The sequence below is a fragment of the Silene latifolia genome, chromosome 6 (genome assembly GCF_048544455.1).
Source record: "Silene latifolia isolate original U9 population chromosome 6, ASM4854445v1, whole genome shotgun sequence".
NCBI lineage: Eukaryota > Viridiplantae > Streptophyta > Magnoliopsida > Caryophyllales > Caryophyllaceae > Silene > Silene latifolia.
The window spans coordinates 1,196,307-1,340,019 of record NC_133531.1 but is presented as its reverse complement, the minus strand read 5'-3'; the positions used below and the strand labels follow the sequence as shown (position 1 = coordinate 1,340,019).

General features: G+C 38.0%; 8 protein-coding genes across 12 annotated transcripts; 5 read left to right on the top strand and 3 right to left on the bottom strand.

Annotated features, from left to right (window-relative positions):
* Nucleotides 1-4,398: 4,398 nt before the first annotated feature.
* Nucleotides 4,399-6,242, top strand: LOC141585908 (bZIP transcription factor 44-like). Its single transcript, XM_074406983.1, has one exon. The coding sequence runs from the start codon at nucleotides 5,328-5,330 to the stop codon at nucleotides 5,838-5,840; it is 513 nt and encodes a 170-aa protein (XP_074263084.1). The 5' UTR covers nucleotides 4,399-5,327; the 3' UTR covers nucleotides 5,841-6,242.
* Nucleotides 6,243-12,889: 6,647 nt separating this feature from the next.
* On the bottom strand, nucleotides 12,890-16,576 carry LOC141585906 (protein TIC 20, chloroplastic-like). Its single transcript, XM_074406980.1, has 3 exons — nucleotides 16,393-16,576; nucleotides 14,219-14,368; nucleotides 12,890-13,756 (listed from the first exon to the last, which is right to left on the bottom strand). Exons 1-3 carry the CDS (start codon nucleotides 16,397-16,399, stop codon nucleotides 13,089-13,091), a joined length of 825 nt encoding a protein of 274 aa, XP_074263081.1. The 5' UTR covers nucleotides 16,400-16,576; the 3' UTR covers nucleotides 12,890-13,088.
* Nucleotides 16,577-17,576: 1,000 nt separating this feature from the next.
* Nucleotides 17,577-21,804, top strand: LOC141585905 (leucine--tRNA ligase, cytoplasmic-like). The gene is made up of 2 exons (XM_074406979.1): nucleotides 17,577-17,667; nucleotides 18,347-21,804. Exon 2 carries the CDS (start codon nucleotides 18,363-18,365, stop codon nucleotides 21,612-21,614), a length of 3,252 nt encoding a protein of 1,083 aa, XP_074263080.1. The 5' UTR covers nucleotides 17,577-17,667; nucleotides 18,347-18,362; the 3' UTR covers nucleotides 21,615-21,804.
* Nucleotides 21,805-27,619: 5,815 nt separating this feature from the next.
* On the top strand, nucleotides 27,620-46,719 carry LOC141585904 (uncharacterized). 2 transcript variants are annotated; one of them, XM_074406978.1, is made up of 6 exons: nucleotides 27,620-27,995; nucleotides 28,476-28,622; nucleotides 28,750-28,869; nucleotides 29,720-29,815; nucleotides 42,779-42,855; nucleotides 46,408-46,719. In XM_074406978.1, exons 1-6 carry the CDS (start codon nucleotides 27,777-27,779, stop codon nucleotides 46,427-46,429), a joined length of 681 nt encoding a protein of 226 aa, XP_074263079.1. In that variant the 5' UTR covers nucleotides 27,620-27,776; the 3' UTR covers nucleotides 46,430-46,719. The 2 variants fall into 2 exon arrangements, with proteins under 2 accessions (XP_074263079.1, XP_074263078.1); XM_074406977.1 differs by lacking the exons at nucleotides 42,779-42,855; nucleotides 46,408-46,719 and adding an exon at nucleotides 29,911-30,250.
* LOC141658451 (uncharacterized) lies at nucleotides 30,907-32,762 on the bottom strand. The gene is made up of 4 exons (XM_074465399.1): nucleotides 32,633-32,762; nucleotides 32,120-32,232; nucleotides 31,527-31,672; nucleotides 30,907-31,426 (listed from the first exon to the last, which is right to left on the bottom strand). Exons 1-4 carry the CDS (start codon nucleotides 32,682-32,684, stop codon nucleotides 31,312-31,314), a joined length of 426 nt encoding a protein of 141 aa, XP_074321500.1. The 5' UTR covers nucleotides 32,685-32,762; the 3' UTR covers nucleotides 30,907-31,311.
* A 20,749-nt stretch (nucleotides 46,720-67,468) lies between the features above and the next one.
* On the top strand, nucleotides 67,469-70,887 carry LOC141585903 (transcription factor bHLH94-like). Its single transcript, XM_074406976.1, has 3 exons — nucleotides 67,469-68,322; nucleotides 68,790-69,272; nucleotides 70,685-70,887. Exons 1-3 carry the CDS (start codon nucleotides 67,822-67,824, stop codon nucleotides 70,784-70,786), a joined length of 1,086 nt encoding a protein of 361 aa, XP_074263077.1. The 5' UTR covers nucleotides 67,469-67,821; the 3' UTR covers nucleotides 70,787-70,887.
* A 6,865-nt stretch (nucleotides 70,888-77,752) lies between these two features.
* Nucleotides 77,753-83,326, top strand: LOC141585902 (uncharacterized). Its single transcript, XM_074406975.1, has 6 exons — nucleotides 77,753-78,145; nucleotides 78,400-78,672; nucleotides 82,020-82,204; nucleotides 82,310-82,415; nucleotides 82,506-82,631; nucleotides 82,991-83,326. The coding sequence occupies exons 1-6, from the start codon at nucleotides 77,954-77,956 to the stop codon at nucleotides 83,132-83,134; spliced, it is 1,026 nt and encodes a 341-aa protein (XP_074263076.1). The 5' UTR covers nucleotides 77,753-77,953; the 3' UTR covers nucleotides 83,135-83,326.
* A 41,821-nt stretch (nucleotides 83,327-125,147) lies between these two features.
* On the bottom strand, nucleotides 125,148-141,680 carry LOC141585901 (isoamylase 3, chloroplastic). 4 transcript variants are annotated; one of them, XM_074406971.1, is made up of 24 exons: nucleotides 141,451-141,680; nucleotides 139,977-140,028; nucleotides 139,811-139,885; nucleotides 139,414-139,577; nucleotides 138,982-139,066; nucleotides 138,555-138,788; nucleotides 138,172-138,276; nucleotides 137,378-137,482; nucleotides 136,912-137,046; nucleotides 136,457-136,543; nucleotides 136,243-136,300; nucleotides 133,628-133,691; nucleotides 132,731-132,830; nucleotides 131,799-131,899; nucleotides 131,260-131,311; nucleotides 130,747-130,809; nucleotides 130,394-130,483; nucleotides 130,248-130,320; nucleotides 127,755-127,834; nucleotides 127,281-127,385; nucleotides 127,070-127,168; nucleotides 126,533-126,594; nucleotides 126,300-126,408; nucleotides 125,148-125,701 (listed from the first exon to the last, which is right to left on the bottom strand). In XM_074406971.1, exons 1-24 carry the CDS (start codon nucleotides 141,555-141,557, stop codon nucleotides 125,591-125,593), a joined length of 2,316 nt encoding a protein of 771 aa, XP_074263072.1. In that variant the 5' UTR covers nucleotides 141,558-141,680; the 3' UTR covers nucleotides 125,148-125,590. The 4 variants fall into 4 exon arrangements, with proteins under 4 accessions (XP_074263072.1, XP_074263074.1, XP_074263073.1 ...); XM_074406973.1 differs by having other exon boundaries at nucleotides 139,414-139,573; nucleotides 141,451-141,589; XM_074406972.1 differs by having other exon boundaries at nucleotides 139,811-139,880; nucleotides 141,451-141,589.
* Between the last annotated feature and the right edge of the window lie 2,033 nt (nucleotides 141,681-143,713).

The following is a 143,713-nucleotide window of genomic DNA, read 5'->3' as shown; positions in this document are numbered from 1 at the left end:
TTATGTCGGGAGAAGGCTAAGTCTGGTCTCCGCTAGCTAGTTTTTCATATTTCAGTGTAAAATTATTATTCGATCCCAATGATTGAAACAGAAATAAACTTACGACATTAATAGTTTTAAACCCTAGTCCACTTATTATTTTTATTTTTTGTTACCTAAAGGAACACCCTACAAACCCGGGGACCAGTTAAGTTACCAAGGTTGCCCTTGATGGCAGGTACCGCAGCACTCCGTGTAGGGAGTCGAACCCGGGACCTCCCAATTCGTTGCCCTTTTGCAATGCTTTGAGGCACTCCCGCGCTCCACTACATTCAAGCCACTTTGGTACTCTTGATGGCAAGTACCGCAGCACTTTTAAGATTTTTTCATTGTAATAGAAAAGAATTATTAGGTTTATTAATGTGTACTTTTAGAGTACACGTTAAGAAAATCGTTATTCTTATAGTAATGGCAATGCCTTAACTATGAATTACTGGCAAATCTTGATTAATTTGTTTTCTTTAAGCAAGGAGTATTTGATGAATGTTCCTCTCTATTTCTTTCTTCCTTTAATCTAGACATCTAATTTGACTGTCCTTAAGATTTACTCGTAAAAGTCCTACGTACGTTTGTCAATTAATTAATATTAATTTAATCTAAAATACACAGAAGAGTCAATCTGAAATATGATTCTCACTTAATCTGCCAACATTAAGCAATCAAGGTCAAGTGGGAATTTATATTAGTATTATTATTATTCTAACTTTTGTTAATTACGTAGGGTCAGAATCTATAGACTATACGAGTACCTTATAGATTAAGGTAAATACTCCGTAGATACTAATTCAAAGGTCATGCATGACTCATGATCATGAAATGTTGCATGTGTGATGTACGTCTAGGCTGACAATGGTGGCACGTAATTATGTTCTTTTTTCATGCTCACGCAGGTGGGTTGGTCTAGCTCGGTTGGTAAATCTAAGAGTGACCGTCACAAACAAGATTTGCTGATGATTTCGTAGTATTATTATTTAGTTAAAGTAGTCATGACTTATTATTTCCTTAACTCTATCACTCAACTATTATTGTCACTGTTACATACTCACAGACAAGACTTGCTGATGATTTCATGGTATTAGTAAAAGTAGTCGTGACTTATATAGTTATATATCACTAGTATAGGACCCGTGCAAAATTGCACGGACATACATAGAATATTTATAAATAATCTCTTAAAATTATTTTCACCAAAAAAAAATAATCTCTAAAAATTATTTGATTATAGAATTATACTCCGTATGAGGTACGACATGTTAGACAAACGTGGTATAATCTATATACGAAAAAACATTTTCTCAAAAATTACCTTAAATCTATCACTACACCGTCAGAGGCAAGACTTGCTGGTGATTTCGCGGTATTAGTTAAAGTAGCTTCGACTTATCATTACCCTAAATCTATCACTCCACAATTGTTGGCCTGTCACATGCAAAACTTGCTAATGATTTTGTGGTATTGGTAAAAGTAGTCGTGACTTAACATTACTAGACCTGTCAAAACTGACATGACCTGAATGATTCGACCCGAAGTTACCCTGCTGCTTGAGTGACCCGAAATTATCCGAAGTGACTTAATTAAGGTAAAATCATTACCCGAAATGACCAAAACGATCCAAAATGACTCGATCTGGAGTGACCCGGCCCAAAAATGACCCGATAAATTGTTAACCCAAAAATGACCAGACCCAAGTGACCCAACCCGAATTTTGCCAGGTCATTCACTCATTCATTACCCTAAATCTCTCACTCCACAAGTGTATATCTAACTAAAAAGTGACGTATATTCAGGATTTTAGAAGAACATAGAGTTTACTTAACTGGAGAATGTTACTCAAAAATACAAAACTGAAGGATATATCTTTAGACTTTAGAGGACGATTTGATGATCTTATTGCTTTTGTATTTGTAAGATGAGAAGAGCAAGTCCATGTATTACTCATGAACCATGTTTGTGACTAAAAAGTTAGTGCTCCGCACAAATTCTCATTTGTGACGGTCGATATCCGTCACAAGCGTGTGACGGGTGAAGTAAAACTCACGTGACTTAATAAGACAAATTATTTGTGATTTTCTATGCACTTTAATTATTGTCTTATCTACTCATGTAGGTAATATTTGACCGGTTAAAAGCTTGTAACGGATACTAAGGGAGACTTATTGAGTGCTCGATATCAAGTTTGGTTGCCTGCCCATGTGTATTGTCTCTTCAAAGAAAGATTTGGTACTTGATACTCCGTACCATTATTTTTGGGCCTTATGAAGAGTATGTCCTACACTCCTTCTACCCATAATTTCATAATTGAGGTAGTCTCATTCGGAATAGCGAAGACAATTTAATGTCAGGCATTTTTAAACCGAGGAGATTAGTTGTTTTCATAGAGACGTCAACTAGCTAGCTTAATTGATAAAGTAAGAAGTAGTGGTGCTTTTTCATGTATAATTGTCAGTAATGAACATTTGATCACTTGTTTAAGAAATTAGAGACATCAGCAATCACAATCTCATATTGTCGATTACACTTCATATTTCGTAGTCTTTAATTATTCTTGGTGTTGATCTAAAGTGCGGTTTACCCATGATTTAGGTATTTGGAATAGTGGACAATTTAATAGCAATAGTGAAGACAATTTTAATAGCTAGACCTTCTTAAATTTATGTTGAATACTCCAGACAAAACTCGATTCATATTCTACTTGTGTGAGTGAGATTCAAATTGGACCATTATATGTTCGAATTTCAATATGATTAAAAGAAAAACATCCAACTCATACGACGAACTTTGTAAAAAAAAAAATCAGTCTTTTAACTCGAATTAGATGAATTTCGATTGAAATCAATTTGTCTCAAATTGTTTTTATACAGCTTAAATTAAAGTCATTATCACTAGTCTTTGATCAAATATTAATTTAAACATTTTAATTCGACAATCCGATTTTTAAAATTGAAACTTATTTTCACAATAAAAGGTTAAGGAAACAAATTCAAATCGAGAACGGATTTTCTGTTCCATTTTCGTACTCATGGTCCTATCCGGCCGCCCCTTCCACCACAACACAGTACCACACCACCAAAACTGAGGACAGTGACAACTTAAACCCCAGCTAACCTGTCAAAGGAGCCATCACTCCTAACATAAAGACATTTTTACCAAATTGAGAGCAATTTTTGTAGGGACAAATTAAAAGATTTAATGAAAAAGATACTTTTTCTATTTTACTTTCTTGTTCATTGGATATTTTTGCTTTTTACTGTATCATTTTCTGTGGGAAATTTGAATAGTGCCTGACTGCCTGTTTACTCTAGGGCGCCTATTGTAAAATTCCGTAATTATTGCATGAGACGATCTCATGCTGTAAAACGGTCTCATCGTGTAAAAGCGGCTCATTGTTAGTAATAAATGAATAGGTTTTTTTGACAAAAATAGACTGGTCTGACTGTATAAAACCGTCTTATTTTATAATTTGTGCGTGAAATTAGGTCAATTCCCACAAATGAAAACGGAGTAGTAGTTAAATTTGACCATCAATTTGAACACTATATTCATGTTGCCTTTCATGTGCTTCAACAATTATTATTGATGATTGTCTTGTAACTTGCGATTCCAGATCTTTATATTCTGACAGTAATATGGCCTTTCACGGTTGTTGAGAGACTAATTGTGACATTAATCACGTGTTTGTCTCAAACTTATGCTAAGTATACATACTTATGTTGGCCCTAGTCCTTAGTTGGAGCGGGTTAGGTAGAACTGTGACGGATAATGGAGCGGATATGAGTAGCAAAAATTGTACCTAACACAGTTGATTACAACCCTGTTCTTTTTGGAATAAGTTCAACTTTGATTCAGTTCAATTCGGTTCAATTCAACCATTTCAATTCAGTTTAGCTTCATTCAGCTAAAAAAAACAGCGCCTAAACTGAGTGATGATAGAGTTTGCATCATACCGGCCTTGTACCCACATACTCGTCAATGCTAAAACTTACGAAGTTTTTTATTAACTTCTTAGGTTATAATGACAAAATTAAAACTTTTAGAGAAATGGGTTAGTAGAGACGGAATAGTTTAGATCTTCATCCCGTTGGATAAGTATGGGTTGGAAAACTCCTACCCGTCAGTCCGCACACAGACAAGAGGATAGTTAGAGACGTAGAGTGCATTTTTTTTTTTTACGTTTACGGATGTGAAAAGTCTACATCTAGGTATCGTGTCTGCACCGCCCCAATGACATCCCTAGAACGTGACTCCGTGACTGAACCTCCAAAACAATCCGTACTAAACAATTTCTGTTTCAATTGCAGAACAGGCTGTAAATGAGGAACCCCTGCAGAAATTTCGTATCATAAACACACAAGCCAGCATTATACAGCAACCCTACCACCACAAGTCACAACCCAGAAACTCCCAACAAACACAACTCACATCACACCATTATTATAAACTTATTTTCTCATCATTTCCATTAATTTCAGCCTCCTTTTTCTTCTATATATTCCCAACTTATTTCTATCTCAAACCTCTTCCTCCTTCCTTCACTTCCTCTCATATTACTCTCTCTAATTACTTTCTTAATTAATCTCTTTATTTTCTTTTAAGCAACAAATTTCTGTCAAAATTTCTGCTATAATTAGTAAAATTTGCATTTTTTTTTTTCAATTTTTAGCAAAAACCCACATCCCTAACCTCATTTTTCTCTTAATTTTGCATCAAAGTTTGAATCTTTTTGAGATTTGAGCTATATAACAATAACCCACATCCCCAAATCTCAGTTTGAACTCAATTTTGCATCAAAAATTGAATCTTTTTGAGATTTTGATCAAAACCCACATCTCCAAATCTCAATTTTAATTCAAATTTGCATCAAAGTTGAAATCTTTTTGAGATTTTAATCAAAACCCACATCCCCAAATCTCAATTAAAATTCAATTTTGCATCAAAGATTGAATCTTTTTGAGATCTAAAAGCCCTTTTATTGCATTTCTAATTACAATTTAATGCAAAAAATTAAGCTAGATTTATTAATGTTTAAGATTAATTAATGACTCCAATTCTTAGTGAAGTTCTTCGTTCTGGGTTTATAATAAATTCTTCTCTTAGGCGCAGGACCCATTTAGTTCAATCTTTCTCTGTTTGCTTCCTTTATTGGTTTTATGTTTTTTCATGAATTAACCTTCTTTAATTAGCTTAATTAATTCTTAATTATCTTACATAATTTAGCATTTTTATTTTTATTAATTTTCTTCATCTGGGTCCTGTGTCCTACTAAATTTAGTATATTTATCGTAATTTAAATGGCAACATCAAGTGGAAACACAACATCAAGTTCAAATTTTGAAGGAGAACAACAACAAAATGTGGTGATATTAGATGAAAGAAAAAGGAAAAGAATGACATCGAATCGAGAATCAGCAAGAAGATCAAGAATGAAGAAACAACAACATGTTGATAATCTAACAACTCAAATTGCACAATTAAAAAGAGAGAATAATCAAATTGGTCAAACCATTGACTTTACAACACAACAATTCTTGAATGTTGAATCTCAAAATTGTGTTTTAAGGGCTCAAATGAATGAGCTTAGTCAAAGGCTTGAGTCACTTAATGGGATGATTAATGACATGAATGCCCTTAATGGTGTTGGAGCTTTAGAGAATGATTGTTTGGATTTGGGTGGCTTTGGTGATGATTTGGGTGATTTTGGAATTATGAATCATGGGTATTTTGGTAATTTTGGTCATAATATTGGTGGTGGTAATAATAGTCCTTGGGACTTGGGTTATTTGAACCAACCCATCCAATATTGATTTGTAGCAAGTCGAGGTGATCATAACGTCATTCAGAAATGTATTCAGCTCGTTGTTATGCTTGAGTAAGGCTTATTTGAGCCAACAAGCCATTCGATATTGATTAGTAGAGGGTCCGGTGACATAATGTCATTCAGAAATGTAATGCGTTGTTTGTTTTTATGCTTGAGTTAGATGAATCGATTAAATTAATAGTCCTCAAGCATTAGTGTTTGGCATTATTATTCTCCAATGGTAATTGTATTGGAATATTAGTTGGTGAAGGTTGTAGTCGGAGTTCAATGTATTTGATGCGTTTAGCTCCCATGATTATTGTATTGAAAATATTTAGTTAATGTCGGAGTTCAATGTATTTGATGCATTTTCAAGTATTATTAAATTGGAATCTATTTGTTTGGATTATGTAGTTTATAGAAATAGATTATCTTCTCGTATACTTTGTAATTTGTATAACATTTCACATCTCTTAAAATTTGAGAAATGATTAAAATTTATAGAATAAGATCGATCCATTTTATCATCAACAAGAAGTACTTAATTATCTTCTCATATACTTTGTACTGGTATAACATTTTTCACATCTCTTAAACTTTGAGAAATGATTAAAATTTATAGAATAAGATCGATCCATTTATCATCACAAATAGGATTATATATCCAGTTGTATACTTGTATATAGAGCATTGTACAACCAAAGTATAAGAATCTGAACTTATATGTATTTTTAGTTAACTAATTCAAAGTTTATATTTTTAATGTGTAAATAGATGAGTTCAGATACTTTCTAATAAAACTCATATTTTTTAACATAAATCTCAAATACTAGGGTAGAGCAAAAAATCCGATTATCCAAACCGATCTGATGATATCCTATCCGAATCCGATCCGAATTTTTGGATATCTAATCCGAAAGTTAAGTTTGGTTTGGATATCCGATCCGAAATCTTTGGTTTTGGTTTGGATATGGATATTAGGATTAAAACATTTGGATATCTGATCCGATCCGAAACTATAGTTTTCTAGTATAATTTCGAGAAAATACAATTTTATTTGATACAACAACTTTATTAATGTTTAAAATATTAAAAAAATATGTAACTGGTACTTAAAATTTATGTCGAGAACATTGGAGTAAGAATACTAAAGAAAATCATCTTGTAAGACGATGAATATAATCGTGTTTCAAACTTAATTTTAAAATAAAGTCAAAAGTATGGATATCTGATGGATATCCGCATCCGATCCGATTATTTTGGATACCCGAACATTGGATATCCGAGAAATTTGGTTTGAATATTGGATATCTAACTTCAGAATTTCTAATATGGATATTCGATCCGAACTAACACTTTGGATCGGATATCCGATCCGTGCTTTACCCTATCAAATACTTTATTACAAAACTCAGATTCTACCCCTGATACAACTAATTATATAGTTCATCAATCTTTCCCGGATTTATCGGGGAAGTGGTGATTGACCCCCATAATTTCGTGCAATTGTGAAATTAACCCCCATAACTTTCAATTGGAGTAATTTGGCCCCATAGCTTACATAATAAGTGAAATTAAACCCATTTATCAAAATCTCATGAGAAATTCAATTTATCATAACAAAAAGAGTAAGTAAAAATGGTTATATTTTTATGAAAAATACAAAATAAAAGTTTACAAAAAATAAATAAATAAAAGCATAAATTAGATAAAAAAATTAAAAATACATTACAAAAGCAAACAATTATTATTTTTATATAAAGTACAGGTTTTTCAATTTTTTTTTTTCAATTTTTATAAAAACTTTTAATTACAAAATATTTTGTTAGGTAGTTATGTTAAAATAAGAAATCGGAATAAAATATTTTTATGACAAAAAATATAAAAAATATAATAAAAGGGCAAAAAAATATTCAAAATCTTCTATTTTTCAACATTTCAAAAAAAACTCACATAAAATTGTTAATTTTTTTTTTTCAAAAAATCATACTGAATTACATACGTATGTAAAAAAAAGTTTAATTTTTTTTTTTGCAATTGAATGTTTTTTACAAAAATTATAAAAATAAGTTGAAAAAAAATCAGCACTTATATAAAAATAATAAATTGTTTAATTTTTGTAAAGTATTTTTAATTTTTTCTATCTAATTTATGCTAATTTTTTATTTTATTTTTGTAAACTTTTTTTTTTTGTATTTTTCATAAAAACATAACCAATTTACTTTTTTGATATGATAAATTGAATTTCTCGTGAGATTTTGATAAATGGGTTTAATTTCACTTATTATGTAAGTTATGGGGCCAAATTACTCCAATTGAAAGTTGTGGGGGTTAATTTCACAATTGAACAAAGTTATGGGGGTCAATCACCACTTTCCCGATTGACTTATCATCAACAAGAGGTTTAGGAAGATGCGGAAAAGAGGAGTAGGTGAGGTTAAAATTGAACATTATTTATCCTTTAATTTTGGATGACTACGCAAATAAAACTCGAGATGGTAAGTAGGTTAAAATTTGTGACTTATTGTACATGCAACATGCGGAAAAACGTAGCTACATTCAATGTGAGTCAGCCATTCAATGAGAAGTAAGTATGCTTTAAGACAACCTTATTCGTGATAAGTTTAAAACGGATTAAGTATATACCATAGGGAAAAGTAACAATAATTGCTTAATACAATCATCGATTTAATACAATCTACAAAGTACATACTTTATCGTTAATTTTGTTACTTAATTAAATTCAATGCATATGAGTAGTAGGCTACGACAACTAGACGATAGACGACATAGAATAGAAAACATAATCTGCTTAGTGGCGATAATAAGTAAAAATACAAACGTATTTATGTATATTACTTCATAATACTCCTTCCATTTTTATATACGGAGTAATGCGTAAATTTTACATTTTTCAATATCCCTCATACGTATTCTTAAGAGTGTAAACAAAAATTATTAAGCTAAGAAGGAGTAAAATTACATGCATAGAAGAAGTTGATTATGTCAAGAGTTGGTATTCTTTGGTAATCAATTTGTTTAATTGGTTTTGCTTTGGAGCGTAATTGACAATCATTGTTGCTAATGACTTTTGTCTTTTCCACACCAAACTTACATTAGTGTTTTGTTTGCCTTAAAAGTCACCATATTTATTTATTTATAATGAAACTATTAACCTCACTAAATATCCAATTTACAAGTATTCTATCCGTTTAAGTTATTTGTTTACTTTGTATGTTATTATGAGAATATTTTAATTAAAAGTAAATAAACAATTTAAACAGAGAAAGTATTTTCTATCGGACGCTACACAATTGTATATCGTAACCAATTTATATAAATATAAGCACAAAAGAACTTGGTATTTATGCTCTATTTGTCACGACTTTTCAGGTACCATTTTCGATTGGAGTAGCTTTTTTGACACAAATTTCAGGTAGCTTATTTTTTGGGAAATGTTTGGCAAGTAGCTTATTTGTCAAATAAGTTACCTCAAATGAAATGCTACCTATGGTAACATTTGAGATTTCAGGTACCTGATCCTAGTTTTTATTCTATTTTTACCTCTTCAATCTATAATATTAACAAATTATTACATCATTTTGCGTAATTTCACCAAAATAAGCTACTGTTTCAGTTAGTTTACCAAACATTTTTTTTATATAATCAGTTATCTTATCAGCTCCTAATTTTCTGTTAATTTTTCAGTTTTCAGGTACCTTTTCAAATTTTAAATATTTTTTCACCTAATTTTACCAAAGAGAGCCTTACTATCTTCATAAATATTATAATGAGTAAAATAGCAAACATTTTTTTTTTTTTAATAACATTTATGGTGCTAGCATGACTCAAAGCTTGGATTAATTTATGTATGGCTTTTGGAAAGAGTTAATAACACTAGTCATAACTCATAAGTTTATAACACACTAGCTTAACTTAACCATGACGTAAAATAAACCAAGAACCAATGAACAAGAATATATTTGGATAGCTAATCATCATCAATACTTAATCATACTTGTTATAACAAATGTGCGTTAACTTTACCAAAGTTTTCATGCTTACACACTTACACTTTTTCATAGAAAAAATCATAGTCTAATGGTGACGAACTATCATGATATACAATAGGTTATCTTTTTCCATATATTATAATGGTCTTACGCCTCATTTAAAAAAAGGGAATTAAACTTTATTGCCCCATGAAATTTGAAAATAATTGTGTATTCGTCGGTGTCTCATGTTCGTGTCTCATCTTATATCTCCCGCCCTCTTTTATTTGACACATCAACAATATTTTTTTTTTTTTTTTGTAAATTTCATAAGAGAAAGATGTGTCTGAAGGTAAAGATAATCATATATAAAATAAGACACGAAAATAGTCTAAATGAGCCTCTTTCATAGGACTATTGGAGTACTCCACAGTCCACACTCTATTAAACTTGGATTAAGTGTAATTTTTTATTTTTTTATATAAGATGTCATTAAACTATAACAACATAAAGAGACGTTCCCCTTTCAAGTGTAGAAGAGGTGTCAAAGATTTATTGCCACAAGATTTATGATAATGAGTATAAAATTGATTGTTATGAAATTGACAATTAAACTAGCAATATAAATGGCCAGATAATTTTGAAGCAATTATGCATAGTTTCTTACAATTTGAAATCAAATAATGGTGAATATTTAGCCCGCTCATTTATTTCAAATGGTTAAAACATAGGTAAATATTTCACGTAGGTTCTAACCCTAATACTTGTAATACTTCTTTTGCCCGAAACTATACTTTGCCGAGTCACATCAGTGGTGGTGCTAAAGGAGGACTAGCAGGGGAGTTCGCCATTATTAAAGACTGAAACTTTCGAAGTTTTTAGTTGAAATTTTCTATTATTTTTTAATTTACATTATGACACTGCTTCGCCCTCTAAAAAATTTCATTCCCGCTAAATTCAATTCTCGGCTCCGCCACTAAGTCAGATTCTACATTTCTACACCAATAGCACAAATTGTGGTTTACTTTCTACGCATGCAAAATAATAGATTCATGGTTAATATTGACGATTTGACGTTACAAACTGCATTTTATTTAATGCTACAAAATCAATTTGTATGTATTTAAAGTTGATTTTATTAAGAGACAAAAAGTGTGATGGTGGGACAATTATTAGTATACGACAAACGGACAAACTAGTCTTGCATGAGGATTTCTACACAATCAATATATTTATAGGGTCCCCCTCACAAAAAATAAAAATAATAGGTTGATTGAGCTTTGCTGTTGATGGAACACGCAGACTAATTAGATTAATTCGACATTTTGACTTCATTGAAATTTTATATTATAGACTTTATATAGTTTGGCCGAAAAAAAAAACCACTTGTAAATGAAAAAATGACTCCTATCACAAAAAAGAGATAGCGTTTAAGTAGAGGTGTTTTTTTATCCGATGCTAAACCGAATTGAATCAAAATAGATAAATCGAAAATAAAACTAAGGAAATATAGTAGAGGTGTTATTTTTTTATATAGTTTTCTTATAATGTGTTGAATACGAGTATCAACTAATTAGCGAAAATTTATACTGTACTTTTTTGAAGAACGTGTAGTTCGATTTGGTCCAAGACCTGATTGAAAACCGAAATAATATGAATTGTCGGACCGGAGATCAAACCAAATAAACTGATGGGGCATATTCTGCACCCGCTGACCGAGTCAACATATTGAGCAAGGTCAAAGATATCCACAAAGAAGTCAACACCTTGACAAATTAACCGACGCAATGGCCATGGCTCATTTGGGTCTCGCTAGGCAACTAGCCAAATGGATACACATCCGCGTACTCACATCCAAGACCCCTCGGCATGGAGTCAACATGGCCCACGCCGCCATGGATCCCTCGAGGGTAGAACAGCTTTTCCACCGCTAGCCACTTGGCCACTTGGTCACTACGTGACAAAAGGTGAAAGTCTATAAATACTCCTCAACCCTCATTGAGGAAAGGACCCGAAAATAATCAGTTAAACACACTAATCTGGTATAAACTCTCTTATCTCTCTACAATATATTTTGTGCCAAGTAACACACAACTTAATCCCTTTTAAGTTTATCGACTTGAGCGGAATGAGACGCCTGCACTGCCGAGCCTCGCTTTGTTCATTGTTTCGGAGAGGCCGAAAGGAAGAGTCAAGCAAAGCCCATCATTCTACAAGCTGCCTTTACGCAGAATAAATCTGCCTTAATTACACCCGGAACATAAACTATGGTAGATCTTATCCGAACAAAATTTTATGGTCTGATATATATGCTCTTCAAATCGAGTCCGTATAAAACAATTAGGGAGTACAAAAATATTTATGTAAATAGAAAAATTTCAATTTCAATTTCAATTCCAAAATTCTTATTAGATCATAGAGTTGAGCCCATAACTCATGATGAGTAAACTATGCATATAGATGTGGTCATCAACATTTATGATGAATGCCATGACATAAACCACAAATAATGCATCTTTGGAAGATAATGAATGAAAACTATGTATCCACTTATTTAAAGACCAATTGTTTACATATCCTTCACACAAATTGTTCTTGTCACACAACATTGCATTATAATTGACCTCATTATCAAACTTCCAAATTACTCAAATCAACCAAAACGTCAAACGACACTTACAAAAGGACGCCAATAATATGAAGCCATTTTTCTAACATCTAGCATCCTCTGTATCTACGATGAAATTTGTCACCCGCTTTGATTTTCACGGGAGTTGTGTTCATATTTAGAATACGATGGAATCTGAGACGATTATCTCACTTAACTTGGACGATTCTTTTAGATGACATAGAAGTCAGTCGATTCAAAACACGACACAAGATTCATTATAGGGCCTTCGCTGATTCTTCGTACCCTTTGCCGATCCACAGAAAACCGGAAGCTAAAATACAGTCTCAAATTCAAATTACTTGCGTCCGCTCATGAGTGTTTAGCTCGAAAAATGATCTTATACAGCTTTACCAAGCTACAGTCTACATAACCAGTCTAAACCCTTGGAGCACATTTGCATACAGGCAATACAACATAACATAAATAAATTTCACTTAAAACCCGAACAAGATTCGACAAAATATAACTAAAGAAACAACAAATAGGGTTCAATAGTGAGTACATTGGATCTCCGTATATCGTATAGTATGACGAATAATGACACTCTAATCAACTATCTTTTGCTGCTCATGGTCTTGGATGCTTGATACAATCATCTCAGGTTCAAGTCGGAATGCATGAATGCCGCATCCTTGACAAAAGGAAAACCGGCGTATTCTCCTAGAAGAGCACATCTTATGCACTCCAAGATTATAATTACGAAGATAAAAGTAGCAATTGACCAAAAATAAGGAGGAAAGGCCCAAGCAGGGAACCAATTACCGGAAACTCCAATCGTCTGCACCATAGTCCCCAACAAAATACCCATCATAACATGGAACCTGAGAAAATGCGGCCACTCTTTCCGCCTAACTATCCAAAAATAGAGGATGATCGAGTAAGTGGCAAGGAGAAACTTTGGGAGAGAAAGAAAGGTACTTATCAAGGGGAATACGAAATTGTCAAAGTTTTCAAGGAACGGAGATGGGTTATTTGGATGCGCTAAGGTCCAGGATAATTGATCTATGAAGGGTAATAGATATGGTAGGCCTGCAAGAGATCGTAACCACCATTTGGGCTTCTCGGTCCTTGGAGGGTATTTTGATGCCTTTCGTAAATAGGTCCGTCTTTTTTCAGGCAGGTTTCCTGCACTGCAGTTCAAGGGATTAAACTTTTGAGTCGTGCTCATAAACAGCTTTCCCGCGCTGCAGTTCAAGGGATCAAACTTTAGAGGTGTGCTCATAAACGGAGTCGTCAAGGCATGAACTTGAAGGGTGCGAGCTGGTAAGATTAAGAGCATCAATCAGTAATTGTAATTATCAGTCCCCTTTATACTAAAAGAATAAGAGATCTCCCAAATTTTTCCGCCTAAATAAATTTGGCTATAATTGGGCTTTCATTATATCATATATGTAATTGAGCTTTATACTAAACTTTCTCTTTTCCACCCATTAATACAAAACATTAATAATATTAATAAATTTTACAATTAAATTTCAAATTGAGTTAAATATCAGTTGTATAATTGTAATTTTCTTTAATATTCCCATCTAAAAAAACCGCGCATTCGCGCGGGATTTATACTAGTTTACAAGAAGATAACACAAAAAACTAAACATAATGGCCTTGCATCTCACTGGGGATTGTTTGGATAGTCTGAGATGTGAGACCTTTTCACACGGGACGCAGCAAGAAAATGATAAATTAACAAAGATAAAGGTGATAGTAAGAGCATCAAGTTACCTGTAGCATTCAGTTTTATACATGGAAATGCTGCCTTCACGCGAAAAGGAAGATTTGTTGGAACCTCTAAACGAGCAGCTATATGACTACGCAACCTTGGCTTCAGAGTAGGACAAATTGGTGTGCAAGTGAAAGGTTTTGCTACCAGCGCTGGGACATAAATCAATACATAAGCAGAGCAAATCAGAAAATGCACATCCACTAAACACTGAACAGCGCTCAATACAGTTTAACCAGACTCAGACCATCTTAAAACCGACAGCTAGAGTCCATTTGTTCAGAAATTTAATGCTATTATAGATTGACATTGCGATTTCCTTGGCCGATAGAGACGAATGCTTACCATTCTTTGGCTTTGAAATACAAGGACATAAATAAAAAGGCTTGCTAAACTACGAGTGCGTTCTAATGCAATTTTACATCTATGGTTATCCGGTACAAATCTAAGATTCCGACCCTGGATAAGCATTGGAGGCCCTAAGGTAATGGATTGTATCGTTGCTGAACTTTTTCTTGTAGATTCATACAGCAAAGGTACTATATGGAAAAATGTGGAAATGATCGTAGGAGTTACGTGACTTGAGCATTTGAGATCATAGACTATAAAGCTTGCTCTCCTAAACAGCTGTTCTGGAACATACAGGCATACAGCCAGCAAGTTACGGAATAGACATTTTACAGTAATGGAGATCCGAGCAAATAAGAATTTCATATCCGTCTGAATTCTAGAGTCATGTAGGCAAACAGATGTTAATGATAAGTTCTCTGTAATAGATTTTGAGTATTGAAGTGAAAGGACTCTGCCACACAATTTGGTAGCAGAGGAAGAATCGTAACATTCTCCAACTTAGTTCAGTTTCTATAACGTTAGTTGTCTCCATCGCAAACTTAGTTAGATCCGTGTTATGATACTTTGACCCCCAAACATACACGCATCCAACATGACCACCATTCGACAGTCTAACATCAGTACGACAGTCGACATAGGTACAACACTTAGTAATTCATTCACAGCCAAAACACAAATTTTACACCTGAGCGCACGCCCGTGTCACATTTTCTAACCGAGTCCAGTAAAATACGCTTTACCATCCATTAAAGCAGGAAGCTTTTGGGACTGGCTTTCATCTTTGACCTTTTCAGTGAACCCCAAACCCTGAAATCTCGTGGCGTCTGATTGCAGAACTACTTACCCAAACCCTATTTCTCCTCTCAATTATTCGATTTCAATTACTCCCTCCCATTCTCAATAGATTTTTTACATTCTCACTTCTTATGAGAACTATTTTAATCAAACGTAAAGAACCAATTGAACAAGATGCGGAATCAGTCACTAGGGCAGTCGAAAAATTCGAGATCCTAGGGCATCTCAGAGTTTCCATTAGCTAATCTAATTCTCCCTCTTATGAATCAATCTAATACACCCTCCTTCTAATCATCTAGCTTGGATTAAAAGATCCCGCAAAGAATATAAAAAGGTAAACAATTGACTGAGACGGGGGCATACCCTGAATTCTCGTGGCGTCTGATTGCAGAACTACTTACCCAAACCTTATTTCTCCTCTCAATTATTCGATTTAAATTACTTCCTCCCATTCAATAGATTTTTTACGTTTTCACTTCTTATGAGAACTATTTTAATCAAATGTAAAGAACCTATTGAACAAGATGCGGTATCAGTCACTAGGGCAGTCGAAAAATTCGAGATCCTAGGGCATCTCAGAGTTTCCATTAGCTAATCTAATTCTCCCTCTTATGAATCAATCTAATACTCCCTCCTTTTAATCATCTGCTTAGCTTGGATTAAAATACCCCGCAAAGAATAAAAAAAGGTAAACAATTGACTGAGACGGGGGCATACATTCGTATATCCTCTACAAAGTCCTTGAAAACACTGATTTTACTAACAATTACTACCTTAATAACATAAATTACAATTCTTGCTGCAGAAAATAAAAATTCAACAGAAAAAATCTTAGGGCAGAACAAAATTTACATGTAAACATAATCATTTCAAATAAAAATTCACTAATACATTATATACTCAAAACCCAACAATATTATACAATCAAAAGTCAAAAAACACAATGAAATTAACATTTACCAGAATTAAACATGCAAAATTAACAAAGCATAAAAAAATTAACTTGCAAAAGTAATATTAATGGAGTTACCTTGCATTTTTTATTATGAATATGAACAAATGGTGATTAAACCCTTAAAAATTGCAATTATTGAAGATTATTTAGAGAGAGCAGGGATGATTCTAAGGGTGTAGAAGAAGGAAAATTGAGGAGCTTTGTCAGAGTAATTTGGTATAACGAGTTGTAGTTGTGTAGAATTCTCAGGAATTCCGCCTTTATATTTTTGATGGTTTGTGTTTGGTTTAGTCAAGGTGTTTGGGCTTATGCTTGGAAAATGAAGTAGTAAAAGCCCATCAAAGGTAGCACCCCATCTTAGAGGTGGTAATCAGGTCGGGTTTGAGTTCGTCATGAGGAATCAAGTCATATTGGATTCGGGTCAACCTAATCTTTGGGTTGGGTTGGGTTGGATTCGGGTCAATTCAAGGGTTGGTCGCGTTAGGTTTGGACCGGATAATTATTGTTTCTAATTACTTCATTTTTTCATTTGATCTATTATTGGATTTTTGTCACTTCATCATTGAGTCAAACATATCAAAACTAAACAATAAATCGCTTTCAAAAGCTGGGTTTGAGAAATATCATCTTGGAAGGCGACTGCTTGTCCGTGATTGAAGATCTACAACATCGTGTTCAAAATAAAACCGACATATCGTTAGTTTATCGTGACGTTTATGCTCTTTGTAATTGGTTCAAATCTATTTCTTTTACTTTTGTCCGCAGAAACTTTAATAAGGTAGCTCTTTTTTCTAGCACGTGAAGAGATAATGAGGTGAAGATGAAGATGGCTTTAGATAACAATCGAGAAAAAGGGAAGGACGAGTAAGGTTAATCGATGGGTTTTCGGTAGAGGCGTTCAAAAATTGGTACGAACAAGTAAATTGGACCGATTCGGACAGTCCGATTTATCAATATTTGGTAGAAATTTGTTTAGGTGAGATTTCGGGATATTTTTGTGACAAAAATATAAAGGTTGGATTATTATTGTTTAAGTTAAAAGGTCGGGTTATTTTTGGAAGGCTGTTTAAAGTTTAGGTTATTTTTGTTAAATTTGCCAAAAAAAAAATAAGAGTAAAAATTTCCGAAATATAAAAGGGAAGAAAACGTGAATAATTCGTTTAAGGAAATAGGAAAGAAAATAGGAGTATTGAATAGGAGGGGTATAATTGTCTAACATAGAGGGAGTATATATAGAATCATAGATAGATTGGATTTCAACGCAACCTAATTCCACACCTCCATCTCTTACATTCAATGCGTCGCTGTTTCAATCATTCATTCTTTCGGTCATTTGCTTATCAATTTAAGGTACAATTATTTTGTTTTATTCTTCACTTGGGTAGTTATATACTGTAATTCTGTTCTTTCATCAATCTCATGTTTTAATTTGGTTTAAATTATCAATTGCAAGTTCAAGTATCTGAAATTTATGATGAAATATTATCCTCGAGAATTTTTAGGGTTTAGGGTTTAGGCATTGATTAGGGATATAGTGTTTTTGCCAGCATTGTCATGAATTGATCCATTTTCTGTGCTTGAATTGATCTTTATGGTTTAGGGTTTAGGGTTTATGGTTTAGGATTTAGGATTTGATTCCATCAAAGAATTGTTTCGGTTTAGGGTTTAGGGTTTGATTAGGAACTTAGGGTGTCTCATCTTGCCTAAATATACCTTTTGTGTTATGTTTCTGTATAACGGAGGTATCGGTCGTATTCTTGCAACCGGTTAAGTATTACCCACTTAGATAAGTAGGGAGTAGGGACACTGCATTTGTTCTTCACTGCTTCCCTAGGTTGCTTGCTTTTGTCTTTCTTTTTTTTTTTTCCATCTAAAATGGTAATACTTGACCTGTTATAATAATATGTATAAGTATAAGTATTTATTTTACTTTTATATTTGTTTATGTTTGTTATTCTGTCATATAAAATAGTGTAAATGCAATTACGGCGATGTGTTAATTTGAGTGGTTCTTTTATGGTTACTTCAGCTTTTCTTCAAGGGACATGGCAGAAGGCAGTAAAAGCTCTAGGAAGAGGGATAAGCTCCTAAAGAGAGAGTCAAAGGTGCGCAGCTGGTGGGATGAGCACGACGTTTTTGTCTCAGAGCCGGGAGATCATCCTCCTAAGTTGGGAGAAAAGTTTTTTGGGAATTTTCCATTCCCATATATGAATGGCTATTTGCATCTTGGACACGCATTCTCCCTTTCTAAGGTGGAATTTGCTGCTGCGTATCACAGACTGAGGGGAGCCAATGTACTCTTCCCTTTTGGATTTCATTGCACCGGCATGCCTATCAAGGCTGCAGCCGATAAACTTGCTCGAGAAATTGAGCAGTTTGGGAACCCACCTGTGTTTCCTGCTCCGGCTCCAGGTCCAGTTCAGGAACAAGTCGGACAGCTAGTAGAACAAGTTGCTGCTGCTAGTGAAGGAGACAAATTTAAGGGCAAAAAATCAAAGGTTGTGGCGAAAACTGGAACACAGGTGTACCAGTGGGAGATCATGCGTAGTTTTGGTCTTTCGGATGAAGAAATCGCAAAATTTCAGGATCCATATAAATGGCTGACCTATTTTCCTCCATTAGCTGTTGAAGATTTGAAAGCTTTTGGTTTGGGTGTTGATTGGAGGCGATCGTTTGTCACAACCGACGTAAACCAGTTCTTTGATTCCTTTGTTCGGTGGCAAATGAGAAAGCTCAAGGCAGCTGGTAAGATTGTGAAAGATTTAAGGTACACAATTTTCTCTCCATTGGACGGGCAGCCCTGTGCGGATCATGACAGGGCTTCCGGAGAGGGGGTTCAGCCCCAGGAATACACCGTCATCAAGATGGAAGTGGTCCCACCTTTTCCGGCAAACTTGAGTGCTTTGGAAGGCAAAAAAGTGTTTCTAGCTGCCGCTACATTGAGGCCCGAGACAATGTATGGGCAAACAAATGCTTGGGTTCTACCCGATGGAGAATACGGAGCGTTTGAAATTAATGAAGAAGAAGTCTTCATCATCACCAAGCGAGCAGCGCGTAATCTTGCGTACCAGCGCTACTCGAGGATTCCTGGGAAATCAACTTGCTTGGTTGAAGTCGTTGGTTCTGATTTGATCGGCTTGCCTTTAAAGTCACCGCTTTCATATAATAAAGTAATCTATGCACTTCCGATGTTATCTATCTCGACTGACAAAGGCACTGGGATCGTCACGAGTGTTCCCAGTGATTCACCCGACGATTACATGACTATGCACGATCTAAAATCGAAACCAGCACTTCGGTCTAAATTCAGAGTGAAAGATGATTGGATACTTCCTTATGATATTATACCCATTATTAATATTCCTGAATTCGGGGATATTTCTGCTGAAAAGGTCTGCTCTGATTTAAAGATCAAGAGCCAGAATGAAAAGGACAAACTTGCAGAAGCAAAGAGGTTGACTTATCTGAAGGGTTTCACTGAGGGAACTATGCTAGTTGGAGAATTTGCAGGGGAGAAGGTAGAACACGCAAAGTCTAAAGTTCGGCAAAGGCTTATAGAAACTGGTCAGGCCATTATTTACAGCGAGCCTGAGAAAAAGGTGATGTCGAGATCAGGTGACGAGTGTGTTGTCGCTCTGACAGACCAGTGGTACATAACCTATGGTGAATCAGAATGGAAGAAAAAAGCTGAGGAGTGCCTTGCAAACATGAATTGTTTCTCCGAGGAGACGCGGCATGGGTTTGAACACACCTTGGGCTGGCTTAATCAATGGGCCTGCTCTAGGTCATTCGGGCTTGGTACTCGAATTCCATGGGATGAACAGTTTCTGGTGGAGTCTCTTTCGGATTCAACTATATACATGGCTTATTACACTGTGGCCCACTTTCTTCAAAACGGGGACATGTATGGCTCGAATGTTGGTTCAGTAAAACCTGAGGATCTGACTGACGAGGTTTGGGATTTTCTGTTCTGTGGAGGCCCTTATCCACAGGAATCAGCTATCGACCCAAATGTGCTTGGATCAATGAAGCGGGAGTTTGAGTACTGGTATCCTATTGATCTTCGAGTGTCGGGGAAAGATTTGGTCGGAAATCACTTGACTTTTAGCATTTACAATCACACAGCTATCATGGAAAAGCGACACTGGCCTCAGGGTTTCAGATGTAATGGCCATATTTTGCTGAACTCTGAGAAGATGTCCAAGTCAACAGGGAACTTCAGAACACTCAAGCAGGCCATAGAAGAATTTTCAGCCGATGCAACACGGTTTGCTCTTGCTGATGCAGGAGATGGTGTAGATGATGCGAATTTTGTGTTTGAAACTGCAAATGCTGCAATTCTTCGACTCACAAAAGAAATGAAGTGGATTAAGCAAGTCATCTCAGATTCTTCTGAACTAAGATCAGGCGTTCCATCTACTTACGCGGACCGGGTATTCCAGAATGAGATCAACTTGGCCGTCAAATTGACTGACGAACATTATAGAAGCTATATGTTTCGAGAGGCTTTGAAGACTGGCTTCTATGACTTGCAAGCTGCTAGGGATGAGTATAGGGTCTCTAGCGAGGCAAGCGGCATGAAAATGAACTGGGATTTGGTGTTGCAGTTTTTGGATGTTCAAACCCGACTTATTGCTCCGATTTGCCCGCACTATGCAGAATTCGTTTGGAGGGAGCGTTTGAAAAAGGAAGGCTTTGTTATAAAAGCAGGTTGGCCTTCTGCGGATCCACCAGATTTAACCCTTAAGAGCGCCCACAAATACCTTCTGGATTTTATCGTTCTCTTGAGGAAGAATCTTCAAAAGCAAGTAAACAAGAAGAAGATAGGAGGCCCAGACGGAGTCCGAGTTCTGATTTACGTCAATGAAAATTATGAAGCCTGGAAAGTGGAATGCCTGAAAATACTCCAATCCAAATTTAACTCAGAAACGCGCAGATTTGCCCCAGATAATGAAATTATTACAGCACTGGAACAAAGTGAGATGCTTAAGGCCTCGGGTTTCAAGCAAGTTCAAAAGCTTTGTATGCCATTTATGAGATACAAGAAAGATGAGACCCGTTTGCTCGGACCCGTTGCACTGGAATCAAGGCTTCCATTTCGTGAACTCGAGGTTCTTTCAGAGAACAAGGGTCTGATCAAGAAGCAGCTCGGGTTTGCCGATATTGAGGTTTTCTCATATTCAGATCCCGTTGCAGTGGAAAAAGCAGGAACTATGGCAACTGTTCTGGAGGAGAATCCCCCCTCCCCTGGTAGACCCACAGCCATATTCTTGCCCTCTGCTTCAGTTTTCTGCTGACCTCCTTCGATCATTATCATATTCTGGGTTTAGCCATGTATTAGTTAGTTTCTAACTAGTATAGATCCCACGAAAATGCGCGGTTTTTTAGATAGGGATATTAGAGAATTTAACAATTATACTATTGGTATTTAATAGTGTAAATACCCCACATTTGCAATATATATAGAGGTTTTGTTTTTAGTTATTATTTAAATATGTTAAATTGGTACAATCTATTATTAATTTGTCATATACCTCATCGTATTTCGATATGAGAAAAAAATGAACTATGAACTAATTAAGATAATTTAGTAAAGTTATAAAATATGTTTTATGATTTTTTTTCTTTAACATAACACTAATGATTACAAATAATAATTTTTCTCAAATTATGTTAATGATTTTTTTTTTTTTGTGATGAAGCTAATTATATTCGTTTAATGCTTTGTTTTATACAAAATATGTCAAGTCATTCTCTCATTTATAATAATACATCAAAAATTTAGAAATTTACAATTTATAAAATTATAGTGAATTATCTTATTTTAATTAAAATATTATAATTTTGATTTTAAAGAAAATGCTATTATTTGATTAAAAGTTTATATTTTGATGAAATGAGATAATTTAAAGAAACAATTATTTTTTTCCTAATTTAGCTTGATACATATTGGAGGAAAAAATTTATTCTCTTAATATATAGGAGGATTGTTTAATTAGCTATCTCATACAATCCGCAAATTTTAAATGGAAATAGAATTCCCAAAACGATGCAAGGTGACTGACCAATGGCTGTATCGATCTTAAGAGAGGTGAGATATTACTTCATTTTGTTGCAAAACGGTAGTCGGGTAGGTTCATATTGAGTCTATATCGAGACAGGTTCATATCGAGTCAGTTAGGGGTTTAATTTGGTCACTGATAACCGAGTCGTATCAAGGGTCAGATTGCAAAATGGCCGAGTCGAGTAGGTTCAAGGTTTCTTATGGCCGAGTCAGAGTTACTTCAAATTGTCGATGAACTAATCGACAAATGATTTAATCGACAATTCGAAATTAATAACTAAAACACGAGAAATAGAAACATACATCAGATGTATTTCCTCAGACCTCATTAATTCTTGAACTTATGTGTATTTTTTGAGCTTTTTAAAGTTTATAAGTAACATTTTAGTTTTTTGCCGTTAAAATTCAAATTTAATAGAGTTTATAAGTAATGTTTTTAAGTTATATTGTAATTTTTTGAGCTTATCTAATTAAATAAAGTCGAAAATTTTATAGTAAAACTCATAAACTTTAAAACAAAACCAAAGTTTACTACGGAATACAATATAATGCTAAAACAGCTTTACTTTCAAGTTATTAAAATCACTTTTAGCGCCATCCCCTTTCATTCTCTCCCCCTTTGACCGTCATATTTTACAGGTTTTCTCTCTTTAATCTTCTCTTTTTGTTTATTTTCCCTCAATGTTAATCTTATTTTTTTTTTTTTTTATTATTTTCACGGTTATAATTAATTATCTTATGTCATTTTTTTTTGTTGATTGCTTGTTGTTGTAGTGAATAAATGCACTGTGTTTGTTTCGATTTTTTTGTTATTCGTTTAATCGTAGTTTTTAGAGATTTATTCGCTAAATTTAATTGTTATTTTCGTTGATTATGTTTTAATTATTATTTTGTAATGATATTGAATACAATTGCAGTTTAGAAGTTATGTTTAATACCTGGATTGTTAGATAGGTAGGCGAAATGCTGAAATTATGTTTTGGTGATAATACTGATTGGTTGATTTTGTCGTCGAATGGCGGGGATTGTTAAATAAGTAGGAGAAATGCTGAAATTAGGTTTTGGTGATAATACTGATTGGTTGTTTTTGTCGCGGGGATTGTTAAATAGGTAGGAGAAATGCTGAAATTAGGTTTTGGTGATAATACTGATTGGTTGTTTTTGTCGCGGGGATTGTTAAATAGGTAGGAGAAATGCTGAAATTAGGTTTTGGTGGTAGTACTGATTGGTTAATTTTGTTGTCGAATGGCGGAGATTAGGCTGAGGTTGCAGAATGGTTTTATGTTTCTCGATTAGGTTAGATTGGATTGAATGGTTTCTACTTTCTATTAGAGGTCAACAGGTTAGATACTCGGTTGTGGGACTTTCAAGTCACTTCTGTATGTTTGTTCAAAATTTCTGTCACAAAATTTGATCAAAACGTATGAAAGTGACTCGAAAGAAGGGAGTAGTCAGTAGTGAAATGTTGATCGAAGAGGTTTCTTTATGTGCTGATAGACCCTTAATTGTTTAGGATCAACAGGTAATGGCTGTTGCGCCTTGTGTAAAACCCGAGTTTACTGATTATGTAGTGTGCGTTGAAAGTGCCAACGACAAATGGCTGTTGCACCCTGTGTAAAACCTACCTGTATACGATGTTAGAACTTTGGTTGTTTGGGAAGTTGAACTTGGTGGAGGATTTATTGTTTTCAGGATGCTTAGGGTAGGATGGGTTCTTGTATAGGTTAATCCTCATGTGACGACTGATTAAGTTTGGTAACTAAAATCCATACAAGTCTCACTATTCCGTAACCTTTGTATTGGGTTTCTAATTGCAGTTTCAGCCTGGGAATACCTCAGATCAAACCTGGTGTTATGCTGAGTGCCTGAGCTAATTTTTTTCTGTTAAATATGGTAAGTGTTTCGGGTAGTTTGTCAGTTTATCTTTGTCTTCCACGATGATTCTTTTTGATTGTTTGATTATTTACTCGGTTCAAAATCTAAACATGCCGCTTTTTTTTTTTTTTTTTTTTTTTTTTATCTTGGGCGTTTCACCCAATTCATTATCAGTTGATTTTTCTTGGCAGCCGACGGTCATTGTTTTTTTAACCTATGGTTTTCTTGTCAGTATAAATTATCACACAAATGTAGTTATCCTGGCAGCCGATGGTCATTGTTTTTTTTTTGGTCTACCAGTTCCGTCTTAGTTTTTATGCCTTTGTTTACCAAGTTTTATATTTTCTGTTTCTGGTTTGCCCCCATCAGGCTGGTTTCAGGGTGAGTTTGGTATAATAATTTAATGCATTTAGCTCAGTTTGTTAAATATGTACGTTCTTCTGTTGGCCTTTATATTCAGCCCATCTAACTGGCTCCACTCCAACAAACCACCCGAAACATGCACATAGTTAATGCATCTGTTAGTCAAGTAAGACCCGAAAAAAAAAAAACACAACACATGGGGTTGCAATATGTTTGTTAATTGCATCGTAAGAGCATTTCATTGCCAGTCATCAGTTTTTTTTCTTTTTATAGGATGACCGGTTTATGGTTGGATGAAAATTATTAATGGAAGTCGCTAAATTGAGTTGAGCTGAGCCGAGCTGGATGAGTGAGACTTTGTGACCTGCCAAGAAGGATTTGAATGTGATGAAGAATTGACTGATGGTTGCTCACCCACCTTGTCCGTCTAGGTAAGGTATGTAGTACACCAAAAATTTATTGAATACTCCGTATTCAACTGTCTGGGTTCATTCAAAGTTTAACAATAAATTACGTATAATTAATGCATACACTGAAAATTTGATGGTGAGGATTATTTTATACTCACCCATTTTTTTACCCTTTTATGACTTTCATTTCTGGTTTTTGAAAAGAGAAATATTTGTGTCATTCGGGAGGACGTCCTCCTTACACCCAAAGGAGGAGGACACAAGTATTTTCTTTTTGAAAAATGTATCCAACCTTCAATTTCTTTGAAAAAATTATATTTCCCAAAATTGTAAGGATTAATCCATAAAAGTACAATTACATGGTTTTTGATACTAATATATTGTGAAAGACACATAAAAACATACTCCCTCCAATTTTTTTATATCTTCCAATCTTATATATATATATAAAACTGGGTTGAAACGCTGTGGATGCGCCACGTGTCAACCCAGCATTAAATACAAGTATTAATTACAGCTGAACATTAAATATAAACATAAAAAATGTTGTATAAATCTCAGCAAAATATATTACTTAATTTAATAAATTTTATTATAAAATTAAATTAAATAATTATGGTGATTTGATCCTAAATTTATTAAAAAATTATTTTGATATAAATTCTAAAACGTGAATAATTACGTTCATTGCGAAAAATGCTTCAAATTGAGTATAATTTTCATTATATTTATTGAAATATTTTTATTTGTAGAGATGATTAAAATGAGTGTCTCATAATGTTTTATGTTTATGTAAAAAGACATTTTGAGAAAGTTATAAAACTTAAACTATTAAATCTTAATAAAAATATATTTGGAAGAGTCATTGTATTTCTTAAAAACATAACTTAAAAAAACTACTAAAACATAAGTTTTAATTGGGAATGAAAAAAAAAATATTGCGAAAAACTGAATATATGTGAGATTTTGATAGGTTTAAATAGTGTGATAACGAGTATGTATGTACACAGTGATCGCGAGTGCATTTAATAATCAAAACAAAAGTAATGATGATAAAATAATATAGTATTATAAACGACATGAAAAAGTAGAAAAAACGTTATGTGTTTCTTTAATATATTCAATTAAAATATGTATACGTCGAGTATAAATATTAATCATGACTAGCTAAATATTACTTTTAGCTAAATATATTATATGTCATCTTCTAAATACTTTGAAGTCAAACCTCAAAAAATATTATTTAATAAAGTTTAACCTATTTTATTTACAGGTAAACTCTTAAACATCATTTATATATAGTTGTTGAAAAATACAAAAGGTGCAATTCTTATAGATATGTTTGACACATAACACGTGTAAGACACAATGAAAACATTTGAATAAGTTGAGTTTGAACTCTATAGGTTTGATACATAAACATCACACGTTATACATAAAAAACTAAAAATTATATAAAATTATATCCACATTATTTTGAACAAATATTAATTGATTTAGAACATAGCGTATAGTGAAATCATATAAATTGAGAACTTAATGTTGATTGTTGCATTATTTGAATAAATTTTATTTTAATTAATATGATATTTGATCAGTCATAAAATAATTTATATGCATTGATCATGCATAATTAATTATCACTTATTATTTTTAATTAAAATGGTATGTACTTTATTTTAAAACATTGAAGTTAAACCTAAAAAATTAAATTTGAGAAAAATTGATTTATTTTTATTATAGTTAAAAATATTAACGGTCATATATAAATTATGTTATTTTTCTTCAATTATAATAATAAAATTTTAAAACAGGCCGCGCAAAGCGCGGGATACTACCTAGTTTTTCTAATATTTGTGAGGAGTATTTTATTGAAAGGGGAAGATAATAGGAACTTGGAGGGAGTATTAGTAAGGTCTTGTATGATAGGACAGAAGAAATGTGACCATTTTACCTTAAAAGTTGACCACTTTTTTTTCATCAAAAAGTGACAGATATTTTAATAAAAAATGGCAGTGTTTCATGGTACGACGATTGTAGAGTTTATTTTGTGCAAAATGGATCCTCTCCATTTCTTTTCTCTTCATTCCCTCTTACAAAACATTACTATATAATATATATTCCAATTCCATTCATTTACCTTTTTATTTTCAAATAAATCTACAACCATCCGATTGAGCTCAGATTTAATCCGGACTGTTGAGAAGTAATGGACCTCGTGAGAAATGGAGAGGATCCTTACTCTATTTTGTGATAGTGAGAATAGCAAAATTTGGATCCTCTCCATTGCTTTCTCTCTAATACACTTTTATTCTAATATATTTTGTCTCTCCATTCATTAAAACACTACTTTTATGAAATAATTATAACCATTAGATCGTCCCAAAATTTAATCTGGACTGTTCAAAAGTAATAAAGGTCCGTTTCTTTTTAAGTAATGGAGAGAATCCGGATCCATCAATCACCTTCACCTGATAGTAAAAGGTGTCAGAATCATCATTTTATTAAAAACTAATATCCACATGTTTTATTTCAAAATACAAGATGAAAGACCAAATCTCACTATATATATAAACTACTGTACATAACTAGTGTTTGTCTCTTTATTAGACTTCTCTTCCCTCCTTTATTCAACTCTTCAAATTGTATCTATCCACACACTTTTCACTGCCTAACTGTCTCTTCTCCCTCAACTTTCTCATTATCTCCCAGCTACTTCCATCTCCATTATTCAACTAATTAAACAAATGGAAGATCATATAATTAAGCTTATAATATTCGCGGTATTTTCTTGGACATCGCTTTTCTTGTTAATCAGAAAACTCCTTCCAAATTACTCTTATGAGTTTTCCAACAGGCTTGTTTCGACGACTCATGCTTCTTTAGCTGTCACTTTATCTCTTCTTTCTGTTCAAGACTGGAGTTGCCCTATCTGCCCTTATGCCTCACCATCCACTCTTAAACAGGTTATAAAAATTTCGACTTTTCTTTCCTCGGTTAGTCTTATGTAAGATCATTGCATTTATATAAAGCGTTGTTACTATAAGTCTATAACTATCAGTGAATGTGCCCCTTCTATGCGTACAACAGTCTTATTTGAGTTTTTGTGGCGTGGATAATAACGTTGTTGCCAGAGGCGGACTCAGAATATTACTTAGGGAGGGCACCGAAATTTTTTTACTAAAAGAATGTTTGGTTTTGCATTTTCTTCCCAAAAAATAATGTAGAAAGTAATGTACTTGGTGGGATTTGAACCCGGGTGGTCTTGTTTAGAAAGTGAAGCTCCAACCATTTAGCCAATTGAAACCCATAACGCGTCATTTGGAAACAGATTTCTGTGATTTCTATAGAGAGTTAGGTTGCGTACATCCGATTTCCTTACAGTACTGGGATAATATTGTTGCTGGTATTGTAAGTATTAATGAAGGGTAATGATATGTATGCAGAAGCAAACATTGGCGATCACAGTAGGATATTTGATATATGATTCGGTATGCTCACATTTCGATGAAAGATCCACTAGTAATCTTGACAACATCATCCATCATTTGGTTAGCATTATTGGTCTCGGCGCTGGACTTGCTTATCAAAAGGTTAGCTACATTTACATACCGACCTCTTTATGTGAGAAGTATGCGTATTTGAGTCGTCTCTTAGGAGACTTGCTACCCAGTAATTTGATTGAATGAGTATTGATGGGTTCGAGGTTATAAAATGCAGTGTGGAGCAGAGATGGCGGCGACAATATTCATAACAGAGATATCAAGTCCATTTCTACACCTAAGGGAGCTTCTCAAAGAGCTTGGTTATAAGGACACTGATCTTAACTTAGCTGCTGATGTAAGTTCTTATACTTACAATGCCGAATTGCCTACTTATCGCTTACAAATACAATAAAGTTACGGAATGAAATAACTATATGGTGTGCTTCTTGTTGTTGTTCTCTCGTGGCCTCGTCCCTTAACCACGAGATCATGAAGTCATCGAAATTAATCAAAGAAGGCTTATAAGTTAATGTTCATATAAGATATACGGAGTATAAATTATTGCAAAATGATCGTATATATATATAAATAGGAATTTATAGGAGACCAACTAACAAATACATTGAAGGGTCGTTTTCCTTAATTGCCTCATGCCCAAAGCATGAATTTTGGTTTGCTGGTGTTAGTGGTATAAGTTCTTACACGTTATCGTACCGACACCTAACGTACACATCATTAAAAGGGTTTGATTTAGATTTATTTGCTTAACTTCCCATTTTTTCAGCATTGTTGTTGGAGAGCTTGTATAACAATTTCCCAAATTCCATTCCCGCTCCAAAGTCTATGGCATTTGTCTAATTTAGATTAGGTATTGAATTGACGAAATCATGTTATCAATCCGATCATCACCGGTTTTGTCTAATTAAATGTTTTAGTAGATAGGAACACTTCACATTGTAAGACAGTTTAACACAATAATTATCCTCGACTGTTTATTAAGATGCATTTCAAGTTCCGAGTATAGAACAATGAGGATGGGTGTGCTCGACCTTCATGGTCTAACCCTCATACCTTGTTTAAACTGGTTCGAGATGAGTTTCACCTTGTAAAAAACCGTTTTCATTTATATGAGGAATTGTAACATAACACCTTTTAAAATTTAATTAAAATATCCAACTAAAAATGTTGTGTGGTTATTATGGCAGGTACTGTTTGCATTAATATTCTCAGTTGCAAGGATGGTTGGGGGTCCTTATCTTGCATATGTCACTCTCACTGCCGATAATCCGCTTCTAATTAAGGTAATTACTTAACATTCTCAAAACGTAAATTACATTTTTTTTTTTTTTTTGTAAATATGGTCGATCTAAACTCATAACGTAAACTATTGATTCAGACAATGGCATTGGGGTTACAACTTGTGAGCGCATTTTGGTTTTACAAAATTTTGAGAATGGTCAAGCACAAATTTACTAAGCGAGCTACGGCGAAGAAGCTAGCATGATCCGTCTAGACTCGAACTCAGGTGGAATAATAATTAAGAAGACCGAAATAATGTTTCATAAAAAAAAGAAGAAAAAAACTAACATGGAATTATATCCTTTATTGTGCTAGACATGTTGGGAAAAGTTGTTGAGAGGAAAAAGAAACTAACATGAAAACAGTTACATGTAATTTTAAGGACCCAGTTTAGTCATTGTCTTTAATTTAAGAGTTGGTCTCCCTTCAGGCACGTCATTTTTATCTTTTTATATGAAACAATAAAACGGGATTTTGAGACCAGTTTACAATAAGTGGCAATTACAACTTGCAAGTTTCAGGTTGTAAAGTCAGCCTATATTTGGGTGAATGATAAAGATTGATGAGGGAAACTTGGTGGTTCTTGATGAATGGTGGTGCTACTAGAAATAAATGATTTATAATAGAATTTCTGGTGGAATTAGTAGCCCCTTTTTCGATTCTGTAGTAGTAGTTGGTCGAATCGATAACCAATCAATAAAACAAGTTCACAAGCCCTAGAATAAGAATCATAGTTAGTTGGTGTGATTAAGAGTTCAATTCCCAACTTTTTTGAGAAGGGCCTCTCTACTGCCTACCCATTAAATTATCATCAGTACTCTGAATGAGATTGCCCAGCATATCGGCAAGGGATACCTTATTTTGGTATGATACTATCATTGTATACTAATTGCTCATTCGCGAGCATTTTCTGATTGGAATTGATAGTGATTGGATTCAACTACTTTGGGAAGTTGATAGTGATTGGATTCAACAACTTTGGGTAATTTTAACTCGAATCAATCTTACATTCATACATGACCTTGCGAAATAAGGTAAAAAAAAATACTCTTATCTACGTTGCCTTGTAAAATAAATAAGATATACGTTGAAATACCGAGAAATTATAAATTATAAAAGTAATACAAAAAAACCTGTTTTTGTTACACCCTTTATTTTTCTTACATCTACTTGCTTACTATTTACAAATTACGCCGCATATTATACCAAGTTTACAAAATTACATATTAAAACACAAAGACTTAAACTACGAGCCAGATATTACAACCACGACATGACCTATACTCCCGTCCATTCCATTCAACTACATTGTTTACGTTTATATTCAGTTATACGGAGTATTTTAATAAAACGTAAACAACTAGTTGACTAATGTGTGAGTATTTAAGATCATGATTTCTCTATGCATATTGGATTATACTACGTATATTATACAACTATAATTAAATATAAGACACGAAAAGAAGACTATATATAATGAGGAAAACGAAAGGCTTAATTAGTTGCAAGGGCCCAAAGTAGCAACATGATGCTGAGAGGCATACTTGTATCTTGGAACCTCTGATTCTATCACTGGTGGCTCATTTAGGAATGCCCAATTGCTTCTAGTCCACCTGTATATTACGACACGTTTTATTTCCGTAAATTAATCATGAATTGTAACAACGAGGAGAAAAGAAAGTTCACTTCATAAGCCTGAACAGAAAAACTCACCAGCATTTCCTCCTCATAAGTTCCGCGGCATCAACATCAACATTAACATCGACTTCCTTGGTTGGTTTGATTTTACCTCGTTTGCTATCGACGATTGGCAACGAATTACTTCTTTTATACTCTTTATTAGCCACTTCTCCCACCGTCTATATTTTAAATAACACTTGTGATTAATTGATAGAGAGAAAAAGGAACCTACATCAGAAGGTACTACCTTAGAATTTATTTGTTTTTGAGCATAAGTTGATAGGTTAGATTTTATTTTTTTTTCCGTCAAAATTCAAATTTAACTAAGCTTATATGTAATGTTTTTAAGTTTTATTCCTAATTTTTTGAGTTTAATGTTTAAATGAATGAACTTTGAAACTTTATAGTAAAACTCATAATTTAAAAAAAAAAAAAAAAAAAACTCAAAAACTTTATTATAAAGCTCAGAAACTATACAAGGGTTGATAGTACATCGGATGTATAATCTACTTACTGATTGATATACCGGGATAGGGTCTAAAATAGATCATTTTACAAGAAAAGACGTTCTACACAAATTATTGTATAAAACGACCTTACACAGTATTATCATACATTATTCATACCTCAGAGGTCCTAGGAGAAATAGCGTTGAGATGTTCATCCTCTGTTCTTTTCCTTAGTTTCCAATATTCTTCAATCCTTTCTATGGTTTGTGACTTGTTTCTCATTAAAGTCTCTGAACAAACGCATGAAAATAAAATGAATAGATAGAATTTTGGATCAGCAGCATCAAATTAGTCTAAACACTTAATTAACAATCACACTTTATGTTAAGTGATCTCAAATCATTTTCGATAAAGAGACTATTGTTCTCAATTTTGATGCAAAGGGGGCATAAGCATAAATGTAACATTAACAGGATTCGAACTCAGATCATGAATATCATCTCTATTTTTTATTCTTTTGTTATAGAGGGGACATAAGCGTAAATGTAATACTAACAGAATTCGAACTCATGTCATGAATATTAAATATCATATCTTATGAGTTCTAATTCATGACTTTACTAGCTAAACTAACTGACATCTGCATAAAGACTTTATCATCGATAATCCGACTCAAAAATAAATACATACCATGTTTAGAATCTATGCTAGGAGAATCCCATCCAGCCATAAGAGAACCCATATTTGTATTAACACTTTTTTTCTTTGATCACTCTTTACTAATTTCAATTTATTTTCAGTAAATTGTATACATTTTTTTTGGGTCTTAAAGATGATTAAAAGTCTAGTGGTGGTGGGTCCAAAGCCACTATTTGATTCTTATCTTGTTTAATTTTAATAATAATATTAACATTAACTGCACCGTGTTTTGTAAAGATCTTCTCTAATGTTTATCTATTTGGTCTGTCCAAATTAGATGAGCATGCATAAGTTTGGAAACTAGTTAGTTAATTGCAGAAACTATGGGCTTTTAATTCGTCAAAAGTAGGTGCACAAAAATATACGTACAAGATGTGTACCGACGTTGTCTCTCGCCTTGCATAGTCACGTATGAGTATGACACATTGATACAATGACACCATTGACACAATGACACCTAGGGCCTAGGGGGTGATCATTAGTTCGGGACCAGATCGGATTAGGACAAACTTTTGTTTATTGATATTAGTTGTGAACTTGTAATAAATAGAGAAGTACTTCCTCCATTCAACTCCACTCTACCACTTTGTCTTTTTACGTTTGCCAAAGCGTGTTTTACGCGGTAAATATCGTTAGCTACGTATTTGCAAAAATTCTAAAAGTTAGATATTTTTAATGTACTCGTAAAGACGAATCAAACAAGATCCCACTTGAATATATTTTCACCTTGTGTATTGAGAGAAAATTACAATTGAAGGTTTATTTGTGAATAGTGTGCAAAAACTAATATGGTAGAGTGGAGTTGAATGGAGGAAGTACTCCGTAGGAAGGAATGATAATACTGTCGGGTTGGATTTGGTTTTGCGAGATTCAAACTCAATCCATGTACTTATTAAGTTATTAGATCAGTGATCAATGTCCAAAACTTTAAAATTTATACTCGTTTTAAATCCATACCCGATCCACCATATAATTCAAAATCCGATCCAAAACTTGATTTGATTATATAAATAATTCATCTTATTTGACAAAATTGAAATTTCAAATTTAATAAAGTCTAAATTTTCAAATATATTTGATTGGATCGGGTTTGAATTTGGTTAGGGTTCCCAATAATGAATTTGGATCTGAGTTTTTTAAATAGTGGATCTGGTATAGGATTTTTAAAACTCAAGTATTTGGGTCACAATTGCCACCCAGCGATGTTATAATATGTACACAAAATTTCATTGAAGACGGGCGATATCTGTCACAAGCTTGTGACGGATACCGTTTCCTCTCACAAAATGTCCATTAAGAGGTGAGTGGGAAGCACATGGGGTGCCCCACCTTGTCCCCTCTCCCTTTTTATTAGAGGTCACAAGCTTGTGACGGGATTAACCCGTCACAAGCAAGACTAGCTGTAATATGTAATACAGAGTAACTGTTACAACTACTTTGCTGCGATTATTTTTTTTTTGTGAAAGATGGTTTCACATATAAAAACCGCCTTACAATTTTATTCATATAGTCTCTCAAATAGTTAATCACTAGTATAGATCCCGCGCAAATGCGCTGTTTTTTAGATAAGAATATTAGAGAATTTAATAATTATACTATTGGTATTTAACTCCATTTGAAATTTAATTATAAAATTTATTATTAGTAATTTTGTATTAAGAGCTAGAAAAGAGATTGTTCAAACACTTTTTAGTCCGTATAAGATTGTCAGTTTTACTAAAATTATTTTATTAACTTTTTTTTAATAAAACGTTGTTTTAATTATATCACTATATCCTGAAGGCGTTATATAAACAATTAAAAAAAAAAGTAATCAAAATTTAAGTTTTCATATAGTATGGAGCAAAGATGGATATTAAGTTAAAGTGTAAAAAAAATATATCATAAGTAAAAATATTTATATCACATTGTACATATAATTAGTGCAATTTCATGTATGTAGCAAAATAAGAATATCTGTTAATATGTCTATGCAAATTAAAAGAATATTATCCCTTTTTTAAATGGTATATAGAAATTATTTATTGTATGAAATTAATCAGCATAATCCAGTTGTAGATATGATATTATGAAGCCCATTTATAACTTAAGTCGAAATTAATCAAGATGGTCCAGTTGTAGATATGATGTTATGAAGCCCATTTATAGCCTAATTCATTTAGGCGGGAAAACTTTAGAGATTTCTTATTCTTTTAGTTTAAGGGGGATTCTTGTAGTTAGAGTATATAGATCTTTCGTAAATAAATTTTTACTCGATTTAGTGTAAAACCGGTACATAAAACCTACTCTTCTTTGATGGCGTGTTTTTTTGGTGTCAAATGAGGCGCAAATTCAGTACAATATAAAGGGAGAGGGGGATTCGAATTCGCAACCTATTATCACGATACCTTAGTCTTAACCACTAAACTAAGTCCTCTCGACAGATCGGCATAATAGCCCACTTCAGAGTTCAGAATGCAGTCAATGGCCCAAACCATTTACACCATAATAGATGGGCCGTAACTTGCGAGTGTACTGTTCGGCTCGGAAGTAATGCATTATTATGGGCCCGGACGTTACTTCTTAGGGCTCAGCCGGCTTACTCTTTATTCTCTAGTCTTCAAGAATTCATCCTAAGCCTCCTCTCATTTCCTCGATCTTTCTGCTGGTTATTTGTCCCGGTTATTTGTTGTCATATTTCATTTTGGGGTGTCTCAGTCAATTATTATCATTTTTATTTTAAGAATGAACTTGATGAACAATTTGATCATTCACACTCAATTTATTCCACTTATCATTTAGTAATTGACCTCTTCCCCTTTCCTTGGTCTTTATGCCAAACCAAAGAACAAAAATTGACCGGAACGGTGGGAGTATTTGACAAAATTTATAAATATGACTAATAATCATCAAAACCAGATTGTTTCGACTAGGAATCATGTCGATAAACCTAAGAGTCGTCTAAAAAAAGGTAAATAGGTTGTTTCGACAAAGGTCCTGCAAAACCGTCTTGCCATTGGCCATGTAAGCCGGTATAAAAGTGCATCAACGTGTTTGGGTGGTGACCTCGGCCGAAGTTCCACCCGAGTACCCGACCAATTTTATTAGTCAAAACATGTAAAACTACTTATATAATAACAGTACGACTCTAAGGTATGTTTGGATTGAGGGATTTGAAGGGAAAAGAAAAGGAGAGAGAGTAGGGATTTAAAATCCCTTGTTTGAATAAAAAATAAAGGTGGAGGGAAATGGAGGGGGAGAGATTTAGAGGGATCTAATTTCCCTCCTCCAAGCCTAATCAAAATCTCTCCACAATAGGCAAGATTTGAAGGAAATTGTATCCAAACACCTACACTCAATTCCCCTTCCCCTTCCCTTCTTTCCCTTTCCCTTCCCTCATTCCCCCTCCCCTCCCTTTCCCTCCATTTTTCTTATCCAAACACACCCTTAAAAATCATACTTACGTATATAACATTAACATTTTTAAAATAAAAGTGGAGTTAGAATTCGCAGTTAGAGAATGTAAAATCTTAGTGAAGAATAACTCAAGTGGTAAAATCATGAGATAAAATCGAGAAAAGTTTGAAATTTTAACTTCCAACCTAGACAAGCACCCTTACTAACTCCCCACAATTTTAAGTATAACTAAGTGTATTTGGGACATGCAAAGTACGAAGTCCATGGTTTTGAAACAAGCAGTATCTGTATGCCGCAGTTTCACCGTGACATTGGCCCAACCTGAGCACAACAGCATTAGATGGGTCCCACCTGCTGGGTGTTTATTGGACCACGTGTATGGCTGTTTACTGATCAACTTGATCGTTGTCTTCATCAATCGAACAAATTATGTTGCATTTTCACTACTTTCTCACGGTACATACTAGACTGACTATTCACTATTTTCCACTCGTTCATAGATCATCCCTTGATCATACAGTATGTCCTATGTTCATGATTTATTTCTTGATGTTGATTTGATCTTTTCACTCAAACCATGTATGTACTTACTTTCCCAATGACGGTCATATGTCTCCCTTTAATTTTGGCACAAAAACCTAAGAAGGATGAGGAGTCAATTATTAGATGACAAGCGGACCGAATTGAGTGTAGACTCTGTAAAAGGTTTAAATGTCCATCAAAGGCAACCCTTAAATAGAAAGACAACCAGTGTCAGGAAACCATCTCAACCAAAAGTTTAAGCTGATGTTTGAAGTCCAAGATCGATTTATATTCTACAACGCCCCCTCACACGAATGCCCGTTGGGCTTGAAGTGTGGATGCAACTGCAGGCCTCCCCTTAACTGGGATTTGAACCCGTGACCTTTTTGTCATACTGACTCTGATACCATGTCAAGAAACCATCTCAACCAAAAGCTTAAGCTGATGGTTGGAGTCCCAAAATCGGTTTATAATATATTCTAACAAACAGTTGACCGAGAGACTCAAAATGAAATAGGCAAACAAATGACTTGAGGAAGGGAGTATAAACGGTATTTAATTAAAGGTAAACAAATGAGTAGAACAGATATTCATAATTGATATTGATATCCTTAATCTCAATCCTAATGTAAAACGGATATGATGTCATGTTCTTTATACGACCACCGTATTTATTCAATTATATTTTTTTTTTTTGGTAAAGGGTAAGTATATATATCAAAAAATCATAACAATTTACATCATCGGAGTATAGTTCAGTTTCACTAGTCTATCAAAAAACAAAGCATAGCCAGATTACATTAGATACTAATGCTTGCTAACCAATCTTCTTCCTTCTTTACTAACTTTCCTCTATTCCTTGCCCAGAAACGACTCATTGTATCCTTCAAAATCTGCTTAACCAGGAAAGTAGGCCGAATAACAACATCAGAAACTCGAGCTTTGTTCCTAGCTTTCCAAATTCCATATATCACAGCAATATAGATAGCACACACCATTCTTTTCTGAAGCTTAGTCCCTCCATGACTCTTATTAAACCATACGTGCAAGTCTGCAGGCAGCAACTGAATGTGGAGAGCCTGCTGAATCAGAGCAAAGCATTGAACACTATAGCAGCAGACATAAAACAAGTGATGATGATTTTCATCGCCATTAGCACACAGGAAACATGCAGGATCCACTCCAACCCCCATTCTAACCAAACGATCTTTGGTCATAAGCCTTCCTTGAATAGCTGCCCAATAAATGAATGAAGTTTTTGGTATGTTCAGACGGTTCCAACAAACATATCTCCACTCCACTTTGGGTTTAATACCACGCAGCCAATTGTAACCACTGCTAACATCATAATTTTTGTCCTCCCCAAGCCACTGACCAGAAACATAAGCAGGTGCAAAAGTCTTAAAAAGAGAAGCAATCTTTTTCCAAGACCAAATACTGATCACTAGGTGGTTCATAGTCGGTCCAATCTCTTCCTTTCATATACACATGGTTTACCCATTTCACCCACAAATGATCCTTTTTGGCTGCAATCCACCACACATATTTTCCCAAAAGGCTTTTGTTCCACAGTTTAGAGGCTTTTATACCAAGCCCTCCTTCATCTTTGGGTGTGCAACAGGTATCCCATTTAATGTTAGGGGATTTCATATATGTATCTTTGCCCCCCCCCCAAGATAGTTCCTGCAGATGTTGTCAATTTTCTTCAGTATGCCATTAGGAATAAGAAAAACTGAGGACCAATAAGAGTGTAGACTTGAAAGAACAACATTAACCAGAACAAGTCTCCCAGAGTAAGTGAGATGTCTAGCCCCCCAAGATCTTATCCTTGCAGTGATCTTATCAATGAGCTTCATGCCTTCATTTTTTGTAAGTTTCTTGGAAGATATGGGAACACCCAAATATCTAAAGGGCAAGGATCCTCTCTTGAACCCAAACACTTGCAGAATGGTATTGATAGAAGCATGGGGCATTCCATTGAAGTAAATATCAGACTTTTCCTTATTAAGGGATAAGCCAGAGGCAATAGAGAATGTAGAGAATGCCCTAAGCAACCACATAATAGAAACTTCATCCCCTTTGGAGAATAAGAGTAAGTCATCAGCAAAAAGTAGGTGGTTAAGTTGCAATGGACCACACATAGGGTGAAACCTGAAATCCTGTTGATGTCCTACAACCTTCAAGATTCTAGAAAGGTATTCCATACAAATTGTAAAGAGGAGGGGAGATAGTGGATCTCCTTGTCTAAGACCTCTACACCCTTTGAAAAAACCAAAAGAATTCCCATTTAAAGATAAGGAGTAGGAAGGTGAAGTAACACAAACCATCACTAAGTCAATGAACTTCTCAGGGAATTTCAGAGCAGAGAGCATTTGAGAGAGGAATGCCCACTCAACAGTGTCATATGCTTTTCTTAGGTCAATTTTAACAAGACAACGTGGAGAAGCAGCTTTCCTATTATACAATCTAACAATGTCCTGGCAGATTAAAATATTTTCCACAATATTTCTCCCTTTGATGAACCCTCCCTGATTACTACTAATGATATCAGGCAACACTTGACCCATTCTTGTGCACAAGAGCTTAGCAATGCATTTGTAGATAATGTTACAACATGCTATGGGCCTAAATTCCATGACACTCACAGGGTTTGTATTTTTAGGAATAAGAGTGATAGAGGTAGCATTAATTTGTTTCAGCAATTTCCCAGTGTTAAAAAAATTCTTCACAGCATTAAAGATATCCCTCCCCGCAATATCCCAAGAGTCCTTGAAGAATTGGCTAGTATAGCCGTCAGGCCCAGGAGATTTAGTAGAAGGAATGGAGAAGATACATTCTTTGACCTCATCAAAAGTCACAGGTTTGAGGAGAATGGTAGCATGATCAAGGGAAATAGTATTACCTGAGCTTACAGTAGGCACATGAATTTTGTTCACAGGCTTGCTAGTCCCCAGTAAGTCTTGATAATAAGCCAAGAAAGAATGTTCAATGGCTTCAGGATCAGAATGAAGTTGCCCCTGCATATCCTTAATTTGGAGGACCTTGTTATGCACTTGCCTAGCCTTAATCTTCCTATGATAGAAAGCAGTATTTTCATCCCCCTCTTTGAGCCATTCAGTTTTAGCTTTTTATTGCGGAAATCGAATCGAGCTTTTGAAGGTTAGAAAAGACCTTAGCAACTTCCCTCTCATTTTGCCTAAGAGTCATGTCCCCTGGTTGCCTCTGCGATTCGGTTTGAATATCATCCACCTTTGCCTTGCCACAAAGAAAGACGGCCTTTTTCAATATCGTAAAATCTATTTTTGTTCAAGAATTTCGAGGTTTCTTCGATTTCTTAACTTAGTGACAATCAAAACATACTAATGCCATGGACAGGTTTGTTCCACTCCATTTGGACCAACTCTTTGAAATCAGGATCCATGCCCCACATGTTGAAGTATCTGAAAGAAACTTTCTTAGTTTGGCAACTCTCCTTCCTATAGCAGATTATAGGTGTATGATCAAACAGCCCTTCATTCATAAAATAGGCATAGCTATCAGGATATTTGAGCAGCCAGTCATTGGAGACAAGACATCTATCAATACGAGAATAGACCCTTGTAGCATGATCTTGTTTGTTATTCCATGTAAAGAATGATCCCTGGGCTTGAATGTCAGTGATGTCACAGGATTCAACACACTATCTGAAATCAACCAGTTCATTCCACAGGACAGGCCTACCAAGTCTCTCATTAAAGTTAAGAATAGAGTTGAAGTCCCCACATACACACCAAGGCTGAGTAATCTGAGTACTGATTTGTTGCAACTCACTCCATAAATGCTTTCTATCAGTCTCATAATTAAACCCATAAACAACTGTGAAACAAAAGTTATCTCCAGAAATATGTTCAACCACATCAACTGTGATTTGCTGAGCAGTACAGTCTCTAATAGTCACAAGAAACACCTGAGGATCCCAAATTACCCATACACGACCTCCAGGATGATGTAAATTGTTATTGATACCAGCCCAGTGTTGACCCAGATTATTAAGGATAGTAGTAAAATCCTGAGTCTTCACCTTTGTTTCAACCAAACCATAAAGACCTATTTTATTCAAATGCAGAAACCACTTTATTTCAGCTTGCTTATTAGGGTGGTTCATGCCTCTAACATTCCAACATCCAATGTTATCCATTATTGATTAATATTTGATTACCAGTTCCCCCATTCTTGTCAGATGTATCACTCTCACCATCACTGACAACTTCAGCATAGGATTTCATAGGTGATGGAGGAGTGATATGATCCTGTCTAGTAAGTTGAATAATGGGACTCACAGGAATAAGGACTCTAGAATTGTGATATGTTGGACCCCCAAACTTAGGTGAAGGAGGAGACTTTCTAGGTGGCACAGCAGTCTGAGGAGGTGCAGGCCTCACAATGGGTCTCCATACCTGAACCTGTTTGGGTTTAACAGAGCAGCAGTGCGGGGAGGTCTTTGCAGCCTTTCTTCCCGCATTGTTCGAGAGTGTGTCCTATTCCCTTACAGTCAGAGCATACATCAGGCCGCCATTCATATTCAACCAACACACATACATCCATTCCTTTCTCATCCTTAAAAAATAATTTGTCAGGCAATGCTTGACCCACTTGAACCTCGACCATAAGCCTAGCATATTCCAATCTAGTTTTATCCATAGTAGCACCATCAGCACGCATAAAGGTACCAAATTGAGATCCCAGCTTAGCCAGAGTGTTTTCTCCCCAAAATTTCAATCCCAAACCACACAACCTAATCCATATAGGAACAGCTTTCACTTTCTCCTTAGCAAGGGACGTTGTTTCAGACCATGGTTTCACTACTAATGGTTTGTTATCAAACATAGGGAACCCTTGTTTAAGTACAAGATCTCGACATTCCAAAGTAGGAAAGTGAACAAGGAAAGCACCATTCGGAAGGAACGAAATCTTATCATATTTATATTTACCCCATAAACGATTAACAAACCCAGAAAGTAATTCCCACGGGGGATTTCCTCCCAGAACATAACAAATTACAGCTGTGGACCAGTAATCAATTTCGGGTTGTACATCCTCCATGGACAATTGAAGGAGAGGAGGGGAGGAAGGACTAGCATCACTTACAGTTTTGGTGTGTTTCCTGCCTTTGACCTGAGTCCATCCATCCTCATGACCAGCTACTTCATTATCAACTTCATTATCAGGAATTGGAGTTTCATCTTCAACCTCAGGAATTATCACAAGTTCCTCAACAGCTTCAGTCTCAGGTATGATTTCGTGTTCTCCAATTGCATCCATATCCAATGGGGCAATACCCACAATCTCACCAACAGATTTTGTAGTCTTAGCATCAGCAGATTGAGGAATATCACTACCAGAAGGACGATTCGTCGGCATATTCGTGTCGTCTAGATCAAGATTTTGCAGATTATTAAAAGATAGTCTTACTTTTGCTTTAGATTTAATTGATTTCCTAATATGAGAAGGTTTAGATCTAGGTTTTTTTGCCATAACGCAGAGAAAACCCTAATTAACGAAGAGAGAAGCTAGAGCTTTCTCTCTCTACCTTTCCCATTTTTTTTCCTATTCAATTATATTTTATACTTCCTCCTATTCCAGATAATCGTCTTATTGTCCATTTTCGTCTATTCACAATAATGTCCCATTGTCCATATTTGGTAAGTGTTGTGTGGTCCAAATTCAATTCCATTTCCGTTTATTCACATAACTGTCCCATTGTCCGTTTTGTGTGGTCTAAACTCACTTTCTTAATTCTTGTGTCATCTTCACAATGGCACGGTTATCTGGAATAGGAGGGAGTATATGCTATTACATAAACTGCTTTTGAACATAACATAATTTGTACTCGACATTAATAATAAGGTAGGGATTAGGTATATCAATCAAGAGTATAATTAAAATTTAGACATGGAATTTTCGAATTTATCGTCTTTTATAAATTTTAATTCTCTTCACTAGTGTTTGCTATTGAATGTTTTCTCATACTCAATACACCTATTTTATTCCAATTATGGTTCCATAAATAATGATTATATATTGTCGATTCTTAATATCTAAATTGTCAAATCCACAAGTATTGGTTTTTCTAATTATTAGAACACGAGTAATCGTTTTTATTGATAGATGTATTCTCGATTTTCAATTCCACAATGATGACTTCTTTCTTTTTCTTTATTCTTCCCTTTACATTCGCAGCCTCACAAGTCACAAGTCTTACATCCATCACAATCCAATAAAAGAGTGGGTCAAACATGCTACAACAAAAAAACAAGGTGATAATTTCTTTTTTACCAATTATTACTACCAAGTACCAAAGAAAAATTTCTTTACAAATTGATACCGACATATTAGGTTCTCGTATTATATACTTCCTCCATTCTCATATGATGTACCCATTTTATTAAAATACTCCACTCATATATTCAACAAATGGGTACATCATATAAGAACGGAGGAAGTATTTACTAGTATGGATGCCCGGCTTCGTCCGGACTACCTCTATTTAACATTAAAATATATTTTCAATTAACCAAAACTATTTTAAAGTTGCATAACTCATAAATATATATTTTCTATGATACGGAGTATATCTTAAAATTACAATAAAATAAATTATGAGACAAATCCACTACTCCCGCTATTAATATTTTACTTAGATCGATTGCTTAGCTAAATTTTCATATATACTTCCTTTTGTTCTTAGAATTGTTACTTTTATTACATTCGTTATTATTACTTTTACTTTCAGTCTTTCACTACTCCCGCCGTAATTATTGTTACCTAGTTTTTGTTACTTTCACTACTTGTACATTAATATTGATAATTTCACTACTCCCGTTGTTACTTCTGTTACTTTCACTACTCCCGCTCGCTGCTAATATTGTTACTTTGACTATTCAAATAAATGATTACTATATCCAATGTTACTACAATTCTTTTCACTACTAACAGAATTACTTTTACTCTTTAAGTATTCAATGAGTGATTACTATATCCAAGGTTACTTTTATTACTCTCACTACTCGAAATAAATATATTACATATATGCATTAAATATATTACATATATGCATTAAATTAATTAAGTCGAAATAATTAGGTAATATTGTATTTTTTGGAAATCTAGCTTGATTTATGTACTTTTCAGTAGTTTCCAAAATATAATATACTTATATTATAATATACTTATATTATACTCCCTCCTATTCTAAATAACTGTCCCATTTGCCATTTCTGTCTATTCACATAACTGTCCCATTTACCATATTTGGACATGGTTTTTACTTTCCTACCCTTAGCTCTTTTCTTTATTTACCACCCCAACCACCCATAACTCATTATATTCAATACTTTTCATTATTTAACTCATATATTCTTACTCCTATACAATAATTTCCATTATTTTAACTATATTCCTTAATTTTCGTGTCATTGTCCAAATGGGACACTTATTCGGAATAGGAGGGAGTATTTGTTTATGTTAAAATAATTAACATTTTTATACTAATTAATACCATAAGTAGGACAGGTTTATTTTAAGGAAAATCACCATATTCCAGTGTTCTCTAAATTTATATTTCAACCAGAATTATATAATATTTACATTGAAGTCCCTTATTCAGGTCCATCGCATAGTGCTATTGATTAAAAACTATATAGTATAATTAATTTGTATAGATTTATTTAATTACATTGAAGTCCCTTGGTTTCTGGAATTAATATATAACTAGTATTGGTGCCCGGCTTCGACCGGGCTACCTCAACCTACCATTATTTTTTTTTTTTCATTAAATAAAATTACTTAAAGTTGCATAACCCATAAATTTATCATTAATATATTTTTCTATAACATATCCTAAAATTACGATGAAATAAATTTTGAGACAAATTCACTACTCCCGCTATTAATATTTTACTCTTATTAATGAAATAATAGTAATAACATTTCACTACTTGCTCGTAATCATTGTTACTTTCACTACTCCCGTCGTAATTACTGTTGCTGTCACTACTGCTACATTAATATTGATAATTTCACTACTCTCGTCGTAATTATTGTTACTTTCACTATTGTCGCATTAATAATTTAATATTGATTATTTCACTACTCCCGTTGTTGTTTTTACCACTTTCACTAATCTCGCTGATAATATTGTTACTTTTACTATTCAAATGATTGATTACTATCATATAACAAATATCCAATGTTACTACAATTCTTTTCTTTACTGACGAAATTACTTTTAATACTTAGTCATGCAATTTTAAGAGGATTATATATTTATATAAATATATATTACTGTTCCGGGTGTAATTCCGAAGCAGTTATTTGTTACCACTCGTGGCTTGTAGAATGACGTCTTGGATTGAATCCTTCTTTCGGCCTCTCCTGAAACAATGAACAAACTGAGGGCTCGGCTTTGGCCGAGCGTACTCACTCCGACGCTCAAGTCAGTGAACTTAAAGATATAAGTTATGTGTTACTTGGCGAAGTATATGTTGTAGAGAGATAAGGAAGATATTATCAGATTATGAGGTGTTTAGGTTAAATTGTGGATCCTTTCCTCAATAAGGGTTGAGGAGTATTTATAGACTTTCACCTTTTGTCACGTAGTGGCCAAGTGGCCAAGTGGCTAGCAGGTGGAAAGACCGATCTACCCTCGGCCGAGGGACCCATGGCAGGCCGGCGGGCCCTGTTGACTCGCCGTCGAGGGGTCTTGGATATGAGTACGCGGATATGTGCCCCGGCTGGCTAGTTGTCCTAGCCGAGGCACAAGAGACATGCCGACATCTTGAAGCAATTTCTGCGTCGGTTAAATTTTGTCTAAGTCGTTGACTTGCTGTGGATATCTTTGACCTTGCTCAATATGTTGACTTGGTCAGCGGGTGCAGAATATGCCCCATCAATTACATATACGCATTAAATCAAATTGAAAGAATTATGCAATATTATATATTATGGAATCTAACTTAAATTATTTATAACTTACTTATTATATTTTTTGTATGTTAAATAATTAACATCTCTATACATCTAATAAACTATAAAGTTTAATAAAATTGCATAGATTTTAAATTTAATATATAATTTAATATATAATTTTATGATGATAATAATTAATACCATAAGTGTGCATCTTTATACTAATTAATTATTTTGTTTTAAGGAAACTGAAAATTACCAAGCATCTTCTTTCTCTTAGTCTCATTGAAATTGGCCTTCTTAATTAATTATTTTATTTTAAGGAAATTGACCATCTTAATTAATTATTTTATTTTACGGAAATTGACTATGATTAGGAAAATTATCAAGCTTCTATGTAATTTAATTTTAACCCAAACTATATAATATTTGCATTGAGATCCCTTAATCGGGTCCATCACACAGTGTTATTGATTTAAAACTATATAGTATAATTAATTTGTATAACTTTCTTTAATTACATTGAAATCTTTTGGTTTCTGTATTTAATATATAGTATTGATATAGTATTGATATCACTGCCACATCATAAATGAGCAAAAAGAGAGGATTTCAGTCATTCATTTCAAATCTTCATCTTAAGTAGTATTTTCTCTTACTCTTTTGCCCTTAATATCATTCCTTGTATGTTTTTCTATTAGATTTGTCAACAATCCCATTAATCCTTCTTCCATCTTTAATTTCGAAGTCCATCCATTTGAATTCTCATTGTCTCTCTACTCCATTATTTTCATTCTCATTTCTTGTTTAGATAACCTCTACTCCATTATATACGCTATCTCTTCTTAACTTCCTCCTTTAGATTTAACCATTGTATAGTTGTATGTTTTCAAATTAATTAGGGTTTGTCGGACTGTTATGTGAGAAATTACAAGGCAATTAAATGTGGTTGTGGGGTTCCAGTTGCTTTACTGAGGTCATGGACACAAGACAACTCCGGGGGTAGGTTCCTTAAATGCAAGTTTTCGAACCCAAATTCCAGTCGTGGATGTGGATATTTTAGTTGGTATGATGGAGTGCAAATGGAGTGGCATAAAAATATAATAAATTATTTGATGTTGGAGAAGAATGTTCTCTATTGTGATTTGATGATGATGATGATGATGAATAAGTGTGAGGTTGCACATTCGCAGGAATAAAAATGATTATTTGAAGAAACACAAATTCTCATTTCTGACGGCGATGTCACAAACTTGTGACGGATACCATTTCCTCTCACAAATGACTCATGAGAGGTGAGTGGGGAAGCACGGGGGGGGCCCCACCTTGTCCCCTCTCCCTTTTTGTGAGAGGTCACAAGCTTGTAACGGGATTAGCCCGTCACAAGCAAGACTAGCTGTTGAAGAAAAACGCACATGTGATTCGATCTCATTTGGGAAAACCCTATTTTAGGGTTAGAAAAGAGTGTGTATTGTTAGTGTGTGTAATTATTTTATTCGAGAAAATCCTTTTCCTTTTTTTTCCCCATTTAGCATCGAAACCCTATTATAGGGTTAGAAAAGAGTGTGTGTATTGTTATTCGCGAGAGAGTAAGACTCAGTTGTTTACATTGAAACTATTTGATTGAACTGATATATAAAAATAATGAATTTGAATTAAACTGCATTGAAGCGTAAAACTAAACTAGAATTAAACTGAAACAAAATAAATAAATTAAAATTAATTTTAAACATTTAGGTAGTTATCTAGAGTTAATTGAATTAAATAAATTAAATGAATTAAACGAATTTGAATTCAACGAAGTACTTTTCTAAGATGATGTTTATATACTTAATTTTGTAAAATTAACCATTATTTTACACACTTATCCATATAAAGGCACGTAGTTATCAATAAATAATGAAATCTTTTCGCATGCATGTGTTAGGGTATTATCCCACATTAATAGATTTTCTTTTCTCTGAATGGAGATTGGCCCAACTCTTTTTAGAGTGGTGCTAATTCTTGTAATGGGGACGATTTTTTGATCTAATATATCTTACATTTCATCAAAAAAAAATGAGGAGATTATTTTATAAGCTAGTGGATTACTTCTCGACCTATTAGTTTTAGTATGAAATATCATTTGCTTATGGGTTAGTCTCATACGCAACTGTAACTCAACAAACAACCTTTATGTCACTATTATTAAAAGACGATTTTGTCACAAGATATCATAAATCGTCCTTTAAGATACATTTTGCATTTTTTCACTCTCCAATGCTACAATTTCACCTCAATAACTAAATTAATTACTAATGGCAAAAATAACAGCATTATTCTTCACAAGATGGCATATTAGTAAGATTCATTGGACAGACAATATACGATGTTCACATCATTATCATTTTTATTATTAACATAGTAAAAGCACATAAACTGTGGACAGTACTGTCCTACAACATTCGACAAATGTAGAAATAATAAAACAATAATGTGCAATAAGTCATCATCATATTCATTATCATATGGAATTATTGTCGGAATTTAATGATTTATTTGTTTACATTTGCACTCGATTCTTTTCTTGCTCAATTGGGTACTAGACGTCCGTACGTCCATTCTGCATGCCACAGTTGCATTAACTATATTTCATGATTTTATTGTTGATTATTACTTCACTGATTAGCCTTTTCGTGTTTACTTTGTGGGATCTCAAGGTTCTATATATTCCCACAAATTTGCATGGGTGACGCTTCATAAGTTTATGGCGGAGAAATACAACCATTTTTATGATAAATGTAATCAGTGTCTGATAAATAAGAATTAATGGATAAGCAGTAAGGGGATTATACATCTGATGTACTACCTCCAATTCTATAGTTTCTGAGCATTATAATAAAGTTTTTGAGTTTTGTTTTAAAGTTTCTGAGCTTTTCTATGAAGTTTCCGAGTTTATTCTGTTAAACATTAAACTCTAAATATTATAATAAAACTCAAAAACATTACATATAGGTTTAGTTAAATTTTAGTTTTGACGGAAAAAATATTAAAATCTAACTTATAAACTTTAATATGCTCAAAAATAATACACATATGCTCAAAAACAAATAAAGTTTGAGATAATAAGCTCAAAAAAAATACATATATGCTCAAAAAACAAAAAAGTTGGAGGTAGTACATCCGATGTATGTTCCTTTTTCTCATGGATAAGTTTATGGCGAAGAAATAAGACATTTTTATGATAAATGTAATCAGTGTCTGATAAATAAGAATTAATGGATAGTTATTTTTATCATAAAATGATCACATTTTGTCCGTCAGAATTTGTGACTTGCCACAAGAGAGACCAACTGATATATTGCTCATTTTTATTCCAAGCTCACGATTTCATTAGCTAAATTAATAAACTTTGATGATAAATTTTGTTTATGACGGGTATCTATTTAAGTTTAAAACGAGTCAAATAACATAAATAATAAAAAAGCTGAAGCCTGAATGTAAATAAAATATTTGTTTTAAATGTTCGATTGTGATGATATTTGACTAATTCTAGTGTGTGCGAAGGTTTGTTTAGTATGACGGTTCATTTCTAGATCAAATCAACTAATGCATGCAAATTACAAGATATGATTGTCTTATAGTGATATAGTGTGAGACAATTCTCTTATTGGTTGAACAATAATTTATTCCATCATTTATTAATGAATGTTTTTTATGAAGGTCTTTATAATTGATTTATTTTGTTTAAAAAATCTTAGCCTCAAGGCTCGCTTGGAATGAGAGTAATTATTAAGGGAGTAATAGAGGCTAAAATAAGAAGAAATTGAAGGAGATTAGTGGTTTGTAGTGGTTGTGGAGGGTGAAAAAAGGTGGTGAGAACATCTACATTGAAGAGGATGAAACATCCTCTTAATACCCTTGTTCCGGGCGTAATTCCAGAGCAAGTACTGTTACCACCCGTGGCTTGTTGAATGATGTCTTGAGTTGGATTCTACCTTGGTCTTAATCGTTCCTCTCGGCCTCTCCTGCAACAATGAACGAACTGAGGGCTTGGCTTTGAGCCAAGCGTACCCACTCCGACGCCCAAGTCAGTAAACTTAGATGTATAAGTTGTATGCTAATTGGCTAGGAATATATTGTAGAGAGATAAGGAAGATTATACCAGATGAATAGTGTATTTAGGTCAAGTTGTGTATTTCTGGATTGGATCCTTTCCTCAATGAAGGTTGAGGAGTATTTATAGACTTCACCTTTTGTCACGTAGTGGCCAAGTGGCCAAGTGGCTAGCAGGTGGAAAGATCGATCTACCCCTCGGCCGAGGGACCTATGGGCTGGCCGGCGGCCCTGGTGACCCGCCGAGGGGTCTTGGATATGAGTACGCGGATATGTATCCCTACCGGCAGTTGTCATGCCGGGCCCAGTTGGCAGTAGATGGGCCGACGGCTAGGGCTGTCTAAGTCGTTGACTTGCTTGTGGACATCTTTGACCTTGCTCAATATGTTGACTTGGTCACGGTGCGAATATGCCCCATCAATTTGCCCCCAGCGTAGTCTATGCCGTGGTATGGGCTTCGATGTACGTCCGAGCGTATATTCTGCGCAAGTAGTTTGTAGAAAATTTTCCCGCACGGCTTCTTCAAGCGGCGCTTCTTCCGCTTCCGCTAGTCTTTCTTAGGCCGTACCATATTCCCCCTCCACATGGATGTGTATTGGGCATCCGATGTGGAAAAGAAAGGGACGCTCGCCGAGACCGGGGTTGAGACTCACGGTTATTTTTGATTGCCCCTACCGGCGGTGTGTCTAGCTTGGTTGATCATGTGGCCGGCGGAGAATAGGTGCATGGGAATTTGTTGAGGAAGGTGAATAGGCGGAGGGATTTGAATAGGCGTGTTGAAGACGTTTGGTCACCACAGATTGCATTGATTGACACAAATCGTTGCAACGATTGACATCCGTGGTTGCATGTCCGACACGTGTCCGCATGCTTGATTGGTTGACGCTTCATGGGTCGTTCTCGATTGGTCCCGCTTCACGGGCTTTTCCCTATAAATAGGGCAGTTGCTCCGTGAAATTGGTCACCAATTTCATTCTCCAAAATTTTTCTTCTCCAAACTTTCAAGGGCTTCGTCTTCTAACATTCGAGTTGTTATTCCTAAGAGTGTTTTTCTTCAAGGTAAACAAACAAACTTCTTCTTTTTATTTTGTTAAATAATTGTTGCTATTATGTCTGCATACGGGCGCCGGACTAGTACTTCTCACGCCGGAGGATTCCCCGTTGCGTCTTGATGGGGAGGAGATACTAGACGCCATTCCGATAAGGTTTGGGGGCCCTAGGTCTCCTTCTCCCGTAGTCGATCCACCACCTCGGAGGGACGGGAGGATGAGGTGAGGATGCGATGAGGATGGGGGGACCCCTTCCGATGGTGGGAGGCTTTCTGTCCCGATCATGGCGAGCCCCGTACGACCGGTCTTGAACGTGGTTGGTTCCATAAGTTCGGCAGTTGTTCCGGCGAGACATTTTTCGGAGGCCATTTCTCATTCGGTGAGGGGTATAAGATCGTTATTCCTAAAGAGGGTCAGCGGTTCATGTTGCCCTCCACCGGTCACACCGGCGTGTACATCGTGGCATCCGGAGTATGGGTCTGCGGTTTCCTCGAATAGATACGTCGTGGCCATTATCGAGCTATGAACGTCGCGGTGGCCCAACTACATCCGCCGCCATGAGGACGATAGTTGGCTTTGTGTGGCTTTGTCTCTTTAGGGGAGATCCCGACCAACTTATTCCGCCGACTCCACAGCCTTCGATCACAATTCTTTGTAAGGTGGGGTGGTACGGCATGACGGAGCCAGCTATGTCTCCGTGAACAAGCTTACTTCTGCAAAGACGCGCAACGGCGGTGGGTTTATGTCCAAGTGCTTGAGAGGATTACCCATTGCCCCGGTCTTTCCGAGCCTCGTTTACTTGCGGTGTGAGAACCAGGAAGAGTATGAGGAGTGTACCTCCCGGGGTAAGGTGAAAATGGACGCTTCGAAGGTTCCTCTTCGAGGATGAGGAGCGGGCGATGCAAATGCTCGATCTTTGAAGGGATGGCTGCCCCACTCGATTATTCTTCAAGATGAGCCGCTCACACGTCGGCCTCATACCGGCCCTCGGCCCGGGTGAGTGGGGTCGGTGTGAGGCCTATTTTTGCCTGTTATGCTCCTGTTTTTTTAGAGCTATGTTCTATTCCCCCGCGTAATTCTTGTTTGGTTTTCTTTTTGCAGACCGGTTTGGCCAGGATCTGCCCGAGAGTACCTTGAAGCGGTTAGGCCTTGATAAGGACGGGAAAGTCGTTGTGCGGCGGCATCCTACGGCCGAGTTGCGCGATCGCACCGTCTCCCAACGAGCTCATGGATAAGCGATTAAAAGGGGTGGATCCTGGTGGCGGCTCAGGCAAGGGTTCTCGGAGGCGTGCCAAAGAGAACGAAGAGGGTCACGACTGGTGGCGACGGCGGCGTCACGCTCTCCCCTCTTTGACCCCAATGGTTCGAGGGAACCTGTGGAGGTCGTTGATATTACCGGGGGGTCGGTGACCATTGCTAAGGAGTCGCCGCTTGCTTCTACCGTTGTTGGGGAGAAGAGGAAAGAGCCATCGTCTCCTTCCGTTGTTGCCGGGGAGAAAACCGATCCATCCGGCCCTCGAACAAAAAGGGCCCAAACTGTACGGATCTAACTTGTGGTTCGGATTTAGTCGTTCGGCCGGACATCCCGCACGACCGCTTTCGATGTGTCAATGCAAGGTGACATGGATGCTTTGTGCAAATTTTTTTGCGATCCTTCCTCGGCGACCGTCGTTCTTATTGAGCGGCAATCGGAAGCGGCCCGAGAGGGCTATCGAGACGGTGGGTGACGGAAATGTCATTGTTGACTCCTCCGCTCGGAAGATCTCTCGCCTCCGAGCTTGTGGCGAGGGTGTGAAAATGTATAAGAGGTCGGCGAAGTGGACCCAACAAGCCGCTCCTATATCGCGAAGCGAGAAAACCATGGGTCAAGCTGCGCCACCGATGGCGAAGCTTAGACTTGACCTCTCTCGCCGCAAAGGGGAGGCCGCGAAGTTTAAACTGGATTTCTTTTTCTCGCCAAGAAGCGCGAGGAGGTTGAGAAGTCCGCCGGGGCCGAGAGGGCCAAAGTTGAGAAGTCATGGCGCTATCGCCAAGATGATGGAGGAGCGGGATAGGTACAAGGACGCTCATAACGCCGCGGTTGCCGAGGGGGAAAAGTGGAAGAATCGGTTCCACAACCAAAGGCGGAGGCGCTTAGGGACGCGCAGTCATCATTGCTCAAAAGGAGAAGGATATTGCCATGCTCCAAGATGAACTTCTCCCAAAAATGTGCGCCCACTTCCGGGACCAGGCCGAGGAGGCGACCAGGGAGGCAATAAGGAAGCTCGTCCCCGAGGGCTCTTTCCCGTGGGATAAATTTGAGAAGCTTTTGGACGAGATGGCCGAGGTCATGGACGGCTGCGGCGGCGGGAAGACAGAGGCCGTCTGTGATGCGAGGTGAGGAGGGTGACGTGCTAAAGGCACTTGAAAATGTAGAGCCCTCTTCCGAGCCGGCCACCGGAGAAAATCTCGCCGATGGAGGACAAAGAGCGAGGCATAGGGAGACGGGGGCGGTCGTCACCGACTCACCCGGCGTCTCGGATAGCTTTAGTCTGTCGGGGCCAACTATTGAGCCTTCTCTCCCTGCCATCTTTTGGCGCTTCAAATCCTAAGTCTGTAACCTTTTGTTTTCCTTTGTTTCCTTGCTTTTTGTAAAGCTTTGGTAGGTAGAGTTTAGGCTATCCTCATGGGGACGGCCGTCGTCTCGATCTCCTTGCAATCATTTTAACAATTTTATCTTTTGGTCCTTTGCTTTGGCCGGGACTTTGATCATCATCCTTCATTTGTCTCTTTGCGTTATTTAATCGAGTGCCTTTGTTTTTACCGTCGGCATGGCCGAGGCGCTTAGTACGCGCATCACGACCGTGTTAACGTCTTTAGCATTTCCTCTAGCGTACGGTCATTGTGTCCTCGTCGCTCTCGGCTAGGGCCGAGGTAATCGGGGTTATGGCTCGATAGCATTCGTGAATCGTAGGCATATTGACCGCTGCACTCGCGTCTCAACTGCACCGAGTATACGTTTCTTCTAGCATATCGGTCGTTGTGTCCGCGCGCTCTCGGCTTTGGCCGAGGTAATCAGGGTTACGGCTCGATAGCGCTTATCGGTCATTGTGTCCCCGTCGCTCTCGGCTAGGGCCGAGGTAATCGGGGTTATGGCTCGATAGCGATTCTTCTAGTGTACCGGTCATTGTGTCCCGTCGCTCTCTACCGAGGCCGAGGTAATCGGGGTTAATGGCTCTTGGAGCGATTCTTCTCTTTGAGTGACAAACACTTCGACGGAAAAGTTGGGTGATTCATTCGTTTGCTATGATCATGCGTTGGGGTGTCCACAATGGGTTTGGACACCTCCGCCGCTATACAAAGTATTTCCTCAAGTTGTCGGTGTTCCAATGGCTCATCAAAGGCACACCTCCCATGTCCTGTCACCCGCAGATGTGTGCTGGTCTCATCTCTTCAATCACCTTGTAGGACCCTCCCGGTTGGCCGTCGCTTACCATGAATATTTCCTTTGTGGTGGCACCGACTTCCTTAGGACTAGGTCTCCCACTTTTAAATCCCTCTTGTGGACTCTTCTTGTAGGCTCTTTTCATCCGGCTCGATATACGCCAAGTTGAGGCGTGTCGTATCTCGGCTTTCTTCGACCAGTCTAAGGAAGCTTTCGTGCCATCCTCGTTTTCAATCAATCAAGGTAGCCGCTCAATGTTGGCACCGTTGCTTCAATCGGTAGGATCGCTTCGATCCGTAGACTAGGTGGAAAGGGGTGTACCCCGTTGCTTCTTTCTCCGTGGTTCGAAGGGACCATAGGACGCCGGGTAGTTCATCGGCCCACCTTCCCTTAAGGTCTTCGATCGTCTTCTTCGACCGTTGAGGATCGCTTTTGTTGGCCGCTCCGCCCGTCCGTTGCTCTGTGGGTGGCAGACGGAGGAGTATGCAAACTTGATACCAAGCTCTTCTAACCAATTCATTATCGTGTCACCCGAACTCTCGGCCGTGGTCAAATACTATAACTTGGGGTAATCCGAAACGAGTTATAACATTTTCCCAGATTACCTTTCGACGGCCATGTGGTCTTCGCCGATCGCTACGCTTTAACCCATTTGGTGAAGTAATCAACAATGCGACGATCAAGAACTTCCTTCCTCCGAGGTCCGTTGGGGAATGGCCCTAGCATGTCCATCCCCCACCGTGCGAAGGAAGAAGGCCGAGCACCGGTTGTAGGTCCCCGGAGGGAGCGTGTATTACGGGGCATGCATCCGATAGTTCGTGCACTTCTTGGTCTTTGCTCGAATCTTGAAGCATGGTGGGCCGTAAGTAGCCGCCGTAGCTTTGTGGGCTAGCGTTCTTGCCCCCATGTGGTGTCCACGATGCCTTCGTGAATCTCTGTCAAGATCGTCGGCTCTGCGGGTCGGACCGACACACTTCAAAAGTGGTCTTATTACGGACCTTCGTACGCTTCTCCTTCGAACACTAAGTACCGCGCGATCCGTTTCATTTTGGCCGAGGGATTGCGCCTCCTCAAATTCACCCGTAAGTTTGTATTTCATTATCGGAGTCATCCACGTTGTCTCGGCTTCTACGTTGCCCACCATGCCGTCGGTCTCGGTGATGCTCTTCGCATTCCGGATATCTACCAAAGACGGTTCGGCTGGCGTTCTTGATGGTTGAGCTGGCAAGTTTGGAGAGAGCGTCGGCCCGGTTGTTCTCGGATCTGGGAACGCATTGGATTTGGAAAGACTTCAATTTCGCTATGTCGGCCTTTACCCTTTCTAGGTACCTTACCATTCCGTCGTCCCGAGCCTCAAACTCCCTCCGATTTGGTTAGTAACCAACAAAGTGAGTCCGTCTTCAACACAATGTGCTCGCTCCCCGGCACCCTAGCTAGCTCGACTCCTGTTATCACCGCCTCGTATTCGGATTCGTTGTTCGAGGCCGAGAAGGTGAATTTCAAGGCGTACTCGAACTCGTCCCCGTTTGGGCCGATGATGAGGATGCCGGCTCCCGAGTCCGTTCGTCGTGGAGGAGCCGTCGGTGAGACCTCCCATACGCCCGGGTTTGGCTCTTCTTGATACGTGCATTCGGCCAGAAATCTCGCAAGTGCTTGCCCCTTTATCGAAGGTCTTGGTTTGTACTTGAATGCCGAAGCCGAGAGTTCCACCGCCCACTTGATGAGCCTTCCGGATTGCTCGAATTTTTCCAAAGCTTTCTCTAACGGCTGATCGGTTAGGACCGTCACGGGGTGCGCGTCGAAGTAGGGTTTTAACTTCCTCGTGGCAACGACGACGGCGAAGGCACTTTTTCGATTAGTGGGTAATTTCTCTCGGCGGCAACAACAGTGTATGGTCGACAAAGTAGATTGGGTGTTGCTTGTTTGTCTTCTTCCCCGATGATCACCGCACCGACCGTGGCCGAGGTAATCGCTATGTATAGGTATAGCGTCTCCCCAAAGATCGGCCTCGACGAGTTGGGAGAGTCCAAGATGAGCTTTCAACCGCTTGAAGGCCGTGCTCGCTCCTCCCCCACCAAGTCTTTATTCCCTTTCAAAACTTTGAAGAATGGGGTGCTCTTGTCGGCCGACCGAGAGATGAAACGGGCGAGAGCCGCCATTCTTCCGGTCAAGATCATAACCTCTTTTCGATTCCTTGGCTCCGGTAGGTCTAAGATTGCTTGGACTTTGTCTGGATTTGCGTCGATGCCTCCGCACCGACAAGTACACCGAGAAATTTGCCTCGCCGGACACCGAAGTTGCATTTCATTGGGTTGAGCTTCATCTTGTACTTCCTTAGTGAACAAAATGTTTCGTGTAGATCGGCCAGGTGTTCGCTGTCGGACTTGCTTTTTACAATAGCATCGTCGACGTAGGCCTCAATGTTTCGCCCTTTTTGATTTTGGAACACTTTGTCCACCAGCCTTGTATACGTTGCGCCGACATTTTTCAAACCGAACGGCATCATTTTGTACATGTATGTGCCGTTAGCGGTGATGAATGCGCATTTGGGCATGTCTTCCTCCCCATGAAAACCTGGTGATATCCCGAGAAGGCGTCAGCGTGCTCGGATGGTGTAGCTCTGCCGTGGCATCGATTAAGCCGTCTATCCGTGGCGTAGGGTAACAATCTTTGGGGCATGCTTTATTAAGTTGGGTGAAGTCTACACACATTCTCCATGCCCCCGATGACTTCTTTACCATCACAACATTGGCTAACCAATCCGGGTAGGTGCAAGGCATAATAAAGCCCGCCGTAAGTAGTTTGTCTACCTCGGCTTTGATGGCCTCGTCTTTCTCGGCTGAGGAGTTCCTCATTCTTTGCTTGACAGGGCGAGCGGTGGGGAGTACGTTCGGCTTGTGAATAATCACCTCCCGCTCACACCCGCATCTCGGCCGCGGAGTAGGCGAAGACGTCTTTGTTTTTCCTTAGCAGGTCCAGGAGTTTGGCTCTGAATTTTGACTCCAGGTTGGTACCGACGGTTACGGTGCGGCTGGGTCAATCTCCACCTCCTCGGTCCTCTCTCTCCTTCGACCATGCTAATGGTTCGGCCATGCTCGGGCCTGGGAGTGTCTTTGATCTGGAAGGATTTTAATTTTGAAGCGCCGGCTCTCACCCTCTCTAGATACCTCGTCGTCTTATAGTCCCGAGCCCCGTATTCTCCTTTGATCTGGTTGGTCAATGAGAGCGAGTCTGTTTTTTACCACGACGTGTTCGGCCCCGGCGGTTCTGGCTAGCCTGACTCCGGTTATCATTGCCTCGTACTTGCATTCGTTGTCTGAGGTCGAGGAGGTGAGCTCCAAGGCGTGCTCAAACACATCTCCGTTCGGGCTAATGATAACGACGCTGGCTTTCGAGCTATCCGTCGTGGAAGGGCCGTTAGTGTGTATCTCCCATACGCCAGGATCCTTCTCGTTCTTCGAGGTGAGTTTATGAGCCTCCCCCCGGTCCGAGACGTATATTAATGTCAAGGCCCGGACGGATATTACGGACTTGGTTTCACTCAAAGTGACCCGCCTATGAGAACGTCGTGGCGTATGTGCCGTTGATGACTATAAAATCGACATAACGTTCTGGCCGGTTCCTCGCCGAACCTTACCGGCAGTCCGACCGACCCCCTGGGGTACCAGTGCCGACCCTAAAAGCGTACAACGAGTTGGTGCGGGGGTTCAAATCTTCGACTCTCGACGAGGCTGAGAAAGCATTCTCTGTACATAATGTTCGTGTAGGCGCCTGTGTCGATTAGGCACCTCTTCACCAAATGGTTGGCTATGTCCAGGTGGACTGTGAGTGGGTCGCTGTGAGGAGCAATGACTCCCTCGTAGTCCGCCCGTCCGATAGTCATATCGGGATTTTGGGAGCGGGGGTGGGTCATGTTGGGCACAAAGTTGACGGCCGACATGGCTCATTCGATTCTGCCGTTTGTGTCCATGAGCGGACCCATCGTTCCGTTGCCCCCGATGACAACATGGATTACTCTTATCCGTTCAAAGACGGATTCTTTGTTTGACCCGCCGGCATTCGGTTTATGGCCTTTGGCGACATACTTGCCGAGGCTCCCCTTCCGGATCGCTTCTTCAATGGCGTCCTTCGGATGTCGGCGGTCGTTGGTTAAGTGTCCTGTGGCCGTGGTACTCACGGTATTGGCTCGTGTCACCGTCACTCCTCGGCCTAGGGGCCTTTCCCACTTCTCGCCTTCGCTCTTGCTCGGAAGCGAATACCTCGGCGGCCGACACGACTAGGGGGTGTGATCGCCGCACCGTTTTTGTAGTACGCTCCCGAACTCCCCGCGCCCGTCGAGTCCCGTCTCCCGGCAGATTTGTCGACCGTGACCTATTATTGTCACGGCGCCTTTCATCGGGGTTGCCCTCCCGCGCTCTTCTTTCGAGTGCTCGGCCTCGTTGGGGCCTAACCACGTCTTGTGATAGTCTTCTACTTTGATGGCCTGGTCGGCCATTTTCCTGGCGGCGTCCAAGCCCAGGCCTCCGCACTTGATGAGCTCATTTTTCAAATCTCCCGGGAGGCCCTTCATCGCCGCAAGGCCGCCGCTTCGGGATTAATCTCTCGAATCTGTTGGACCTTTCCGTCGAACCTCTTCACGTAGCTTCGTAGAGACTCGCCCCCTCCTGTTTGATAGTTAGGAGGTCCGATGTCTCCACGGCCCTTCTCTTGTTGCAAGAGTATCGGGCTAAAAGGCGTCCCTTAGGTCGGCGTAGTAGTACACCGAGCCGTCGGGAAGCCCCTTGTACCAACTTTGAGCCATCCCATGCAACGTTGTTGGGAAAACTCGCACCACACTTCATCGGGTCGTTCCCATACCGACATGTGAGACTCGAAAGCCTCGGCGTGGTCGGCCGGATCGCCTTCCCTTTGTATGATATGGGCGGCAACTTGAGCTTAGTTGGCACCGGACTTCTAGGACGTAGGCGCTGAAGGGTCGCTCGATCACATGCCGGATGGCACGTGGCGATCGGCTCCTCGCATTCCTAACCCGGCTCCTCTCCTCGTAGCGGGAGGGGCTCCTTCTTCGACTTGGGCTTCTTCTCCAACTCGCCGAGTCGGACTCCTCCGCTCCTTTGGGGTATGCCTCGTTCGTGTTGCGGGGACGCCGTCCTCCCACGAGTACGGGAAGGACTTAGGTCTACCACGCCCACTTTGGGCTCCCCGCGACTTTGCTGGGTCGGCTTCTCCTAGTGCTCCGTTCAAATTTCTCGAGTCACATTTTGGGCCCCGGTCTTCGGGCGCTTCGCCGCTCTTGTCGGGCGTGACGGTGAGAGACGACGTATTACTAATTAGGTCCAGACCATTTTCGGCTTTGCTATGTCAACCACATGCCCCATGATGGTGACTGTCCTACTGGCAACGGCGTGTCTGTATTATCGGCATCCCGAACTCCGGTTGGATTACCCGCGCCGGTGGAGGGCCGCATGACTCACTTGTTGAAGGTATCATCTTGGTGGAACGCGGTTTCGTCGGACACGATCGTCTTGTTGTTTCGACATCTTCTCAGCTTTTTGGGTGGGTTTTTGTGTGTTTTTTTTTTTTGTTTTGGGAATGAATGTGACTAGCTTCTAGTGTCTATTCCCACAGACGGCGCCAATTGTTCCTGGCGTAATTCCGAGCAAGCAAATCTTGTTACCACCCGTGGCTTGTTGAATGATGTCTTGAGTTGGATTCTACCTTGGTCTTAATCGTTCCTCTCGGCCTCTCCCCGCAACAATGAACGAACTGAGGGCTTGGCTTTGAGCCAAGCGTACCCACTCCGACGCCTTGAAGTCGATGAACTTAGATGTATAAGTTGTATGCTAATTGGCTATGAATATATTGTAGAGAGATAAGGAAGATTATACCAGATGAATAGTGTATTTAGGTCAAGTTGTGTATTTCTGGATTGGATCCTTTCCTCAATGAAGGTTGAGGAGTATTTATAGACTTCACCTTTTGTCACGTAGTGGCCAAGTGGCCAAGTGGCTAGCAGGTGGAAAGACTGATCTACCCCTCGGCCGAGGGACCTATGGCTGGCCGGCGGGCCCTGGTGACCCGCCGCCGAGGGGTCTTGGATATGAGTACGCGGATATGTATCCCCCGGGGCAGTTGTCATGCCGGGGCCCAGTTGGCAGTAGATGGGCCGCATCGGCTAGGCTGTCTAAGTCGTTGACTTGCTGTGGACATCTTTGACCTTGCTCAATATGTTGACTTGGTCAGCGGTGCAGAATATGCCCCATCAACCCTCTTTCATCTAAAAGGATGTCCTCTTCAATGTGGGTATATCCTCTTAACATCCTCTTTAAAGAGGAAGAGGAAGACTTCCTCTATTTATAGAGGATGTTTTTACCTTGACCCTTGTGCCAAATAAGAGATAAAAATTGTAGTGGGTTTACTTTAAAGGTAAAAGAGGAGAGGAAGTTTGCATCCTCTTTGATGTGGACAAAATTAGAGGAAGATGAAGAAGATAGTTGAAAATGGGGTAGATAAAAGAGGGTATGATGTGTCAAAAATATAGAATGAAAGAGATGAAATAAGAGGATCAAACTATCCTTTTCAATGTACATGCTCAGGGAGGAATTATTACCTCCATATGGGAGGTAATGCATTACTTGAGGGGGAGGTGGGTAATTATTACCCCTTCATGGATAGACTATAACACTATCTTCCTCCATTTCTATCTCCAACCTCCATCACTTTTCTCCATTTTCTAGTTCATTTAAACTCTATTACTCCCTTAATAATTACTCCCATTCCAAGCGAGCCCTCAAGGTTAAGATAGAAGTACCCTGGTCGTATGAGTGATCGTATGAGTGTTGATTTAACTTCAAATATCGCAAATTTTGTACTCATATTATAACAATATTACTCCTAGATTCTTTACAAGTTAAGCTAGAAAAAAGTTATTCTGGATACGCCAATTCTTTTATTACTACTTGTAAAATACTCCCATATATACAAACTGTTCAGTGTTGTAAGCTTTGTATAGGTTAGTAATTGTACAACTAATTTAACTAACAAATGAAATTAGTTATACAATTAAGAAGATGCCAGCTGGCAAATAGAATTTCTCGTGTTGTTATTATGAAAACAAAATTTTTGTAACATAGATGTAACACAAAGGCGTCAATTCTGGTATATTTGTCGTAAAAACAAAATCTTACACAATTAGGGTCATCAATTATTCAAGGTTAAAAACAAAAAGTATTCTGTAGAATAGCCCTAGAATCAAATAATGCATGAAGTTCATGGTTGAACTCTTTAAGAGACTGTCGTATCCGAATGTGAATATAAATAGTCAAATTAAAAATGATTTACTTCATAGCCAATCATTTACTCATGCAAGCTTTATGTCGTTCATTCAAAGTCTTGTACCTTTACCTCAACCTCGATTATTTATTTACGTACTTTTTTTATTCTTTATAAAGAATATTTACTTTAAAGGTAAATAAATGATTAAGAAGGGAGATCAATATCATTTTATATGCGCGAAAGTGGTAATTAGGCCCCTTAACTCTGTTCAATTGTGAAATTAGGCCCCATAAGTTTTATTTGGAGCAATCAAACCCCTTAAGTTTCACCAAAAGTGAAATTCAACCTCATTTTCATAATTTTCACCAAATTCTTATATTAATATCACTTTTAATACAATTTATCAAATATAAAATATATTTTTTATAATTTTAGAACTTTTATATTTATATTAAACATTGAGAATTATTTTATTTTGAATTTTATAATATATAGACAATTTATTATATATGTATGACAACAACAACAACAACAACATCAGCGCCTTAATCCCAAAATGATTTGGGGTCGGCTGACATGAATCATCCTTTCGAACCGTCTATGGGTGAACGCAAGCCTCAAAATGCGAATAAAAAAGGGAAGATGAAAAACAAAAAGGAAGAACGAAAAATGTAATGGAAAGGCAAGGTAAACTTAGGGGTTTGAAAATCGAATTCCGTCTTTCTTTTATAAAAACTTAAAATTTAAATCGAGAGAAAAGATTAAAACGATTTTTAAAAACCGAAATAGAGTTAAGGATCCGGAATGAACCGGGTAAAATCTATAAGAAAGTGGTTGGTGAAAAAGTGTAATAAAGGGGAGAAAATAAATAATTTAATTTCTTTAAATTAAAAAAAAAAAAAAAAAAAAAAAAATTAAATTAAATCAAAAAAACATCGATACTAAAAATCCACATGTATCCTTTCCCTCCATTGTGCCCTCTCCGTCACCATACTCTCCTCAAGTCCCCGAACTCTCATATCGTGCTCTATCACTCTCAACCATGTCTCTGTCTCGGTCTTCCTCTCCCTCTAGGGACCTTTTTCTTTCTCCAAGTCTCCGGCCTCCTAATCAAAAGGCGTCCATAGGTCTCCGTCTCACATGGCCAAACCATCTTAGTCGGTTTTCCATCATCTTGTCCTCTATTGGCGCCACTTTTACCTTTTCCCTAATCACCTCATTCCTTAACCGATCTTTCCTTGTATGTCCGCACATCCACCTCAACATGCGCATCTCCGCCACACTCATCTTTTGAATGTGACAATGCTTCACGCCCAACACTCGAGTCGTAAAGTAGGGCAAGCCTAATTGCCGTGCGATAAAATTTTCCCTTTAATCTTTGGGGCATATCTTTATCGCATAGAAACCCTGAAGCACTCTTCCATTTCAACCATCCCGCTTTAATTCTGTGAGCCACATCTCCGTCTAACTCCCCATCTTTTTGAATAATAGATCCTAGATATCTGAAGAAATCCGAACCCTCGACAACATTCCCATCGAAAATAATACTCCCCGCCTCTGTCGATCTCAACCCCGCCACCTTAGTGAACCGACACCTCAAATACTCGCCTCTTACTCCCGCTCACCTGAACCCACGAGTCTCTAAAGTCTGCCTCCACAATTCCAACTTTCTCTCCACCCCTCTTTTGTCTCATCAATCAACACAATATCATCAGCAAACATCATACACCAAGGGATGTCGTCCTGAATATCCCTTGTCAACTCATCCATAACTATAGCAAAGAGAAAAGGACTAAGTGCGGAACCTTGATGCACCCCGATGGTAATAGGAAATTCTTCCGTTCTCCCAACATTAGTGCGAACACTTGCACTAGCCCCCTCATACATGTCCTTTATGAGGTCAATATATTTTCGCGACACACCCTTTCTCGCCAAAGCCCACCAAAGTACTTCTCTTGGTACCCTATCATATGCCTTTTCCAAGTCAATAAAAACCATATGTAAGTCCTTCTTCTTGTCCCGATGGTATTCCATCAACTGTCTCATGATAAAAATCGCATCCATAGTCGATCTCCCAGGCATAAATCCAAATTGGTTTTCCGAGATGTCTACACATCTCCTAAGCCTTTGCTCGATTACCCGCTCCCATAACTTCATCGTATGACTCATAAGTTTAATTCCCGATAATTGGAACACTCTTGAACATCACCTTTGTTCTTGTACAAAGGGACAAGAGTGCTTCTCCTCCAAGCCGATGGCATCTTGTTGCTCCTCCAAATCTTGTTGAAGAGCATGGTTACCCATTCGATCCCTTTCTCCCCGAAGCACCTCCAAACTTCTATGGGTATACCATCCGGTCCCTCTGCTTTCTTTGACCCCATCTTCCTTAACGCCTTCCTAACTTCACTCTTTTGTATTCTACGCACAAATTCCCGATTAACCATGCTTGGTGTTACCTCTACATCCCCAAAACCTTGTTCCTGATGTCCATTGAATAAATTATCAAAGTAAGAACTCCATCTAGCCTTTATTTCGTTATCCCAACCGAGAACCTTGTCGTCCATATCTTTCACACACCTAACTCTCCCAATATCTCTCGTCTTTCGGTCTCTTATGCGAGCCAGTTTATAGATATCCTTCTCTCCTTCTCTCGTGTCCAACTTGGCATACACTTCTTGGTTAACTGTTGCCCTCGCATCCCGTACGGCCTTTTTAGCGGCTCGTCTAGCCTCCTTGTACTTTTCAAAGTTCTCATCACTCATGCATTTCCCCAGAACCTTATAGCATTCACGTTTAGTCTTTATCGCTTGTCTCACCACATCGTTCCACCAAGATGTGTCCTTACTTGATGGTCTATTCCCTTTAGATTCCCCTAACACCTCCCTCGCCAAATCCTTTACAACATGCTCCAATTTATCCCACGTTGCATCAATATCTTTCTCCTCGCAATCCGACCAAATATCGCTACTTCCAACCTTATCCAAAAACGCTTGTTGGTTTCCCCCTTGTAGCTTCCACCACTTGATCCGTGCCTCACCGATTGTCTTTCTCTTCCTCAAGTCTCTCTTACCCCGAAAATCAAGAACCACTAGTCTATGTTGTGTTGCGGCACTTTCCCCGGGTAAGACCTTGCATATGTATGAATGTTATATAAATTATAAATAATTTACTAAATATGTATGTAAAAGTATTCTTCAATGATTAATAAATTATGTAAAAATTCGTAAAGTTGCAATTAGTAATTTCTAGTTATTTAATAAATTATTTAATACCAATATAAATTGTTTTTAATTAAAATTCTTGTGTAAATTTAAAAAATGGGGTTGAATTTCACTTTTGATGAAACTTAAGGGGCTTGATTGCTCCAAATAAAAGTTATGGGGCCTAATTTCACAATTGATCAGAGTTAAGGGGCCTAATTACCACTTTCTTTGTATAACACGTGGTTTCATTTAATAATAAAAATGTTGACTATATTATAAATTTATAAGTTTAAAGAAGACAATGGTAAACTTAAATTACGGGATCATCATATAAAAGTTTAGAATACTCAATCTATATATATAATCCCCTCAATTTGTATCCTGACTTCATTACTGAATAAACCGGTCTTTTAAAATCTAATCATTTTTTTTATATTAGCTACACCAGCTGTTTCATTCATTTTTTTTACCTTTTTTTATTCTTTTTAAAAAGTATTTTAATCAACGGTGGTAAACAAATGATTCAGACGAAGGGAGTAACGTAACATCAACAAGTAAAAGGCATCCAAGTGTGTAGCCGGGTTTGGTTGGGGGAATGAGACACACATACATACAGTCTTGGCTTAGCTTAGACGTACAGAAGAAGTGTTGTCACATGGATTCCCCTGCAAATGTCCTTCAAAACACAGTCATTCATTCATTCATGTCTTCTCTTTTCTTTCGCCTTCTTCAAATATGTTTCACTCTTATTCTTAGATTTTCAAGTAGAATCTCTTCATGTTTTTCAGCTTTATTTCACCCATGCATTATTACCCAATTCTTGTATCTATAAAAAAAATGTCCACATATTATTTGTAAGTGTGAGTATGCATGGTTATTGAATGGTAGACCTGGCCAACGGGTCAAGTGTTCAAGTTGGTTAGTTCGGGTTTGTAAGAATTTAGGCCAGGTCTATTCAGGTTCAGTCCTTTCGAGTTCAAATCATTTTCTGGTACATATTATTATCAAGTTATTAGGATAACAGATCAATTTCCAACAAAACGTTTGGGTTGAGTCAGCCAGGCCAATCGGGCCAATTTGGGTTCAGATCAAGTTCGGGTATTAGTTCGGGCGTCGGGGCGGATACGGGTCAAGTCATTCGCATCGGGTTAGTTTTGTTAGGTCTAGTTAATCTTGCCTTAATATAATTGTGTTGTCGAGAACAAAGTCAACCTAAATTCATGAAAGATGATCAGTTTGAAACAAAAAAATTGATAATAGTGATCGAAAATGTCCAAAGATTACTATCCTATATAATAACACGATCATATTCCTATATGAAATAACCCGTGTTCAAACTAACTTATACTTTGTATCTCATATATCTCGATAATAATACATCTGAAATGACCTATATCCATACCGCCAATAAGCTAATCGGCTAATCGGACCTCCAAAACACTCGGGCCGGGTCGGGTGTGGGAACAAATCACTCATGTGTGTGAGTGACTTGTGAGTCTACAAGACAATGAAGTAGTAAAAGTGTAAAACTGTGTTAGTAGTACTTAGTAGCACTTTTACCATTAGACCATCCCCAAGCAAAGGTCGCGCTAACTAGGTCGCGACCCGATTTTACTATTAATCACACCTTATTAACCTTGACTCATTTTCACCCTCCCAAGCAGAAGGTCGCGACCTAGGTCATCAACCCAATCATTATCCACCTTACAACATTCTCAATCATTTTATTTTTTTATTTTTTAATTATTCCACCAATCAAATTTGGACACATAGGAGGTCACAAAAGTGGTCAATTTGTTCAAGTATGGTCACAAATTGACCTTTGGTCACAAATTAACAACTTTGGTCACCAATTAAGTACCATAATTAGCTCATTAACCATGACCAAGCAAGATCATAACCAAGCAATTGACCTTGCTTGGGGATGGTCTTAGGATGATGGGATAAAAATGTGTAAGAGCTTGATGTGTTGAATTATACAAGCGGAAAGATAAGAAGGGGTATTACCCAATTACCCTTAAAATAAAGGGACAATAACAGAGCTGACACATAACACACACCATGACACCAACAAAAACAAGTGTCCTTTGCCTATGAACTTGTGCCCTGCCCCTTCCCTTCAGCTACCTCTGCCCAATGTGACCCAATCTGAGACTATTTGTCATGAAAATCAGGTCAAGATTCACTTTTGGCCTCCTTTATTGATTTCATGCACGCAGTGACGGAACCAGAATTATAAATCGGTAGGGTTGGAACCTAAAATGAATTCACTTAGATTAGAAATGATCTTGAGCCATCTCATAACCACTATCTAAAATGCCCTATCCGGCTATATATAAACCCGTACAAAAAATACATTAATAATAGCCGAAACAAATAAAATTTAAACGACTCGAGCAATCCAGTCATTGATACATTCGCCACAAAACCGTATATAACTAGACCTACTTAACCAAACTATATCCAAATAACCCATTTACCTATTCCGATGTAATAGCACCACTTGTTTAGAACAATGATAAGCAAGGCACCACTGATTGCACCAATCTTCGATATTACTCTCTCATATCGCGGTTATGTAGCACCCATCATTGAATCTTACATGTATGTGAGATGGTAGTGGTATATCGAGATTAAGTACCACCCAGTGACGTCATCTCATTCTCCTAGATTACGCCACCAAGTGCCTAGTGGTACCAAATCCCGGTAGCACACTCTTACTCTCTTGCATACATGCAAGCTTCATTAAAATGATGGGACAATATATACACATATCAGCACATGTAAGCGGGTGATATCGAGAATCAGTACAACCGATAACGCCCTATCATTGTCCCTTATTTATTACTCACCCCCAAGAATCTAATGTAGGCCAAGCCTTGAAACCTATAAGTACTAGCCTATATCTTGTGAATGTGAGGACCAACTCCTTTTTATATCTTCCTCACCTCTCATCAATTCCCATCAGTTCCAATCCCTTCTCTCATTTTTACGTCTTTCCCTCCCTTGTCTTTCATTCTATACATATCTCACGTGCAATAACCTGTACTCTATACTGTACTCGTTTCGATAATTATTGTGTAAGACGGTTTCACACTGTAAGACAGTACAGTCTTATTTTTCTTTCTAGGTTTTTGTGTTGCTTATAAAAAAAAGCTCTTCACTTTTTTCTACTTCATGTTATTTTGTGCCTTCTTTTCTACCAACTTTTGATCCTCTAAAATGTACTTAATTAATTAATAATTAATAATTAATTAATCATCATTAGGTATGGCATTAGAAACAATTGTTTTTCCACAAGATTTGTATAGTAGTAGTAGTAATAATAACTTTGGTATAAACCCTAATGATTTTATTAATTATTCGTCTTTGTTATTATTAGAGGATAATCTAAGACCTTTTCCTACTAATAATCTTGGGTTATTTGACATCATTAACCCTAATCCTAATCCCGAAATCCTCATCGATAATTTAAATCAATGGGACCATCTTCAACAACAACAACAACAACAATATAATGTGTTATATGATTATTACTCCTCGCCCGAAGATTATATCTCGGGCGAGGCTTCACCAGTAGTGGTGACACCGACAGTGAGCCCCGCTGATGGCGGGGTTAAAAGGAAAAGAAGGCGAAGAAGTGGGAAGAATAAAGAGGAAGTAGAACAACAAAGGATGACTCACATTGCCGTGGAGCGAAATCGGCGAAAACAGATGAATGAGTATCTTGCTTCTATCCGTTCTTTGATGCCTCCTTCCTATGTTCAAAGGGTATCTTTCAACTTTTACTAATCTAGTCGCTATATAGTATATCCCCATCATTTTTTATTTTTATTTTTATAAGCGGTATCCAAATTAAAGGTAAACAAACGATTTAATACGAAATCATTTATTACAACGAATTGTGACTAAAGATAATCAGTAGTGGAGCGAGGGGTTAAGCAAGTCCCACTGAAAAATGAAAATTTCGAAAATTTAGTGTGTGTTTGGCCTGACTTTTAAAAGTGTTTTTGACTTTAAAAACAGATTTTGGCCAAACACATCATTATTAAGCTAAAAAATCATCTTTTTGCTCAAAAAAATCTTTGCTACTTCTACTTTTGAAAAAACACTTTTAGAAAATTAAGTTTAAAAAACAAAAAATTATTTTCAACAAGTTAGGCCACTCTAGTTAGATTTTTTTTTTTTTTTTTTTTTTTAAGTTTATCTTATGACATTACTCGCTTACACACTTGTAGGGAGATCAGGCATCAATAGTTGCAGGAGCGATAAATTACGTAAAAGAGCTAGAACAATTATTACAATCAAAGGAACAATTATTACAATCAAAGGGAAATCACCACAAGGAACACCAAGAAGTTAGTCAAAAACCGTCTTCACCGCGAGTTGGCGGGGATGTTGACGACGGCAATGTGGTGGTGGTGGGGAGTTCATCGGAAAATGCACCACCACTATTATTTGCTGATTTTTTTAGTTTTCCTCAGTACTCGACTCGATCCAATCAAGCAGAGGAGGGGAATAAATCAGTGGGTAGTAACTCAGCCGCTGGTGAAATTGAGGTGACAATGGTAGAAAGCCATGCAAACGTTAAGATATTAGCAAAGAAACAACCTAAGCAACTTCTTAGATTGATTGCTGGTTTTCAAGGTCTTCGTCTCAATGTTCTTCATCTTAATGTTACTACTCTTGATTCCTATGTCCTTTACTCCTTAAGCCTCAAGGTTAGTGATTTTAATTGACCTTTAAAATAATTTAAATATTCTTTTTATTCTTTGTCTGTCGTTTTAAATGATAACCCATTTTGACCCGTGATAAACGACTTATTCTGATATCATATTCGTTGAATCTGCTATTTTCTGCTAATTAACAAACACCCTTTTTTAATATACCGTTTTTTTTTAATATGTGATTAATAACCTAGGTAAGGTGAGATTAACAGCATATTCTCACTATTTATGGTAAATATGAGTTTATACTTGAATATCTCATGAGAATATGTTGTTAATCTTACCATCGTAAGGTTATTAATGTGTGCCCTTAGGTTATTTTACGTTGTTACTAGCATAATTAATTATGCTAATTTAGTTTAACGAATTTTCTAACATGTGCCCTAAACATGCTAATAAGTTAATTGTAGAAAGTTGTTGAAAATATTTCACTAATTAAGGTAGATGTGAGTTTGTACATCTATTTTTCATGATTTAGTCTCAACAAAGTTTCTCTAATTAACTTATTAACATGTGCCCTTAGAAAACCCTTAGTTTAATCGTCAAATCTGCTACTAAAATCTGCTAACCGTATTCTACTTACACTATCCGTTATTATAAATTTGTTTCTACCGTTTGTCAAATAGGGCCTTTAAAAATTATCGGTAGTGATCTGATCATGTTTTTATTAAGGAAAATGAGATGACATCAGCAAATACAAAATATATCAAATCTCACTGCCGACCTCTTACATCTAATTGTCTGTAGGGACTACTTAAATGATGGCTTTATTATCGTCCATCAGGTATGTGAAAGGGTGGTATCGAGATTAACGTCCTATCATTTAATTAATATTTGGGCCATAGGGACACAAATGACAAATGTTGAAACAATTACTATAACTAGTTTGGAAGATAGTAAGTAGTGAGTTAGCCACAAATGGACTATAAGGAATGTATTGTGCAATAATTAGTTAGGTAGACAGGTGACAAATATGCTATAGTTAGAGAATCATAGAATATTTGTTAATGACAATGAGGTAAAGCAGCCTAATCCTAATTAGTCAATTAAGGGAACATCTAGTGTTATTTCTTGACTTAACAAGTTAGTCCAATCTTTGTAGGGATTTAATTTGATTTGTTGATTCCTTCATAATGTACATAGGAAAATAAAATCAATTCTGGTTTAAAACCGTTTTAATTACTCATTTACTCTGTAACTAATGACTGGTCAGATAACCGAGTAAAATAAAGATAAAAATCAAAGTAGGTTGTGAGAGATTTTAAATTAAGACGGTTGACTTTGATTTTCTAAATTTTCTTGTTTATATCGCCGGGACAAAATTTTATGCATTGGTCATAATTACTCCTATTTCTTTCAATTTAATCACTAATGTGCTTGTGATTAATTAAATTTTATTGAATTAGGTTGAGGAGGGATGCCAGCTTAATTCCGTCGACGACATTGCAGCCGCGGCTAATCATATTATTGCTCAAATTCAAGAAGAAGTTGCTAATTTACGTCAATAAACACTTATCCTTAGTCGTAGTTTACAAGTTCATTCTTAGTATTTTTGTGCTAATAATGTACGCTATTTGCCAATATTTAGTGGTTAATAAATTTAAAATTTTACCTTTTTTCGTTGATTATTTATGATAATAACGAATTTTAATCATGTACAAATTTTCGATTTAATTATGAAATAGCTTCATTCGACAAATTGGCAGCTGATGCAACATTTGATTGAAATGTTGTGAACAAAATAGTGTGCTTAAATAGGAAATTATTGGCTATTTTATTTGATTTGAAATCATTTATCGCGAAGATGGTCCTCATGTTTCAGTGAAGTATAGTACTTTCGCATATTCTTTACTAGTTTTATTGGTGTCAACTCATTGTTACGCGAAAAAATAGTTGAGGTTGCCCTGGAAAGGTCGGGTCAAGTATCGGAGGAATTGACAAAAGTTGATTCGGCCTAAAAAAATTGTCAAAAATTGACAAAAGTTGATCCGACCTAAGAAATGTCATTCCTCAACAAAACATCCACATTGGAAATAGGTTAATTGACCCGGGTGACCGATAGTCTACGTAAGATCACTCGTATTAGGTAGGCATTTCTCAAGAATAATTAAAACTTGATTACGTTTTATTTCAGTCATTCGGAATAAAAGATTGAGAAAACACGAATCAAAATTGCATCGTCAATAAATCGATAAAATCGAGTACATGATGCTAAATTAATTAAGTTATTAGTAGTGGTTTAATTTTGTTATATTATAACAAAATGTTAAGTGCAAAGATGTGAACATTCGCATTGATCAATCGTAATACAACGGGACGACAGAAGTGTACGGTAGTGTTTTGATTCACATGCAGCTTGGCATTGACCAGCTATCACTGAACAATTGATGAAATCAAATGTGTCCTTGCAAATTCGTCCATCTATTCCTGCAAATCAAATCATATCGAGTAAGTCTTAATTAAAACGGTTTTAAATTAAGATGTTTTACACTTTTACTCCCATCCGTTTTAATTATTACATAATACCATTAATTTCCTTACGAAAAGAGCTTTTATATTAGTATATACATTTCAATATTTCATGATGTTTTTCCTTATATTTTAAGAAATATTGAAGAGAGAATTGAGTTTCTGAAGTGAGAATGACATAAAAAAAAAAAGAAAAAGAAAAAAAAAGAGGGATTATTAATTAAAACCTGTAGGTAAGATAACTAGGAAAATGAGGAATGTTGCCATGATCATCATATTTTTCACCATCTTTGAAAATAAAAGAATTTCCACTATTTTGTTTATAGAGTGAGACTAGCAATTAATCAATTTTGTCTAGGTAAAGAATAAAAACTTTTACGATATTTTTATCTCACAAACTTATGTCATTTTGCTAAATATATAGAGTGAAAAAAGTGCACTATGATCTTAGAAAATTCGTATTTTTGTAATAAAAGGTAAGAAATATGTTGTCTATCATACGTAATTAATTCCTTTAGAAGCACAATCCCCATTTTTACTACTAAGAGAATACAAATTCTCTTGGTTTTCCCTCTAAAAAGCATCTAGCTAAATAAGGTAATCAATAAAATTTTCTTTCATTACATTATTATCTTTTCAATAAATATATTCTTATAAATAAACTCTAATTTTATAAATAAATTCATAATTATGATTTTTTCATTAAAATAAATAAAATTAATACTAAACTATAAAGTATAATTTGCTAAATTTTTCAGTAATGCAATAATTATTACTCTAAAGAATAACTTGACACATGCTTACTATTAGCTTTGTGACAAAAAAAAAACATTCACTAAAAAAAATTCACAACTTAAATAAATTATTTTATCAATTTTTTTTGTTTCATATCAAAATACAATGGAGTAAAATGATAAATATTAATGAGGTGCGAATTTAAAAAGTATAAATCCTTCTATATACTAAGAGAATACAACTTCTCTAAAGTTTTCCCTTCAAAGTGCTCAAACTTATATATGAAAACAAATTAGATTTTCATTTATTAAACTAATTTTCCATTTAAAATAATCTATACATAAAAATTCTATCTCCAATTAATAACTTGGTGACGAAAAAAGATTTTTTTTTAAATAATTTGATGTAGTTAAAATATTTTCATAAAAAACACAATTCATGGAATTATTCAATTCTTTTGATTAATTTTAACATTAGTTATTTTTTATAAAAATTTGTGAGATATAAATGAAAAATCTATGACTAATACACTAAAAATTAAAAAGGCTTATATTTACCGCGCAGAATCTACACTAGTTAAAGACATTGAATTGTTAGAGACTTGAATGAGGTCAAATATATTCTTGCCATAATAAATTCAAATTATTGTAATAGATCAAGGTACCGATGTGGCGATGTTTATTTTGTTAATTCGTGATGTAGGGTTGTGTATTGGATCGGAGCACTACGACCTGGAGACCGGTCATCGCCAAAATAAAACCGTAGATCGGAAGGCAAAAGCCATATATCTCTTGTATGTATACATATAAGAGATAATAGTCTTATTACAAATTAGTGTACATCCCGCGCAAATGCGCGGCTTTTTAGATAATAATGTAGGAAGACATTAAATACATTAGGGAGTATATTATTATACGATTACATTTACCAAAAAAATAACTTTAAGTAATGGCTTAATTATACAATAAAATTGTGCAATATATTTTGTCTCATACGTATTATTAATGCAATGACACATGTATAAGAAAATCAAAATATCTCATTAATGTGTGTTTACAAATTAAAAATTAGTAGTAGTATCTTCTATTTATGGCAAATAATTAATATGATATAATTATGATATATTGTGAGGAGTGATATATTGTGATGAGTGATGACCAATCATAGAACATTTCATTTGAGCGGGAAAATTTTAGAGAACTTTTATTCTCTTAGTAGTAGGGGGATTATTCTTTTGCATAACCAAAATAAGAATTCAAATCGAGCCATCTAGGATAGTCATTAGAAGTGACAACTATCAAATTTCAATTGGTCTCCCTTGTGACGGGTTACCATTTGTGGCGGATATTTTGTGAGTTAAAATGGTAACAAAATGGGTTAGTGGAGAAAGGGGACCACATGAATAGTGTTGCAGAGAGAGAAAAAGTGGGTACTTTGTGAGATAAAATGGTATCCGTCACTCAAGAGTGACGGATATGTGCCGTCACAAACAAGAATTTGTGATCAAATTCAAGCCACGCAGTATTCAACAAATAAAAACTCATATATGACATTTAAATGGGTTAGGATAAGATTATTGATAATCTTGAGACAAGACTTTGATAAATCTTAAAACAAGACTCACTCAATACTACCAATAATCTAAGTCTTGACAAAGTTAAGACTTTGGATAAGTCTTGACCCCACCTTGAAATGAAATCATCCAATGAATGTATTAATGTGTCTTTCTTTTTTTGTAAAAAAAGAATAAAATGGAAAAGTAGAATCTGAGGTGAGTCTGACGGATGATGTATAAAGTCTGAGGTGTGTTTGAACAATACAAAAATAATAAAAGTTAGTGAAAAGCTGATGTGACGGAGAGACTTGGGAGAGTCCAACGGATAATCTCACCTTCAAATCTTTATTTTTCACGCATAAGGCCTAACAAACAAATTGAGTTCATATTGAGTCATTGTGTCATTTTACTTTTTAACTTTGATTCTTTTTATTCTGTATCAATTCAACTACAATAAATTTAGTTCGATTATGGTTCTTTTGCAGTGAAATTAGTTACTTCAGTTTCAATCAAATTAATCAAATAGGTTTTATTTTAATCACGCTAGATCCTAAATAAGCTTGAGCTAACTTGAGTCGAAGTTTCATCGTCAATAAATTCGTGAAGTAAACTCGTACATTATATATAATGCAAAAAATACTAAATTATTTAGTAAATTTTACTTATAACCGTTGTTATAACGAAGGGGTGATACGCAACATCCCCTAAAAAAGGTATTAATTGGTTTTAATGGTTTTACACTCATTGTAAACGATTGTAAACAACAATTTGTGTATTCCGAATGTACACTAGCGGCAAATATGAGTACATTCGCATTCATCAGATGCTACACATCGAGCACCCAGAAGTCTATGGTAGTGTTTAGATACGCATAAAAGTTGGCATTGGTTAACAGGTGATATTGAACAATCCACGAAATCAAAGCTGTCCTTGCAAATTTGCCCATCTATTTCTGCAACACAAATTAAAATTATACTATAAGACTATCGTAAATAATATAATCTATATATGTTTAGTAAACTACGGAGTACATATTTCTCATATACATAATTAAGCCTCTTAAACCTGTAGGAAATATAACTAGGAACATGAGGAATGCTGACAAGATCATCATATTTTTCGCCATCGTTGAATATAAAAAAATTGCACTATTTTGTTTATAGACTGACACTAGCAAAATTAATAGATGTTGTTGGGTTCGAACCTAAAATTATATTATATACGAGTATTTATATCCAAAAAAATACGGCATTTTGCTTCAATACGTGGAGTGAGAACTTGCAATCCAAAAGAATTTTGCATTTTTGCTAATTAGAGGTAAGCAATTTGTTGTCTTTTATGATAATTATAACTATGCAATTAGTATATCGGTTTTTCTAATGTTTTTCCTAAGAACACAGGATACAAAGCCATTTAAAGAAATATTTTTAAGATTGTATCATGAGAAATTGAAAGATAACTTATTGTTGCTAATTTTAGTGATTGAATGTTAAAGATATTTCTTTACATGAATCCTTATCTTATTGACCGTAGAACACAAATTAAAAAATCTGTTATTCTGATTCTAATTATTCTAATTATGCAAGAGATATGGAATCAAGATAATTAGGTAAGAATTACTCCATTTTGTGACGGATTTCTTCTGTGATCTCCATCGATTGAATATATGAATGAAATATAATGATAAAGTTATTAAAAAATACGAGTATTTTTTTTTCTTTTGGTACTCCGTATTGTATATAGTATATGGTGTGTAACGCACTAACGCCATATAAAAAGCTCCACCCTAAACTTGATCATGATATTATTTGTTAGTGTAAAAGGAGCTATATGCCTATATGTGCAAATTTAACGTTGATAAATGTCCTACATCGGTAGAATAAAGACGGAAGATCATTTTTATAAGTGTCTACAAAATATAATAGTACGAAACCTTTTGAAAAGGAGCCCAAGAGTAAATCCGTGAGAGTTTGGCCCTAAAACGAACAATATCGTACTATTATGGTCTGTGGACACAGATGCAGTAGAGACCCAACACGGGATATTTACGCTTCAACATAACTCTATTTTTAGGTGAGAAGTGAGTCGTTAGTCGTTTGAGTGATCCATTATCCATATATTTATATTCATGATTTACTTCCTTATGCAACTCAATAAAATTCAATCGCTTCTTTTGTAATAAAATGAGTAAATTCAAACCCATAATCGATGAATATAATCAGATTTTTGAGCTTAATTCTCAATTATTTTGATTTTAATTAGTACTCCATACAAGTTACTCATTGTCTTCACGGACAACTATGGTCACATACGCATTGATCAATCATAGGACATCGATAACCATAATATCTATCGTAGTGCTTTGATTTACATAACTGATCGCATTTTTCAGGTTCATTCCCACAAAAATCAAAATAAAAGACATCCTGGCACTGCCCATCAATTCCTGCAAATCGAATCAAAGTTAACAAATGATTGGAACAGAGAGACTAAATAGTGCTCGGAAATTTTTAACAAATGAAATAAAAGCAAACAAATGGAGGAGGCATTCTTGATTAAAACCTGCAGGAAAGATAACTAGGAACATGAGGAATGCCGAGAAGATCATCATATTTTTTGCCATCTTTGAATATAAGAAAATTGCACTATTTTGGTTATAGAGTGATATTAGCTATTCCTTACTATTAATCAATGTTGTTTGCGTTAAAAACTACAACAATATTTATACTAACATAAGTCATTTTGCTTGTGAGTAGGTTGGGATGATAAATTGGCAATGGATCGGGTTGGATTGGATTTTGGAGATCAATCTGATTCACTTACTTATTGGAGCACCAATTTATATCCAAACCCGATTTTTATCCAAAATCTTAAATTCCATACCATATCCAAATCCATACTCGATCCACCATATAATCCAAAATTCGATCCAAAACTTATTTTGACTATATAAAAAATTCTCTTCTATAACAAAATTGAAATTTCAAGTTCAATAAAACTTATTTTTTCAAAAAATATTTGATTGGATTGGATTCGAGTACGAATGAATCGGGTTTGGATTGGGTTCAGGATTTCCAATAATAATGGATATGGATATGGGTTTTTAAATAGTGGATCGGGTATGGGTTACTAAGACTTGGGTTTGGATCGAATTTTTTCTTTCGGTTCTATTTGGTTTCGGTTCGGTTTAGGCCATGATTGTCATCTCTACGAGTTAATCTCAATAATCATCACTCTTATATGTCAAATCTATCATCAAGGAATTCATTATCCAAATAACTAACTTCCCTAGTAATTATCACTCAATTAAAAATTATCCCCTGATTATTACATGAATTTCAAGTAAGCCCTAAGCAGTAAACATTTGTTTTCTAATTTGATAATTATAATTATGCAAGATATATGAAATCAAGATAATTAGGCAAGATATAGTCCATTTTTGGGAAGGATTTCGTCTATGATCTCCCTTAATTGGAGGGGATGCTTATCGGATAAAGTTAGTGTTGTGTAAAACAGTTTTACACTAATATAGTTGTAAATCGGATTCAAACACATGCAATCTCATTAGTAAATAAAAAAATAATTACTAAAATATTTGTTTTGATAAATTTGTGTGAAATCGCACACTATAAAAATTTCGTGCATGGGTGACTATTTTAATCGGTTGTGTGGAGTTTGACGTGTTATAAATTAAAAAAACGGTCTGAAAAACATTCCTCTTATTTCCGCTTGATTGCCGTTTCATCCCCACTACACCTTTATTTCCGCTTCTTCTTTCAAAAGCTTCATTCACCCCAAGTAACGGCTATATTTCACTTTTTCAAACTTCTCACCTCAAAAACCTCCATTTTTAGGGTTTTCTTCTTCTCAATTCCTCTGCTAATTCTGAAATTAGGGTTTTTAAATTCAAATTAAAATGGAAATTGGGCAAGAACTAGATTGTTTTATCAAGAATTCAATTGATCATATATTGGGTCTCAACATACCCGAACAATCCCTTCAATTAAAGCTTGAATCTTTGGAAATGATAAATCTTCGGCTTCGAGATCAGTATCTTTGCGTACAATCCAAGTTACAGGAGAAAGAATCTGCCCTTCAACTCGCTAGGGTTTGTTCTATCTCTTTAATTTCTCATTTTGTTATTTCCCCTCTTTTTTAACTGTATAAAGATCGTTTCTTTGTTGAATAGTTAGTCTTATATAAGACGGTTTTGAACCGTTAGTCTTGTTAGTGGATAAAAGTAGTTATTAATAGAATTCGTTATACAATAATCTTGTTTAAGATCGTCTTAGTTATTACACAAGTAATTGTAGATTTTGAATGTCCCATTTTGAAATTGTTTTGGGTATGTTGGAAATGTAGTCGGAGGCGAATATGAATGCGCAATCAATAAAGAAGTTTGTGGAGGAGAATGGAAAGTTGGCGAGTGAATGCAAGTATTTGGCAAGTCAGTGTGAGAAATGGGAGCAGGAGTGTTCGCTTTACGATCATGACCGTGAGGCGTTGATGGAGTTCGGGAATGAGGCGGATGAGAGAGCGGCAGAGGCAGAATGTCGGGTTATGGAGTTGCAGGAGGAGTTGAGGAGTGTTGGTGATCAACTTGAATATTACAAGCTTCAATATGAGACTCTCTCTGTGAGTATACTATTAACTATTTGATATTTTAATGTCAATTTAGTTTCTTTGTGTATGTGTATAGGGAAGAATATGTTCGTTATTACACTGGATTGAATTTTGGTTTGTACTAGTATGCTAGTTGCGAAAATGATCTGAATTCGATAGGATTATTATGTCATCTTTATGATGACTTAGGAGGTAGGATGTGTGTGTACAAGTTTGAGGAGAGTTGAAACTTTTGTGAGTTTCATTTAGGTCTGAGTTGATGCTATTTGCGTTTGACGAAAAAATGAAACGATGTTGGGAGGACTTGGGACAGGAAAGTAACCCGGCCTCTGAAAAGTTTGAGTATACTAATAACTATGTGATGTTGATTTTAGTTTGTGTGTGTGGAAGTATTGTCACTTGCATTGTGAATTTTGGTTTGTGTTATACTGTTTGTATGGTAATTGAGAAAATAATCTGGATTCGATAGGGTTAGTTACGTTGTTTTTGCGATGTGTTAGGAGTAAGGATGTGTGTAAAACTATGTAAGTTCAAGGAAAGAATAAACCTTTGTTAGGTTTCATGTAGTTTTTATGTTGTATGTGCAAGTATGATGTTCATTATCATCCTGCATTTTGGATTTAGGTTTGCAGTAGTATGGTAGTTGCGAAAATGATCGGGATTCGATAGATTCTTATGCCATTTGTATGGTGACTTGGGAGTTCGGATGGGTATTTAGCTATGTAACTTTGAAGAAAGAATAAACCTTTGCTGGGTTTCTTATACTTTTGATGGAAAAAAGGTCAATGTTAGGACAGGAAGGTATGTGGCTTGCTTGAAATTCTCAAGTAACATCCCTTACATAGGAGTGTAGGACCATTTATTTAGTGCTCTACGAGCATTTTTTTTTATCGGGGCCATTGATATAGACCTTGTTTGGATACAAAAATATGAGTGAGGGTAGGGAAAGCGATGGAAGATGAGGAAGATTTGGAGGGAACTGGAGGGTTCTCCTTTGTTTGGATATCAAAATAGGCGTGGGGGGATTTGGAGGGAGGGATAATGCATCCCTCCATTTCACTTGGTTAAGGCAAAGTAAAATCTCTCCAACAACGGAGAGTTTTGGAGGGAACACTCCTGCCTTCCCTTCCCCTTCCTGTCTTCCCTCTCCCTTTCCCTTTCCCTCTCATTTATGTATCTAAACAAGTCTGAAGGGAATGAGTCTTCCCTCCAAATTTTCGCCTTGTTGAAGGGAATCCGTCTCTCTCCCCTTCAGTTCCATTTTACTAGCCAAATTAAGGAAATTACGTCCTCCCAAAGCACTCCCCTCCTTGCTCTTCAAATCCCTTTACACAAATGAAGGGTTATGATGATGTTTATTTCTTGAGTTTGGGACTGTAATATTAATTTTGTGAGACCATATCTGTTAGTGATGAACTTGATTTTGCTTTGTATCTACTTGAGTAATGTTTAGAAGGGCTTTAGCCTTGCTGAAAGTAATCTTCTTTGAACATAGAGCCATTGTAGACTCATTTTCACATTTTAACTATGGAGGTTGTCGGTTGGAAGTAGATGGAGGTTTTCAACTTTCTGAAATAACCACTTAATTGGACAATTCTCCTATGAGCTTACAACAATTGATGTTTAATTTTTTATGCTTCGGTTTGGGTTTGAGAAATATCGAAAAATCTAGTATAGTTTGATAAATCTTGAAATGAGTCCCTGTCTGAAAGTTAATGCTATAACACCAGAAATGAAGTGTATATGTGACTATTAGTATTTAGTTCAAGTTGCCAGTTATCACTCAGCACGGAGAAGGTAAGATGGAAAGTGATGAACTGTGACAGCCACTATAGTCCATAACAAACAACATTACCCTCTTGATCGTTATACCGAGCATATGGCAATTAGCTCAAGTTGCCCGTTGTCAACATAGAGATCATAAGATTGGAAATTATTACTCCGTAGTTGGTATTTTGATTATAACTTTATAAGTCCATAACCTTTCTAGAGTCAACATGCGGCATATTTTGCTTCTAGTTCTCATGATAACTTTTTTTTTTTCCGAGGAGGATTTAGGTCATTTAGATTAAATGACTGTAGATGACAGATTTCTCTTATTTTCTGCACTTAAAAAATCTGTCTTATGATCCCTTTTTATGGTCTTAGGAAATGTTAGGAACTGTGTTTCTTTGAGAAAACATCTGATGTTCCAATTGTCCATGTTCGCCCGAAGCTTTTCTATTTTTTGTGGCCTACAATATTGGTATGCCGAATCTATTATTCGATTTTCAGCCAAAACAAGGTTCCTGAGCTACTCAAGGCAACTACCCTTTCAGCTACTACTGCCAATTTCATAGGGTGCTGTACGTATTTAGGAAATGCACTCCGATGAGAAGCCCCATTCACCACGTGAGTAATTAATGAGAGGAACCCCCAGGTTTTCCTTGGGATTATGGGGAATCACATTTTTGTTGAACTTTCGCAGTTTGCTAGAGCTTGAGGGGTTTAAGATCGTTAAGAATTTCAGACCTTTATGTTATGTTGCTATCTGCTTGTGCTTCTGCTTCATGGTTAAGTCTGAGTTTAATATATGTAAATGGAGTATTCTGAATTTAAAAATGGATGATTCGGTGAGTGTTCCTGATCAACTTGTCTATTATAAGCTTCAACATGAGACTTTCTGTGAGAGTGTGAGGATACTCATAACTATTTGATGTTGATTTTAGTTTGTATGTGCATGTGTGTCAGTGTATTTGTAAGTAATATGTTCATTGCTACCCTGCATTTTGTATTTTGGTTTATATTAGTATGGTAGTTGCTAGATGATTTGATTCCGATAGGATTCTTATGTCGTTTATATGACGACTTAGGAGTTAGGATGTGCGTATTTTATAGGTTTGAGGAAAGAAGAAACCTTTGCCGGTTTCATGAAGGTCTGAGTTGATGTCATTTGTGTTCGATGAAAAATTAAAATCAAATATTGGGATAGGAAAGTATCTCGGCTTTTAATTTGAGGAAATATGAGAATGGAATAAATGGACCAGTTTTCTGAAAACCCGTAGTAGTACTAGTACCCCAGGTAACAAAGGGACCTCCCTGGGGGAAATCCGAATAGTAGACTCATGCAACAACAATTGCACATTACTTGGACTGGTGATCTATGTTTTCGAGGCGTTGATTTAGTGAAATGGTAATCTATGTTGCTCGGACTCTTTCAATCTTCATGATGAAATTTAAGTTCTGATATCTCTAAATGGAGGATTTTGAGTTTATCATCTATAAATGGAATAAATCCGAGTTTAATATCTGTGAATGGAGGATACGGAAGTCGATGCTTGCTATGTACTTGCATTAATAGATCAATTGTATATGTGAAGGTTGGTTCATCTGCAGCTGTGAAGGTCGAGTCATCCGTAGATAGCCCACCATCGGAGCAAATATTACTCAATTCGCTTGTTGCAAGTTTAGTGAATGAAAATGAAGTTGCAAAGACAGCATTGACCTTTTTGGAGGCAAATAGTGGGGTTGAAACGTATCGTGAGCTTCTCGAAATGTGGAGCAGGTGAGATCTTTCCCCCGACGTTAACTGCATGTTGAGCGAAAGGTTTAAGCTTTATATTCGTTGCCTTCTTCTCCTACTGAATGTGATTTTCTCTTGTTACTGCAGTTTGAGACCGGAAACGCAAAATGTACTTTCACTTGCTTCTAATGTTAAAACTCTACAGAAGGCCAAGGAACACCTGAGGATTAATCTCAACAGAGCTGAAGAAGAGGTGAGTTGACTGCGATAACTGTGCGCCAATGGCAGTAGAATACTTAATTGCAGCTTTTAAACATAACTGAAGTTCCGGATGCTTTTTCAGGTGAATGTGCTAGCCGAGGAAAACAATGCATTGGTAGAAGAGAACAAGAAACTATTGAAGCTTTGTCATTCAGAGAGGAAGCATGCTGGTTCAGGAGAGAAGCGGGACAGTAGTGCCAGAACTAAGGTATTTTTCGCCAGCTCTCCATCTTCCAGCATATCTGTAGCAACTGAAATGGTACTCTTGTATGTCGCCATCGCCAGCATGCCACCTTCCCGCCTATCTTTAGCAACTTAAAAAAGTGGTTGTACTCTGGTCTGGTATCATTGTATGTAAACAACATAAACGAGTTATTCAGGTCGAGTAAGACTCGATATGAAGTCCAACTATGTTTGAGCCTCAGAGTTATGGGCCATCCATATTTGAGTTGTTTGTGTCTTTGGTCGAGTCATTTTAGTCGGGTCCACCGTCCATATGACAGTTGTACTTGCACAGTTGTACATCATATGATATTCTATCTGTTGCAATGCTGTCATGTCCTACAGAACAGCAAAAGAAAAGCCAGCCCCGGTATGAGCAGTCCAATTGACAGGAAGATTGATTTTAACGACGTGGACTCCTTGCGTTATCCTCTCTCGCCCCTCAAAGAAAACTCGCCTGGCTCCACCAAATCCTGGAAGTCGAAATGATACGAGTACGACTGACTCTGACGCCGGAAAATACATTGTTCAATGTTCATTATCATAGGAACCACAAGGTGGTGTTAACTCTTGCTAAATCTGTATTCAGTGCACTGCTAACTCCACAGGGTAAGTAAACAAGTAAACAATCATTGTAATTTAACATCCTCTGATATTTTTGTACACCTGTTAATTTGTTGCATATGCTTTGGAGATACAATCAGGATGAAGAATCAATCAAAGATTTCATCTTTAAAATACTGTCACAGATGAAAGTGAACCCAATTAACTGATACAGTAGAACTTTAGACACAAGGTCAAAAGTAAGAACAATCATTGCTCTTACTATATGAATTGGCCCATTCCATTCTTTCTTATAAGCCTACTATGTCTCTAATAGTAATAACCTATTTGAGGCCGGGTCAGCCCGTGCTGATGGCCAGCTTTACTTATAAATCACAGAGAGAAAAATATGCAATCTCAAAGTTTCTCTCTGAGTTGCGTGGCGCCCTAAGGTAGTGAACTTAATATGCGACCGGCCTGAACGGACTAAACGAACAAAAGCAAAGCCTTGGTCCCGACATGGTTTGGGGTCGGCCAACATGAATCATGAATCATGAATCATGAATCTGAATCTGCTTAGGTCAGAACTTTAAATCCGAAAGTACATAACCTTAATAGGATTGTTATGTAAATGTCCGCATTATTTTGGCGTAATGGTAGTCACAATGGGAAATCTGTTATTGACTTGAATCCAGGTCATGAATACCACCTTCGTGACTTTACAAGTTATGCTAGCTGACATTTATATGTACACAATTAACTGGCGACTCTTTTTTATTGAGTCGGCCGTGTTGTAAAACCGCCTTATAGGAACGTGGTCACACAAGGCATAATAGAACCTTTGTATGGACACTTCTATCTATCACCCATACCATAGAAGTATATAAGAACCATTATACCATAGCCCAAAATCCAAAGGAATCCTTTATTTAATGGTAACACAGCTAAGACACACACATGAGAACATATCTTCATATCTCTAGTCTCTCTACCTTTTGTAGTGACAAAAGAATAAAAATAGAAAGAAAAGCATAGAAATATAGAATCCCTCCAAAAAGAAAGCCAGCTATCAGTACTCTGTAGGAAAAACACTTGCACATGGCTTTCCCTTGTTTCCTTATAGCTGTTTCTCTACACTACCCCTACATACTCACACCTGTCCATCTTTTTACCTTCTTTCACACCTACCGATCATATCGAATTTTAAAATAAAACCGTCTTAAACAAAGACGTAGAATAACGCCCTATTCTTTCCGACTTATTTCAGCTCATTTCAGTTCAGTTCGACTCATTTCAGCTTATCTCATATTCATTCAGTTCATGCCAGTTCCTTTCAGAGGAAAAGAACAGGATCTTACCCGTATCATACTATAGAATAAGACCTTCTAATACAAAAGTAGAATAAAACCGTTTTACACAGAAGCATAGAATAAGACCGTCTCCTACATATAAGACCCTCTTAAACAAAATGGTAAAATAAGACCGTCTCATAAAATGTATGATTATTGATTAGTAAAGAGGCTGGATATCTCCTCAAGATTTGCACCGATCATGTAGATTAGCTGTTTTTTTTGTCATGTCTTTAATTTGGAAGACATCCTAAGTGTAGTACCACGTTCTGCCAATCTGCCATTCATTAAACTGTTCTATTACTAGTATTATTATACTGTTTCACTACCAAACAAACTCCATTAATTTCAACTTTATTCTTGCTAATTAATTAATTAATTAATTCACACTCATTTCAAGTTTAATCAAGTCACTATACTCATTAATGTTAATCTTAACGTTACTCTTTGCCGTTCGTCTCCTGTAAAACGATTATACAATAATAATGAATTGAATTGATAATACGCATCAATCTAATTTGAATCCGTCTTAAGCTTTAGACGACCTACTTTTATGCTAGGTTATTCAATTGAGTGACTTCATGTTGTTAGATCGTCTCATACAATAAGAAATAATTTAATTGACCGAGAAAATGATAAATAATCAATGATATTAATAATAATACATGAAAATGTAGGCGGTGGTCACCGCCCCACTCCTCAAATCAAACCACCGCCTACAAATCCAACCCACCGCCATTAAATTACTACGAAAATTAAATAAACAAATGTACTTAAATCAAATAAAAATAAAAATAAAATAAAAACTAAATAAAATAAAATCAAAGGAAAAAAAAAAAAAAAAGAGAGATCTAGATCTATCTAGAACATAAGAGCGGAAACAACAGCGACAGCGACGAAAGATCCACCAGCAACAGCGACTCTGTTAAGCGAAACGGCACCGTTTGATGGAGATTCAGTAGGAGAACCGATTGGAGTACCGTCAGCGGCGGTAGGACCGGCAGCGGAAGGAGTGACGGCGGAGGTAGGGGTGGCGGCGACGGAGGGGGTGGCGGCGATGGGTGATGGAGGGGAGGCCATTGGAGAGACGGTAGGAACGGCGGCGACGGTTGGTGGAGTGGCCATTGCCATTGGAGGCATGGTGGAGATGACTGGGGGTTTTGAGACGGGTGTGGCGGTTGGGGATTTTGCCGGTGCGGATGTTGGGGATTGGGCTGTTGCGGTTAGGGCAAAGATTGCGAATACAGCTATGGCTAACATTTTGGAAGACATGTTTATGTTTTGGTAAGTGAAAGGTTTAGAGTTTGGGAGTTGAGAGAGTTTGTGTTGTAATTTGGAAATGAGGAAGGAGAGTTTATAGGAAGAGTAATGTAGTATGTGTAGAGGTGAGGAGGGTTATATAGTTGAAATTGTTTGTGTTTAGAACGGAACGGCTAGTGTTTGTAAAGATGACAACTCATACCATGTTACTTTGTGTGTTGGGTTTTGCCCCACATTGAAATACTAGCCGTTTTTCTCATTTGTCCTCTACAATGAGACTCGGTTATCGGTGTGTATCGGTCTTAAGATTAACGTTATGTTGTTTTAACTTGATTTCAATTTTTATAAGTTCGGTTTAGGTAGTTTAGGTCGATTCAGTTCAATTACAGTTTCATTCAAATCAAGAATTAGGTAGGTTTAGTACAATTTTGTATTTGCATATAAGTTTAGTTCAATTTTGATCAGTTCAACAAAATTCAGCTCAAATGAACAAAGCTTAAAGCGAATAAACGAGAGGAGAAGATCGTTTATTTACCTTTATTATTGACATAAAGATCAACGAGAGGGAAGGAATCCTCAAATGTCCTACAAATTTCAAATTTTGTGTGGTCGCTTTTTACTTAAAGAACCGTTTGGGTGATTTCCGGACATTTTTTCTCCGAAACCCCGAAAACCGTGTATTATACACTTAAACTTGAGACGTTCTGGAAGTTGAACCGGACAAAATTTAACTTTCTTCTGTTTTCTCTACCACGTGTTCGGGTTCGTATCAGGAAGTACCGATTCGATTTTGGCCCCAAATAACATGTAAAAATCCAATTTTCACTATTATTAGAGTTTGTGCTAACGCAAGTTCATCGCATACAGGCGCCCTCAAATATCTCTGATGATTCTCAATATTTGCGTGGTCGCTTTATATGACCTAAGGAACCATCCGTGTGATGTCCGGATATTTTTGCACCGCAACCCTCACGTGTATTATACACTTCAATTTGAGCCGTTCTGGAGGTTGTACCAGACCACAATTCATTTTCTTCTCTTTTTCTACCACATATCCGAGTTCGTTTCAGAAGTTATCTGATTCGATTTCGGCCCCAAATAACAAGTATTAATAAAATTACCACTATTATCAGAGTTTATGCAAAGGCTCGTTTATCGTATACCGGCAGCCTCAAATATCCTCTGTTAATCCTCAAAATTAATGTGGTCGCTTAATCTGACCTAAAGAACCGTTCGTGTGATTTCCGGATATTTTTACTCCAGAAACCTGAAATCATGAAAACCGTATATTATACACTTCAATTTGAGCCGTTCTGGAGGTTGTGCCGGTCTAAATTTATTTTTCTTCAGAAGATTCTACCACATGTCCGGGTTCCTATAAGGAGTTACACGACTCGATTTCGGCCCCAAAATAAATGTAATAATCAAATCTTTACTATTATCAGAGTTTGTGACCAGGCTCGTTTATCGCATATTATCATCCTAAAATGTTTTCTGCTGCTTCTCAATAATTTTGTGGTCGTTTTATCCGACCTAAGAAACCGTCCGTGTGATTTCCGAATATTTTAGCACCGGGACCCTAAAATCACGAACCGTGTATTAGACGCTTAAATTTAAACCGTTTCGAAGGTTGTGCCGGTCTAAATTTTTCTTTCTTCTGATTTATCTACCATGTGTCCGTGTTTGTATCAGGAGTTGCACGATTCGATTTCGGCCCCAAAATAGATGCAATAATCAAATTTTCACTATTATCAGAGTTTGTGACCCGACTTTTTTATCGTATACCGGCACCATCAATTGTTCTCTGTCGCTTCTCATTATTTGTGTGGTTGTTTTATACGACCTAAGGAACCGTCTATGTGATTTCCAAATAGTTTTGCACCGAGACCCTGAAATCCCGAAAACCGTGTCTTATACACTTCAATTTGAGCCGTTCTGAAGGTTGTACCAGACTAAATTTCATTTTCTTCTCTTTTTTCTACCACATGTCTCAGTTCGTTTGAGGAGTTATCCGATTCGATTTCGACCCCAAATAACAAGTAAAAATAAATTTTTCACAATTATCAAAGTTTATGTCGAGGCTCGTTTATCGTATACCGACACCCCCAAATGTCTTCTGTTGATCCTCAAAATTTGTGTGGTCGCTTAATCAGACTAAGGAACCGTTCATGGGATTTATGGATATTTTTGCTCCGAAATGCGTGCAATAAAAAGGCTAAAAAGTCTATATAGATTGCACGTATCATCTTCCGTTGGTACTCAAATTTTGCGTGGCCGCTTTATCTGCCCCGAGGAACTTTCTATGTGATTTCCGGAGAATTTTGTTCCGAGACCCTGGAATCCCGAAAAATCGTGTATTATACACTTCAATTTGAGCCGTTCGGGAGCTCGTACCGGACCCTGTTTCTTTTTCTCCATGTTTTTCAATCACGCGTCCGAGCTCATTTCAGGAGTTAACCTATTCGATTTCAGCCTCAAATAACGAGCATTAATAGATTTTTCACGATTATCCGAGGTTCGCCGAATGCTGGTTTATGGCATACCGGCACCCCCAAATGTCTTCCGTTGGCACTCAAATTTTGCGTGGCCGCATTATCTGACCCGAGTCCTTTCTATGTGATTTCCGGAGAATTTTGTTCCGGGACCCTATAATCCCGAAAAACCATGTATTATACATTTCAATTTGAGTCGTTCGGGAGGTCGTACCGGACCCTGTTTCTTTTTCTCTCTGTTTTTCAATCAAGCGTCCGAACTTAATTCAGGAGTTAACCTATTCGATTTCAGCCTCAAATAACGAGCATTAAGAGATTTTTCACGATTATCCGAGGTTCGACAAATGCTGGTTTATGGCATACCAGCACCCCCAAATTTCTTCCGTTGGTACTCAAATTTTACGTGGCCGCTTTATCTGACCCGAGAACTTTCTATGTGACTTCCGAAGAATTTTGTTCCGGGACCCTCGAATCCCGAAAAACCGTTAATTATACATTTATACACCTCAATTTGAGCCGTTCGGGAGGTCGTAACGGACCTTTTTTCTTTATCTCCCTGTTTTAAAATCACGCGTCTGAGCTTATTTCAGGAGTTAACCTATTCGATTTCAGCCTCAAATAACGAGCATTAATAGATTTTTCACAACTATCCGAGGTTCGACGAATGCTGGTTTATAGCATACCGGCACCCCCAAATGTCTTCCATTGGTACTCAAATTTTGCTTGGCCGCTTTATCTGACCCGAGGAACTTTTTGTGTGATTTCCGAAGAATTTTGTTCCGGGACCCCGGAATCCCGAAATACCGTGTATTATACACTTCAATTTGACCCATTCAGGAGGTCGTACCGGACCCTGTTTCTTTTTCTCCCTGTTTTTCAATCACGCGTCCGAGCTTATTCACGAGTTAACCAATTCGATTTTAGTCTCAAATAACGAGCATTAATAGATTTTTCACGATTATCCGAGGTTCGGCGAATGCTGGTTTATGGCATATCGGCACTCCCAAATTTCTTCCCTTGGTACTCAAATTTTGCGTGGCCGCTTTATCTGACCCGAAGTACTTTCTATGTGATTTCTGGAGAATTTTGTTCTGGGACCCTGGAATCCCGAAAAACCGTGTATTATACGGTTCAATTTGAGCCGTTCGGGAGGTCGTACCCGACCCTGTTTCTTTTTCTTTATGTTTTTCAATCACATGTCCGAGCTTATTTCAGGAGTTAACCTATTCGATTTCAGCCTCAAATAACGAGCATTAATAGATTTTTCACGATTATCCGAGGTTCGACGAATGCTGGTTTATGGCATTCCGGCACCTCCAAATGTCTTCCGTTTTTGCTTAAATTTTGCGTGGTCGCTTTATTTGACCCGAGGAACTTTCAATGTGATTTACGGAGGATTTTTTTTCCGGGACCCTGGAATCCCGAAAAACCGTGTATTATACACTTCAATTTGAGTCGTTCGGGAGGTCGTACGGGATCATGTTTCTTTTTCTCCCTGCTTTTTAATTACGCGACCGAGCTTATTGTAGGATTTAACCTATTCGACTTCAACCTTAAATAACGAGCATTAATATATTTTTAACGATTATCCGAGGTTCGACGAATGCTGGTTTATGGCATACCGGAACCCCCAAATGTCTTCCGTTGGTACTCAAATTTTACGTGGCCTCTTTATCTGACCCGATGAACTTTCTATGTGATTTCCAGAGAATTTTTTTACGGGACCCTGGAATCCCGAAAAACCGTCTATTATACACTTCAATTTGAGCCGTTCGGGAGGTCGTAACGGACCCTGTTTCTTTTTCTCCCTATTTTGCAATCACGCGTTCGAGCTTATTTTAGGAGTTAACCTATTCGATTTCAGCCTCAAATAACGAGCATTAATAGATTTTTCACGATTATCCGAGGTTCGACGAATGCTGGTTTGTGGCATTCCGGCACCCCCAAATGTCTTCCGTTGGTACTCAAATTTTGCGTGGTCGCTTTATCTGACCCGAGAAACGTTCTATGTGATTTCCGGAGATTTTTGTTCCGGGACCCTGGAAACCCGAAAAACCGTATATTATACACTTCAATTTGAGCCGTTCGGGAGGTCGTATCGGATCCTGTTTCTTTTTCTTCCTGCTTGTCAATTACGCGTCCGATCTTATTTCAGGAGTTAACCTATTCGATTTCAGCCTCAAATAACGAGCATTAATAGATTTTTCACGATTATCCGAGGTTCGACGAATGCTGGTTTATGGCATTCCGGCACCCCCAAATGTTTTCCGTTGGTACTCAAATTTTGCGTGGCCGCTTTATTTGACCCGAGGAACTTTCTATGTGGTTTCTGGAGAATTTTGTTCCCGGACCCTGTAATCCCGAAAAATCGTGTATTATACAATTCAACTTGAGCCGTTCGGGTGGTCGTACCGGTTCCTGTTTCTTTTTCTCCCTACTTTTCAATTACGCGTCCGAGCTTATTTCAGGAGTTAACCTATTTGATTTCAGCCTCAAATAACGAGCATTAATAGATTTTTCACGATTATTCGAGGTTCGACGAATGCTGGTTTATGGCATTCCGGCACCCCTAAATGTCTTCCGTTGGTACTCAAATTTTGCGTGGTCGCTTTATCTGACCCGAGAAACGTTCTATGTGATTTCCGGAGATTTTTGTTCCGGGACCCTGAAATCCCGAAAAACCGTATATTATACACTTCAATTTGAGCCGTTCGGGAGGTCGTATCGGATCCTGTTTCTTTTTCTCCCTGCTTGTCAAATACGCGTCCGAGCTTATTTCAGGAGTTAAGCTATGCGATTTCAGCCTCAAATAACGAGCATTAATAGATTTTTCACGATTATCCGAGGATCGGCGAATGCTGGTTTATGGCATTCCGGCACCCCCAAATGTCTTCCGTTGGTACTCAAATTTGGCGTGGCCGCTTTATTTGACCCGAGGAACTTTCTATGTGATTTCCGGTGAATTTTGTCCGAAAACCCTGAAATCCCGAAAAACCGTGTATTATACACTTCAATTTGAGCCGTTCGGGAGGTCGTACGGGATCCTGTTTCTTTTTCTCCCTGCTTTTCAATTACGCGTCCGAGCTTATTGCAGGATTTAACCTATTCGATTTCAACCTTAAATAACGAGCATTAATATATTTTTAACGATTATCCGAGGTTCGACAAATGCTGGTTTATGGCATACCGGAACCCCCAAATGTCTTCCGTTGGTACTCAAATTTTACGTGGCCTCTTTATCTTACCCGATGAACTTTCTATGTGATTTCCAGAGAATTTTTTTACGGGACCCTGAAATCCCGAAAAACCGTGTATTATACACTTCAATTTGAGCCGTTCAGGAGGTCGTTACGGACCCTGCTTTTTTTTCTCCCTATTTTGCAATCACGCGTTCGAGCTTATTTCAGGAGTTAACCTATACGATTTCAGCCTCAAATAACGAGCATTAATAGATTTTTCACGATTATCCGAGTTTCGACGAATGCTGGTTTATGGCATTCCGGCACCTCCAAATGTTTTCCGTTGGTACTCAAATTTTGCGTGGCCGCTTTATCCGACCCGAGTAACTTTCAATGTGATTTCCGGAGGATTTTTTTCCAGGACCCTGGAATCCCGAAAACCGTGTATTATACACTTCAATTTGAGCCGTTCGGGAGGTCGTACCAGATCCTGTTTCTTTTTCTCCCTAATTTTCAACTACGCACCCGAGCTTATTTCAGGAGTTAACCTATTCGATATCAGCCTCAAATAACGAGCATTAATAGATTTTTCACGATTATCCGTGGTTTGACGAATGCTGGTTTATGGCATTCCGGCACCCCCAAATGTCTTCCGTTGGTACTAAAATTTTGCGTGGTCGCTTTATCTGACCCGAGAAACGTTCTATGTGATTTCCGGAGATTTTTGTTCCGGGACCCTGGAATCCCGAAAACCGTGTATTATACACTTCAATTTGAGCCGTTCGGGAGGTCGTACCGGATCCTTTTTGTTTTTCTCCCTGCTTTTCAATTACGCGTCCGAGTTTATTTCAGGAGTTAACCTATTCGATTTCAGCCTCAAATAACGAGCATTAATAGATTTTTCACGATTATCCGAGGTTCGAGGAATGCTGGTTTATGGCATTCCGGCATCTCCAAATGTCTTCCGTTTGTGCTCAAATTTTGCGTGGTCGCTTTATCTGACCCGAGGAACTTTCAATGTGATTTCCGGAGGATTTTTTTTCCGGGACCCTGGAATCCCGAAAAACCGTGTATTATACACTTCAATTTGAGTCGTTCGGGAGGTCGTACGGGATCATGTTTCTTTTTCTCCCTGCTTTTTAATTACGCGACCGAGCTTATTGCAGGATTTAACCTATTCGATTTCAACCTTAAATAACGAGCATTAATATATTTTTAACGATTATCCGAGGTTCGACGAATGCTGGTTTATGGCATACCGGAACCCCCAAATGTCTTCCGTTGGTACTCAAATTTTACGTGGCCTCTTTATCTAACCCGATGAGCTTTCTATGTGATTTCTAGAGAATTTTTTTACGGGACCCTGGAATCCCGAAAAACCGTCTATTATACACTTCAATTTGAACCGTTCGGGAGGTCGTAACGGACCCTGTTTCTTTTTCTCCCTATTTTGCAATCACGCGTTCGAGCTTATTTTAGGAGTTAACCTATTCGATTTCAGCCTCAAATAACGAGCATTAATAGAATTTTCACGATTATCCGAGGTTCGACGAATGCTGGTTTATGGCATTCCGGCACCCCCGGCCAAATGTCTTCCGTTAGTACTAAAATTTTGCGTGGCCGCTTTATCTAACCCGAGGAACTTTCTATGTGATTTCTGGAGAATTTTGTTCCCGGACCCTGTAATCCCGAAAAATCGTGAATTATACAATTCAACTTGAGCCGTTCGGGAGGTCGTACCGGATCCTGTTTCTTTTTATCCCTGCTTTTCAATTACGCGTCCGAGCTTATTTCAGGAGTTTACCTATTTGATTTCAGCCTCAAATAACGAGCATTAATAGATTTTTCACGATTATCCGAGGTTCGACGAATGCTAGTTTATGGCATTCCGGCACCCCCAAATGTCTTCCGTTGGTACTCAAATTTTGCGTGGTCGCTTTATCTGACCCGAGAAACGTTCTATGTGATTTCCGGAGATTTTTGTTCCGGGACCCTGGAATCCCGAAAAACCGTATATTATACACTTCAATTTGAGCCGTTCGGGAGGTCGTATCAGATCCTGCTACTTTTTCTCCCTGCTTGTCAATTACGCGTCCGAGCTTATTTCAGGAGTTAACCTATTCGATTTCAGCCTCAAATAACGAACATTAATAGATTTTTCACGATTATCCGAGGTTCGACGAATGCTGGTTTATGGCATTCCGGCACCCCCAAATGTTTTCCGTTGGTACTCAAATTTTGCGTGGCCGCTTTATTTGACCCGAGAAACTTTCTATGTGGTTTCTGGAGAATTTTGTTCCCGGACCCTGTAATCCCGAAAAATCGTGTATTATACAATTCAACCTAAGCCGTTCGGGAGGTCGTATCGGTTCCTGTTTCTTTTTCTCCCTACTTTTCAATTACGCGTCCGAGCTTATTTCAGGAGTTAACCTATTTGATTTCAGCCTCAAATAACGAGCATTAATAGATTTTTCACGATTATCCGAGGTTCGACGAATGTTGGTTTATGGCATTCCGGCACCCTAAATGTCTTCCGTTGGTACTCAAATTTTGCGTGGTCGCTTTATCTGACCCGAGAAACGTTCTGTGTGATTTCCTTAGATTTTTGTTCCGGTACCCTGGAATCCCGAAAAACCGTATATTATACACTTCAATTTGAGCCGTTCGAAAGGTCGTATCGGATCCTGTTTCTTTTTCTCCCTGCTTGTCAAATACGCGTCCGAGCTTATTTCAGGAGTTAACCTATGCGATTTCAGCCTCAAATAACGAGCATTAATAGATTTTTCACGATTATCCGAGGTTCGACGAATGCTGGTTTATGGCATTCCGGCACCCCCAAATGTCTTCCGTTGGTACTCAAATTTGGCGTGGCCGCTTTATTTGACCCGAGGAACTTTCTATGTGATTTCCGGAGAATTTTGTCCTAGAACCCTGAAATCCCGAAAAACCGTGTATTATACACCTCAATTTGAGCCGTTCGGGAGGTCGTACGGGATCCTGTTTCTTTTTCTCCCTGCTTTTCAATTACGCGTCCGAGCTTATTGCAGGATTTAACCAATTCGATTTCAACCTTAAATAACGAGCATTAATATATTTTTAACGATTATCCGAGGTTCGACAAATGCTGGTTTATGGCATACCGGAACCCCCAAATGTCTTCCGTTGGTACTCAAATTTTACGTGGCCTCTTTATCTTACCCGCTGAACTTTCTATGTGATTTCCAGAGAATTTTTTTACGGGACCCTGTAATCCCGAAAAACCGTCTATTATACACTTCAATTTGAGCCGTTCGGGAGGTCGTAACGGACCCTGTTTCTTTTTCTCCCTATTTTGCAATCACGCGTTCGAGCTTATTTCAGGAGTTAACCTATACGATTTCAACCTCAAATAACGAGCATTAATAGATTTTTCACGATTATCCGAGGTTCGACGAATTCTGGTTTATGGCATTCCGGCACCCCCAAATGTCTTCCGTTGGTTCTCAAATTTTGCGTGGCCGCTTTATCTGACCCGAGGAATTTTCTATGTGATTTCTGGATAATTTTGTTCCCGAACACTGTAATCCCGAAAAATCGTGTATTATACAATTCAACTTGAGTCATTCGGGAGGTCGTACCAGTTCCTGTTTCTTTTTCTCCCTGCTTTTCAATTTCGCGTCCGAGCTTATTTCAGTAGTTAACCTATTCGATTTCAGCCTCAAATAACGAGCATTAATAGATTTTTCACGATTATCCGAGTTTCGACGAATGCTGGTTTATGGCATTCCGGCACCTCCAAATGTGTTCCGTTGGTACTCAAATTTTGCGTGGCCGCTTTATCTGACCCGAGTAACTTTCAATGTGATTTCCGGAGGATTTTCTTCCGGGACCCTGGAATCCCGAAAACCGTGTATTATACACTTCAATTTGAGCCGTACGGGAGGTCGTACCAGATCCTGTTTTTTTTTCTCCCTAATTTTAAACTACGCACCCGAGCTTATTTCAGGAGTTAACCTATTCGATATCAGCCTCAAATAACGAGCATTAATAGATTTTTCACGATTATCCGTGGTTTGACGAATGCTGGTTTATGGCATTCCGGCACCTCCAAATGTCTTCCGTTGGTACTCAAATTTTGCGTGGCCGCTTTATCTGACCCGAGGAACTTTCAATGTGATTTCCGGAGGATTTTTTTCCGGGACCCTTGAATCCCAAAAAACCGTGTATTATACACTTCAATTTGAGCGTTCGGGAGGTCGTACCGGATCCTTTTTGTTTTTCTCCCTGCTTTTCAATTACGCGTCCGAGTTTATTTCAGGAGTTAACCTATTCGATTTCAGCCTCAAATAACGAGCATTAATAGATTTTTCACGATTATCCGAGGTTCGACGAATGCTGGTTTATAGCATTCCGGCACCCCCAAATGTCTTCCGTTGGTACTCAAATTTTACAGCGCTGCTTTATCTGACTCGAGGAACTTTCTATGTGATTTCCGGAGAATTTTATTCCCGGACCCTGGAATCCTGAAAAACCGTATATTATACACTTCAATTTGAGCCGTTCGGGAGGTCGTACCGAATCCTGTTTCTTTTTCTCCCTGCTTTTCAATTACGCGTCCGACCTTATGTTAGGAGTTAACCTATTCGATTTCAGCCTCAAATAACGAGCCTTAATAGATTTTTCTCGATTAACCGAGGTTCAACGAATGCTGGTTTATGGCATTCCGACACCTCCAAATGTTTTCCGCTGGTACTCAAATTTTGCGTGGCCGCTTTATCTGATCCGAGTAACTTTTTATGTGATTTCCGGAGAATTTTGTCCCAGAACCCTGTAATCCCGAAAAATCGTGTATTATACAATTCAATTTGAGCCGTTCGGGAGGTCGTACCGGTTCTAGTTTCTTTTTCTCCCTGATTTTCAATTACGCGTCCGAGCTTATTTCAGAAGTTAACTTATTCGATTTCAGCCTCAAAATAACGAGCATTAATAGATTTTTCACGATTATCCGAGGTTCGACGAATGCTGGTTTATGGCATTCCGGCACCCCCAAATGTTTTCCGTTGGTACTCAAATTTTGCGTGGCCGCTTTATCTGATACGAGGAACTTTCTATGTGATTTCCGGAGAATTTTGTTCCCGAACCCTGAAATTCCGAAAAACCGTGTATTATACACTTCAATTTGAGCGTTCGGGAGGTCGTATCGGATCCTGTTTCTTTTTCTCCCTGCTTTTTAATTACTCGTCCGAGCTTATTTAAGGAGTTAACCTCTTCGATTTCAGCCTCAAATAACGAGCATTAATAGATTTTTCACGATTATCCGAGTTTCGACGAATGCTGGTTTATGGCTTTCCGGCACCCCCAAATGTCTTCCGTTGGTTCTCAAATTTTGCGTGGCCGCTTTATCTGATCCGAGGAACTTTTTATGTGATTTCCGGAGAATTTTATTCCCGGACCCTGTAATCCCGAAAAATCGTGTATTATACAATTCAATTTGAGCCGTTCAGGAGGTCGTACCGGATCCTGTTTCTTCTTATCCCTGCTTTTCAAGTACGCGTCCGAGCTTATTTCAGGAGTTAACCTATTCGATTTCAGCCTCAAATAATGAGCATTAATAGATTCTTCACGATTATCCGAGGTTCGACGAATGCTGGTTTATGGCATTCCGGCACCCCCAAATTTCTTCCGTTGGTACTCAAATTTTGCGTGGCCGCTTTATCTGATCCGAGGAACTTTTTATGTGATTTCCGGAGAATTTTGTCCCAGAACCCTGTAATCCCGAAAAATCGTGTATTATACAATTCAATTTGAGCCGTTCGGAAGGTCGTGCGGTTCCGTTTCTTTTTCTCCTGCTTTTCAATTACGCGTCCGAGCTTATTTCAGAAGTTAACCTATTCGATTTCAGCCTCAAAATAACGAGCATTAATAGATTTTTCACGATTATCCGAGGTTCGACGAATGCTTTGGTTTATGGCATTCCGGCACCCCCAAATGTTTTCCGTTGGTACTCAAATTTTGCGTGGCGCTTTATCTCGATACGAGGAACTTTCTATGTGATTTCCGGAGAATTTTGTTCCCGAACCACGAAATTCAAAAAACCGTGTATTATACACTTCAATTTGAGCGTTCGGGAGGTCGTATCGGATCTGTTTCTTTTTCTCCACCTTTTCAATTACTCGTCCGAGCTTATTTCAGGAGTTAACCTCTTCGATTTCAGCCTCAAATAACGAGCATTAATAGATTTTTCACGATTATCCGAGTTTCGACGAATCTTTGGTTTATGGCTTTCCAAGCACCCCCAAATGTCTTCCGTTGGTTCTCAAATTTTGCGTGGCCGCTTTATCGACCAGTAACTTTCTATGTGATTTTCGGAAATTTTTGTTCCGCGACCACGGAATCCCGAAAACCGTATATTATACACTTCTATTTGAGCCGTTCGGGAGGTCGTACGGATCCTCTGTTTCTTTTTCTCCCTGCTTGTCAATTACGCGTCCGAGCTTATTTCAGGAGTTAACCTATTCGATTTCAGCCTCAAATAACGAGCCTTAATAGATTTTTCTCGATTATCCGAGGTTCGACGAATCTTTGGTTTATGGCATTGCGACACCCCCAAATGTTTTCCGTTGGTACTCAAATTTTGCGTGGCGCTTTATCGATCCGGAACTTTTTATGTGATTTCCGGAGAATTTTGTCCCGAACCCCGTAATCCCGAAAAACCGTGTATTATACATTCAATTTGAGCCGTTCGGGAGGTCGTGCTGGTTCTGTTTCTTTTTCTCCCCTTTTTCAATTACGCGTCCGAGCTTATTTCGAAAGTTAACCTATTCGATTTCAACCTCAAATAACGAGCATTAATAGATTTTTCACGATTATCCGAGGTTCGACGAATCTTTGGTTTATGGCATTCCGACACCCCCAAATGTCTTCCATTGGTACTCAAATTTGTGTGGCCTCTTTATCTGACCCGATGAACTTTCTATGTATTTTCCGGAGAATTTTGTTCCCGGACCCTGAAATTCCGAAAAACCGTGTATTATACACTATAATTTGAGCCGTTCGGGAGGTCGTAACGGACCCTGTTTCTTTTTCTCACTATTTTGCAATCACGCGTCCGAGCTTATTTCAGGAGTTAACCTATTCGAGTTCAGCCTCAAATAACGAGCATTAATAGAATTTTCACGATTATCCGAGGTTCGACGAATGCTGGTTTATGGCGTACCGGCACCACCAAATGTCTTCCATTGGTACTCAAATTTTACGTGGCCGCTTTATCTGACCCGAGAAACTTTTTATGTGATTTCCGGAGAATTTTGTTCCGGGACCTTAGAATCCCGAAAAACCGTATATTATACATTTCAATTTGAGCCTTTCGGGAGGTCGTACCGGATCCTGTTTCTTTTTCTTCCTGCTTTTCAATTACGCGCCCGACCTTATTTCAGGAGTTAACCTATTCGATTTCAGCCTCAAATAACGAGCCTTAATAGATTTTTCACGATTATCCGAGGTTCGACGAATGCTGGTTTATGGCATTCCGGCACCCCCAAATGTCTTCCGTTGGTACTCAAATTTTGCGCGGCCGCTTTATCTGACCCGAGAAACTTTCTATGTGATTTCCGGAGAATTTTGTTCCCGGACCATGTAATCCCGAAAAATCGTGTATTATACAATTCAACTTGAGCCGTTCGGGAGGTCGTACCGGTTCCTGTTTTTTTTCTCCCTGCTTTTCAATTACGCGTCCGAGCTTATTTCAGTAGTTAACCTATTCGATTTCAGCCTCAAATAACGAGCATTAATAGATTTTTCACGATTATCCGAGGTTCGACGAATGTTGGTTTATGGCATTCCGGCACCTCCAAATGTCTTCCGTTGGTACTCAAATTTTGCGTGGCCGCTTTATCTGACCCGATGAACTTTCAATGAGATTTCCGGAGGATTTTTTTCCGGGGCCATGGAATCCCAAAAACCGTGTATTATACACTTCAATTTGAGCCGTTCGGGAGGTCGTACCAGATCCTGTTTCTTTTTCTCCCAAATTTTCAACTACGCGTCCGAGCTTATTTCAGGAGTTAACCTATTTGATTTCAGCCTCAAATAACGAGCATTAATAGATTTTTCACGATTATCCGAGGTTCGACGAATGCTGGTTTATGGCATTCCGGCACCCCCAAATGTCTTCCGTTGGTACTCAAATTTTACAGGGCCGCTTTATCTGACTCGAGAAAATTTTTATGTGATTTCCAGAGAATTTTGTTCCGGGACCCTGGAATCCTGAAAAACCGTATATTATACACTTCAATTGGAGCCGTTCGGGAGGTCGTACCGAATCCTGTTTCTTTTTCTCCCTGCTTTTCAATTACGCGTCCGACCTTATTTCAGGAGTTAACCTATTCGATTTCAGCCTCAAATAACGAGCCTTAATAAATTTTTCTCGATTATCCGAGGTTCGACGAATGCTGGTTTATGGCATTCCGCCACCCCCAAATGTTTTCCGTTGGTACTCAAACTTTGCGTGGCCGCTTTATCTGATCCGAGGAACTTTCTATGTGATTTACGGAGAATTTTCTTCCCGAACCACCTAATCCCGAAAAATCGTGTATTATACAATTCAATTTGAGCCGTTCGGGAGGTCGTAAAGGTTCCTGTTTCTTTTTCTCCCAGCTTATCAATTACGCGTTCGAGCTTATTTCAGGAGTTAACCTATTCGATTTCAGCCTCAAATAACGAGCATTAATAGATTTTTCACGATTATCCGAGGTTCGACGAATGCTGTTTTATGGCATACTGGCACCCCAAAATGTCTTCCTTTGGTACTCAAATTTTGCCCGGCCACTTTATCTGACCCGAGTAACTTTCTATGTGATTTCCGGAGAATTTTGGACCGGGACCCTTAAATCCCGAAAAATAGTGTATTATACACTTCAATTTGAGCCGTTCGGGAGGTCGTACCGGATCCTGTTTCTTTTTCTCCCTGCTTGTCAATTACGCGTCCGAGCTCATTTCAGGAGTTAACCTATTCGATTTCAGCCTCAAATAACGAGCATTAATAGATTTTTCACGATTATCCGAGGTTCGACGAATGCTGGTTTATGGCATTCCGGCACCCCCAAATGTGTTCCATCAAATTTAGCGTGGCCGCTTTATCTGATCCGAGTAACTTTCTATGTGATTTCCGGAGAATTTTGTTCCCGGACCCTGGAATCCCGAAAAATCGTGTATTTTACACTTCAATTTGAGCCGTTCGGGAGGTCGTACCGGATCATGTTTCTTTTTATCCCTGCTTTTCAATTACACGTCCGAGCTTATTTAAGGAGTTAACCTATTCGATTTCAGCCTCAAATAACGAGCATTAATAGATTTTTCACGATTATCCGAGTTTCGACGAATGCTGGTTTATGGCATTCCGGCACCCACAAATGTCTTCCGTTGGTACTCAAATTTTGCGTGGCCGCTTTATCTGACCCGAGTAACTTTCTATGTGATTTCCAGAGAATTTTGTTCGCGGACCCTGTAATCCCGAAAAATCGTGTATTATACACTTCAATTTGAGCCGTTTGGGAAGTCGTACCGGATCCTGTTTCTTTTTATCCCTGCTTTTCAATTACGCGTCCGAGCTTATTTCAGGAGTTAACCTATTCGATTTCAGCCTCAAATAATGAGCATTAATAGATTTTTCACGATTATCCGAGGTTCGACGAATGTTGGTTTATGGCATACCGGCACCCCCAAATGTCTTCCGTTGGTACTCAAATTTTGCGTGGCCGCTTTATCTGACCCGATAAACTTTCTATGTGATTTCCGGAGAGTTTTTTTTCCGGGAACCTGGAATCTCGAAAAACCGTGTATTATACACTTCAATTTGAGCCGTTCGGGAAGTCGTACCGGACCTGTTTCTTTTTCTTCCTGTTTTGCAATCACGCATCCGAGCTCGTTTCAGGAGTTAACCTATTCGATTTCAGCCTGAAATAACGAGCATTAATAGATTTTTCACGATTATCCAAGGTTCGACGAATGCTGGTTTATGCCATACCGGCACCCCATAATGTCTTGCGTTGGTACTCAAATTTTGCGCGGCCACTTTATTTGACCCGAGTAACTTCCTATGTGATTTCCGGAGAATTTTGTTCAGGGACCCTAGAATCCCGAAAAACCGTGTATTATACACTTCAATTTGAGCCGTTTGGGAAGTCGTCGGAGGATCCTGTTTCTTCTTCTCCTTGCTTTTCAATTACACGTCCGAGCTTATTTCAGGAGTTAACCTATTCGATTTCAGCCTTAAATAACGAGCATTAATAGATGTTTCACGATTATCCGAGATTCGACAAATGCTGGTTTATGGCATACCAGAACCCCCAAATGTCTTCCGTTGGTACTCAAACTTTACGTGGCCGCTTTTTTTGACCCGAGCAACTTTCTATGTGAATTCCGGAGAATTTTTTCCGGGACCCTGGAATCCCGAAAAACCGTCTATTATACACTTCAATTTGAGCCGTTCGGGAGGTCGTACCGGTTCTAGTTTCTTTTTCTCCCTGATTTTCAATTACGCGTCCGAGCTTATTTCAGAAGTTAACCTATTCGATTTCAGCCTCAAAATAACGAGCATTAATAGATTTTTCACGATTATCCGAGGTTCGACGAATGCTGGTTTATGGCATTCCGGCACCCCCAAATGTTTTCCGTTGGTACTCAAATTTTGCGTGGCCGCTTTATCTGATACGAGGAACTTTCTATGTGATTTCCGGAGAATTTTGTTCCCGAACCCTGAAATTCCGAAAAACCGTGTATTATACACTTCAATTTGAGCGTTCGGGAGGTCGTATCGGATCCTGTTTCTTTTTCTCCCTGCTTTTCAATTACTCGTCCGAGCTTATTTAAGGAGTTAACCTCTTCGATTTCAGCCTCAAATAACGAGCATTAATAGATTTTTCACGATTATCCGAGTTTCGACGAATGCTGGTTTATGGCTTTCCGGCACCCCCAAATGTCTTCCGTTGGTTCTCAAATTTTGCGTGGCCGCTTTATCTGACCCGAGGAACTTTCTATGTGATTTCCGGAGAATTTTATTCCCGGACCCTGTAATCCCGAAAAATCGTGTATTATACAATTCAATTTGAGCCGTTCAGGAGGTCGTACCGGATCCTGTTTCTTCTTATCCCTGCTTTTCAAGTACGCGTCCGAGCTTATTTCAGGAGTTAACCTATTCGATTTCAGCCTCAAATAATGAGCATTAATAGATTCTTCACGATTATCCGAGGTTCGACGAATGCTGGTTTATGGCATTCCGGCACCCCCAAATTTCTTCCGTTGGTACTCAAATTTTGCGTGGCCGCTTTATCTGATCCGAGGAACTTTTTATGTGATTTCCGGAGAATTTTGTCCCAGAACCCTGTAATCCCGAAAAATCGTGTATTATACAATTCAATTTGAGCCGTTCGGAAGGTCGTACCGGTTCCAGTTTCTTTTTCTCCCTGCTTTTCAATTACGCGTCCGAGCTTATTTCAGAAGTTAACCTATTCGATTTCAGCCTCAAAATAACGAGCATTAATAGATTTTTCACGATTATCCGAGGTTCGACGAATGCTGGTTTATGGCATTCCGGCACCCCCAAATGTTTTCCGTTGGTACTCAAATTTTGCGTGGCCGCTTTATCTGATACGAGGAACTTTCTATGTGATTTCCGGAGAATTTTGTTCCCGAACCCTGAAATTCCGAAAAACCGTGTATTATACACTTCAATTTGAGCGTTCGGGAGGTCGTATCGGATCCTGTTTCTTTTTCTCCCTGCTTTTCAATTACTCGTCCGAGCTTATTTCAGGAGTTAACCTCTTCGATTTCAGCCTCAAATAACGAGCATTAATAGATTTTTCACGATTATTCGAGTTTCGAAGAATGCTGGTTTATGGCTTTCCGGCACTCCCAAATGTCTTCCGTTGGTTCTCAAATTTTGCGTGGCCGCTTTATCTGACCCGAGTAACTTTCTATGTGATTTTCGGAAATTTTTGTTCCGCGACCCTGGAATCCCGAAAAACCGTATATTATACACTTCTATTTGAGCCGTTCGGGAGGTCGTACCGGATCCTGTTTCTTTTTCTCCCTGCTTGTCAATTACGCGTCCGAGCTTATTTCAGGAGTTAACCTATTCGATTTCAGCCTCAAATAACGAGCCTTAATAGATTTTTCTCGATTATCCGAGGTTCGACGAATGCTGGTTTATGGCATTGCGACACCCCCAAATGTTTTCCGTTGGTACTCAAATTTTGCGTGGCCGCTTTATCTGATCCGAGGAACTTTTTATGTGATTTCCGGAGAATTTTGTCCCAGAACCCTGTAATCCCGAAAAATCGTGTATTATACAATTCAATTTGAGCCGTTCGGGAGGTCGTACCGGTTCCTGTTTCTTTTTCTCCCTGCTTTTCAATTACGCGTCCGAGCTTATTTCAGAAGTTAACCTATTCGATTTCAGCCTCAAATAACGAGCATTAATAGATTTTTCACGATTATCCGAGGTTCGACGAATGCTGGTTTATGGCATTCCGACACCCCCAAATGTCTTCCATTGGTACTTAAATTTGCGTGGCCTCTTTATCTGACCCGATGAACTTTCTATGTATTTTCCGGAGAATTTTGTTCCCGGACCCTGAAATTCCGAAAAACCGTGTATTATACACTATAATTTGAGCCGTTCGGGAGGTCGTAACGGACCCTGTTTCTTTTTCTCACTATTTTGCAATCACGCGTCCGAGCTTATTTCAGGAGTTAACCTATTCGAGTTCAGCCTCAAATAACGAGCATTAATAGAATTTTCACGATTATCCGAGGTTCGACGAATGCTGGTTTATGGCGTACCGGCACCACCAAATGTCTTCCATTGGTACTCAAATTTTACGTGGCCGCTTTATCTGACCCGAGAAACTTTTTATGTGATTTCCGGAGAATTTTGTTCCGGGACTTTAGAATCCCGAAAAACCGTATATTATACATTTCAATTTGAGCCTTTCGGGAGGTCGTACCGGATCCTGTTTCTTTTTCTTCCTGCTTTTCAATTACGCGCCCGACCTTATTTCAGGAGTTAACCTATTCGATTTCAGCCTCAAATAACGAGCCTTAATAGATTTTTCACGATTATCCGAGGTTCGACGAATGCTGGTTTATGGCATTCCGGCACCCCCAAATGTCTTCCGTTGGTACTCAAATTTTGCGCGGCTGCTTTATCTGACCCGAGAAACTTTCTATGTGATTTCCGGAGAATTTTGTTCCCGGACCATGTAATCCCGAAAAATCGTGTATTATACAATTCAACTTGAGCCGTTCGGGAGGTCGTACCGGTTCCTGTTTTTTTTCTCCCTGCTTTTCAATTACGCGTCCGAGCTCATTTCAGAGTTAACCTATTCGATTTCAGCCTCAAATAACGAGCATTAATAGATTTTTCACGATTATCCGAGGTTCGACGAATGTTGGTTTATGGCATTCCGGCACCTCCAAATGTCTTCCGTTGGTACTCAAATTTTGCGTGGCCGCTTTATCTGACCCGATGAACTTTCAATGAGATATCCGGAGGATTTTTTCCGGGCCATGGAATCCCGAAAAACCGTGTATTATACACTTCAATTTGAGCCGTTCGGGAGGTCGTACTCGCATCCTGTTTCTTTTTCTCCCAAATTTTCAACTACGCGTCCGAGCTTATTTCGAGTTAACCTATTTGATTTCACCTCAAATAACGAGCATTAATAGATTTTTCACGATTATCCGAGGTTCGACGAATGCTTTGGTTTATGGCATTCCGGCACCCCCAAATGTCTTCCGTTGGTACTCAAATTTTACAGGGCCGCTTTATCTGACTCGAGAAACTTTTTATGTGATTTCCAGAGAATTTTGTTCCGGGACCCTGGAATCCTGAAAAACCGTATATTATACACTTCAATTGGAGCCGTTCGGGAGGTCGTACCGAATCCTGTTTCTTTTTCTCCCTGCTTTTCAATTACGCGTCCGACCTTATTTCAGGAGTTAACCTATTCGATTTCAGCCTCAAATAACGAGCCTTAATAAATTTTTCTCGATTATCCGAGGTTCGACGAATGCTGGTTTATGGCATTCCGCCACCCCCAAATGTTTTCCGTTGGTACTCAAACTTTGCGTGGCCGCTTTATCTGATCCGAGGAACTTTCTATGTGATTTCTGGAGAATTTTCTTCCCGAACCCTGTAATCCCGAAAAATCGTGTATTATACAATTCAATTTGAGCCGTTCGGGAGGTCGTAAAGGTTCCTGTTTCTTTTTCTCCCAGCTTATCAATTACGCGTTCGAGCTTATTTCAGGAGTTAACCTATTCGATTTCAGCCTCAAATAACGAGCATTAATAGATTTTTCACGATTATCCGAGGTTCGACGAATGCTGTTTTATGGCATACTGGCACCCCAAAATGTCTTCCTTGGGTACTCAAATTTTGCCCGGCCACTTTATCTGACCCGAGTAACTTTCTATGTGATTTCCGGAGAATTTTGGACCGGGACCCTTAAATCCCGAAAAATAGTGTATTATACACTTCAATTTGAGCCGTTCGGGAGGTCGTACCGGATCCTGTTTCTTTTTCTCCCTGCTTGTCAATTACGCGTCCGAGCTCATTTCAGGAGTTAACCTATTCGATTTCAGCCTCAAATAACGAGCATTAATAGATTTTTCACGATTATCCGAGGTTCGACGAATGCTGGTTTATGGCATTCCGGCACCCCCAAATGTGTTCCATCAAATTTAGCGTGGCCGCTTTATCTGATCCGAGTAACTTTCTATGTGATTTCCGGAGAATTTTGTTCCCGGACCCAAATCCCGAAAAATCGTGTATTTTACACTTCAATTTGAGCCGTTCGGGAGGTCGTACCGGATCATGTTTCTTTTTATCCACCTTTTCAATTACACGTCCGAGCTTATTTAAGGAGTTAACCTATTCGATTTCAGCCTCAAATAACGAGCATTAATAGATTTTTCACGATTATCCGAGTTTCGACGAATGCTGGTTTATGGCATTCCGGCACCCACAAATGTCTTCCCTTGGTACTCAAATTTTGCGTGGCCGCTTTATCGACCCGAGTAACTTTCTATGTGATTTCCAGAGAATTTTGTTCGCGGACCCTGTAATCCCGAAAAATCGTGTATTATACACTTCAATTTGAGCCGTTTGGGAAGTCGTACCGGATCCTGTTTCTTTTTATCCCTGCTTTTCAATTACGCGTCCGAGCTTATTTCAGGAGTTAACCTATTCGATTTCAGCCTCAAATAATGAGCATTAATAGATTTTTCACGATTATCCGAGGTTCGACGAATGTTGGTTTATGGCATACCGGCACCCCCAAATGTCTTCCGTTGGTACTCAAATTTTGCGTGGCCGCTTTATCTGACCCGATAAACTTTCTATGTGATTTCCGGAGAGTTTTTTTTCCGGGAACCTGGAATCTCGAAAAACCGTGTATTATACACTTCAATTTGAGCCGTTCGGGAAGTCGTACCGGACCTGTTTCTTTTTCTTCCTGTTTTGCAATCACGCATCCGAGCTCGTTTCAGGAGTTAACCTATTCGATTTCAGCCTGAAATAACGAGCATTAATAGATTTTTCACGATTATCCAAGGTTCGACGAATGCTGGTTTATGCCATACCGGCACCCCATAATGTCTTGCGTTGGTACTCAAATTTTGCGCGGCCACTTTATTTGACCCGAGTAACTTCCTATGTGATTTCCGGAGAATTTTGTTCAGGGACCCTAGAATCCCGAAAAACCGTGTATTATACACTTCAATTTGAGCCGTTTGGGAAGTCGTACCGGATCCTGTTTCTTCTTCTCCTTGCTTTTCAATTACACGTCCGAGCTTATTTCAGGAGTTAACCTATTCGATTTCAGCCTTAAATAACGAGCATTAATAGATGTTTCACGATTATCCGAGATTCGACAAATGCTGGTTTATGGCATACCAGAACCCCCAAATGTCTTCCGTTGGTACTCAAACTTTACGTGGCCGCTTTTTTTGACCCGAGCAACTTTCTATGTGAATTCCGGAGAATTTTTTCCGGGACCCTGGAATCCCGAAAAACCGTCTATTATACACTTCAATTTGAGCCGTTCGGGAGATCGTAACGGACCCTGTTTCTTTTTCTCCCTGTTTTTCGATCACGCTTCGGAGCTCATTTTAGGAGTTAACCTATTCGATTTCAGCCTCAAATAACGAGCATTAATAATTTTTTCACGATTATACGAGGTTCGACGAATGCTGGTTTATGGTGTACCGGCACCCCCAAATTTCTTCCGTTGGTACTCAAATTTTGCGTGGCCGCTTTATCTGACCCGAGGAACTTTCTATGTTATTTCCGGAGAATTTTGTTCCCGGACCCTGGAATCCCGAAAAATCGCGTATTATACACTTCAATTTGAGACGTTCGGGAGGTCGTACCGGATTTTGTTTCTTTTTCTCCCTGCTTTTCAATTACGCGTCCGAGCTTATTAAATTTTGCGTGGCCGCTTTATCTGACTCGAGGAACTTTCTATGTGATTTCCGGAAAGTTTTTTTTCCGGGACTCTTGAATCCCGAAAAACCGTGTATTATATACACTTCAATTTGAGCCGTTCGGGAGGTCGTACCAGACCCTGTTTCTTTTTCTCCCTGTTTTTCAATCACGCGTCCGAGCTCATTTCAGGAGTTAATCTATTCGATTTCAGCCTCAAATAACGAGCATTAATAGATTTTTCACGATTATCCGAGGTTCGACGAATGTTTGTCCATGGCATACCGGCACCCCCAAATGTCTTCCGTTGGTACTCAAATTTTGCGTGGCCGCTTTATCTGACCCGAGAAACTTTCTATGTGATTTCCGGAGAGTTTTTTTTTCCGGGAACCTGGAATCCCGAAAAACCGTGTATTATACACTTCAATTTGAGCCGTTCGGGAGGTTGTACCGGACCTGTTTCTTTTTCTCCCTTTTTTCAATCACGCATCCGAGCTCATTTCAGGAGTTAACCAATTCGATTTCAGCCTGAAATAACGAGCATTAATAGATTTTTCACGATTATCCAAGGTTCGACGAATGCTGGTTTATGCCATACCGGCACCCCAAAATGTCTTGCGTTGGTACTCAAATTTTGCGCGGCCACTTTATTTGACCCGAGTAACTTTTTATGTGATTTCCGGAGAATTTCGTTCAGGGACCCTAGAATCCCGAAAAACCGTGTATTATACACTTCAATTTGAGCCGTTTGGGAGGTCGTACCGGATCCTGTTTCTTTTTCTCCTTGCTCTTCAATTACACGTCCGAGCTTATTTCAGGAGTTAACCTATTCGATTTCAGCCTTAAATAACGAGCATTAATAGATGTTTCACGATTTACCGAGATTCGACGAATGCTGGTTTATGGCATACCAGAACCCCCAAATGTCTTCCGTTGGTACTCAAATTTTACGTGGCCGCTTTATTTGACCCGAGCAACTTTCTATGTGAATTCCGGAGAATTTTTTTTCCGGGACCCTGGAATCCCGAAAAACCGTCTATTATACACTTCAATTTGAGCCGTTCGGGAGATCGTAACGGACCCTGTTTCTTTTTCTCCCTGTTTTTCGATCACGCGTCCGAGCTCATTTTAGGAGTTAACCTATTCGATTTCAGCCTCAAATAACGAACATTAATAAATTTTTCACGATTATACGAGGTTCGACGAATGCTGGTTTATGGCGTACCGGCACACCCAAATTTCTTCCGTTGGTACTCAAATTTTGCGTGGCCGCTTTATCTGACCCGAGGAACTTTCTATGTTATTTCCGGAGAATTTTGTTCCCGGACCCAGGAATCCCGAAAATTCGTGTATTATACACTTCAATTTGAGAAGTTCGGGAGGTCGTACCGGATTTTGTTTCTTTTTCTCCCTGCTTTTCAATTACGCGTCCGAGCTTATCAAATTTTGCGTGGCCGCTTTATCTGACTCGAGGAACTTTCTATGTGATTTCCGGAAAGTTTTTTTCCGGGACCCTAGAATCCCGAAAAACCGTGTATTATACACTTCAATTTGAGCCGTTCGGGAGGTCGTACTGGACCCTGTTTCTTTTTCTCCCTGTTTTTCAATCACGCGTCCGAGCTCATTTCAGGAGTTAATCTATTCGATTTCAGCCTCAAATAACGAGCATTAATAGATTTTTCACGATTATCTGAGGTTCGACGAATGTTGGTTTATGGCATACCGGTACCTCCAAATGTCTTCCGTTGGTACTCAAATTTTGCATGACCGCTTTATTTGACCCGAGGAACTTTCTATGTGATTTCCGGAGGATTTTTTTCCGGGACCCTGGAATCCCGAAAAACCGTGTATTATACACTTCAATTTGTGCGTTCGAGAGGTCGTACCGGACCCTGTTTCTTTTTCTCCCTGCTTTTCAATTACGCGTCCGAGCTTATTTCAGGAGTTAACCTATTCGATTTCAGCCTTAAATAACGAGCATTAATAGATTTTTCACGATTATCCGAGGTTCGACGAATGTTGGTTTATGGCATAACGGCACCCCCAAATGTCTTCCGTTGGTACTCAAATTTTGCGTGGCCGCTTTATCTGACCCGATAAACTTTCTATGTGATTTCCGGAGAGTTTTTTTCCGGGAACCTGGAATCCCGAAAAACCGTGTATTATACACTTCAATTTGAGCCGTTCGGGAGGTCGTCGGACTGTTTCTTTTTCTCCTGTTTTTCAATCACGCATCCGAGCTCATTTCGGAGTTAACCTATTCGATTTCAAATGAAATAACGAGCATTAATAGATTTTTCACGATTATCCAAGGTTCGACGAATGCTGGTTTATGCCATACCGGCACCCCAAAATGTCTTGCGTTGATACTCAAATTTTGCGCGGCCACTTTATTTGACCCGAGTAACTTTCTATGTGATTTCCGGAGAATATTGTTCAGGGACCCTAGAATCCCGAAAAACCGTGTATTATACACTTCAATTTGAGCCGTTTGGGAGGTCGTACCGGATCCTGTTTCTTTTTCTCCTTGCTTTTCAATTTCACGTCCGAGCTTATTTCAGGAGTTAACCTATTCGATTTCAGCCTTAAATAACGAGCATTAATAGATGTTTCACGATTATCTGAGATTCGACGAATGCTGGTTTATGGCATACTAGAACCCCCAAATGTCTTCCGTTGGTACTCAAATTTTACGTGGCCGCTTTATCTGACCCGAGCAACTTTCTATGTGAATTCCGGAGAATTTTTTTCCGGGACCCTGGAATCCCGAAAAACCGTCTATTATACACTTCAATTTGAGCCGTTCGGGAGATCGTAACGGACCCTGTTTCTTTTTCCACCTGTTTTTCGATCACGCGCCCGAGCTCATTTTAGGAGTTAACCTATTCGATTTCAGCCTCAAATAACGAGCATTAATAAATTTTTCACGATTATACGAGGTTCGACGAATACTGGTTTATTGCGTACCGGCACCCCCAAATTTCTTCGGTTGGTACTCAAATTTTGCGTGGCCGCTTTATCTGACCCGGGGAACTTTCTATGTTATTTCCGGAGAATTTTGTTCCCGGACCCTGGAATCCCGAAAAATCGTGTATTATACACTTCAATTTGAGACGTTCGGGAGGTCGTACCGGATTTTGTTTCTTTTTCTCCCTGCTTTTCAATTACGCGTCCGAGCTTATCAAATTTTGCGTGGCCGCTTTATCTGACCCGAGGAACTTTCTATGTGATTTCCGGAAAGTTTTTTTCCGGGACCCTAGAATCCCGAAAAAACGTGTATTATACACTTCAATTTGAGCCGTTCGGGAGGTCGTACCGGACCCTGTTTCTTTTTCTCCCTATTTTTCAATCACGCGTCCGAGCCAAGTTCAGGAGTTAACCTATTCGATTTCAGCCTCAAATAACGAGCATTAATAGATTTTTCACGATTATCCGAGGTTCGACGAATGTTTGTTTATGGCATACCGGCACCCCCAAATGTCTTCCGTTGGTACTCAAATTTTGCATGGCCGCTTTATCTGACCCGAGGAACTTTCTATGTGATTTCCGGAGAGTTTTTTTCCGGGAACCTGGAATCCCGAAAAACCGTGTATTATACACTTCAATTTGAGCCGTTCAAGAGGTCGTACCGGACCCTGTTTCTTTTTCTCCCTGTTTTTCAATCACGCATCCGAGGTCATTTCAGGAGTCAACCTATATGATTTCAGCCTGAAATAACGAGCATTATTAGATTTTTCACGATTATCCAAGGTTCGACGAATGCTGGTTTATGCCATACCGGCACCCCAAAATGTCTTGCGTTGGTACTCAAATTTTGCGCGGCCACTTTATTTGACCCGAGTAACTTTCTATGTGATTTCCGGAGAATTTTGTTCCGGGACCCTCGAATCCCCAAAAACCGTCTATTATACACTTCAATTTGAACCGTTTGGGAGGTCGTATCGGATCCTGTTTCTTTTTCTCCTTGTTTTTTAATCACGCGTCCGAACTAATTTCAGGAGTTAACCTATTCGATTTCAGACTCAAATAACGAGCATTAATAGTTTTTTCACGATTATCCGAGGTTCGACGAATGCTGGTTAATGGCATTCCGGCACCCCCAAATGTCTCCCGTTGGTACTCAAATTTTGCGTGGCCGCTTTATCTGACCCGAGGAGCTTTCTATGTGATTTCCGGAAAGTTTTTTTCCGGGACCCTAGAATCCCGAAAAACCATGTATTATACACTTCAATTTGAGCCGTTCGGGAGGTCGTACCGGACCCTGTTTCTTTTTCTCCCTATTTTTCAATCACGCGTCCGAGCTAAGTTCAGGAGTTAACCTATTCGATTTCAGCCTCAAATAACGAGCATTAATAGATTTTTCACGATTATCCGAGGTTCGACGAATGTTTGTTTATGGCATACCGGCACCCCCAAATGTCTTCCGTTGGTACTCAAATTTTGCATGGCCGCTTTATCTGACCCGAGGAACTTTCTATGTGATTTCCGGAGAGTTTTTTTCCGGGAACCTGGAATCCCGAAAAACCGTGTATTATACACTTCAATTTGAGCCGTTCAAGAGGTCGTACCGGACCCTGTTTCTTTTTCTCCCTGTTTTTCAATCACGCATCCGAGGTCATTTCTGGAGTCAGCCTATATGATTTCAGCCTGAAATAACGAGCATTATTAGATTTTTCACGATTATCCAAGGTTCGACGAATGCTAGTTTATGCCATACCGGCACCCCAAAATGTCTTGCGTTGGTACTCAAATTTTGCGCGGCCACTTTATTTGACCCGAGTAACTTTCTATGTGATTTCCGGAGAATTTTGTTCCGGGACCCTCGAATCCCCAAAAACCGTCTATTATACACTTCAATTTGAACCGTTTGGGAGGTCGTATCGGATCCTGTTTCTTTTTCTCCTTGTTTTTTAATCACGCGTTCGAACTAATTTCAGGAGTTAACCTATTCGATTTCAGACTCAAATAACGAGCATTAATAGTTTTTTCACGATTATCCGAGGTTCGACGAATGCTGGTTAAGGGCATTCCGGCACCCCCAAATGTCTCCCGTTGGTACTCAAATTTTGCGTGGCTGCTTTATCTGACCCGAGGAACTTTCTAAGCGATTTCCGGAGTATTTTGTTTCCGGACCCTGGAATCCCGAAAAACCGTGTATTATACACTTCAATTTGAGCCGTTCAGGAGATCGTACCGGATCCTGTTTCTTTTTCTCTCTGCTTTTCAATTACGCGTCCGAGCTTATTTCAGGAGTTAACCTATTCGATTTCAGCCTTAAATAACGAGCATTAATAGATGTTTCACGATTATCCGAGGTTCGACGAATGCTGGTTTATGGCATACCGGAACCCCCAAATGTCTTCCGTTGGTACTCAAATTTTACGTGGCCGCTTTATCTGACCCGAGGAACTTTCTATGTGAATTCCGTAGAATTTTTTTCCGGGACCCTGGAATCCCGAAAAACTGTCGATTATACACTTCAATTTGAGCCATTCGGGAGGTCGTAACGGACCCTGTTTCTTTTTCTCCTTGTTTTTCGATCACGCGTCCGAGCTCATTTTACGAGTTAACCTATTCGATTTCAGCCTCAAATAACGAGCATTAATAGATTTTTCACGATTATCCGAGGTTCGACGAATGCTGGTTTAAGGCGTACCGGCACCCCCAAATTTCTTCCGTTGGTACTCAAATTTTGCGTGGCCGCTTTATCTGATCCGAGGAACTTTCAATATGATTTCCGGAGGATTTTTTTCCGGGACCCTGGAATCCCGAAAAACCGTGTATTATACACTTCAATTTGTGCGTTCGGGAGGTCGTACCGGACCCTGTTTCTTTTTTTCCCTGCTTTTCAATTACGCGTCCGAGCTTATTTCAGGAGTTAACCTATTCGATTTCAGCCTTAAATAACGAGCATTAATAGATTTTTCACGATTATCCGAGGTTCGACGAATGTTGGTTTATGGCATACCGGTACCCCCAAATGTCTTCCATTGGTACTCAAATTTTGCGTGGCCGCTTTATCTGACCCGAGAAACTTTCTATGTGATTTCCGGAGAGTTTTTTTCCGGGATCCTGGAATCCCGAAAAACCGTGTATTATACACTTCAATTTGAGCCGTTCAAAAGGTCGTACTGGACCTGTTTCTTTTTCTCCCTGTTTTTCAATCACGCATCCGAGCTCATTTCAGGAGTTAACCTATTCGATTTCAGCCTGAAATAACGAGCATTAATAGATTTTTCACGATTATCCAAGGTTCGACGAATGCTGGTTTATGCCATACCGGCACCCCAAAATGTCTTGCGTTGGTACTCAAATTTTGCGCGGCTACTTTATTTGACCCGAGGAACTTTTTATGTGATTTCCGGAGAATTTTGTTTCGGGACCCTAGAATCCCGAAAAACCGTGTATTATACACTTCAATTTGAGCCGTTTGGGAGGTCGTATCGGATCCTGTTTTTTTTTCTCCTTGCTTTTCAATTACACATCCGAGCTTATTTCAGGAGTTAACCTATTCGATTTTAGCCTTAAATAACGAGCATTAATAGATTTTTCACGATTATCCGAGGTTCGACGAATGCTGGTTTATGGCGTACCGGCACCCCCAAATTTCTTCCGTTGGTACTCAAATTTTGTGTGGCCGCTTTATCTGACCCGAGAAACTTTCTATGTGATTTCCGGAGAGTTTTTTTCCGGGAACCTGGAATCCCGAAAAACCGTGTATTATACACTTCAATTTGAGCCGTTCGGGAGGTCGTACCGGACCCTGTTTCTTTTTCTCCCTGTTTTTCAATCACGCATCCGAGGTCATTTCAGGAGTCAACCTATTCAATTTTAGCCTGAAATAACGAGCATTATTAGATTTTTCACGATTATCCAAGGTTCGACGAATGCTGGTTTATGCCATACCGGCACCCCAAAATGTCTTGCCTTGGTACTCAAATTTTGCGCGGCCACTTTATTTGACCCGAGTAACTTTCTATGTGATTTCCGGAGATTTTTGTTCCGGGACCCTCGAATCCCCAAAAAACCGTGTATTATACACTTCAATTTGAACCGTTTGGAAGGTCGTACCGGATCCTGTTTCTTTTTCTCCTTGTTGTTTAATCACACGTCCGAACTAATTTCAGGAGTTAACCTATTCGATTTCAGACTCAAATAACGAGCATTAATATTTTTTTCACGATTATCCGAGGTTCGACGAATGCTGGTTTATGGCATTCCGGCACCCCCAATTGTCTTCCGTTGGTACTCAAATTTTGCGTGACCGCTTTATCTGACCCGAGGAACTTTCTATGTGATTTCCGGAGTATTTTGTTCCCGGACCCTGGAATCCCGAAAAACCGTGTATTATACACTTCAATTTGAGTCGTTCGGGAGGTTGTATCGGACCCTGTTTCTTTTTCTCCCTGTTTTTCAATCACGCGTACGAGCTCATTTCAGGAGTTAACCTATTCGATTTCAGCCTGAAATAACGAGCATTAATCGATTTTTCACGATTATCCAAGGTTCGTTGACTCCTGGTTTATGCCAAACCGGCACACCAAAATGTTTTGCGTTGGTACTCAAATTTTGCGCGGCCACTTTATTTGACCCGAGTAACTTTCTATGTGATTTCCGGAGAATTTTATTCCGGGACCCTAGAATCCCAAAAAACCGTGTATTATACAGTTCAATTTGAGCCGTTTGGGAGGTCGTACTGGATCCTGTTTCTTTTTCTCCTTGTTTTTTAATCACGCGTCCGAACTAATTTTAGGAGTTAACCTATTCGATTTCAGACTCAAATAACGAGCATTAATAGATTTTTCACGATTATCCGAGGTTCGACGAATGCTGGTTTACGGCATTCCGGCACCCTCAAATGTCTTCCGTTGGAACTCAAATTTTGCGTGGCCGCTTTATCTGACCCGAGGAACTTTCTAAGCGATTTCCAGAGTATTTTGTTTCCGGACCCTGGAATCCCGAAAAACCGTGTATTATACACTTCAATTTGAGCCGTCCAGGAGATCGTACCGGATCCTGTTTCTTTTTCTCTCTGCTTTTCAATTACGCGTCCGAGCTTATTTCAGGAGTTAACCTATTCGATTTCAGCCTTAAATAACGAGCATTAATAGATGTTTCACGATTATCCGAGGTTCGACGAATGCTGGTTTATGGCATACCGGAAACCCCAAATGTCTTCCGTTGGTACTCAAATTTTACGTGGCCGTTTTATCTGACCCGAGGAACTTTCTATGTGAATTCCGGAGAATTTTTTTCCGGGACCCTGGAATCCCGAAAAACCGCCTATTATACACTTCAATTTGAGCCGTTCGGGAGGTCGTAACAGACATTGTTTCTTTTTCGCCCTGTTTTTCAATCACGCATCCGAGCTCATTTCAGGAGTTAACCTATTCGATTTCAGCCTGAAATAACGAGTATTAATAGATTTTTCACGATTATCCAAGGTTCGACGAATGCTGGTTTATGCCATACCGGCACCCCAAAATGTCTCGCGTTGGTACTCAAATTTTGCGCGGCCACTTTATTTGACCCGAGGAGCTTTCTATGTGATTTCCGGAGAATTTTGTTCCGGGACCTAGAATCCCGAAAAACCGTGTATTATACACTTCGATTTGAGCCGTTTGGGAGGTCGTACCGGATCCTGTTTTTTTTTTCTCCTTATTTTTCAATTACGCGTCCGAGCTTATTTCAGGAGTTAACTTATTCGATTTCAGCCTTAAATAACGAGCATTAATAGATGTTTCACGATTATCCGAGATTCGACGAATGCTGGTTTACGGCATACCGGAAACCCCAAATGTCTTCCGTTGGTACTCAAATTTTACGTGGCCGCTTTATCTGACCCAAGCAACTTTCCATGTGAATTCCGGAGAATTTTTTTCCGGGACCCTGGAATCCCGAAAAACCGTCTATTATACACTTCAATTTGAGCCGTTCGGGAGATCGTAACGGACCCTGTTTCTTTTTCTCCCTGTTTTTCGATCACGCGTCCGAGCTCATTTTAGGAGTTAACCTATTCGATTTCAGCCTCAAATAATGAGCATTAATAGATTTTTCACGATTATCCGAGGTTCGACGAATGCTGGTTTATGGCGTACCGGCACCCCCAAATTTCTTCCGTTGGTACTCAAATTTTGCGTGGCCGCTTTATCTAACCCGAGGAACTTTCTATGTTATTTCTGGAGAATTTTGTTCCCGGACCCTGGAATCCCGAAAAATCGTGTATTATACACTTCAATTTGAGACGTTCGGGAGGTCGTACTGGATCTTGTTTCTTTTTCTCCCTGCTTTTCAATTACGCGTCCGAGCTTATCAAATTTTGCGTGGCCGCTTTTTCTGACCCGAGGAACTTTCTATGTGATTTCCGGAGAGTTTTTTTCCGGGACCCTAGAATCCCGAAAACCGTGTATTATACACTTCAATTTGAGCCGTTCGGGAGGTCGTACCGGACCCTGTTTCTTTTTCTCCCTGTTTTTCAATCACGAGTCCGAGCTCATTTCAGGAGTTAACCTATTCGATTTCAGCCTCAAATAACGAGCATTAATAGATTTTTCACGATTATCCGAGGTTCGACGAATGTTGGTTTATGTGATTTCCGGAGAGTTTTTTTCCGGGAACCTGGAATCCCGAAAAACCGTGTATTATACACTTCAATTTGAGCCGTTCGGGAGGTCGTACCGGACCCTGTTTCTTTTTCTCCCTGTTTTTTAATCACGCATACGAACTCATTTCAGGTGTCAACCTATTCGATGTCAGCCTGAAATAACGAGCATTATTTGATTTTTAACGATTATCCAAGGTTCGATAAATGCTGGTTTATGCCATACCGGCACCCCAAAATGTCTAGCGTTGGTACTCAAATTTTGCGCGGCCACTTTATTTGACCCGAGTAACTTTCTATGTGATTTCCGGAGAATTTTGTTCCGGGACCCTCGAATCTCCAAAAACCGTGTATTATACACTTCAATTTGAACCGTTTGGGAGGTCGTACCGGATCCTGTTTCTTTTTCTCCTTGTTTTTTAATCACGCGTCCGAACTAATTTCAGGAGTTAACCTATTCGATTTCAGACTCAAATAACGAGCATTAATAGTTTTTTCACGATTATCCGAGGTTCGACGAATGCTGGTTTATGGCATTCCGGCACCCCCAAATGTCTTCTGTTGGTACTCAAATTTGGCGTGACCGCTTTATCAGACCCGAGGAAATTTCTATGTGATTTCCGAAGTATTTTGTTCCCGGACCCTGGAATCCCGAAAAACCGTGTATTATATACTTCAATTTTAGCCGTCCGGGAGATCGTACTGGATCCTGTTTCTGTTTCTCTCTGCTTTTCAATTACGCGTCCGAGCTTATTTCAGGAGTTAACCTATTCGATTTCAGCCTTAAATAATGAGCATTAATAGATGTTTCACGATTATCCGAGTTTCTACGAATGCTGGTTTATGGCATACCGGAACCACCAAATGTCTTCCTTTGGTACTCAAATTTTACGTGGCCGCTTTATCTGACCCGAGAAACTTTCTATGTGAATTCCGGAGAATTTTTTTCCGGGACCCTGGAATCCCGAAAAACCGTCTATTATACACTTCAATTTGAGCCGTTCGGGAGGTCGTAACGGACCCTGTTTCTTTTTCTCCCTGTTTTTCGATCACGCGTCCGAGCTCATTTTAGGAGCTAACCTATTCGATTTCATCCTCAAATAACGAGCATTAATAGATTTTTCACGATTATCCGAGGTTCGACGAATGCTGGTTTAAGGCGTACCGGCACCCCCAAATTTTTTCCGTTGGTACTCAATTTTTGCGTGGCCGCTTTATCTGATACGAGGAACTTTCTATGTGATTTCCGGAGAATTTTGTTCTCGGACCCTGGAATCCCGAAAAATCGTGCATTATACACTTCAATTTGAGCCGTTCGGGAGGTCGTACCGGATCTTGTTTCTTTTTCTCCCTGCTTTTCAATTACGCGTACGAGCTTATTTTAGGAGTTAACCTATTCGATTTCAGCCTCAAATAACGAGCATTAATAGATTTTTCACGATTATCCTAGGTTCGACGAATGCTGGTTTATGGCGTTCCGGCACCCCAAAATGTCTTCCGTTGGTACTCAAATTTTGCGTGGCCGCTTTATCTGACACGAGGAACTTTTTATGTGATTTCCGGATAATTTTGTTCCGGGACCCTGAAATCCCGAAAAACCCTGTATTATACACTTCAATTTGAGCCGTTCGGGAGTTCGTACCGGATCCTGTTTCTTTTTCTCCCCGTTTTTCAATCACGCGTCCGAGCTCATTTCGGGAGTTAACCTATTCGATTTCAGCCTCAAATAACGAGCATTAATAGATTTTTCACGATTATCCGAGGTTCGACGAATGCTGGTTTATGGCGTTCCGGCACCCCAAAATGTCTTCCGTTGGTACTCAAATTTTGCGTGGCCGCTTTATCTGACACGAGGAACTTTTTATGTGATTTCCGGAGAATTTTGTTTCGGGACCCTGAAATCCCGAAAAACCCTGTATTATACACTTCAATTTGAGCCGTTCGGGAGTTCGTACCGGATCCTGTTTCTTTTTCTCCCCGTTTTTCAGTCACGCGTCCGAGCTCATTTCGGGAGTTAACATATTCGATTTCAGCCTCAAATAACGAGCATTAATAGATTTTTCACGATTATCCGAGGTTCGACGAATGTTGGTTTATGGCATACCGGCACCCCCAAATGTCTTCCGTTGGTACTCAAATTTTGCGTGGCCGCTTTATCTGACCCGAGGAACTTTCTATGTGATTTCCAGGGAGTTTTTTTCCGGGAACCTGGAATCCCGAAAAACCGTGTATTATATACACTTCAATTTGAGCCGTTCGGGAGGTCGTACCGGACCCTGTTGATTTTTCTCCCTGTTTTTCAATCACGCATCCGAGCTCATTTCAGGAGTTAACCTATTCGATTTCAGCCTGAAATAACGAGCATTAATAGATTTTTCACGATTATCCGAGGTTCGACGAATGCTGGTTTATGGTATACTGGCAACCCAAAATGTCTTCCGTTGGTACTCAAATTTTGCGCGACCACTTTATCTGACCCGAGTAACTTTCTGTGTGATTTCCGGAGAATTTTGTTCCGGGACCCTGAAATCCCGAAAAACAGTGTATTATACAATTCAATTTGAGCCGTTAGGGAGGTCGTACCGGATCCTGTTTTTTTTTTCTCCCTGTTTTTGAATCACGCGTCCGAGCTCATTTCAGGAGTTAAACTATTCGATTTCAGCCTCAAATAACGAGCATTAATAGATTTTTCACGATTATCAAAGGTTCGACGAATGCTGGTACTCAAATTTTTCACGATTTGGCATACCGGCACCCAAAATGTCTTCTGTTGGTACTCAAATTTTTGCTCTGGAAATCTGAAATCACGAAAACCGTGTATTATACAGTTAAATTTGAGCTGTTCTAGAGGCTGTGCCGTTCTAAATTTAATTTTCTTCCGATTGTTCTACCACGTGTCCAGGTTCGTATCAGGAGTTGCACGATTCGAATTCGGCCCCAAATAAGATGTTATTATCAAATTTTCTCTATTATCAGAGAATTTGTGACCAGGCTCGTTTATCGCATATTGGCATATTTTATTACTTACATATGTAAGACATACTTCTTTTCTCCTATTTACCATCTTAATCCGTTTTAAATTTAATACGAATATGTGATTATATGAATCTGAGCTGTCCAGTTGGATACTTAGAGATGCAAAGGACGGCTGCATAGGCTGTTTATGTTGTGGGTGTTAGGTCGATAATGACGGGACATGGTTTTGGGCCGTTATTCAATCCTTTTTATTTAAAAAAGTTGCAAAGTACAGATGATTAAAGTATGTTAAATCCTAAAGATATAAGTCGACCGTTATGATTAGCACGTTATTTGGCGACTTGTTGATAGCTAACTGGTTACATATCACAATGTTAATTTATTTATACGAAGTATACATCATATGTGACAGCTTTCTTAAATGATTTAATCTTAAGGGTTAAGCCAAAATTTTACTGTGTATTATGATGGTTTCATTGATTACCATCTTTTAAAAAAATAAAAATAATCTAAGTTAACGTGCAACCATCATATATTATGTGTCACGTCTACGACCAATCGACCATCACATATTAAGTGTCACTAAATCAACAAGACAATCCAATGGTCGTAGAACACCACCTTCCAAATTGCACTACTCTGTTGAGTTTATGGATTCAAGTACCTAAGAGGGGGAGGGGGTGAATTAGGTACTCTTTTAAAAATTTTAACTTCAACTTTATTGGATTAAAGTAAGTTAAGAGAACAAAAGAGATTAGAGGATACTTTGAATAATATTGAAAGATTGAACAAGATATCACGATGAATGTTTCTTTGAAGTATGAAAGCAATAATCGTTCGATCGTATCTATTTGTCTCGATGTGGAATATGACTGCAGACCAAATCGACGATATGATGATTTAATCACTTCTAAGGTTAAGCAAAACAAAACAAACAAACAAAGTAAATTGCAGCGGAAATAATGTAAAAACAATGAACACGAGGTTTTTGAATTGGTTCGGCAAATACTCAAGTGCCTACGTCCAATCTACCTTTTTATTACTTTCCTTTAGTGATCTACTCCGACAACTAAAAGACCCTTGTAATAAAAGACGTCAACCTACTCCGGTTGCAAAGCTAGTACAAGAACTACTCCGTTCTTATGACAAGCTAACTCGCAATCTACTTCGATTGCCAAGAGTTAAAGGACTACTCCGTCCTAGAACTCAACAACTCACAACCTACTCCGGTTGCCAACTCACAACCTACTCCGGTTGCCAAGAGTTAAAGACTACTCCGTCCTAAACTCTACTAACACACTTAGAATGTTATAGGATCAAGTTTCCACTAACATATTCTTAGCAAAGAATAGAGATGGACAACTTTTACAAGATCAACAATTCATAAGCAAGAGAGTTTAGTATAGAAAAGCAACAGTAGCCACGACTGTAAAAACTGAAGACACTTGAAGACTTTTAAAGGATTTTGCAAATAAACACGTTTTTTAAGCTTTAAAAATAATTTGCAAAGATGGAAGAATTAATTCAGAAAAGTCTTGGGAATTTATGAAGGTGAGGTGCGGTTTATATAGAGGAGGTGAGTGAAGGGGTTACTAGGGTTTTGAAGGGTCAAAGACCTCACATGTGAAGGGCAATAGCAACCACCCAAAACTTGCACCAAAAAGGCCTCTTTTGCAAAGGTAAGAATAGGGAAAGATGGTTTGAAAAATAACCTTAAAAGCTCATGTTAAATTAAAAACAAAGAGAGAAAAGACAAGTCACATGATGACAAGTTGACACTAAAATGGCAAAAAGCATTCTTTGTTTTCTTAAAGACTCAAATGATTGAATTTGCATAAAGAGGAAACATTTTGAAATAATTCAAACCACTCTTTATTGAATATCATCTCCTTAATAAAAATCTGATTTTTTATCTTTGAAAATAAAAGTCACGTGAAAGCTTTTGAAAGATAAAGGGGACTTCAAGTTTCTCGAGTTGTGGCATAATCCAAACAGCTGTTTACTTGTAAAAGCAACAGTCGTCTGGACTGTTTCTATTACTCTAATATACTCTACTTTCTCACTTGTACATTAGATGACACATGACTTATTACAATGGGATTAATAACAATTTCAACACTTCTTAATCCATGCTTGATATGATCATATATCCTGAAAAGGTAAACTAAGATGACACAAATCAAATGGGCATGTTATCATCAACATAAGGAACCCAACATACTCCTATGCAAATTTTGAATAGTTAGTCTTACTTAAAATTGTCTTTAACTTACGACTTTCTTTTATTTTTTATCTCTATCTTAGTCGGATGTGAGAGTTATCTTAAATTAAAACGATTTTAAACAAGCCAAAATAAACTTGTTCCCAAGGACTACTACGTACTCCTTCTGTTCTAGGGATGTGTTTACACTTCCTTTATTTTGTGAAATAAAGGAAGTGTAAACATATTGCTAGAACTGAGGGAGTAGATAAATAAACTTGTTCATACGTAACATCGTGTAGTAAGGAGAAGTGATGCATGTGCAGAGGTGCCTCGTTATTGCATTGTTGGGTGACTTGGGTCATCTTGTAACGTTCGATACGTCGTATTTGCTGTATTAGCAGCTTAGAAGGCAAGTGCTAGGGACCTTAGGGAGACACCAAATGAACCCCCCTTCACAGTTGGCAATAGATGTGCTTCATACTTGGTGTGAGTTCAGCAAGCAAACAAACAAATTTGCAATAAAGTCCTTTACATATGGCAAAAAATAATATGTTCACCCGATTTTATTGTTACGCCCAAGTAAAGGTAAATAAATAACTAAAATGTATAAATAGATACTAATATTTCACCATCGACTATAATCCAACCATTCAACCAAGTTTAGGTCCTTCGCCAGTTAGCGATTTCCAAAAATTAAATCGATTATTCGACAAAAACCTTAAAAAACCTTAAACTATCATAGTTAGGTAAAAACCATTAAATCTCGTCATAGACTTGGTGTAGAAGAAAGATAGGTCATCAAACACTTTACACTTGTTACTCTTATAAATAAAACACTGATAATATGTGCATATATGCGCGTTGAAATTCTTCATTTTGTTCATAAAGTAAGTTGTAAGTTATCAAACTCTACACTAGTTCAACATTTCTAGAACACCCACATCTTACCTACTTATACAAGTCTTTTCGACTTTCGAACTTCACTTAGCTGCCGTGTCGTATGTCCGACATCTACTTGTCCAATAGCAACACGACACTTCTATAGATCACAAAATTGAAAAATCACAGAAAATATCCGTATCCGACACTAGACACATGTCAAACACGAGACCCGTGTTGAAGAGTCGAAGTAACACAGCAAGAAAGACCCTAACTAAACATCTTTAATTATAAACAAGTCAACGGGCTATGACGAATTCAAGTCGATAATAAAAACTAAACAAATTCAACATTCGAGACGAAACCAAACCTAATCATCAAGTTTTTCTAAATATAAAAAACTATGTCCAAATTTTCAGTAACTATTGCGTGAGACGGTCTTATATCATTTTTTCATAAAAACCGCTCATTTATTGATAGTAATAAATGAGTTATTTTTTCCCTATAAAATGACCGTATCACAATGTGACACCAACACCGTCTTATTCTATAATTTATTCTATAATTTGTGCCACATTTTATCCTTTGCACTGAAATGGACAGACAATGCTTTTATCAAAGATGTAACATCCTGATCTACTGTCCATTGTTGATGCATTTTAGGCAGGCTATGCTAAAGCAGCAAAGGACATAGCAGAAATCAATGGTCCCAAATCCGAAAGGCCAGAAAAGCCGAAATTCTAAGCTTCCGATAACTTGTTTGTTTTTCTTACCATATACTTCGTATTTCTACATGGTTAGGTGTAATTTCACCTGTCACCGCCATAAAAGATACTCATATATTACAAGTCCACACATTTACGAAGAAAACAACAATGACATCTCACCACACCTTCACCATACATACTTCAGACATGTGAAATAAAATACCATACCGTCTTATAGGGAGAGACGGTCCTTTTATGTTTAAAGACACTCATTTATTGATAGTAATAAACGAGGGTTTAGCCAAAATATGGACCGTATGAGTTGACACCTTGTAAGACGGTCTTATTTGTATAATTTGTGCACAAAATGTAATCGCTAACGCTATTATAATGGAGTCTGCTGATTTAATTACCTGACTCCGTTTCCCTTTGCTTGCTCATGTAAAACCATCGTCTGCAGCTTGATGAACGTCTGAAAATGACTAGATTGATGCCTGGTGATCGACGGAACTTGATCGTGAGCGATAGCTCAGCTGAAAATGACTATATTGATGTCCGGCAACATATGTTCATTACGAAACACTAATGTAAGCTAGCTCAACTCATAAGACATGTTTTGTCATAACATCGTTGTTCGATAATTAGTACATTTAAAAAAATTGAAAGAAAGGGGTTGACGGTAAAAACGATCAGAATACATTTCAGAGAAATAACAAAAGCGAAACATCCAAAGTTATATCTAAGCTATGTCGGAATAAAAACATACAAATCAACAACCTAAACAAATGGAAAACATTCAAGATCAAAGAGTTAACTACCTAGGTTTATACTAGCAATCTTATGCACAGATATTCCAAAAGGGCTTTGCCATAATATGCTATATTATCGTAGAATTTTTTACAGTACATAATTAGAATATATACCCTTATAAAGAGGGATTGAATTCTATCCTCATATTACCATTGAGCATATCTTACTATGATTCTATCACTTCATGAGCGTATATTTTATGCTCGTCTTATTCTTGATCCGTGTAAACGACAGTACTAGTTCTATGACCGTAACAAATTATTACTAACCATAAGTAGTTTTATAAAATAAAAGATGCACATCTTATCTTACTAAGGCGGTAAGCCGCAAGTACTTACCGAACTCCTCCAGTTTTCTTGATCTGAATTAACTTCTGAACAATAGTCCTCAAACAAGTTGGTTTGTGGTTGGAAGGAAGTGGTAAATCTAATAATAGACTTCGCCGTGAATATGATGATTAGCATAATTATTTGATGCATTTCCATCACTTTGCTTGAAGCAAAATTGATGAAAAGGGTGCTAGATTATAAGTGCTTCCAATGCCTGCTACTCCCTCAGATACAAAATCATTAGGAGACTCCAGGTTTGTGTCCACCTGATACATTCACCAAAGAAATGCAACCTTTATTTTTACGAAGTTGATCCCAACTAAACCCATTTGCAGGAGAAATATACCAAAGTTATACGGAGTACATAATTTGAGTATGGTTATACAAAGCAAAGGCTCTCCCTCTGATCCCAGGAATCACTAGCCACCGCTTAAAATCCCACAGGAGACCCTTTTCTTTGGTCTATGACCTTCTGCTATGGTGTAGCCTAGAAATACGGTGGTGTGAGACAATTATGTTCAACTTAATTCCTGACATGTTTTTTTAGGATCATGCCAATTGAACTGTGTATATTTGAAGAAATAGTCAACCCAATGAAGTGTTCCATATGTTTAGGAACACCCTAACCCCTCTTACCCTCCCATAGACAGAGAGCCTTTAAGACGCTGTTAATGTTGGTTATTGCAAACATCAAAGAAATTACTCAATTTTTAAAGTCATCTCCATAAGTTTGTTCAAAATTCGAATTTTGAACAAACATATGGGAACGGCTTGAAAGGAGGGAGTATGACAGGTCACAGGAATGAAATGAAACGCCAGACATCTAACAAATTTAGAATAATGTCAACTAAAGAAAAGACTAACCACTCGCAACCATTGCCTATTCTGAGGTGGTGAAGGAATAGCAGCTTCAACAAAGTAATCATGAGCATTAAACGCCAAAAAGACGTTCCCACCATCTTCACCATGAAGTCTGCGTAGATTACAGAGTTAAAGAACACATGCAACAGCATGTCTACCCAGAAGAGTCGAATAGACAGTTCTATTTCAGCAGCATAGAGGATCCAGCAAAAAAGGTGGGTTGGATTGTATCTTACGTGAAAGCTATGAATTTACTCTCGTCATTGCTCCAGTTGTCCTCATGCCAAGTTACGTCCTCCTGAAATATTTAAAAAGATTTCATTTTAGTACGGAGTATGAAATAACCAAAGCAGTATTCCCAAAAATCTTAAGGGATAACTTTGTTGAAATTGGTGTAGAATAATAGTACTTTTGATCACAGAAAATCACACCGTCTCATTATCCATTTATCCCCCCACCTCAAGTGACTACCCTTCTACCGGCATGATCCTAAAAAGCAAAAACTGTGCAAATAACATTATAGGCATGCAATATACATCCCACTGTATCTTTTATGTAAGATATTTTGATATTCTCTCTCATTTGTTGTCAAATTCCACACATTTCCCCCGTTTAAAGATCTTTATACCTTTATACCGTCTTCTGCCCCAAGTTAAATTTGAAAGTCATGGTTTCATATTTTCAAGGGAGCAGAAACACATTTCCAATGACTTAAGATGGCAATAATTGACTCTCAAATCTGTAAATCACGACAGGAAGCTGCATGTGTTTACCATGGTGAGAAAATTTTCACATTTGAAGATGTCGTGCCTTCTGCGGAACTTGATAACTTCAGCAAAAAACCTGAAATGGTCTCCTTTCTTTGCCTCTAACTTCTCATTACAGTTGAAGGGAAACATGTCAGAAATTAAGTTGAACATAATTCATCTTCACTCCTCTGTGAAAGGTTAATATCACAGCTGCAGATAACTGGGAGCTTCATACCTTGGTCCACTGGAAGTGGTTAATGGCTGTGTCATGTCCGTAACTGTTGTTATTTCCAAACCGAGTATGGCCATATTCATCCCCCATTAGCATCATCGGTGTACCCTATAAAAAACAAGTGATCCATTAACAAACACATGCCATAAAATACATAGAAAATATTGACCCAACTTCTGCAGGAACAGGTCACTGGTAAAGGTGCGAGTTTAGAAGAAATTATGAACAAAGAGGCAACATAGTATGCATCTCAAGCTGTAGCTCCAATTCGAACTTCCCGTGTTCACAAAGTACTACGATTTCCATCTCATTTATAATGTCTCAATTTGACTTCCACAGATGAACTGATTATAACTTCTGGTCACACATAAAACAGTTGCTAAGGCTGTAAGAGATATCAAAATTACCAGCGAGGTAACAAAAATTTTTGACTGCATTAGTATTCTCAAAAACTGAAAGAGCATGAAGTGTAGTTACCTGAGATATCATCAAAGCCAAATGGAAGTTTTTCATTTGTCTTGACCGTAGACCAACAATATGTGAATCTGTTGTTTCTCCTGAGTCAGAATATATAATGGATCAGACTCATCACAGTCATCAGAGCTTTATGGAAAAAAAAAAGCATCTGTAAGAAGAATAAATCAGAAGTCAGAACACCAGGTGAACCCACAGAGTTAGATTTTTAAACTGATGAATCAGAACTGCTGTCAACTGACCCATATGCATATTTTCACCGTTTATCATAGGACCTCAATATACTTTCGAGAGGAGTATGACAGAATGAGATTGTCAGCTTTTACCTAGTTTACGCCTTCACTTATTCAAGCTAATTGAATTTCATTGGTTCTACTCCCTGCATCCCAACATAGTCTTCTCACTTTCCTTTTTGAGTTGTCACAATATAATCTCCTTGCTTCTATTTTTGAGTTCTATTTATAAATACATGGTATCAAGGAGTCACAAAAGATCCTCCAAAAACCCTCTCACCCCGTCCAGCCACCTTCAAACGCATCTCCCTTGCTTCAACCGTCCCTGTCAACCCCACCACCATGTCGAACAACGAAATAACAGTCCCCAACCCACACGAAATCGCTGCACCACTCACCTCTCTCAACCTCAATCACTATGTCAAACTCAACCCTCTCAACTACACCTCGTGGCATTTCCAACTAACACACATCCTCTTTGGCTATAGCCTATTAGGCTTCTTAGACGGCCCAAATCCATCCCCTTCACCAACAATTGTCAGAGACGACAAAACTGAAAAACCAAATCCCGCATATTTCACTTGGCTTAAACAAGACGGCCTGATTCTCGGTGCACTTATGAGCACTCTATCCGCAGCCGTTCAAGCCCTCATTGTCCGAGCCAAAACCTCGAAAGAGGCTTGGGACATTTTAGCACGAACCTATGCTAACCCATCTCGAGCACACATATTGCAAATCAAGGATCGCCTTGATTCAATTGTGAAAACCACTGATCAATCTATCACCGATTACATGAATGCTATAAAAGCATGTATTAGGAGATTACATTCTAGCATGTATCACCGAACATCTTCAAATGAAATATGCGGGATTTGGTTTTTCAGTTTTGTCGTCTCCGACAATTGTTGGTGAAGGGGACGGATTTGAGCCGTCTAAGAAACCTAATAGGCTATAGCCAAAGAGGATGTGTGTTAGTTGGAAGTGCCAAGAGGTGTAGTTGAGAGTGTTGAGTTTGACACAGTGATTGAGGTTGAGAGAGGTGAGTGGTGCAGTGGTTTCGTGTGGGTTGGGGACTGTTATTTCGTGGTTCGACATGGTGGTGGGGGTGGGGTTGACAGGGACGGTTGAAGCAAGGGAGATGCGTTTGAAGGTGGCTGGACGGGGTGAGAGAAGGTTTTTGGAGGATCTTTTGTGACTCCTTGATACCATGTAAGATGATTATATTGATGTAGATTGAATGTACATTGAGAGGGGATATACAAGCTGTTTATATAGGCTAGAAAGATGACTAAATAAGGCTAGGAAAGGGAGCCTCTAGACAAGAATATATATCATTCTATATTTACAATGTGAATATCATTTGATTGAGGAAGAGATTGATTGTGTTGATTGCCTTGCTATATTTGCAGATTCCGAAGATATGGAGTGAATATTGTTGATACTATTTTATCTCGTCCCTCTTCTCTTTACTTTACCACTTCTCTCTACTTTTTCATTAATTTACTATGAAAACTGGTTTCCGTATAAACTGCAACTAAGATGATTGAAGTAAGATAAAAAAATGCTAGCAAAATTTAAAAGCTCCCAACGGTATGGCCTACAGAAGAAAATCACCTACACAGGTTCTGTAACTCTTGGTTGTAGAGTTGCTCACTTCCGATCTCCCCAATATCCCACAACAGAGAAGAACTATAACTTGCCACTGAACTAAACATATCAATAACATATTCAGGATTTTTTAAGATTCCTGATTTGTAGGTATGTATTGATTTCGGCATTTTAGGGGAATCTTCAAGTTGGAAACTGAACCAAATCATTATTTGAAAATCCCCTCCCTCCCTCCTTCCAAACCCACAGAAAAAAATGCCAGGGATACACGTTCTTGCATTTCTATGGCGACAGTTTTCTAGACACAAAGCACCAAGTCACCAACAACATACGTTAAGAGTGCAAGTTTACCGAAAATACAGAGTTCGCCAAAGCTAAAAAAAAGTGCGAGTACTAAAAAACCCTACGAGCATATGGGGCAGTACAACGACACCTGAAAGTTGCATATTCAAATATACATTTATCATATAAAAGTACAACATTGAGGCATAAATTTCTTTCCTTGAAACGACTTTTGACTACAATTTCATAGATAATAGAAGCAAGAAACGGTATATTGAATTAAGGCAATATTTTCCTTTAAATGACTCTTGACTAACCAATGTCACAAGTAAATGTAGCATGAAAATCTGTATTGAATTAAGGCGATATTTACCTTCAAATCCACAGTTCCAACTAAAGTTATCATTGCATCCATCATTGCCGTTCTCTCCATTTTCCTCATTATGCTACAAAACAATTCAATAAAATTTACCGAGAGAAACCAACTCCATCAAGTATCATAAAAGTCGACTAGATTACCTTGAAATTGTATGACACAAGATCATAAAGAGTAAATCCATCATGAGCAATAACAAAGTTGATGCTATGGTATGGCTTCCGCTTGTTTACCTGCAATAACATAGGCAGCAGTATACTTCAGAGGTAACTCACAACTGTGTATCCACAATGCTCTGTCAAATAACGAATATAATTTGACATCAAAATCAACTAGCTGAAGAGACCCACTGCTTAGCAGATATAGACAATAAGCATTGAGAAGATTCAAAAGCTCAACCAATATTAAGCGATAAGTATGTGAAAAGGTTGCTCAAAAGCCAAATTTATATACTTTTGGGATGTTCCTTTAAAATTTCAAACTGAATGACGCATACTTTGTATAGGTCTGAAGATCCTGCTATGCGAGTTGCAAAACTTCCTTTCATACCGCAGTCACCCTGCATTATGCACATAAAGACTAAAGTTAAAACCCTGAGGCCCTTGTACACAGCCCTCATATCTAGTAAAATGACACCTGCTTCACTGAAATATAAAAGAGACAATTTTGGGTAGGAGAGCAGTTGTTATTAGCAAAGATGAGGTAACTATTTGTACTCGACATAGTACTAGTCCCGTCACTATTGTACGTATCATCATTCATCCTCTTGAATATGATAACATAGTGCTGAAAAAAATATGAGATCTAACTCGGCATCTTACTATCTAAATCATTGCAACATCATTCTTTTTTTTGGGTACATAACATCATTCAGTGAGTGTTACTTAAAATGACGAACAAGCTCAAGTCCAACGAATCCCAATATGGGAATTTAAAGATGGTTTTAGTTCAGTACCCTCCCTCGAACGGAACATAATTCTTGAGACTAATTAATCACAAAACTTGATACCTTCACAAATCTTCTCACATCATCACGATACTTGCCATTCCATTCTGCCCATCTGCAGAGGTGGTTCCCAAACAATTGTGAATTAGGTCCCGATTCCCAAAAGAATCTTTAAAAAAGTTCCAGATAACTTCATAAACGATAATGGCTGCTTCTGTTAGATTACACAGGCAGTAGATGCCACATCACTCCTATGCTGATATGTCAAAAATGTAAGGGCAGGAGTTATATCTAATGGAGCAAAGATGAGGGAGAATCGGTTTGGTTGGTTTTTCCAGGTGAGACGAGGACCAACTAGGCCTCATTTAGACGCTCGAAAATTGAGAACATAACTAGTACAGTCTTATGACTTTTTTTTTGTAGATAATAAACGTAGATTGCCATTAGTGGTTTGGATGACGATGCATGTAATTGCCAGTCTATCAAGAAAAGGCTCTTATTGTTTTTGTTGTATTTCTTCCTCGCAATAAATAATACAAAGAGTCATGTTCAATTAGTCACAATATTCTGTCAGTATAATCTGTAAATCTCAGAAGACATACCTGTCCCAATTAGGAAAACTTCCGACAAGATAAAGACCTCCGCAATCCCAAGGTTCCGCAATTATCTTACACTTTGACAAGACAGCATCTTTTGCAATGGCCTGTGATAAATAACGTAATATCGTGCACAAACATCAAGTTCTTTCAGATGTTCATTTAAAAATTGTAGCATAAGTTATCAAACAGAATACAAGGCTCAGACTCTCCAGTACATAAAACCAGACTATTATAGGATGAATGCTGAACCAACTAAAGACTATTGATAAACTTGTATAAATCAATTGGCCAACATTATTCACGATTCTGCAGTACAGTTTAAAGATTCTTAAGAACCTAGAGTATAACCATTTAACCAATGCAAAAAGAGAAACAACTTGTTCAATCCAAGCAAGTTGCTAATGAAGCGCCCAAAGATCTAACTACTGTAACCACGGTATTAAAATGAGGCAATGAAGTCAGATGAAAGAAAATATGCGACGACCCTTCCGCAATGAAGGTGGTCTTAATGACCATTTATTTCTCGTGGCATTCATAACCCTTCAAGAAGATTGAAGTTGACATGAAGCTTTTCAATTATTCTAACAGTTCTGGATAATGAATCGTGAAAACAAGATTTAGTTAACCACGCTGGTTTTTACCATATCTGGTCCAAACTTGATATGCGTGAACAAGCTAAGAGATAACATTAGTCGAATACCATGGAAGTTGATTTGGAGTTTAACTGCTATAAGCAGACGATGATTAAACACTGTGGACTTTATTAACCACGATCATTTAGTTGAGTTGCTGAATGGATATTGACACAATTCATGTGTATGACAGGATTCAAGGCTGGTCATAGAATACATCATCTTAAATGAGCCAACACAGACATGATTACCCAGTTGTTCAAACACATGTTTGTTCAATAATGAGTCGGTTACAAAGCTTACCCTCACAATAGGAGGTGCATCCAGCGGTGAACCATCAGTTCCACGACAAAAAATACTGGCAAGGTCAAACCGGAACCCATCTACGTGGTATTCACTCACCCTACAATTTAAAGAAGCAAATAGTGTTACATAATGATGACGTGACATAAAGAATTCAAAAAACTACAATACACTAATCACCAACCAACTAAAGTACACAAATATGTATCCAGAACTCCTGATATGATATCAGATTATCATCTTGTATAATAGGTATAGGCACACATAAGGACAGACCAATGACACTGTATGCTTTAACTAAGTTGGTTTTATGAAAGGTCAAGTCACATCTTATACGAACAGAACAGCAGTATACAACTATGTTACTCCGACGCTTCACTTTAGTCGTGTGTCAAACAATTGAAGTGTCCAACATGACACGCCGCTTTCAACACTTCATTTTAGACCAATAATCTGAACACTTTGGCTGAAAATAATTGTATCTGACACTCTTACACCATGTTGTGTCCGACATTTGCAGCAGAGTCGGAGAAACATAGGCATACACAAAGAACTAATTAGGACAACTCATTTTACTACTGACAACGAAGTGATTAACGTGTATGTTAAAACTTTTTTAGTCCAAAATTCCATCAGCTTAAGTTTTCTATTGTAGACTCCAACCCACTGGTAAATCCAGTAGATATTTGCTCCTCTGACACATACAAACCTACTCTCATCTCTCCCACAGGCCAATATGTAAAATGTTTCTAAAAGCATGACATTGAGTGCGTCTATATGTATTAGAAAGGGGGCATGTAATATTGCAGCCAGTATAAACACAGATATAAAACCATCATAAGCACTCAAGCCACTGATGCAGTTGATTCAACAATGTGTGAGTTTACAACTTCATACCAGTATCTTAAACTGTCAAGAACAAGTTCCATGACCACGGGATGATTACAGTTTAAGGTGTTCCCTGCAGCCAAGAGAGAAAGAAGCAATTAGTAAAGAACGTGATGCAAGAAGCACTTTTATAAGAACATGGTGCAACAAGCATCTGAAAGATGAGTTAGAAGGATCTTAAAATCTGAGAAACCAGCTTTTAACGAAAGTAGTGTTGTAAGTGAACAAGGGCACTTCATAAAAATTACTCCCTCCTATTCACTGTTTTTTTCCCTATTTCCTTAAACGGATTATTCAGGTTTTCTTCCTCTTTCTTATTTTGGAAACTTTTACTCTTATTTTATTCATCCCTCTCTCCTGTCCCCAAACCCCACCTAACTTTTACTCTTATTTTATTCATCCCTATCTCCTATCACCAAACCCCACCTTACTCACAATTCCTTATTTAATTCCTAATTATTCATTCATCTCTCCAATTCATAAACCCCACCATCTTCCTTTATTCATTCTTTAATCATCTCCTAAAATCTTGTGCCCACATCAAAGGGGAAGAAAACCCCGACTAGGAGGGAGTATAAAAAGAGTTTTTCAAAGAAAATGAAGGCAGCAGTAAATGAAGTCTTCTTGCAGGATAATTTTAATTGGTATGCACACAGCGAACAAAAATTTGCTGCTATATTGCCCAAGAAAAGAGCAAGGATTCTAAACTCACTAGTTTGTTGCAATATTGCTACTTTAAAGCAGACAAAGGTCTATAATGCAATCGTGGAAAGAGAGCCATGTAAAAAGTACACGGATAAGAAGCATAAAGTCCACCATTTGAGTGCTATAAGCATTTGAAATATAAGCTCACCAATAATGGACACCAAATGGAGATGAAATAATCATGGAATTCAATGAAACAACAACAACAACAACAACATCAGAGCCTTAATCCCAAAATGATTTGGGGTCGGCTGACATGAATCATCCTTTCGAACTGTCCATGGGTGAACGCACGCCTCAAAATGCGAATAAAAAGGGAAGATGAAAAACAAAAAGGGAGAACGAAAATGTAATGGAAAGTCAAGGTAAACTTAGAGGTTTTAAAATCGAATTCCGTCTTTCTTTTATAAAAACTTAAAATTTAAATCGAGAGAAAAGATTAAAGCGATTTTTAAAAACCGAAATAGAGTTAAGGATCCGGAATGAACCAGGTCAAAACTATAAGAAAGTGGTTGTTGAAAAAGTGTGTAATAAAGGAGAGAAAAATAAATAAATTAATTTCTTTAAATTAAATGAATAAAAAAACACTAAATCTGTCAAAAACATCAAATACTAAAAATCCACATGTATCCTTTCCCTCCATCGTGCCCTCTCCGTCACCATACTCTCCTCAAGTCCCCGAACTCTCATATCGTGCTCTATCACTCTCAACCATGTCCTGTCTCGGTCTTCCTCTCGCCTCTAAGGACCTTTTTCTCTTCTCCAAGTCTCCGGCCTCCTAATCAAAAGGCCCATAGGTCTCCTTCTCACATGACCAAACCATCTTAATCGGTTTTCCATCATCTTGTCCTCTATTGGCGCCACTTTTACCTTTTCCCTAATCACCTCATTCCTTAACCGATCTTTCCTTGTATGTCCGCACATCCACCTCAACATGCGCATCTCCGCCACACTCATCTTTTGAATGTGACAATGTTTCACTGCCCAACACTCGGAGCCGTAAAGTAGGGCAAGCCTAATTGCCGTGCGATAAAATTTTCCCTTTAATCTTTGGGGCATATCTTTATCGCATAGAAACCCTGAAGCACTCTTCCATTTCAACCATCCCGCTTTAATTCTGTGAGCCACATCTCCGTCTAACTCCCCATCTTTTTGAATAATAGATCCTAGATATCTGAAGAAATCCGAACCCTCAACAACATTCCCATCGAAAATAATACTCCCCGCCTCTCGTCGATCTCAACCCCGCCACCTTAGTGAACGACACCTCAAATACTCGGTCTTACTCCCGCTCACTGAACCCACGAGTCTCTAAGGTCCGCCTCCACACTTCCAACTTTCTCTCCACCCCTCTTTTGTCTCATCAATCAACACAATATCATCAGCAAACATCATACACCAAGGGATGTCGTCCTGAATATCCCTTGTCAACTCATCCATAACTATAGCAAAGAGAAAAGGACTAAGTGCGGAACCTTGATGCACCCCGATGGTAATAGGAAATTCTTCCGTTCTCCCAACATTAGTGCGAACACTTGCACTAGCCCCCTCATACATGTCCTTTATGAGGTCAATATATTTTCGCGACACACCCTTTCTCGCCAAAGCCCACCAAAGTACTTCTCTTGGTACCCTATCATATGCCTTTTCCAAGTCAATAAAAACCATATGCAAATCCTTCTTCTTGTCCCGATGGTATTCCATCAACTGTCTCATGATAAAAATCGCATCCATAGTCGATCTCCCGGGCATAAATCCAAATTGGTTTTCCGAGATGTCTACATATCTCCTAAGCCTTTGCTCGATTACCCGCTCCCATAACTTCATTGTATGACTCATAAGTTTAATTCCCCGATAATTGATGGAATTCAATGAAACATTACACGAAAATTGATAGCAAAAAGAGTTAATCTTGTTACCACAGCCTGAAAAATTCATGAACCTGCCACCATTGTTCACGTCGACCATGTAATAGACCTGCAGACAAATAAGAAATTCTGTCACAATCAAGTGCACACAATGTCCTACACACATATGTGCACATAATTAAAAGCAAGCATAAAACTCCGTTTGGAGCCATGATTTGACAATTGCGAGATCTTGGCATAACATGTATGCTCTCCAATCTCTCACCTTATTATCTATGCCACGGAACGAAGTCGTGTATGGGTATTTATCATCACCTTCATTGGTATGATTATATACAACATCTAAGATGACCTGCAAAATTAATGTATCCACACAAAACAACCATCTATCAGTTCAAGAGAAGTTTACCATTGATTAGCTAAAATTGGAAAATAAAATGGATAATGATGATTGATTCACTTCAAGTTAACCTTGGTAGCCCCTAGTATTAAAAACAGTAAAACTGAATCATAGACTGAAATCGCAAGTAGTGGCGACTGTTCTATTTATGATGTGTACTGTTGGTTGCTAACCATCAGCATTACACAGTCAAAGGAAAATGAAAGTAGGGTAAACGGTGCAGCAGAATATGATACACCCGGAAAATCATCTTTTCCACAAGCATCTAACTGTCAAAAAAGTGCAGCAAGTGTCTAGCATACCGAGAGGACACAACATACCTCGATTCCAGCATTATGCAAGGCTCTAACCATTTCCTTGAACTCTAGTGCAGCATTAATAGGTCCCCCACCAGAACTTGCATAGCGACTCATTGGTGCAAAGAAGTTGATAGTTGAATAACCCCAAGTATTAATCTTTATGAATGAGAACCCGTGAAAAGAGTCAAAAAAAATTGAATTAAGATTGAGGTCAACATTGTCGATGACCACAAAAACAACATAAACATGCATACAAGTGTTGGAAGTTAAACTAGAATGAAGTGAGATCCACCCTCAACTAAAATGAAGGATAGCCATTTAAATATTGAAAATCGTTCTATTTTACGGAGCATAATTAACATGACTGCAACTAGGATTCACAACACTCAAAGAAGCATTCACTAAGAATCCAAGAGCACCAAAGAGAGTGCAATACATAATATCACACTAAAATGCCTGCACAAAATATAAAATATTTCCAACATACCATGTGATCTCTAGGGTTGGGACGCCTTTGAAACTCCATTTCATCAAACTCAAAGACTGGAAGCAATTCCACAGCATTGATACCAAGCTCCAAAAGATGTGGAATCTTCAAATAAAGTCCAGGTCAATGAAATTCTTCTGAATAATAGAGTGAATGTAACTCTATTAATTTGGTATCACTACATTTTCCTTTATGGGACATTGAAATTAGTTCACTACATTTCCACTTGGGTAACCATTAACCCACAAAAACATTTCATGTGAATTACGATCCCCTTTTACACTCACCAATTATTCATCTTCTAAAACATGAGCAAAAAGCAATGAAACTAAGTAAATGGAGGAAGTGCAACAAAATGAAATCAAAAATATGAGCGTGAAAGCATGCTTCTAACTAGTTTTCAGTAAAAAGCATTAATGATCCTCAACAGTAAACTTTCTGTTCTTTTTTCCTGAGGAAGGATGAATATATATACTTATAACAAACCATCAAACAAGAATTGGTTTCAAACACAATTTCAAAAGGAACAATAATGAAAATGCATACAAAACCAGAGCTCTCTGTCGTTCAGAAAAATAATGACTGGAGCTGACACGCCTGACAGCAGCTCATTCCCGAAAACCTAACAGCTAAGCAACAGGACAGCCACAGAGGCAATTTACACAACTACAATGATTGATACGTGAGTACGTCCCTACTTGTTATTGCATACTGTAAATTCCCAAGGTAGATTAAATGAGTAATGACTGTCAGGTGATCCTATAAAATTATTCAAAAACTCAATGGAGCATTACCTTTTCAATAACACCCCGATAGCTTCCCCGTATATCAGCATCAAGCCCACTAGATTCATCAGAAGTATACGCACGGACATTCATTTCATAAATGACTAGATCATTCTGCAGCACAAAAATAGAAGAAATGTAGCATGTGTAAGTATGAAATCTACTTCAAACAATGGCAAAGGTAAAGCCCATATAAAAAAAATATAAAAAATTATCAAAGAAACAAATTTCAGTCAAAATTGCCTAAGGCTCCTGAAAATAAGGTGAAAATCTCAACTTGTCTTAAAATAACAAACATTACAGTAGCTGTTGTCTGCGCTTTAGTACATAATACTTTCTTTCGTCAACGCCTCATAGCGGAAAAAAAAATGATATGTAAAGGCTGTGCTTACCTCTGGTATACTAGGATTCACTTCATCTCCCCAATCGAAAGATGGGCAATCAAAGTCATAGGTTCCCATGAAATTACTAAGCTTATTGTTCGGATCTCCAAACAGGCGGCGACCTTCAACAAATTTTGCATAGGGATCAATCAGAACAAAGCTACTGTCAAAACGATGCCCTTGTTGCCAATCCTGAGGACCATCCACGCGGTAACCATAGAGTACGCCACTGAGTGGCAGATCCTACAACATTATAAGAATACCTAAGGAGAGGCCAAGGGGAACACAAAATCTAAATGACAGAATGTTCAGACATGTTCCAGAAATCCAAATCATCTAAGTAAACACAATTTCGATCCAGGCAAGAGCTCTTGCAACTTTAACTTGTCAACCTTATACAACTATGCTGAACGGCCAGACATAGATAAAAGGTTACCTCAATTAAAATATGCCATACATCTCCTGTCCTGTTCAATTTAGGATCCAGCTTGAATTCCATCATCTCATCACTCCTTGCATCACTATTTCTCCAAGAAAGAAAAAATCATATGGAGTAATCACAGTAATACAAGGAAATTACCTTTTAGGACTCGAGTTTTCTAGTTGTAAGCAACTGTACAAAATATTGAACATAGTAGAAGGGTATGTTGTCCATTCTAACAGGAAATAAGAAAAACAAGTTTCGTCATCACTGTAACAAAACTAAACATGCGTGATGACTAAATTCTGTAACAATCCAATGTCCCGCAATGCTATAATAAATGAGTGGATCAAACAGAAGTAAAATACGAACTCTCTGTCATATTTAAGACACCACCACATATTATGCTGAAAGTAACAAAAATCAAAGAATAAGATGCATAATCACCTGCCCTTGTCGGGAAGCAGTAAGCAAAGTGCTACAGAGGTTGCATGCTGTGAAAAGATTGCGAAATTAATTCCATTTTCAATTTTTGATACTCCTAAAGGAAACGCCTGGCCAGGAAGGAGTTTGAATAGCTCGTTTGCCTCTGACATGCTCACAGCTTCTACCTTCCACAGGAGAAGAAAAAACATGACTAAATTTCATGAAATATAAGTATAGACCAAGGAAGATATCTACATAAGTAAACAGTTGGAAAGCACACAGATAGACATAATATCCCACACAACAAAGGACTAACCAATCTCTCCAAAATACCTGGAAATAGCAACTCAAGACAAACACACTATCTACTTTCAAAGACAAAACACTCTAAAGAGTTCTAAATAAAAACAAAAGATACCTCAAGCACACTTTCCTTGGCACCACGACCAAAGGCGCTCATACAACCATGAGTAGAGCAATCCCCTTGTCTAACCTATGCCAAACCAAAGAAGTTGAATGAATCTTCAAGAAACAACAAAAGGCTATACAATCTCAAGCATGCCAATATCCCAAAGAGAAATTACCTTTGTAAGAGACTGCTCGTTACTGCCTAATCCTATTTTAGTTGATTGCCATCTGTTCAAAGTTGAGAATGAGCCGAACTGGGGTTAACTTTTTACTCAAAAGAAACATGAAAGAACACAGAATGACAAAAATATGCTACATTATTGACGTCCTCAACAAACAAACTTCAGATAACTACGCATGCTTTGTGCTTAGAACATTGATAAAATTCATATAAATACAAAATCCATCATTCAATAACCTAATCGACTAAAAACATAAACATTTTTACCAAAATATTAACTTCCAAATAAAATTTTATCCTAGCGAAGGAGGGAGTAGACGAGCAGTAGGTTGGACATAAATGTCCAAGGGTGACCATAAAGTCTACTGCAACTTTACTGGCCTCACGAGAACATCGCTAAAACACTACTTCATGAAATGATTGAATATCTACTATAATGTCTTCAATGAGAGCCGCAATTTCACAAGGGATTTGTCGCATAATACGATAACATTCATAATACAAAGATTATCCCTTTCAACGTTAACCTTAGGCAAACCCATTGATCTGGTTTCCAATTTTTTTCTTTGAAGGGAGGGTTCCGGCCATAAAGATACCTAACACCACCAAAGGCTTTAGCTCTCCTAGCATAAGGGCTTTACCAATCTCATCTCTAATACAATACCCCAATCAATGACTAACATCAAATGCATATAAAATGAACATTTGAACCCAACAATTCACAAAAGAACAATGTGGTAAATGAGATGGTGCTACCGACTCCCTCTACCATCCTCTCATATACATTACTATGCAGGGTCTACTAAAGTAAAATCATGAGGCCTTCAAAAAGTATGTATATCCGTAAGGAACAATCGGTGAACCCATTTTTGTACTATGCTAAAAACGTAAAATCTCGTACCAACAATAATGGCATTGAAACCATGATGAACACTACTATTCACAACTTAGCCACTTCCAAATGCCGTAAGTTAGTTGGTTAAATACCCACAAAAAAAAACATGTAATTTCATAAGAATCAAGTCACTAACTGCACTAATATAGTATAACCACAAAGTAACTAAATTAGAACTTGCTAAATCAGGATCAACAACAACAGAATTACAACAACAACAACAACAACAACAACAACAACAACAACAACCACCGCAATTCCGGACTTGCAACAAAGACCACAATACCGGAATTACAACGACCACAATAACGGAATTACAACAAGAACGACCACAGTAGCGGAATTACAACAATAACCACAATAACGGAATTACAACAAGGCATTACAATAGCGACCACAACAACAACAACAATGGAATTACAACAACAATGACCACAATAACGGAATTACAACAAGTCAACAACGAACACAATAACAACAACATCAGCAGCGCAATTACAACAACAAGGGCGCAATTACAAGAAGAAAACCCAAAGAGTACGGGGAAAAGAAAGAAGTGAAGTGACGAAATTACCGAAAGGAGGAAGAAGCCGAAGGATAGATGGGGAAAGTAGGAGAAGTGCGAGGGAAGAGAGAGGAAGTGGAGTTGAGCATGTATGATGATGATATTATGGCGTCCATTAAACCATCTAAATTCTAAATATCTCTAGTACGAGTGAAGGTTGAAGAAAGGGAGTTGCCTTGTTTTTAATTTTTTATGCCCAGGCTCTATATTTAAACCGTCTCAAGTTAAAACAACTCTTACATCCGATTAGATAAAACACAAATTCTTATTTAAGACGACTACTAGGGCAGAGAAAAAAATTCGATTATCCAAACTGATTCGAATGTTTCGATATCTGATCCGAAAGTTAAGTTTGGTTTGGATATCTGATCCGAAATCTTTGGTTTTGGCTTGGATATGGATATTAGAATTAAAACATTTGGATATCCGATCCGATCCGAAACTATAGTTTTCTAGTATAATTTCGAGAAAATAAAATTTTATTTGGTACAACAACTTAATTAATGTTTAAAATATTAGAGAAATATCTAGGTGGTACTTAAATTTTATGTCGAGAACATTGGAATAAGAATACTAAAGAAAATCATCATGTAAGACTATGAATATAATCGTGTTTCAAACTTAATTTTAAAGTAAATTCTAAAGTATGGATATCCGCATCCGATCCGATTATTTTGGATATCCGAAACATTTGGTTTGGATATTGGATATCTAACTTCAGGATTTTTAATATGGATATCCGATCCGAACTAGCAGTTTGGATCAAATACCCGATCCGTACTCTGCCCTAACGACTACTACTATATTTATTCTTTAAAAGATTCAAATATATATATAATATATATAAAAAAATTCGTTGTGAGAGGTGGTGTGCCAAGCGGTGATATTAGGAAGCGAGTTTAAATTTGGCTGACATAAAAAATGGTTTTTATAATTCCCTTTAAAAGAAAAGCAAATTAAAATAGATGTAGAAATAAAAGGAGGTGAGAGATTTTGAGTTAATACGGTCTTAAATAAATTATTTTTGCTCTATATTATTTTTACGATAAGATACTTATATTTGAAAATAAATTTATATTTTTTTGTAGAATTGTCAATTGTAAGATCATTGCAAAGCACTGTTATAATATGAGAAAATTGTTGATTACAGCCTTTTAAAAATCACTTTTTGAAAATTACAGCCTTATATAATTTTTTTTACAAATGGCATAAATATAAGAATGGTAGACTTTAATCTTATAATTTGAAATTACTTATGATATTTTCCTTTTTAATTTTTAAATATAAAATTGGGATTCCTTATTTTCAAGTTATTTTTATATTTGTTTAAAATTCAGGTAATTTAAACAAATTTTTGCATATTGTTTGTAACGTCTTACATTCCTTTTCTTCTTAATAGATTTAAAATTAATGTAAGGGTGATCAAAAATAAAAATTATGGGTAGAAGTGAGGGAATTGATGGAGAGTCATTGAAAGACGTACATTTAGAAATGTTGGGAAGGGGAAAGAAGCAGGATACGGGCATTACGGTGAATGCACTTCAGTACTTCACTCGTTGCCTGCCATGTGATCGTCTTTACTTTCTCCTCACAATCTCGACACCTCTTCCTCTCTTTTGTTCTCTTTCGTTTTGTTTTCTAAAGCGTCGACGTAGTCCAGTGGGCCTCGTCACATTTGCGAATTACTACGTTGTCTACGTAGAATGTAGAAACTAAAACATCATCTATAAGACTAAGTACAATTTGTACTTAAAATCTCTCGTAAATTTCTTTTATTTTCACCTCTATTTTAATCAATCTAAAAACCAACTGATGTTAAGACATCTAAAATAAAAAGTTGTTTATAAACATACTTTTGATGGTTAGTAATTCCGCATTTTACATGATTCTACTCCCTTTATTCGAGTCATTTATTTATCTTTGTTTATTATACAACCATCAAGAAGAGAGGAGAAATCACTTATTATCCTTGTTTAATAAGTGGCTTAAATTACCTAATTTGAATCATTCCAGAATAAAAACTAAATAAATGATTGAGAATCTAAATGCCTTAAAATGTAATAAGTCAACAGATGATCGAAACAGGTGAAACATATTCGTCGTATCACTAATTATTGCGAAATTATCTATATAAATGGGCCTCTTTTCAGGGGATTTCTTTTCAGCCCAGTATACATTTTATCTAGCATATTGGGGCAGGCATTGATTAATAAGACACTCAGGCCATAAGGCCCGTTGTTTTACTTAAGCCAATTTTGCGCCTAGTGATGAT

What these genes read in the sequence shown, in the direction of transcription:
- LOC141585908 (XM_074406983.1), top strand. Translation starts at nt 5,328, where the DNA reads ATGGCAACATCAAGTGGAAACACAACATCAAGTTCAAATTTTGAAGGA.
- LOC141585906 (XM_074406980.1), bottom strand. An exon ending in TATAAAACTGAATGCTACAG is followed by an intron (nt 13,757 to 14,218) that starts GTAACTTGATGC and finishes TAATCTTACCAG; the next exon opens with CTCGCACCCTTCAAGTTCAT.
- LOC141585905 (XM_074406979.1), top strand. Translation starts at nt 18,363, where the DNA reads ATGGCAGAAGGCAGTAAAAGCTCTAGGAAGAGGGATAAGCTCCTAAAG.
- LOC141585904 (XM_074406977.1), top strand. Translation starts at nt 27,777, where the DNA reads ATGGAAGATCATATAATTAAGCTTATAATATTCGCGGTATTTTCTTGG. An exon ending in CACCATCCACTCTTAAACAG is followed by an intron (nt 27,996 to 28,475) that starts GTTATAAAAATT and finishes ATATGTATGCAG; the next exon opens with AAGCAAACATTGGCGATCAC. An exon ending in ATCTTAACTTAGCTGCTGAT is followed by an intron (nt 28,870 to 29,719) that starts GTAAGTTCTTAT and finishes TTATTATGGCAG; the next exon opens with GTACTGTTTGCATTAATATT.
- LOC141658451 (XM_074465399.1), bottom strand. Translation starts at nt 32,684, where the DNA reads ATGGGTTCTCTTATGGCTGGATGGGATTCTCCTAGCATAGATTCTAAA. An exon ending in TAGCATAGATTCTAAACATG is followed by an intron (nt 32,233 to 32,632) that starts GTATGTATTTAT and finishes GCGTTTGTTCAG; the next exon opens with AGACTTTAATGAGAAACAAG. An exon ending in CTTATGAGGAGGAAATGCTG is followed by an intron (nt 31,427 to 31,526) that starts GTGAGTTTTTCT and finishes CGTAATATACAG; the next exon opens with GTGGACTAGAAGCAATTGGG.
- LOC141585903 (XM_074406976.1), top strand. Translation starts at nt 67,822, where the DNA reads ATGGCATTAGAAACAATTGTTTTTCCACAAGATTTGTATAGTAGTAGT. An exon ending in CTCCTTCCTATGTTCAAAGG is followed by an intron (nt 68,323 to 68,789) that starts GTATCTTTCAAC and finishes ACACACTTGTAG; the next exon opens with GGAGATCAGGCATCAATAGT. An exon ending in TTTACTCCTTAAGCCTCAAG is followed by an intron (nt 69,273 to 70,684) that starts GTTAGTGATTTT and finishes TTATTGAATTAG; the next exon opens with GTTGAGGAGGGATGCCAGCT.
- LOC141585902 (XM_074406975.1), top strand. Translation starts at nt 77,954, where the DNA reads ATGGAAATTGGGCAAGAACTAGATTGTTTTATCAAGAATTCAATTGAT. An exon ending in TTCAATATGAGACTCTCTCT is followed by an intron (nt 78,673 to 82,019) that starts GTGAGTATACTA and finishes GTATATGTGAAG; the next exon opens with GTTGGTTCATCTGCAGCTGT. An exon ending in TCAACAGAGCTGAAGAAGAG is followed by an intron (nt 82,416 to 82,505) that starts GTGAGTTGACTG and finishes ATGCTTTTTCAG; the next exon opens with GTGAATGTGCTAGCCGAGGA.
- LOC141585901 (XM_074406971.1), bottom strand. Translation starts at nt 141,557, where the DNA reads ATGGACGCCATAATATCATCATCATACATGCTCAACTCCACTTCCTCT. An exon ending in ATGTGAGAAGATTTGTGAAG is followed by an intron (nt 130,810 to 131,259) that starts GTATCAAGTTTT and finishes TGCATAATGCAG; the next exon opens with GGTGACTGCGGTATGAAAGG. An exon ending in ACCACTTCCAGTGGACCAAG is followed by an intron (nt 127,169 to 127,280) that starts GTATGAAGCTCC and finishes TGTAATGAGAAG; the next exon opens with TTAGAGGCAAAGAAAGGAGA.